The sequence below is a fragment of the Canis lupus genome, chromosome 8 (genome assembly GCF_003254725.2).
Source record: "Canis lupus dingo isolate Sandy chromosome 8, ASM325472v2, whole genome shotgun sequence".
Classification (NCBI taxonomy): Eukaryota; Metazoa; Chordata; class Mammalia; order Carnivora; family Canidae; genus Canis; species Canis lupus.
The window spans coordinates 13434712-13576096 of NC_064250.1; the positions used below are offsets into that span (position 1 = coordinate 13434712).

At 45.2% G+C, this 141385-nt stretch overlaps 4 protein-coding genes, 1 long non-coding RNA gene, 10 other non-coding genes and 1 pseudogene across 16 annotated transcripts in view; 8 read left to right on the plus strand and 8 right to left on the minus strand.

Moving 5' to 3' along the window:
- LOC112657370 (uncharacterized) overlaps positions 1–4814 on the plus strand; it is a 10489-nt gene extending 5675 nt beyond the window's left edge. Inside the window, exons 2-4 of the long non-coding RNA XR_003134967.3 lie at positions 2236–2395; positions 2475–2560; positions 4100–4814. This is a non-coding gene — a long non-coding RNA (uncharacterized LOC112657370). The remainder of the gene's footprint in view (positions 1–2235; positions 2396–2474; positions 2561–4099) is intronic.
- Positions 4815–6766: 1952 nt separating this feature from the next.
- Positions 6767–6930, minus strand: LOC112658210 (U1 spliceosomal RNA). The gene has a single exon (XR_003135601.1). It is a non-coding gene; the product is annotated as a U1 spliceosomal RNA (small nuclear RNA).
- Positions 6931–11951: 5021 nt separating this feature from the next.
- On the plus strand, positions 11952–12115 carry LOC112658177 (U1 spliceosomal RNA). Its single transcript, XR_003135572.1, has one exon. It is a non-coding gene; the product is annotated as a U1 spliceosomal RNA (small nuclear RNA).
- A 2107-nt stretch (positions 12116–14222) lies between these two features.
- Positions 14223–17312, minus strand: LOC112666667 (translation initiation factor IF-2-like). The gene is made up of 3 exons (XM_049113568.1): positions 16884–17312; positions 15940–16823; positions 14223–15289 (listed from the first exon to the last, which is right to left on the minus strand). Exons 1-3 carry the CDS (start codon positions 17310–17312, stop codon positions 15172–15174), a joined length of 1431 nt encoding a protein of 476 aa, XP_048969525.1. The 3' UTR covers positions 14223–15171.
- On the minus strand, positions 16780–16869 carry TRNAY-GUA (transfer RNA tyrosine (anticodon GUA)). Its single transcript is given in 2 exon segments — positions 16780–16815; positions 16833–16869. It is a non-coding gene; the product is annotated as a tRNA-Tyr (tRNA).
- A 3290-nt stretch (positions 17313–20602) lies between the features above and the next one.
- On the plus strand, positions 20603–20766 carry LOC112667733 (U1 spliceosomal RNA). The gene has a single exon (XR_003141401.3). It is a non-coding gene; the product is annotated as a U1 spliceosomal RNA (small nuclear RNA).
- An 11060-nt stretch (positions 20767–31826) lies between these two features.
- Positions 31827–31990, minus strand: LOC112658166 (U1 spliceosomal RNA). Its single transcript, XR_003135564.1, has one exon. It is a non-coding gene; the product is annotated as a U1 spliceosomal RNA (small nuclear RNA).
- A 3688-nt stretch (positions 31991–35678) lies between these two features.
- LOC118355538 (translation initiation factor IF-2-like) lies at positions 35679–39930 on the plus strand. Its single transcript, XM_049113569.1, has 4 exons — positions 35679–36107; positions 36168–37069; positions 37720–37986; positions 38376–39930. Exons 1-3 carry the CDS (start codon positions 35679–35681, stop codon positions 37835–37837), a joined length of 1449 nt encoding a protein of 482 aa, XP_048969526.1. The 3' UTR covers positions 37838–37986; positions 38376–39930.
- On the plus strand, positions 36122–36211 carry TRNAY-GUA (transfer RNA tyrosine (anticodon GUA)). Its single transcript is given in 2 exon segments — positions 36122–36158; positions 36176–36211. It is a non-coding gene; the product is annotated as a tRNA-Tyr (tRNA).
- Positions 39931–40848: 918 nt separating the features above from the next.
- LOC112658213 (U1 spliceosomal RNA) lies at positions 40849–41012 on the minus strand. Its single transcript, XR_003135605.2, has one exon. It is a non-coding gene; the product is annotated as a U1 spliceosomal RNA (small nuclear RNA).
- Positions 41013–44688: 3676 nt separating this feature from the next.
- On the plus strand, positions 44689–49015 carry LOC118355539 (translation initiation factor IF-2-like). The gene is made up of 4 exons (XM_049113570.1): positions 44689–45117; positions 45178–46079; positions 46729–46995; positions 47384–49015. The coding sequence occupies exons 1-3, from the start codon at positions 44689–44691 to the stop codon at positions 46844–46846; spliced, it is 1449 nt and encodes a 482-aa protein (XP_048969527.1). The 3' UTR covers positions 46847–46995; positions 47384–49015.
- Positions 45132–45221, plus strand: TRNAY-GUA (transfer RNA tyrosine (anticodon GUA)). The gene is given in 2 exon segments: positions 45132–45168; positions 45186–45221. It is a non-coding gene; the product is annotated as a tRNA-Tyr (tRNA).
- An 839-nt stretch (positions 49016–49854) lies between the features above and the next one.
- On the minus strand, positions 49855–50018 carry LOC112658144 (U1 spliceosomal RNA). Its single transcript, XR_003135544.1, has one exon. It is a non-coding gene; the product is annotated as a U1 spliceosomal RNA (small nuclear RNA).
- Positions 50019–55026: 5008 nt separating this feature from the next.
- LOC112658133 (U1 spliceosomal RNA) lies at positions 55027–55190 on the plus strand. The gene has a single exon (XR_003135534.1). It is a non-coding gene; the product is annotated as a U1 spliceosomal RNA (small nuclear RNA).
- Positions 55191–57173: 1983 nt separating this feature from the next.
- SNX6 (sorting nexin 6) lies at positions 57174–116407 on the minus strand. Of its 2 annotated transcripts, XM_025442862.3 has the most exons (14): positions 116285–116407; positions 116081–116128; positions 101747–101851; positions 100814–100924; positions 98334–98455; positions 96281–96404; positions 88943–89038; positions 86864–86969; positions 75214–75289; positions 73599–73638; positions 67607–67693; positions 59712–59871; positions 59547–59632; positions 57174–57888 (listed from the first exon to the last, which is right to left on the minus strand). In XM_025442862.3, exons 1-14 carry the CDS (start codon positions 116288–116290, stop codon positions 57835–57837), a joined length of 1221 nt encoding a protein of 406 aa, XP_025298647.1. In that variant the 5' UTR covers positions 116291–116407; the 3' UTR covers positions 57174–57834. The 2 variants fall into 2 exon arrangements, with proteins under 2 accessions (XP_025298647.1, XP_025298648.1); XM_025442863.3 differs by lacking the exon at positions 67607–67693 and having other exon boundaries at positions 116285–116394.
- Positions 116408–125359: 8952 nt separating this feature from the next.
- Positions 125360–126114, minus strand: LOC112657200 (methylsterol monooxygenase 1-like; annotated as a pseudogene).
- Between the last annotated feature and the right edge of the window lie 15271 nt (positions 126115–141385).

The following is a 141385-nucleotide window of genomic DNA, read 5'->3' on the forward strand; positions in this document are numbered from 1 at the left end:
ATTAAAATTAAAAACATCTGTGTGTCACAGTACACTAGGAAGAGAAGTGGAGAGACAACCCGTAGACTGGGAGAAAATATTTACAAGTCATACGAGTCCCTAATAAGCAGCTGAGATCCAGAGAATGTAGAGAACTAGTCTTCTCGATAAAAAGACAAATAGCCCAGTTAACAAATAGGCAAAGGACTTGAATCAACCTCTCTCCAAAGAAAATATACAAATGACTAATGAATACATAAAAAGATGCTTCTTCGTCAGGGAAATGCAAGTCAAAACCACGGCAAGGGTTGCTGGGTCAATGGGTAGAGCATGCGACTCTTGGTCTTGGAATTGTCAGTTCTAGAGATTGCTTAACAAACATAATCTTTAAAAACAAAACCAAACCACAGCAAGATACCACTTCACACCCACTAGGTGGCTTTAATCGAAAAGACAGATAAGGGTTGCCAAGGATGCGGAGAAATTAGAACCCTCATACAGTGTCAGCGGAAATAGAAAATGGGGAGTGCCTGGTTGGCTCAGTGGGTTAAGCGTCTGCCTTAGGCTCAAGGCACATCTCAGGATCCTGGGATCGAGGCCTGTGTTGGGCTCTCTGCTCGGTGGATAGTCTGCTTCTCCCTCTCCCTCTGCCCCCTCCACCCCCGCTCATGCTCACTGGCTCTCTCTCTCCCCGCCCCCCTCAAATGAATAAATAAAATGTTATAAAAAAGCAAGCAAGCAAGCAAGCAAGCAAGTGTGCACCATAAAATGGTACAGCTGCTTTAGAAAACAGTCTGGCAGTTTCTCAAGAGGTTCAACATAGAGTTACCAAATGACCCAGCAATTCCACTGCTAAGTAATGAGATATGAAAGAGAAAGGAAAACATGTTCACACAAAAACTTGCACAAATATTCATAACAGCATTATTCATAATAGGCAAAACTTGGTAACAAACCAAATGTCTATCAACTCATAAGTGGATAAATCAATGTGGTATTTCCATATAATGAAATATTATTTAGCAATAAAAAGGGAGGAAGTACTGGTTCACACAATAACGTGAATGAATTTGAAACTTTATGCTAAGTAAAGAAAGCCAGGCAGACAAGGCCCCATATTATAGGATTCCCCCCCCCTTTTTTTTAATGAAATGTCCACAATAGGCAAATCTAAGAAAGCAGATTAGTGGTTGTGGGGGGCGGTGGGGTGGGGGGGGACGGTGGTATGAGAGGAAAATGAAGAATGACTACTGATGGATTGCTTTCCCTTTGGGTTACAGAATCGTTCTAAAACTGATTGCAGTGTTGGTTGTACAATTCTGCGAGCATACTAAAAACTGTTGAGGGGTGCCTGGGTGGCTCATTCGGTTAAGCGTTTGCCTTGGGCTCGGGTCATGATCCCAGAGACCCGGGATCAAGCCCCACTTGTTGCTCCCTGCTCATAGAGTCTGTTTCTCCTCCCTCTGCGCTCCCGGCCCCACCCGCGCTCATGCGGGATTCTCTTCTGCAAATAAATAAAATGTTTAAATTTCAAAAACAACGTAGACGCCTGGGTGGCTGAGCGGTTAAGCGTCTGCCCTCGGCCCAGGGCGTGATCCTGGAGTCCCGGGATCGAGTCCCGCATCGGGCTCCCCGCATGGAGCCCGCTTGTCCCTCTGCCTGTGTGTCTCTCATGAATAAATAAATAAAATATTTTTAAAAAGATTTTCAGGGATCCCTGGGTGGCGCAGTGGTTTGGCGCCTGCCTTTGGCCCAGGGCGCGATCCTGGAGACCCGGGATCGAATCCCACGTCGGGCTCCCGGTGCATGGAGCCTGCTTCTCCCTCTGCCTGTGTCTCTCTCTCTCTCTCTCTCTCTCTCTCTGACTATCATAAATAAATATATTAAAAAAAAAAGATTTTCAAATTTTATTTATTCATGAGAGACGGGGCTCCACTGGGCACGGGGTCGGGGGGTGGCTGCGGGCAAAGACATAGGCAGAGGGAGAAGCAGGCTCCATGCAGGGAGCCCGATGCGGGACTCGATCCCGGGACCCCAGCATCACCACCTGAGCCTAAGGAAGACGCTCCACCACTGAGCCACCCAGGTGCCTCATAGCTGAATTTCTCTCGGTAAAGCTGTTATAAAAACCATCTAGAAGAGTAACTGGCATGTGTGGTATCCATAGTTGAAGTATTCCCTCTGCTGATGATGGGGTGGCGGGGTAACTATTAGAAACATGCAGCGTGTATTACTGGGAAGCATTCTGTTTTATAGGATCTCCTCTATCGAAGATCCAGGTCACTAGTGGATTATGAAAATGCGAATAAAGCACTGGATAAAGCAAGAGCAAAAAATAAAGATGTCCTGCAGGCTGAAACATCCCAACAGTTATGCTGTCAGAAATTTGAAAAAATATCTGAATCTGCAAAACAAGGTACTGTTAGCTTACCGTTTGATCCTGAAGTATACTTCAAGCTATTCTATAAAATTAATCTCATTTCTTTTGTTCACAGAACTTATAGATTTTAAGACAAGAAGAGTTGCTGCGTTCAGAAAAAACTTAGTGGAACTGGCAGAGTTAGAACTGAAGCATGCAAAGGTTAGTGTCACATTGAAGCTTAATAATTTAAATGACTTCTAATTTAGGAATGAGTCAGTTACAGGGTGCCTGGCCAGCTCATTGGGCTCCTGAGTTGGAGCCCCATCTTGGCGTAAAGGTTACTTTAAGAAGAAAGGAAGAAAGAGAGAGAGAGGAAGGAAGGAAGGAAGGAAGGAAGGAAGGAAGGAAGGAAGGAAGGAAGGAAGTAATTGTGGAATTGATAATAATTCTTTAATGACCTTTTCCTTCTTCCTACAGGCATACACAAAGTATTTCTGAATTAGAATTCATAATAATTGGAATTATACTTTTTGAAGATTATTTTACTACTTCACAATAATTCTGATTTAGAAAATAAACATCCTTCTTCTGGGGTTTTTCTGTAGCGTTTGTTTCCTTCACATCAAGCCCTTTCTTGTAGTTACTATAAAGATACAGCTTCGGGGACACGTGGGTGGTTCAGTTGGGTGAGCGTCCAACTCTTGCTTTGGGGTCAGGTGGTGATCTTGGAGTTGTGGGCTCCAGGCTCAGCATGGAGTCCACTTGAGATCCTTTCTCCCTCTCCTCCTACCGCTCCCACTCGTTCTCTCTCTCTCTCTCTCTCTCTCTCAAATAACCACTTTTTAAAAAAGGATAAAGTTTGGCCCAAACCTTATACTGATTTTAAAACTAGAGAATCTTAGAATTGAGAGGGATGTGGGCGCCGGAGTGGCTCAGTGTTCGAGCGTCTGCCTTTGGCTCAGGTCACGTCATCCCGGGGTCCTTGGATCGAGTCCTCTACCGGGCTCCCCACGGGGAGCCTGCTTCTCCCTCTGCCTGTGTCCCTGCCTCTCTCTGTGTCTCTCGTGAATAAATAAATAAAATTTTTAAAAGAGCCAGAGAGAGAGAGAATTGAGAGGGATTTTACAGAGCACCTAATTCAAACAAGAATATCTACAGTTTCTCCAAACGGTCAGCTCTGCGAGACTCTAGTACCTAGGATGAAACCAGTATCGTGTTTTGATTAGCTAAAAAACTAAATCACTTTTTTTTTTAAAGATTTTATGTATTTATTCATGAGAGACATAGAGAGGCAGAGACATAGGCAGAGGGAGAAGCAGGCTCCTGGTCTGGGACGCTCGCCCAGGACCCCGGGACCACGACCTGAGCCAAAGGCAGGTGCTCAACCACTGTCCACCCAGGGGCCCCAGTCAATAAATCTTAAAAAAAAAAAAAAAAAAAAAGAAAAAAAAGAAAAAGAAAAAGAAAGAAAAAAATGTTCAGTAGTTTAACTTGGACACAAAGAGCACCTCCTCTCTCTCAGTAGATCATGCCAGGTAATCCAAAACAGTCATATTGGTGTACAGGGACATTTACTGAAGCATCTGGTTATGTGGAAAATATTGTACGTGAAACAGGTTAAATAGTTTTAGGTCTTTAAACAGTTAGTTCCGTATAAGAAGCAGTTGTTTTCCAAATCCGGTTATCTTCGTGTAGCGTGCTGTGACTTTTCGGTCCGGTTCTTCTGGGCTTCGTAACTTACTCTCCTTTCCTGTTTAGGGTAACCTACAGTTGCTGCAGAACTGCTTGGCAGTGTTAAATGGAGACACATAAGCCGCACTCCACCTTCGGCTAAAAAGGGCTGCCTTCCTTCAGATTTTATTTTTGTTTTCTGAATGATATTAAAGCATTTACTGCTCACCGGGAAGAAAAGAAACAGCTGACAAAGCGCATCTACTCTCCTTTTTTCTGAGAAACAACGGAGCGGAGCCGTCCGTGGGTTCTGCCGATCTGTGGGGGGACACTGCCCTCCTGTACCCGAATGCTCCCTGGGACAGCCGTGGGTCACCTCGCGCTCCTCCTCTTCCAAAGCCCAAAGTTCAGTCTTTTCCTTAAGTAGCCTCCGTAGCTGTGTTTATTTTATGCGTAGTATTCCTTCTGGCTGCCAGCCGCATTTACGTTTAAGTACTTTCTGAAGTTTAACCCTTTTAAAAATACATTGTTCAAACAAGGTAAAGATCGCCGGCCGTCACCTTCTTCTGAATTTTGTTTTCAAAAGACATTGTGTACCTACCACCGTAGTTCATTCATGTATCCTGGTAAAGCGTCGTAATCAGACTTATTTTTAATTAATGAACATTTCTTAGAAGTTTTGGGACAGACTTTATGTAATCTTTATAAGTATGATTTCTGATGAAAAGCAAATGCATTAGTATGTTTGCCTTAAACTTGTAGACTAAACCAACTATTATCAAATAAAAAGTGATAACAGTGATAGTTTTTTTTAACTCTGTGGTCATTGTATCACTCTAAAATTTGGAGTAGCTATAACCCGTCTACTCCTTTGTTATGCTTTACAGTACAGGTCCTACGTTTTCTTTTTCTTTTTCTTTTTCTTAAAATGGCATATTGAACCAAGTTCACCAGTCCCTCTACAAAAGGATGAGCTGCTTTCCTGTGTGCGCTTTTTTGCATTTCATAGAAGATGGGATTGGGCAGAGGCAGGTTAGAAACAGCCATGTCTAAACTACGGGAGCAGACAAAATAAACGGTCTGTTACGGTTTCCTGGATTCCGTCTCCATCTAGCTCAGCTGAGGAACCATGCGACGTGCCATTGAGCCACTTGATAGTCATACTGGTGTGTAAATCGGTACGTAGAGAGGAAGAGTGCTCTAGGGAACAGCACTTGTCGGTGGGGGAACGGTTGGAATAAAAAGGATACTACTTGTCAGTAATTACGAATATTATTGGCCTTTTGGATGTAAATTAACATCCTGTCATCTCTCCTTTAAAATTAGGTTGTATGGTTTGATTGTTTTTTTCTTTTTCTTTTTAACTGTCTAACTTTTCCTCCAGTTGGAAGCCACAGGTATCGTGGGTGGGTTCCTCGTTTACATTTTCCCAGACCCTGTTTGTAGGTCTTAAGGGTAGTCCCCAGGATTCCAGCCTCGCATGTTCTCTTGCCTCACTGGTGTGCCATTTAATGTTTCTTTCACTGAGGTGGTTCCCTGATGCCGCTTGAGCCTGATTTTTCTGTTGCCTGAGAAATCTCTGTGTTTTGTCCTCCCCCACGTCTCCTTCACTGGTGAAAACATGCCCATGCGATGCTCTCCGGTGGGTGAACATGGGACAGAGCCCCAGCTTCCCGACTCGGGTGCGGCCCTTTCACCGGCGGCCCTTGTGGCCTGAGGCGGGTGGGCTTGACCTGTGTCTGCCTCATTTTCTCTACTACAAAGGACAGACTGACCTACCTCACAGGGGTGTTGTGAGGATGAATAAACATTGGTACAGTGCTTTGGAAATGTGAAGATGCTGTGTAAATGCTAAGAAATAGCAGGTACAGGGCAGAAAGCTACGTACGACGTTCCACGTAGCCCTCAGCTACTCTGTACCAAGGAGGTCTTTTTGGAGGAAACGGGTAGGAGAGTGTTAACATACATCCTTTGGTCCCTGGGTTACATTTTTACCGTGTTTGTTGGGGTGGGTTAGACTGGAAGCAGTACGTACGTATTAGAGCATGGGGCGCGGGGGGGGGGGGGGCTGCTTGATGAATATAAATGAGTTGACCACACTGTCCCAGGGCCTTCTCACAAAACACAAATAAGAACAAAGGTTACTCCCTCAAGGGCCTGCTTTAGGAAAGATTCTACTTGGTACGTCGGGAACGACCGAAGCATTCCATACTTCATTGCTGGTTGCTGATTTCAGAAAACCAAGGTTTCACGGCTCTCGTGCTGTGGCCTTCATTACACGTTTGTTGGCCCCCGTGCCCCTGGGGGACACGAAGGAGAAACAGGAGGATGCGGTGGCCACCCTGCACGGGTGGTACAGAGTTTCCGGCGGGTGACGGCGGACCCTCTGAGAGGAAAAGAGCGACCTAGGCACTGTCCGGGATGGGAACGGTGGGATGGGAAGCAGGGGAATGCGGTTCGCAGGTGAGAGCGGGAAACGAAAAATAAAGAAATTGCGGAGGGGAGGGGGGGAGTTTCGAAGCCCGGCCGAGATGCCGGAACAAACAGGAGACCTCGAGCGTTAAAACGTGGGCAGGAAGAAGCCGGTACCGAGCTCGCGGTTTCCGGCCGGGCGCACGGCTGAAAATCTCGAGTCGAGAACACGGCGCCGCTGCCGGGCTCCAAGTAACAACGCGGAGCGACAGAAAAAGCGAAGCCACAGCAACGAGAGAGCCGCTAATAGCACAACCAAAGCTGCCATTCAAACCCAGATGCCAGGGGAAAGCGCGAACGCAGTCCCCCACTACCACAAATTATGCAGTCGAGTTTCCCACATTTGGGGAAATCGCAGGGGTCAGCACATCCGGAGTGCAATGGATAAGCCTCGCCCTGGGAAAACCACCTTCGTGATCATGGTATCTCCCCTGCCAGGTAAGTATGAGTTGCTCCCCGCCCCGACGCACACACCCTCGCGCTCGCCCCACTCCTTACACACGGTCACTTCACGCCCGCCGCCTCCGCACCACGCCTCCCCGCGCCACCCCCGCGGACACCTGCGTCCACCCCACGCACCGCCTCCGGCGCCTTCGTCTCGCCCCACGCGGGCCCCGCGGGCCCCGGCGCTGCCGGACCAGCGGCCTCTGCGCGCCTGCTCATCTGCATACGCCACGCCCCTGTCCCGCCGTTCTCCGGCTTGTGTTTGGCGCCCTGCAGATAAAACTAGACGACCAGGCGAGATCTGCTCTTTTTCTTTTTTAAGCGAAAATAAGCGTTAGTATATAGTTCCGGTTTTTGATTTTTGATGTTTTGTTTTGTTTTGTTTTATTTTGTTTTGTTTTGTTTTGAAGTAACCTCTACACCCAGTGTGGGGGCTTGAGCTCCGCCTCATAGTCGCCTGCTGTACTCTGGGCCAGCCAGGCTCCCCACACGCTAGGTTGTAGTTTAAGACCAGACTGAGGCGTTAGACACTCTCATTATCTTTTTCTAACCTTTTGCCACTGAGAAAGTCTTTTGGACAGTCATCCCTCCATGGGTGTCTACTTTTTCTTTGGCTGACCTGCGGCTTCCAGCAGGTGAGGGCAGGTTTCCTTGACCTGTACCTTTCTCTGGGGATGACACACTAACTATGTTAGGTAAAAAAAAAAAAAAAAAAAAAAGGTAAACTCGGGATCCCTGGGTGGCTCAGCGGTTTGGCGCCTGCCTTCGGCCCAGGACGTGATCCTGGAGTCCTGGGATCAAATCCCTCATCCGGCTTCCTCCTTCTCCTTCTGCCTGTGTCTCTGCCTCTCATGAATAAATAAATAAAATCTTAAATATATATATGTATATATAAACTCCAAAAACATATATAGTATGCTACCCTTTGTCTAGGAAAAATGTGAAAACAAGAAAAGTATACAGTCTTTCAAAAAGACAATAATAAACCAGAACTGACGACAGTTGGGGCGGGGGAATAGAAAGAGTGATGAGTGATGCTTTACTGAGTGTACCTTCTTTGTAATTCTGATTTTGGGAACTCTATCAATGCTTTACCTGCATTTTTAAATTGCAGGGGGGAAATCCCTAAAATTGCATATAAGCAAGCACGCCTGAAACAAACGGTCTCAGATGAGTAGTATAAACCCCACTGAAATAGGAAAAAAATAAAAAATAACCTAGTGAAATGACTTTTGGACACAGTACACTGACTATAAACATCTCATAAACACCTTGTCCAAAGACAAGAACTGCGGACAAACTCTGAACTGTCCCATAGTAGGTTTGTAGTTCGTAGCTATCTCCGTGGAACAATTCTGTAACAACGTTGCATGTATTGTAGGCTTCAGCTAATGAGTAAATGGAGATCGGGGAGTCAAGGTTCTCACTGCCAGAGAAAACAGATACAAATAGGAGGTGGTGGAAGGCAAGGGGAATCCATGTGTGTAAAACTGAAAGTGGAAATTGACGGTATCGGGATGGGCTCATTACCCTTAATAGAATTAATATAACAGGTACAGATATATATACATACATACATACATATATATGGTGGGTTTTTTTTTTTTTTCTTTTTTACCTCTATCCACCAAAGGGGACTAGAAGGAAAGACAGCATTCAGCTTACCTCCTGCCAGGATCTGGCTTTCTAAATGCCATTCTCCACTAAAAAGAACCAAGCCGGGCAGCCTGGGTGGCTCAGCGGTTTAGCGCCTGCCTTCGGCCCAGGGCGTGAATCTGGAGTCCCGGGATCGAGTCCCACATCGGGCTCCCTGCACGGAGCCTGCTTCTCCCTCTGCCTGGGTCTCTCTCTCTCTCTCTCTCTCTCTCTCTCTGTGTGTGTGTGTCTCAAGAATAAATAAATAAAATCTTAAAAAATAAAAATAAAAAAGTATATAAAAAATTAAAAGAACCAGGCCTCTGGAAAAGTAGATTTTTTTCAGGAGTCAAGAAAGGTACAAAGTGACCCAGGAACATCTCGTGCCAGAAGATAAAGAAATGCTCCAATAATCGTATGGATGTGTCAAAGGACACAGCAGCCACCCTGCACTTGATCTTAGCCAAGAGGCCGAGAAGTGATTCACAGTAGCCACCCTGAACCGACTTTCATAGGCCCAATCTGATAACCTCTGAACATCAAAATAAATTTAAAAACAGTTAGTGGTCACAAACAACTGAATAAAATAACCACCATGAGTTCATATGGATGGTACACAGGGAAGGAGGCAAAGTTCCTCCGTACACTACAAGGCCAACTAATAAATGGAGAATGAATGATGGAATTAGAAGATCAACATTTGTCAATTAGAACGCAAGAGTCCTCAAAGGACGCTGAAACTATTGTGTTAGGGGTGCCTGGGTGGCTTGGTCGGTTTACCGTTCCCACTCTGTTTCGGCTCAGGTCATGATTTCGGGGGTCCTGAGATCAAGCCCCCCGCCCCCACTGGCTCAGGCACTCAGAGGGAAGTTGGCTTGAAGATGCTTTTTCTCTGCCCCTCCCTCCACTTGCTTGGGCCCCCCAAGCAGACTGCCGGAGTGCGGAGTCTGATGCGGGGCCAGATCCTAGGACCGGTGAGATCCTGACCTGAGCTGAAACCAAGAGTCAGACAGACACTTAACCCACGGAGCCACCCAGACGCCCCTAAGTGATCAACGTTAATACCACCGATAATTGAACAAACTCGCTTCCTGGGCCTCCGAAGGTGGTGCCCAGAGGAGCACACCGTATTAATTTGCTAGATCTGCCATCATAAAGTACCACAAAGCGGGTACCTTCAAAGAACACAGTTGTGTTCTCCTACGGTTCTGGAAGCCACGGGTCCAAAAGCAAGGTGCCAGTAGGACCATGCTCTCTGAGTCTTTGAGTAGAGTCTTTCCTTGCTACTTCCTAGCTTCTGGCGCTCACGGCCAATCCTCGGCTTGCAGCCACATCACTACAATCCCTGCTTCTGTCATCACATCGTGTTCCGTTTGCAAGTATCTTTACCTGGCATTTTCCTGTCATAAGGAAAACAGTCACACTGGATTAGGGCCTACTCTAGTGACCTCGCCTTAACCTGATGGTACTTGCAAAGATCCTTTTTCCAAATAAGGTCACGTTCATAGGTACCGGGGCCTTAGGACTTCAACATTTTTGGGGGAAGGACGTGAGCCAACCCATAACAGACACAACATCATTTATGCAGTCTGGGTATCAAAAATACATACCCGGATATACTTACGAGGAAACATAGGACGACTCAAAAATTGAAGGATATTCTACAAAATAACTGGCCTGTAGTCTTCAGAAATGCCTGCAAAATGAAACGTAAAGAATTACCTGGGAGCTATCTCATAGTAAAGTCGGTTAAAGAGACCTGACAACTGGGCTCCCTGCTCAGCAGGGAGTCTACTCCTCCTCCTCCCCCTGCTCCTCCCCCCCCCTGCTTGTGCATGTGGGCTAGATAGCATTTATTTGACAGAGAGAGAGAGGAGAGGGAGGGAGGGAGAAGCAGACTCCCTGCAGAGCAGCGAGCCCTATGTGGGGCTCCATCCTAGGACTCTGGGATCATGACCTGATCCGAATACAAATAAATGTTAAACTGACTGAGCCACCCCTCAAATAAATAAAATCTTGAGAGAGAGAGAGAGAGAGAGAGAGAGAGAGGTGACAACTGAATGCAATGCACGATTTTGAATTTTCCTCTGCTGTAAAGGACATTATTGGGACAATTGATGGAAATGGAATCATGCCTGTAGAGGAATAATATTGTATCAATGTGAATTCCTTCATTTTGAAAATGTTCCCTTTTTTCAACCAAACAGGATGCTATGCTACATTTCCTCGGATCTGTATGCTGCTAGAACCTCAGGGAAGCCTTTGCTGACCGTCTCTTGCCTTGCTCTGCTCCGGAGCAGCAATTATCCAGGGACACAAACAACTCCATCATCTTGCTCATATCGGGAGAGGATATTCATATTTACCTCCACTCGATACCCAGGAAGGATCTTCTTGTATACAAGAGGAAAGGACAAGTGTGGGCAGTGTGAAAGAGGTAACCTCACCCGGCCGGATGGAAGTGGGACATTTCTGTTCATTTGATTTCGGGAGACCATTCAACACTCCTCCCCAGCCCAACACCTACTCTGTGAAGGGACTCCTTGCCCTGCCTGGGGTCCTGTTCAAAGGTTCCTTTGCTTGTTGCAAGATTAGGTCACTACATAATCTGAAAGGTCATAATCAGGGTTAAAAGAAATTTTTTTTTTTTTTAAGATTTTATTTGTTCATTCACGAGAGACGCAGAGGCAGAGGCAGAAGCAGGCTCCCAGGAGGAGTCCGATGCTGGACTAGATTCTGGGACCCCGAGATCACGCCCTGAGCCCAAGGCAGGCGCTAAACTGCTGAGCCAACCGCGCGTCCCGGGTAAACAAAATGTCATGTTAAATTGGTGACAAAACTCTCATCTTGGTATGTAACGTTTAGCCGACTGTCTGTTGCGTATTGCGTGGAATCTTTGCGGAAAGGAAGGCGAGACCGAACCCCGGCCCTGAGCCACCACCACTCCCGCGGGGCTCCAGCGGACCCCGCCTTCTCGGGTCTCCGATCCGGGTGCCGCCTCCCGGCCGCCCGGCCCCCACCCCGGCCCCCACCCCGGCCCCCACCCCGGCCGCCTCCCGTCCAGGCGTCCGCCGCCGCCGCGGCCAAAGACTGGGACGTCCGCCCGGCGTCCCAGAGCCGGGAACCGGACTGGGGGGTGGGGACGTCACGACGGGGGCGTGGCGTACGCAGATGAGCGGGCGCGCAGAGGCCGCTGGTCCGGCAGCGCCGGGGCCCGCGGGGCCCGCGTGGGGCGAGACGAAGGCGCCGGAGGCGGTGCGTGGGGTGAACGCAGGTGTCCGCGGGGGTGGCGCGGGGAGGCGGGGTGCGGAGGCGGCGGGCGTGAAGTGACCGTGTGTAAGGAGTGGGGCGAGCGCGAGGGTGTGTGCGTCGGGGCGGGGAGCAACTCATACTTACCTGGCAGGGGAGATACCATGATCACGAAGGTGGTTTTCCCAGGGCGAGGCTTATCCATTGCACTCCGGATGTGCTGACCCCTGCGATTTCCCCAAATGTGGGAAACTCGACTGCATAATTTGTGGTAGTGGGGGACTGCGTTCGCGCTTTCCCCTGGTGATTCTGGTGGCTAAGATCAGACCTCGTTTCCGGCTGCGTGCGCCTCGGAGGCCTCGTGAGCTATTCTTTGACCTTCTTGTGGTTACGGCTTGGCCTTCGGGGCTTCTCGCGTGTCATCCGTCCCCGTGTCGTCCTTATGACCGCTCACGTCGGTGCTCACTTTCGGTTGTATCTGTATGTGGCGAGGAGTTTCCTTCCTTGGGACGCCTCGGTGCTTGAGCGGTGACCGGCTCTCTCAGCAATAAAGAAATAATATCCTTTAGGAAAAAGAATTCCTTTCTTTCAGGGTTTTCGGTATCTTTGAAAAGACTCACATAACGAGAGGCAAGTCGCTTTCAGCAAATCCCCTGTGGGTTGTTTTTGTTTGCTTTTTAAAGATCTTACTTATTCAAGAAAGACAGAGAGAGGGGCACAGACACAGGCAGAGGGAGAAGCAGGCTCCATGCCGGGAGCCCCACGCGGGACTCGATCTCAGGACTCCAGGATCAAGCCCTGGGCTGAAGGCGGCGGCGCTAAACCGCTGAGCCACCTGGGCTGCCCTGCTCCTGTGTTCTAAACCCAAACCAGGAGAACGCGTTTTCTTTCTTTTTAAGATTTTTATTTATTCTTCAGAGAGAGAGACAGAGACACAGGCAATGGGAGGAGCAGGCGCCATGCAGGGAGCCCGATTTGGGACTCGATCCCGGGACTGGATCCCGGGACTCCAGGATCTCGCCTGGGCCGAAGGCAGGCGCTAAGCCACTGAGCCACCCGAGCTGCCTTTTCTTTTCTCTTTTCTCTTCTTTCTCTTCTCTTCTCTTCTCTTCTCTTCTCTTCTCTTCTCTTCTCTTCTCTTCTCTTCTCTTCTCTTCTCTTTCTTCTCTTTCTTCTTCTTCTTCTTCTTCTTCTTCTTCTTCTTCTTCTTCTTCTTCTTCTTCTTCCTCTTCTTCTTTTCTCCTCCTTCTCCTCCTCCTCCTTCTTTCTTCTTTCTTCTTTTTTTAAGATTTTTATTGAGAACCCCTTTTCAACTCAACACTTCTTCCTGCCCATCTTCTTTCCTGCAGAATTATTATCAAGGCTTTATCAAAACCTTCATTAGTGTGGTCCAGTGACCAGCAGTCTCAGAAGCGTCACCTGCCACCCTGGGGGCATGCTTAAGAATGCAGCATCTTAGGGACTCCTAGCCGGCACACTGGGTTAAGCCTCGGACTCTTGATACCAGCTCAGGTCGTGATCTCAGGGTCTCAGTGGAACCTGCGTAACTTTCTCCCTCTCCCTCACCCTCTGCTGCTCCCCCTGCCCCAAAGGATGCGGCATCTTAGGCTTCACCTTTGCACAACTTACCAAATCATAATCGCCGGTTTAACAAGAGTCCCGGTTGATTCTATACACGTTGACGTGTGAGAAGCAGGGATCTAACACAGTGTATATTTGGGTTTTCTGACTCTACCCACTGGGACCTAACTTCCCTGAGGGCAGGCTTTCTTGCTTATTTTGTTGACTCTTCCGTTCATACTTGGCTGGAATAGCGCATGGCTATGTAATAGGCTTTTAATATACTTCATGAATTCACTTACTGATCTCAGGCTTAAAAAAGTAGATTCCAACCATGTTCCAGATTCTAGCTCTGAGTCCAGGTAAGATTAATAACACTGTATCCTTCCTACAGAGAAATCACAGAGTTGGAAACACTCACTCCTTGGTCATTTTCAACAGTAGTGTCTTTGAAGGTCATTTGCTTGGGCCCCTCCACGAGAGCTGTGAAAAAACAGTCCCTGAGCTCAGGGGGAGCATCCGCTGGTCTACACCATCAGCCCCCAACCTAGTCTCCTTCAGCCCCTTCTCGCTTTGGGAGAGTGGGAGGGATCATCTTACAGACATCAGAAAAAGGTAAGTCAGTGGTGTGCGCCTTAACTGCTCTCACACGCCTGCCTCCTGCTCGTGCATTGCTTCACCCTGGGTCAAGCTGTAGGGGAGCCAGAGCCTTATTTTGATCCTTCCGGGTCTCCAGCAGGCCCTTAGAATTAAATGGACAAAAAACAGAATAACAGGAGGAAAGCACACGGAGTTTTACGTGTACATAGAGGACCACATAGGAAAATGAAGACCCAAAGAGGTGGCTGGGTGGTTCTCCAAGGAGCCCTGGTCCCTTTTGCTTTTTATTTTGTTTGAAGACCAAGATCTGGTGCTTAATGTTCACTGATACTGGTGTGTCATCGCATCGCCAGTTTAACAAGGCTCCGCACCTATGTTATATCCATTGTTATCATTGTCTTATCTTGCCTTGGCCGGTGGGAAGCCTTTCAAGCTGGCTCTCTGGTGTGCTTGACACGCCCACATCAGTCATTGTACATTTCTTTACTTTTTGACACGGCTACACGTTCCGGGCTTGACGAGGCCCATCGAGACCCAGCCGTGGGGGCCCTTCTGGTGGCTTGGCTCCTTTGCCCCTCCTTTGGCCAGCGACCTGGATTCCTTTGACAGAGGTGGCCACCACCTGGAATAGGTCAAGATTCTTTGGATCTCCTGGAGAGGCCCTGGACTCAAAGGAAGAAGAAGAGAACACCAGTGCCCAGATGGGACTCCTTGCCCCGGCTCCATGTGTTTTAACACACGGTTCAGATCCCGTCTAGTGTGTGCCACCCAAGACCACTCACCCACCCTACGCAGGTCCCACAGAGGCGCAGCAGGCCGCATCCGCATAGCCTTCCCTTGACTGAGTGTGTCGCCAGCCCTGCACCCTCAAGGACGGGGCGGGGGAGGGAGTACCTTGGAAGCCCCCCACTGCTCTCCATGACTCCCAGACAGGAAGGATCGGCCATGCTTGGGGCCCACACCTGCACTGGCTGGTCACCAAAGCCCGCTGCCCCCCCCCTCCCCCTACTTCCCCAAAGCACCAAAGCTAGGTCCCCGGGCATTCCACACCTCTGCATCTCATCGGAGATGATGGGGGCGCGCGCCCCATGAAGGTCTTAAGGTTTCCTCTTCGGTCCCTGTCTGCTGGTCTCTGTAGACGGTGACATTAGAGGCTGGGGTCTCTGGGCGACTTCCAAGCCATACCATCTTCCTGAAGGTCACCTGTTGGACTTCCGCGGCAGGGCCTCCTGAACCCGCAGAGGGTCCCCTTCAGTCCTTCTTGGTGAGCAGTGGGACTGGGACTGGGACTGGGTCGGGGAGAGAACCAGGAGGTGCCTTCCGGGAGAGGAAGGCGTGTGGGGAAACGCAGTGTCCCGGCGGAGAGACAGAACCCAAACCAAACAGGAGCCTGTGGGCTCAGAGGCCGGGGATGGCGGCGGCTGGGTCCCCGAGGCCTCAAGAGCCACATTCCCACTGCGGTTCCGGTTCCGCTGCCAGTCCCCCCGGCATGCACTCCAGCTGCACTGGAGCCTCTGGAGTTTCCTTCCCACAGGCAGGAAGAGAACACCCCCCCCACCACCCCCCACCACCCGGCCCCGTCGCGATCTCCCCGGGGCTCTCCGGCTGGGCCTCCGTACCCTCCTCCGCAGGCCTTGTCAGTACAGCCTGAAGGGTCTGGCTCCAGGTCAGCCAGCTGGTCAGGGCCCAGCCGCCGGCGGCCCGTGGAAGGGGGTGAATTTGCGTGCGGGTCCAAGAGGGCAGCCGTCCAGCCCGCACCCACCGCACCCCCACCGCCACCGCCACCCCCACTCTCTGCGCCCTGCCTCCAGCCCTCATTGCCCGACTCCCCGGCTCTCCCTCAGCTCTAAGTCTGCGCTTTGGGGGCCAGTCTCCCCTTCCTTCCCCCCTGCCCCTTTCTGCAGGTGGAGACCCCAGCGGTCGGAGGCCGGAGAGCGGACAAGGTGGAAGTGTTGCGTGTGTCTCACCTCCCCGGGCCACACGCACACGTGCAGCAGGAGAATCGGCGCCCCGGCTGACTGCGGAGGTGCGGGTGTGGCGCGGCGTGCGAGCCGTCCCTGCTCCCTCGGCGGGAACGCTGCCCCCCCGCGGCTGCAGGGACAGGTGCAACGGCACGGGAAGCCTCGAGGGTCCTCCCGTCGACCAGAGACCCGAAGGCGCCTCCGAGGTTCTTGCTCATCACCACGGCCAGGCCCGTGGGGGCCCCCGCGGCATCTCGCTTCGGCCAACGTCCGCCTCGACGCGAGCGCGCGGTGGGCAATGGCTTGGGAACTAGCACCCTGAGGTGTGCTAGTCCCGTCCCACCGAGTAGATCAGGCGGTCTTCTGTCTCCGTAAGTCTGTATCTTTCGGGACCATACGAGGGGCAGGGAAGAGGGAGACAGAGCCTGCAGCAGCTGGGAGGGACGGAAGCAGGGACCGCCCCGCCCCGGGAGGTGGGGCAGGAGACCGAGGCCGAGACCGAGGTGGAGAGGGACAGTTTTCACGAACGCCCAGACGCCGGGCCGCCTCGGGGGCTGGCCGAGGGCACAAGCCCTTCGCCCACTGCTGTCTGTCTGGGGCGGGAAAGGAAAGGAGTGGAAAGGGCGCGGGGACGCGCGTGTAGGTAGGCTGCGGGAGGAAGGCGCAGGCGTGTGCCCCTGGCGACAGCGCACGCGCGGCTGAGTAGGGGGCTGTGCCCTAAAGGTTTCCCCGACTTGGGCCTGGGGGAAGACGGCGACGCCAGGCTGCCAGGGCCGGCGCGGGGCAGAGGCCGGGCGGGCGCTGCGGGGCCGTGGCTTCCCGGAGGGCGCAAAAGCGTCAGGCACCTCCTTCGAGCCGGAATCGAACCAGCGACCTAAGGATGTCCGCGCCTAGCCAGCCTACAGTCCTCCGCTCTACCCGCTGAGCTACCGAAGGGTGCGCGCTCACACGCCTGGGTCGTTAGCGTTTCTCCGGGTGACGGAGGCCACCGCCCTGGCGTGCCGCCGCCCCCGCCCCCGCCTGCCTCGGCGGCGCGGTGGGAACCGCTGCGAAGGGAGCTGCCCCCGCGCCGCCCGCCGCCCGCCGCCCGCCGCGCCGCTTTCCCCGCGGGGCAGCGAGTGCCTGCGCTCGGCAGCTGCCCGGCCGGGGCCGGCCTCCCGGGTCGACGACTGTCCGCGGCCTGGGCTCGGGCTCTCGCCCGCTGCCTCAGTTCCCCACGCGTGCGGTGGGGGAGGGAGGCCCTGACCAGCAGAGGAGGAGAGCCCCCCCCTCCCGGGACCCCGCAAGGCGCGCACCAGGTAGGCGGCTGCGACCGCCTCACTACCTGCTGGGTGTTTAAATGCCTTTGGTTCAAACTGATCCTTAGGCCAGAATGACATTTTCTGGCTATGCCGCCCGCCCTTCAAAGCCAATAGCATCCTTAAAAAAAAAAAAAAAATTACATACTTATCTCCATAGAGACACAGAGAGAGGGGGGCAGAGGCACAAGCAGGCTCCATGCAGGGAGCCCGACGTGGGATTCGATCCACGGTCCCCTGGATCAAGCCCTGGGCTGCAGGCGGCGCCAAACCGCTGCGCCACCGGGGCTGCCCGGCCAATGGCGTCCTTGATTGATTTCTTTACTTTCGCCCCTGCGGCGAGATTTCTTATTTTTATTTTATGTATTTACTATTCCTATTGTTTAAAAAATAATAATGGAGAGTGGGAAGTGGAGGATTCAGATCAAGCCACTCCTCTGCTCAAAACCTATCAGTTGGGATCCCTGGGTGGCGCAGCGGTTTGGCGCCTGCCTTTGGCCCAGGGCCCGATCCTGGAGACCCGGGATCGAATCCCACGTCGGGCTCCCGGTGCATGGAGCCTGCTTCTCTCCCCTCCTGTGTCTCTGCCTCTCTCTCTCTCTCTCTCTCTCTCTGTGACTATCATGAATAAATAAATAAATCTTAAAAAAAAAAGAGTCCCATATTCAGGTGACTGAGCAAGCCAGGCACCCCCATCTAGAGCTTACTTAAACAAAATAGACACAACAAACACATAAACAAACCCTTTTGATTCACTCAGAAATAAAGTCTTAACAATGGCCTGCAAAGAGTGGAGCCGGCGCTTGAGATGCCTGGCGGTCCATTCTGGGGAAAGGCCAGCAGCGCCACGGTCCCCTGCGGGGACCCCTTACACGGGGCTGGACTCCCGAAGGGCACTACCAGAGGTGGAAGTCCAAATCAAGAGTGTCTGCCGGCGGTGCCCAAGGGGATCTCCGCAGCAGCGAGTACCTGCGGTGGATTTCCAGGCCGAACTGAGACGCCAAGAGGTGAGGCGGTTAAAGCAGTATTGGAACATCCAAATAGCTGATTTCCAAGTGGAATGAAAACACTATCCACGAAGGGGCGCCTGAATGGCTCAGTGGGTAAAGCGTCCGACTGGATTTCGGCTCATGTTATGAGCTGAGAGTCAGGAGATCGAGCCCTGTGATGGGCTCTGCGCTGAGCATGGAACTGCTTACGTTTCTCTCTCCTCCCTCTGCCCCTGCCCTTCCCCGTTCTCTTTCTTGCTCACTTGCGCTCTTCTCGTGCGCTCTCTCTCTCTCTCAAAGAAGAAGGAAGGAAGGAAGGAAGGAAGGAAGGAAGGAAGGAAGGAAGGCCATAAGAAAACAGTCTGACGATGATCTACAAGACCCTCATGATCTCACCCCCACCTAGTCCCCTCTCTGACTTAATTTTGTACAATTCTTCAAGGATGCTCTGGACCCGAGGCCTCCTTGCTAGTCACACACACTCCTACCCGGGCCTTTGCTCTAGGCCGTCTCTGCGCTCTGGGTGCTTCTCCCCAGGGAGCCATGACGGACTGCCTCACCCCCTTCAAGCCTTTGCTCATACAGCACCGTCTCACTGTAACCTCTTCTGACCACCCCGCTTTTCCACAGCAACCTGCCCCCCACTCAACTCCTGATGCCCTCTCCCTCCTCAGCGTTGGCTTTTCACAGCTCCTAACCCCTCACAACCCCACTGAATTACCTAGTGTGTCCACTGGCGGTTTTCTCCCGCTCCCCCTGCCCCTTCTGCAAAATATGAGCACCAAGAGGCCCTTCTGGCACCAATTCCCGAAGCGTCTGGCACAGCCTATATACTCACCAAACAGTTGTCAAGTGGACAAACTCTCAGTGTCATCAAAGAGGAGATGAGAATATAAAAGAGGGGGAAAAGAGAGAGAGAGAGAGAGAGAGAGAGAGAGAGAGAGAGAGAATATAAAAGAGGGGGCCGGGGCCAAGAGCCAGGGTTCAGCCAGGGGGAGGTGTGGAGTTATCTTGTTGGATCAGGAAGCAGGATCTCTTAGGTTGAGAACTGCAGAACTCTCTCAGCACAGAACCACCCCTCCAGACCGTGTCCTTCGCTGAGATTTGACCAGACTCCTTGCAGCAGCACAAGGTTCTGTCCCTAAGATGGACCGCCAGCCGGAGAGATTCGTGAAACAGCTGACACGGGCCCCCAACCCCTCTTTCGGAGGGCATCTGAAGGGTGGTGGGGGAAGGACAGGGCCCATCTCCGCGTCCCCGAGGGAGGAGAGCATCCCCACTTCCCTAGCTGCCAGCTCACTAACACGGCTGCCTACCAGCAGTTACACCGACCTCCCCCATCGGGAACTTTTCGCTTCCCCGACTGGCCTGAGCCCCCTTTCCCGCGTTCTTGCTGCCAAACGGCCACATCACCTCTGCACGATTGGGAATGGAGCTCAGCTCTTTGCCCTCCCGTCACTTTCGCTATTGTCTGCTGCGATTATCTTTGACAGGGTCCAAGTCAGAAAGCGCCAGAGGGCACCGGGTGGGGCCGCCCCGAGTGGGTGCTGGGGGGCAGGAGGAGGCCGAAGGGCGCCAGCCCCCGACTGCCCGCTGGGGCTCCCGGGAGACACGCGACCCGCTGCGGTGGAAGGGCACCGTTTAACGCTTGCCTTCCTTTTCTTGCTTGCAAACTTAGCATCGTGGTTTTCCTTCCAGCGTTTACTAGATCAGGCCACTACCGCGCGTCCTGAAGAAGCGCTTTCCCTCAGAGAGACGCCGTCAATGAACATCGCCGGGGATTCTCCTTCGGGCGGCTTAGCACTGCGGGGCAGCCGGCGGAAAGGCCTTTCCTGAGTTTTCGATTGTATTTTCAAATGAGTTTCGAACACGCGAGGACACAAATGGGCTGAAACGTTCTTGGTGCCGAAAGGAAGGCGACACCGAACCCCGGCCCTGAGCCACCACCACTCCCGCGGGGCTCCAGCGGACCCCGCCTTCTCGGGTCTCCGATCCGGGTGCCGCCTCCCGGCCGCCCGGCCCCCACCCCGGCCCCCACCCCGGCCGCCTCCCCTCCAGGCGTCCGCCGCCGCCGCGGCCAAAGACTGGGACGTCCGCCCGGCGTCCCAGAGCCGGGGACCGGACTGGGGGGTGGGGACGTCACGACGGGGGCGTGGCGTACGCAGATGAGCGGGCGCGCAGAGGCCGCTGGTCCGGCAGCGCCGGGGCCCGCGGGGCCCGCGTGGGGCGAGACGAAGGCGCCGGAGGCGGTGCGTGGGGTGGACGCAGGTGTCCGCGGGGGTGGCGCGGGGGGACGGGGTGCGGAGGCGGCGGGCGTGAAGTGACCGTGTGTAAGGAGTGGGGCGAGCGCGAGGGTGTGTGCGTCGGGGCGGGGAGCAACTCATACTTACCTGGCAGGGGAGATACCATGATCACGAAGGTGGTTTTCCCAGGGCGAGGCTTATCCATTGCACTCCGGATGTGCTGACCCCTGCGATTTCCCCAAATGTGGGAAACTCGACTGCATAATTTGTGGTAGTGGGGGACTGCGTTCGCGCTTTCCCCTGGCTTTTCTCGGTAGAAAGAAAGAGATGCTCGGCTCGTTTCGCGCTTTCCATCGCCTGCCCACGGTTCTTTCTCACCGGGCTCTGTTACGTTCTTGTCGTTCAGTAGCCTCAGTCGCGGCAAGGCGTGAGCTTGGTCGCACGACAGCGCTTCCTCTCGCAGTTCTTCCGAGTAGCTAAGTTGAGGACCGTGCTGTGCTGTGCTGTGCTGTGCTGTGCTGTGCTGTGCTGTGCTGTGCTGTGCTGCCAACGTAGGAGTCCTCTGGAGACCTCGGTACGTCGAGCTTGAGGGCTTTTGAGCGAATGCTCGAGAGTTGCGAGAGGTATGCGGGGTGGCCGTCGAAGGCGGGCGCGGGCGGTCACGCCTACTCCAGAGAAGGTAGTTCCTGCGCCGCATCCGACAGCCAAGCCGGCCGGGTAGCGGGTTGCTGGGGAAGAATCGGGAGTCCCTTGGTACGGAGGTCAGTTTGCATTGCACGTGAGTCGCGGGCCTTTCTTTAAAGCGGTGGGAAGAGGGGCCCGGCGCCACACCGGGGGGACATACCCTGGGTTCCGGAATTGCATGCAGAATTAACAAATTTTTCCCAGTGGCTTTAGGAGGACCCGTGGGCCTGAGCCCCTCCACCGGAGGCCGCCGTAGAGTTCATCTCTACCGAGCTTTCCGGGAAGGTCTGGCACTGTCCTTCTCCTCACTCCCAAGTACGTATGTATACGTGTGGATACGTGTGGAGGCCGCGTAGGCCCGTCGCATGGACGGGAGACCGGGCGAGACCAGCCGGCCGTCTCAAAAAGACCTTCCAGGGACGCCCGGGTGGCTCAGCGCTTGAGCGCCTGCCTTCGGCCCAGGGCGCGATCCTGGAGACCGGGGATCGAGTCCCGCATCGGGCCCCCTGCCTGGAGCCTGCTTCGGTCTCCGCCTGTGTGTCTGCCTCTCGGGGTCTCTCCTGAATGAATAGCACAGCGCGTATACTGTGTCTCATGAATAAGTAAATAAAAATCTTTTTAAAAGAATACGTGGGGGATAGATCCCAGGGTACGAATTGCATGCCTCGCCTGTCAAAAAGCCTAAAGTGTATTGTATCATCACGGGTTGTGCTGTAACTTTGCCATTACTATCTTTGCAGCAATTAGTAGTTATATTGACTCAAACCAGTACCGTTGTGAAGGTGAGAGGAAAAACTCACCAATGCGTTTACTTATTCCTAAGGTGTTTATAGTTAACGGGGATTCCTTTCTTTTATTCAAACCCCTCCAATCAAGTCGGTTTACAAAACATTTTTGGATCAAATGTAGGGCTGGAGTATCTCTGATACATACTAGTTTTACTTTAGTATTAAAAAAAAAAAAAAGGTTATCAAGGAAGATGGCCCACATGTAATCTACCAGTAATCACTAATAATTGAAGTGTTGAAGTTAAATCTGACCATACCTATATACTGTGTGGAGGCCGAGAAAATCAAGGCCATTCCACCTCAAGTTTAGCGTTAGCACAAGTACAGCCATCTCAGGCCCCTGTGAATAAGAGCTGAACTCTAGAGGGAAAACCGCAGAACGCCCTTGACCGAGACAGAAAGTCCCATGTTGGAATGAAAACAGAAATTCCTCCAGCCCTTCTGAAAATCCCCTAGACCAGCCCATAAAGACCCAGCTGTAACCCACCTCGGGGTCCGAGTCCCTGCTCCGCTGTGTCGGGCACACTTGGACCCAGGCTCGAGCTTGCTAATAAACCCTCGTGTACTTGCATCGGTGTCGGCTCCTCGGTGGTTTTCTCGGATTCGCAATCTTGGGCACAACAACGGAGAGTGGGGAGTGGGATTAGTTGGAAATCTGTAACTGTAGGGAATCAGTACCTTTTCAGTTGCATTCGGTAGCAATATGTTATTCTAGGGAACTTAGGTGTCAAGTCCTTGTGAAAACCATTGTCCAGTCCTCCTGAAGTCAGTGCTGGCTGTACTTGGAAAAACTTGAATCCAACTGTTGTTTCCTTTACTTTTCTTTCACTTTGACAGCAAATAAGTGACCTCGGTGAACCTTTTCAAAAAGTGTAGCGGCCACTGCCACAGCTTTCGAAGCACTAGCCCAGGAACCAGCGTCCAGAACTGAGAAATAGACTATTACTTTATAGCCGAATTCAATTTTTGAGTTGACTCCACTAGCAGCATCTTTTTATTTATTTATTTGTTATTTTTTAAAAAGATTTTATTTATTCATTCACAAGAGACACACAGAGAGAGGCAGAGACACAGGCAGAGGGAGAAGCAGAGGTTCCCTGCAGGGAACCCGACGCGGGACTCGATCCAGGGACTCCAGGATCACACCCTGGGCCGAGGGCAGGCGCCAAACGGCTGAGCCACCCAGGCGTCCTAGTATCTTTATTTTTAAGACAAAATAAGTGGAAAGGTTTTTCAAATTTTGGAAAAAGTGGAGGGAATGACTATAGCTGATTTCATTCCTTCAAAATATTTTTCTCGGGCAGCCCGGGTGGCTCAGCGGTTTGGCGCCGCCTTCAAGCCCGGGGTGTGATTCTGGAGTCCCGGGATCGAGTCCCACGTCGGGCTCCCTGCATGGAGCCTGCTTCTCTCTCCCTGCCTGTGTCTCTGCCTGACTCTCTCTGTCTCTCTGTGTGTCTCATGAATAAATGAGTAAAAGCTTTAAAAAAAAAATTTTTTTTTTCTCCTAAGGAACCCAACCACAGGATCTTGGGAATTTTCATGCAGTGTTTTCAGTGGTTTTGCCTGTTCTGTAAAACCTGAAGCCTACTGTCTGTCTACAATACCCTAGTAGTCCACCAATTTTTAATTTTTTTATTTTTTTGGTAGCATACCAAACTTTGAGTTTGGTGACTTTGAGACTGTAACTTCGTAACGCTTTGCAGGCCTTAGCTGACATGTCCTAAATGTTATACTTCAGTTTCACAATTATTGCAATGTTGAGGCCCTATGTCCCTTTGAAGCAAGGGATTGTAACAAAGCCCAAATGCCCATTTCACATTGGCTCACCCAGGGATCCCCTAAATAAATAAAATCTTTAAAAAAAGAATGGGCTACTTACAACTAGGCACAGTTACAAAAAAAAAAAAAAAAAAGGAAATCCATACATTGCCAATACCTCCTCACTCTCCCTCTTTATAAACAGCTCCCACCCACTGCCCCCTTGCAGACAGCCTCTCCTCTGCTAACCTGCCGCTGCTCCCTTGTGCTGTATCCCATAAACTTCTGTCTCCTTTGTTCTGTCTCAGGTGGATTCTATCACTGCCTGAGCCACCTGTTTCCACCAAAATGCCGCCCCATATTTGTGGGCCCCCATCGGATCTGGACAGACACCACAAGGGATGCTGTGAGTTATAGGGTGGAGAAATGTAGGAAGTCAGAAACATTGCAGGCGACAGGTCTTTCTCTTCAATAACCTCCCTCTCATTTGGAATGGGTAAGCCTATGAGTATTCAGATGTGTAGACTGAAGAGGGTTCCTTTTACTTGAATAAGTTAATACATTTGTAGAAGTCCTTAGAAGAGCCTCATCCCAAGTGAATGCATTATTGCATGTGTAGGATTAGTATCATTCTAAGAGGAAAGTTAAAAATTATTTGAATAGGGATGTCTGGGTGGCTCAGGGCATGATCCCAGGATCCAGGATCGAGTCCCATATTGGGCTTCTTGCAGGGAGCCTACTTCTCCCTCTACCTATGTCTCTGCCTCTCTCTGTGTATCTCCCATAAATAAATAAATAAAATCTCTTAAAAATTATTTGAATAGACAAAGAAAAATTGAGAACGATGAAAGAGGAACTGTGATGTGAGGATGGCAGTTTCTCTCTCACAAAACCATCTTCCTCTTTTCTCTGTTGCCCCTGCTCCCTCTGGTCCTCCAGCATCCCTTTATCCCTTCCAGCTTCAAATCAACTCCTGGGGAGAGAGAAAAAGATGAAGGCACAACTTCTTTACTGGTATTAAGTCACCTGCTCTGTTTGAGGGCACAGATTCGTGTGCTTCCAGTCCTACCCATGTCATGTCAGTTCAGGTTCCAGCTCCAAGAGATCCTTGCCATACATACCATATAGTTAGGAGTAGAGTTGACTGGAGATGATTAGAGCATAATTGAGACTTGGAAGAAAGACTGTGTCTCCCATGAAGGCCAAAGGATGGAGAATAGCTGTACTTAGAGAAAGGCAAACCAGAAGCTTAGGCTGTAAATTCAATATGGGAAAAGAAACCAACATTCTGTATTTTTCTTTTTCTGATGTGAAGTAAACCAGCCCTTCAAATCCAGATTAAGAGCAAAGCTAGGGATGCATGGGTGGCTCAGCAGTTCAGCATCTGCCTTCGGCCCAGGGTGTGATCCCAGAGTCCTAGAATCAAGTCCCACATCAGGTTCCCTGCACGGAGCCTGCTTCTCCCTCGCCTGTGTTTCTGTCTCTCTCTCCGTGTCTCTCATGAATAAATAAATAGAATCATTAAAAAAAAAAAAAGAGCAAAGCTAAAAACCATTGAGAAACAACTCAGCCTCCACCATCTCATCCTTCACATGCCCTTCTGACCAGCTGTTATCATTCAAAAGCTGCTTTTTCTGTATCCCAGGAAGGCTGCCAAAGTTTACAGTGTGTTTCCACTTAACAGCTCCACTGGTGGGGATGTGCACGGGCTGCTCTCTGTGGAATTCTGCAACCAGAAGACTTGGCTCCTTGGATGGAGCAAGCACACTGGGGACTATGTGACTTACCACACCAAGGAGTATTCATGACCAAGGGAAGCCAACTCTCTGCCACATCCCCTCCCACCCCCCAATGTGGAAGAACTGAGAGCTTTAGAGAACTATCCAGAGGCAAATTGAAGCCTTTACTGCTACAGGTAAGCTAGCAGAAATTACAGTGTTGTGCCACAAGACCTCAAGTTCCATACTAATTTCCGTCAGCAATTTGCTGATTGAAATTTTTCAGAATGGGGCACCCCCGGTGGCTCAGCAGTTTAGCGCTGCCTTGGGCCCAGGGTGTGATCCTGGAGACCTGGGATCGAGTCCCACATCGGGCTCCCTGCATGGAGCCTGCTTCTCCCTCTGCCTGTGTCTGTGCCTCTCTGTGTGTGTGTCTCTCGTGAATGAATAAAAATCTTAAAAAAAAAAATTTCTCAGAATGTACAGGGGCAAGGATCCAGGTGCAAATCAGAAGTGCTATCAATCTAATCACCTTTCTCTCAGCTCTCATACTATCCAAACTCAAGTCAGGGTGGTGGCAGGATGGCAAGGGCACACTGTTGTTCAGATCTCCTCAGCAGCTGTACAGTTTGGGGACAATTTTTTTTTAAAGATTTTATTATTTATTCATGAGAGATACAAATAGAGAGGCAGAGACATAGGCAGAGGGAGAAGCGGGAAGCCTGATGTGGGACTAGATCCTAGGACCCCGAGATCCCAACTTGAGCCTAAGGCAGATGCTCAAACACTGAGCCACTCAGGTGCCCATTTTGGGAACATCTAAAGGAAGAATGAAGGGCAGCCCAGGTGGCTCAGTGGTTTAGCGCCACCTTCAGCCCAGGGCGTGATCCTGGAGACCCAAGATGGAGGCCCACATCCAGCTCCCCGCGTGGAGCCTGCTTCTTCCTCTGCCTCTCTCTCTCTGTGCCTCTCATGAATAAATAAATAAAATCTTAAAAAAAAAAAAATAAAGGAAGAATGAAGGAAGGGCACCTGGTTGGCTCAGTGACTTGATTTCAGCTCAGGTCATGATCTCAGGGTTGTGGGAATTGAGCCCTGTGTCAGGCTCCATGATGAGAATGGAGCCTAGTTAAGATTCTCTCCTTCTCTCTCTGCTCCTCTATCTTTAAAATAAACAAATAAATCTTAAAAAAAAAAATGAAGGAATTTAAAACTGTTGTGGGACGCCTGGGTGGCTCAGCAGTTGAGCATCTGCCTTCAGCTCAGGGCATGATCCTGGGGTCCAGGGATAGAGTCCCACATCAGGCTTCCTGTGGGGAGCCTGCTTTTTCCCCTGCCTATGTCTCTCATGAATAAATAAATAAAATCATTTAAATGAATGAATGAATGAATTTAAAAAACTGCTGTTGTTACCTGCTCAGAAAAATAAGAGATTAATCCCTACTCTGGAAAACCTATGAAGAGAGCAAAAGAAGGAAAAGCTGTATGTATGTTATTAGTGGGACAGGATGGACATAGGAAGAAGGATTGTAGACAGAAACTCCAGAGGGACGCCTGGGTGGCTCAGCGGTTGAGCATCTGCCTTCAGCTCAGGGTGTGATCCCAGACCTGGGATCGAGTCTTGCATCAGGTTCCCTGCATTGAACCTGTTTTTCCCTCTGCCTGTGTCTCTGCCTCTCAGTGTGTGTGTCTCTCATGAATAAAATCTTTTAAAAAAAGAAAAAAAAATAGTAAATGGTTCAAAGTTGACTGAGAAAATCTCTGAGGTAGGAACTGGTTAGCCAACTACATGCACCAAAAACTTTTCTTGGGGGTGCCTGGGTGGCTCAGTCGGTTGAGCCTCGGACTTTTGATTTTGGCTCAGTTCATGATCTCAGAACTGGTAGAATCGAGTCCCAAGACAGGTTCCATGCTGAGCATGGAGCCTGCTGAAGGTACTTTCCCCCTCTCTCTGCTCCCACCAACTTCTTCTCTCTTGCTCTCTACATAAATACATACATACATAAATAAATAAATACATACATACATAAATAAATAAATAAATAAGTAAAAAATAAAAAAAGGAACAACTTTTCCTTGGCCTAATAGAGCCTTACCTTTTCTGCTAGATACTGGTACTGCTTATTCTAGTAGTTTCCTGGAAATGTCTTACTTTCCAGCTGGTGAGAGATCAATATAGGTTGTTGGTTTTTCAGGTCACCTTTCTAGTTGTTCTTTCCTCTGCAGTTCCTATATAGATAGACCTTCTGAGGAACGTGTTTTTACTTTGTTCTGATTCTTCTGTTAACCTGCTGGGGAAGACTTGCTGTGCAAACTAAAGGCTACCATACCCTATATTATAGATGAAATATTTGTGAAGCTCCCTGGAGACAAAAGTCCCTAATTTGCTATGTGCCTTCTGAAAGAAAAGAGGTATGGCAGAGAATGATAATCTCACAGAGCACTGGAAAGGAACTCAGAGTTGAAAGAAATGGTGTACAGAGTTGGGTTTAGGGAATAATGGTACTGATTTAATTAAATATATAGGGATCCCTGGGTGGCGCAGCGGTTTGGCGCCTGCCTTTGGCCCAGGGCACGATACTGGAGACCCGGGATCGAATCCCACGTCGGGCTCCCGGTGCATGGAGCCTGCTTCTCCCTCTGCCTGTGTCTCTGCCTCTCTCTCTCTCACTGTGTGCCTATCGTAAATAAATAAAAAATTAGAAAAAAAAGTGTTTAATTAAAGATATAGACTAAATGAAAATAACTGAAAGGATAAACCAAACTCAGGTGTAAAACAATATCCTTTGTCAAGAACTCAATTAGAAGGGAAAAAAACTGAAAACCAACCAACCAAACAACAACAACAACAACAACAAAAAAAAAAACAGTGATGAAAGAATTAGAAAAACAAGGTATTTTAATAATTTTAAGAGTAGTCTATAAGGAAGTAATTATTGATACAATAGTTGACTAATATGTAGATTTGTATAAGATCTTAGAAAAGTTGGTATCCCTGGGTGGCTCAGTGGTTCAGTGCCTGCCTTCACCCAGGGTGTGATTCTGGAGTCCCCGGAGATTGAGTCTCACATTGGGCTCCCTGCATGGAGCCTGTTTCTCCCTCTGCCTGTGTCTCTCTGCCTCTCTCTATGTCTGTCATGAATAAATAAGTAAAATCTTTAAAGAGAAAAAAAGAAAACTTACTACTCTATTAACATGGACTCCTGTAGTTTCTAACTGCAATTATTTTGACTTTAAGTATCGTCAACTGCAAACCTTATTTCTGTAGTTGATTTATGTTCTGCTTTTTCTTTCCCTCTGGTGGACTAGTCTAAATCATTTTTGCTTTTACTTGTGGAATCCATGGAAAGAATTTCTCAAGGAAATCAGGACTCCAATTTTCTCTAGTCCTTTACAGGAACAGAGAGAATCGTCCCACCAGAGGGATTCATAATTATTCAATATGTAAATAATGTGCTGGTAGCCTCCCAAACTAAAGGCCAATGTGAAATGGGCATTTGGGCTTTGTTACAATCCCTTGCTTCAAAGGGACATAGGGCCTCAACATTGCAATAATTGTGAAACTGAAGTATAACATTTAGGACATGTCAGCTAAGGCCTGCAAAGCGTTACGAAGTTACAGTCTCAAAGTCACCAAACTCAGTTTGGTATGCTACCAAAAAAATAAAAAAATTAAAAATTGGTGGACTACTAGGGTATTGTAGACAGACAGTAGGCTTCAGGTTTTACAGAACAGGCAAAACCACTGAAAACACTGCATGAAAATTCCCAAGATCCTGTGGTTGGGTTCCTTAGGAGAAAAAAAAAAATTTTTTTTTAAAGCTTTTACTCATTTATTCATGAGACACACAGAGAGACAGTGAGAGTCAGGCAGAGACACAGGCAGGGAGGGAGAAGCAGGCTCCATGCAGGGAGCCCGACGTGGGACTCGATCCCGGGACTCCAGAATCACACCCCGGGCTTGAAGGCGGCGCCAAACCGCTGAGCCACCCGGGCTGCCCGAGAAAAATATTTTGAAGGAATGAAATCAGCTATAGTCATTCCCTCCACTTTTTCCAAAATTTGAAAAACCTTTCCACTTATTTTGTCTTAAAAATAAAGATACTAGGACGCCTGGGTGGCTCAGCCGTTTGGCGCCTGCCCTCGGCCCAGGGTGTGATCCTGGAGTCCCTGGATCGAGTCCCGCGTCGGGTTCCCTGCAGGGAACCTCTGCTTCTCCCTCTGCCTGTGTCTCTGCCTCTCTCTGTGTGTCTCTTGTGAATGAATAAATAAAATCTTTTTAAAAAATAACAAATAAATAAATAAAAAGATGCTGCTAGTGGAGTCAACTCAAAAATTGAATTCGGCTATAAAGTAATAGTCTATTTCTCAGTTCTGGACGCCGGTTCCTGGGCTAGTGCTTCGAAAGCTGTGGCGGTGGCCGCTACACTTTTTGAAAAGGTTCACCGAGGTCACTTATTTGCTGTCAAAGTGAAAGAAAAGTAAAGGAAACAACAGTTGGATTCAAGTTTTTCCAAGTACAGCCAGCACTGACTTCAGGAGGACTGGACAATGGTTTTCACAAGGACTTGACACCTAAGTTCCCTAGAATAACATATTGCTACCGAATGCAACTGAAAAGGTACTGATTCCCTACAGTTACAGATTTCCAACTAATCCCACTCCCCACTCTCCGTTGTTGTGCCCAAGATTGCGAATCCGAGAAAACCACCGAGGAGCCGACACCGATGAAAGTACACGAGGGTTTATTAGCAAGCTCGAGCCTGGGTCCAAGTGTGCCCGACACAGCGGAGCAGGGACTCGGACCCCGAGGTGGGTTACAGCTGGGTCTTTATGGGCTGGTCTAGGGGATTTTCAGAAGGGCTGGAGGAATTTCTGTTTTCATTCCAACATGGGACTTTCTGTCTCGGTCAAGGGCGTTCTGCGGTTTTCCCTCTAGAGTTCAGCTCTTATTCACAGGGGCCTGAGATGGCTGTACTTGTGCTAACGCTAAACTTGAGGTGGAATGGCCTTGATTTTCTCGGCCTCCACACAGTATATAGGTATGGTCAGATTTAACTTCAACACTTCAATTATTAGTGATTACTGGTAGATTACATGTGGGCCATCTTCCTTGATAACCTTTTTTTTTTTTTAATACTAAAGTAAAACTAGTATGTATCAGAGATACTCCAGCCCTACATTTGATCCAAAAATGTTTTGTAAACCGACTTGATTGGAGGGGTTTGAATAAAAGAAAGGAATCCCCGTTAACTATAAACACCTTAGGAATAAGTAAACGCATTGGTGAGTTTTTCCTCTCACCTTCACAACGGTACTGGTTTGAGTCAATATAACTACTAATTGCTGCAAAGATAGTAATGGCAAAGTTACAGCACAACCCGTGATGATACAATACACTTTAGGCTTTTTGACAGGCGAGGCATGCAATTCGTACCCTGGGATCTATCCCCCACGTATTCTTTTAAAAAGATTTTTATTTACTTATTCATGAGACACAGTATACGCGCTGTGCTATTCATTCAGGAGAGACCCCGAGAGGCAGACACACAGGCGGAGACCGAAGCAGGCTCCAGGCAGGGGCCAGGATCGCGCCCTGGGCCGAAGGCAGGCGCTCAAGCGCTGAGCCACCCGGGCGTCCCTGGAAGGTCTTTTTGAGACGGCCGGCTGGTCTCGCCCGGTCTCCCGTCCATGCGACGGGCCTACGCGGCCTCCACACGTATCCACACATATATACGTACTTGGGAGTGAGGAGAAGGACAGTGCCAGACCTTCCCGGAAAGCTCGGTAGAGATGAACTCTACGGCGGCCTCCGGTGGAGGGGCTCAGGCCCACGGGTCCTCCTAAAGCCACTGGGAAAAATTTGTTAATTCTGCATGCAATTCCGGAACCCAGGGTATGTCCCCCCGGTGTGGCGCCGGGCCCCTCTTCCCACCGCTTTAAAGAAAGGCCCGCGACTCACGTGCAATGCAAACTGACCTCCGTACCAAGGGACTCCCGATTCTTCCCCAGCAACGCGCTACCCGGCCGGCTTGGCTGTCGGATGCGGCGCAGGAACTACCTTCTCTGGAGTAGGCGTGACCGCCCGCGCCCGCCTTCGACGGCCACCCCGCGTACCTCTCGCAACTCTCGAGCATTCGCTCGAAAGCCCTCAAGCTCGACGTACCGAGGTCTCCAGAGGACTCCTCGTTGGCAGCACAGCACAGCACAGCACAGCACAGCACAGCACAGCCCTCAACTTAGCTACTCGGAAGAACGGCGAGAGGAAGCGCTGCCGTGTGGCCAAGCTCACGCCTTGCCGCGACTGAGGCTACTGAACGACAAAAACGTACAGAGCCCGGTGGGAGAGAACCGTGGGCAGGCGATGGAAAGCGCGAAACGAGCCGAGCATCTCTTTCTTTCTACCGAGAAAAGCCAGGGGAAAGCGCGAACGCAGTCCCCCACTACCACAAATTATGCAGTCGAGTTTCCCACATTTGGGGAAATCGCAGGGGTCAGCACATCCGGAGTGCAATGGATAAGCCTCGCCCTGGGAAAACCACCTTCGTGATCATGGTATCTCCCCTGCCAGGTAAGTATGAGTTGCTCCCCGCCCCGACGCACACACCCTCGCGCTCGCCCCACTCCTTACACACGGTCACTTCACGCCCGCCGCCTCCGCACCCCGTCCCCCCGCGCCACCCCCGCGGACACCTGCGTCCACCCCACGCACCGCCTCCGGCGCCTTCGTCTCGCCCCACGCGGGCCCCGCGGGCCCCGGCGCTGCCGGACCAGCGGCCTCTGCGCGCCCGCTCATCTGCGTACGCCACGCCCCCGTCGTGACGTCCCCACCCCCCAGTCCGGTCCCCGGCTCTGGGACGCCGGGCGGACGTCCCAGTCTTTGGCCGCGGCGGCGGCGGACGCCTGGAGGGGAGGCGGCCGGGGTGGGGGCCGGGGTGGGGGCCGGGGTGGGGGCCGGGCGGCCGGGAGGCGGCACCCGGATCGGAGACCCCAGAAGGCGGGGTCCGCTGGAGCCCCGCGGGAGTGGTGGTGGCTCAGGGCCGGGGTTCGGTCTCGCCTTCCTTTCGGCACCAAGAACGTTTCAGCCCATTTGTGTCCTCGCGTGTTCGAAACTCATTTGCAAATACAATCGAAAACTCAGGAAAGGCCTTTCCGCCGGCTGCCCCGCAGTGCTAAGCCGCCCGAAGGAGAATCCCCGGCGATGTTCATTGACGGCGTCTCTCTGAGGGAAAGCGCTTCTTCAGGACGCGCGGTAGTGGCCTGATCTAGTAAACGCTGGAAGGAAAACCACGATGCTAAGTTTGCAAGCAAGAAAAGGAAGGCAAGCGTTAAACGGTGCCCTTCCACCGCAGCGGGTCGCGTGTCTCCCGGGAGCCCCAGCGGGCAGTCGGGGGCTGGCGCCCTTCGGCCTCCTCCTGCCCCCCAGCACCCACTCGGGGCGGCCCCACCCGGTGCCCTCTGGCGCTTTCTGACTTGGACCCTGTCAAAGATAATCGCAGCAGACAATAGCGAAAGTGACGGGAGGGCAAAGAGCTGAGCTCCATTCCCAATCGTGCAGAGGTGATGTGGCCGTTTGGCAGCAAGAACGCGGGAAAGGGGGCTCAGGCCAGTCGGGGAAGCGAAAAGTTCCCGATGGGGGAGGTCGGTGTAACTGCTGGTAGGCAGCCGTGTTAGTGAGCTGGCAGCTAGGGAAGTGGGGATGCTCTCCTCCCTCGGGGACGCGGAGATGGGCCCTGTCCTTCCCCCACCACCCTTCAGATGCCCTCCGAAAGAGGGGTTGGGGGCCCGTGTCAGCTGTTTCACGAATCTCTCCGGCTGGCGGTCCATCTTAGGGACAGAACCTTGTGCTGCTGCAAGGAGTCTGGTCAAATCTCAGCGAAGGACACGGTCTGGAGGGGTGGTTCTGTGCTGAGAGAGTTCTGCAGTTCTCAACCTAAGAGATCCTGCTTCCTGATCCAACAAGATAACTCCACACCTCCCCCTGGCTGAACCCTGGCTCTTGGCCCCGGCCCCCTCTTTTATATTCTCTCTCTCTCTCTCTCTCTCTCTCTCTTTTCCCCCTCTTTTATATTCTCATCTCCTCTTTGATGACACTGAGAGTTTGTCCACTTGACAACTGTTTGGTGAGTATATAGGCTGTGCCAGACGCTTCGGGAATTGGTGCCAGAAGGGCCTCTTGGTGCTCATATTTTGCAGAAGGGGCAGGGGGAGCGGGAGAAAACCGCCAGTGGACACACTAGGTAATTCAGTGGGGTTGTGAGGGGTTAGGAGCTGTGAAAAGCCAACGCTGAGGAGGGAGAGGGCATCAGGAGTTGAGTGGGGGGCAGGTTGCTGTGGAAAAGCGGGGTGGTCAGAAGAGGTTACAGTGAGACGGTGCTGTATGAGCAAAGGCTTGAAGGGGGTGAGGCAGTCCGTCATGGCTCCCTGGGGAGAAGCACCCAGAGCGCAGAGACGGCCTAGAGCAAAGGCCCGGGTAGGAGTGTGTGTGACTAGCAAGGAGGCCTCGGGTCCAGAGCATCCTTGAAGAATTGTACAAAATTAAGTCAGAGAGGGGACTAGGTGGGGGTGAGATCATGAGGGTCTTGTAGATCATCGTCAGACTGTTTTCTTATGGCCTTCTTTCCTTCCTTCCTTCCTTCCTTCCCTCTTTCCTTCCTTCCTTCCTTCCTTCTTCTTTGAGAGAGAGAGAGAGCGCGCGAGAGAGCGCGAGTGAGCAAGAAAGAGAACGGGGAAGGGCAGGGGCAGAGGGAGGAGAGAGAAACGTAAGCAGTTCCATGCTCAGCGCAGAGCCCATCACAGGGCTCGATCTCCTGACTCTCAGCTCATAACATGAGCCGAAATCCAGTCGGACGCTTTACCCACTGAGCCATTCAGGCGCCCCTTCGTGGATAGTGTTTTCATTCCACTTGGAAATCAGCTATTTGGATGTTCCAATACTGCTTTAACCGCCTCACCTCTTGGCGTCTCAGTTCGGCCTGGAAATCCACCGCAGGTACTCGCTGCTGCGGAGATCCCCTTGGGCACCGCCGGCAGACACTCTTGATTTGGACTTCCACCTCTGGTAGTGCCCTTCGGGAGTCCAGCCCCGTGTAAGGGGTCCCCGCCGGGACCGTGGCGCTGCTGGCCTTTCCCCAGAACGGACCGCCAGGCATCTCAAGCGCCCGCTCCACTCTTTGCAGGCCATTGTTAAGACTTTATTTCTGAGTGAATCAAAAGGGTTTGTTTATGTGTTTGTTGTGTCTATTTTGTTTAAGTAAGCTCTAGATGGGGGTGCCTGGCTTGCTCAGTCACCTGAATATGGGACTCTTTTTTTTTTTAAGATTTATTTATTTATGAGAGTGAGAGAGGCAGAGACACAGGAGTGGGGGAGAAGCAGGCTCCATGCAGGGAACCCAATGTGGGACCCGATCCCGGGACTCCAGGATCGCGCCCTGGGCCAAGGGCAGGCGCCAAACCGCTGAGCCACCCAGGGATCCCCCTGAATATGGGACTCTTGATCTCGGGTGGTGAGTTAGAGCCCCATGTAGGGTGCAGAGACTACTTATAAATAAAAATCACACCAAAAAAGTAAGCTCCACACCCAATAGGCGGAGGAGTGGGGGTGGGGGGCGGGGAGTGGCGATCTCACCGCCCCAAGATCAAGTTACCTGCTCTAGAGACTGATCCAGCCAGGCACCCCTGAACTGATAGGTTTTTTTTTTTTTTCTTTTTAAGATTTTATTTATTTATTCATGATAGTCACAGAGAGAGAGAGAGAGAGAGGCAGAGACACAGGCAGAGGGAGAAGCAGGCTCCATGCACCGGGAGCCCGACGTGGGATTCGATCCCCGGTCTCCAGGATCGCGCCCTGGGCCAAAGGCAGGCGCCAAACCGCTGCGCCACCCAGGGATCCCAACTGATAGGTTTTGAGCAGAGGAGTGGCTTGATCTGAATCCTCCACTTCCCACTCCCCATTATTATTTTTTAAACAATAGGAATAGTAAATACATAAAATAAAAATAAGAAATCTCGCCGCAGGGGCGAAAGTAAAGAAATCAATCAAGGACGCCATTGGCCGGGCAGTCCCGGTGGCGCAGCGGTTTGGCGCCGCCTGCAGCCCAGGGTTTGATCCAGGGGACCGTGGATCGAATCCCACGTCGGGCTCCCTGCATGGAGCCTGCTTGTGCCTCTGCCCCCCTCTCTCTGTGTCTCTATGGAGATAAGTATGTAATTTTTTTTTTTTTTAAGGATGCTATTGGCTTTGAAGGGCGGGCGGCATAGCCAGAAAATGTCATTCTGGCCTAAGGATCAGTTTGAACCAAAGGCATTTAAACACCCAGCAGGTAGTGAGGCGGTCGCAGCCGCCTACCTGGTGCGCGCCTTGCGGGGTCCCGGGAGGGGGGGGCTCTCCTCCTCTGCTGGTCAGGGCCTCCCTCCCCCACCGCACGCGTGGGGAACTGAGGCAGCGGGCGAGAGCCCGAGCCCAGGCCGCGGACAGTCGTCGACCCGGGAGGCCGGCCCCGGCCGGGCAGCTGCCGAGCGCAGGCACTCGCTGCCCCGCGGGGAAAGCGGCGCGGCGGGCGGCGGGCGGCGGGCGGCGCGGGGGCAGCTCCCTTCGCAGCGGTTCCCACCGCGCCGCCGAGGCAGGCGGGGGCGGGGGCGGCGGCACGCCAGGGCGGTGGCCTCCGTCACCCGGAGAAACGCTAACGACCCAGGCGTGTGAGCGCGCACCCTTCGGTAGCTCAGCGGGTAGAGCGGAGGACTGTAGGCTGGCTAGGCGCGGACATCCTTAGGTCGCTGGTTCGATTCCGGCTCGAAGGAGGTGCCTGACGCTTTTGCGCCCTCCGGGAAGCCACGGCCCCGCAGCGCCCGCCCGGCCTCTGCCCCGCGCCGGCCCTGGCAGCCTGGCGTCGCCGTCTTCCCCCAGGCCCAAGTCGGGGAAACCTTTAGGGCACAGCCCCCTACTCAGCCGCGCGTGCGCTGTCGCCAGGGGCACACGCCTGCGCCTTCCTCCCGCAGCCTACCTACACGCGCGTCCCCGCGCCCTTTCCACTCCTTTCCTTTCCCGCCCCAGACAGACAGCAGTGGGCGAAGGGCTTGTGCCCTCGGCCAGCCCCCGAGGCGGCCCGGCGTCTGGGCGTTCGTGAAAACTGTCCCTCTCCACCTCGGTCTCGGCCTCGGTCTCCTGCCCCACCTCCCGGGGCGGGGCGGTCCCTGCTTCCGTCCCTCCCAGCTGCTGCAGGCTCTGTCTCCCTCTTCCCTGCCCCTCGTAAGGTCCCGAAAGATACGGACTTACGGAGACAGAAGACCGCCTGATCTACTCGGTGGGACGGGACTAGCACACCTCAGGGTGCTAGTTCCCAAGCCATTGCCCACCGCGCGCTCGCGTCGAGGCGGACGTTGGCCGAAGCGAGATGCCGCGGGGGCCCCCACGGGCCTGGCCGTGGTGATGAGCAAGAACCTCGGAGGCGCCTTCGGGTCTCTGGTCGACGGGAGGCCCGGCGGTGGCCCGAGGACCCTCGAGGCTTCCCGTGCCGTTGCACCTGTCCCTGCAGCCGCGAGGGGGCAGCGTTCCCGCCGAGGGAGCAGGGACGGCTCGCACGCCGCGCCACACCCGCACCTCCGCAGTCAGCCGGGGCGCCGATTCTCCTGCTGCACGTGTGCGTGTGGCCCGGGGAGGTGAGACACACGCAACACTTCCACCTTGTCCGCTCTCCGGCCTCCGACCGCTGGGGTCTCCACCTGCAGAAAGGGGCAGGGGGGAAGGAAGGGGAGACTGGCCCCCAAAGCGCAGACTTAGAGCTGAGGGAGAGCCGGGGAGTCGGGCAATGAGGGCTGGAGGCAGGGCGCAGAGAGTGGGGGTGGCGGTGGCGGTGGGGGTGCGGTGGGTGCGGGCTGGACGGCTGCCCTCTTGGACCCGCACGCAAATTCACCCCCTTCCACGGGCCGCCGGCGGCTGGGCCCTGACCAGCTGGCTGACCTGGAGCCAGACCCTTCAGGCTGTACTGACAAGGCCTGCGGAGGAGGGTACGGAGGCCCAGCCGGAGAGCCCCGGGGAGATCGCGACGGGGCCAGGTGGTGGGGGGTGGGGGGGGGGGTGTTCTCTTCCTGCCTGTGGGAAGGAAACTCCAGAGGCTCCAGTGCAGCTGGAGTGCATGCCGGGGGGACTGGCAGCGGAACCGGAACCGCAGTGGGACTGTGGCTCTTGAGGCCTCGGGGACCCAGCCGCCGCCATCCCCGGCCTCTGAGCCCACAGGCTCCTGTTTGGTTTGGGTTCTGTCTCTCCGCCGGGACACTGCGTTTCCCCACACGCCTTCCTCTCCCGGAAGGCACCTCCTGGTTCTCTCCCCGACCCAGTCCCAGTCCCAGTCCCACTGCTCACCAAGAAGGACTGAAGGGGACCCTCTGCGGGTTCAGGAGGCCCTGCCGCGGAAGTCCAACAGGTGACCTTCAGGAAGATGGTATGGCTTGGAAGTCGCCCAGAGACCCCAGCCTCTAATGTCACCGTCTACAGAGACCAGCAGACAGGGACCGAAGAGGAAACCTTAAGACCTTCATGGGGCGCGCGCCCCCATCATCTCCGATGAGATGCAGAGGTGTGGAATGCCCGGGGACCTAGCTTTGGTGCTTTGGGGAAGTAGGGGGAGGGGGGGGGGCAGCGGGCTTTGGTGACCAGCCAGTGCAGGTGTGGGCCCCAAGCATGGCCGATCCTTCCTGTCTGGGAGTCATGGAGAGCAGTGGGGGGCTTCCAAGGTACTCCCTCCCCCGCCCCGTCCTTGAGGGTGCAGGGCTGGCGACACACTCAGTCAAGGGAAGGCTATGCGGATGCGGCCTGCTGCGCCTCTGTGGGACCTGCGTAGGGTGGGTGAGTGGTCTTGGGTGGCACACACTAGACGGGATCTGAACCGTGTGTTAAAACACATGGAGCCGGGGCAAGGAGTCCCATCTGGGCACTGGTGTTCTCTTCTTCTTCCTTTGAGTCCAGGGCCTCTCCAGGAGATCCAAAGAATCTTGACCTATTCCAGGTGGTGGCCACCTCTGTCAAAGGAATCCAGGTCGGTGGCCAAAGGAGGGGCAAAGGAGCCAAGCCACCAGAAGGGCCCCCACGGCTGGGTCTCGATGGGCCTCGTCAAGCCCGGAACGTGTAGCCGTGTCAAAAAGTAAAGAAATGTACAATGACTGATGTGGGCGTGTCAAGCACACCAGAGAGCCAGCTTGAAAGGCTTCCCACCGGCCAAGGCAAGATAAGACAATGATAACAATGGATATAACATAGGTGCGGAGCCTTGTTAAACTGGCGATGCGATGACACACCAGTATCAGTGAACATTAAGCACCAGATCTTGGTCTTCAGACAAAATAAAAAGCAAAAGGGACCAGGGCTCCTTGGAGAACCACCCAGCCACCTCTTTGGGTCTTCATTTTCCTATGTGGTCCTCTATGTACACGTAAAACTCCGTGTGCTTTCCTCCTGTTATTCTGTTTTTTGTCCATTTAATTCTAAGGGCCTGCTGGAGACCCGGAAGGATCAAAATAAGGCTCTGGCTCCCCTACAGCTTGACCCAGGGTGAAGCAATGCACGAGCAGGAGGCAGGCGTGTGAGAGCAGTTAAGGCGCACACCCCTGACTTACCTTTTTCTGATGTCTGTAAGATGATCCCTCCCACTCTCCCAAAGCGAGAAGGGGCTGAAGGAGACTAGGTTGGGGGCTGATGGTGTAGACCAGCGGATGCTCCCCCTGAGCTCAGGGACTGTTTTTTCACAGCTCTCGTGGAGGGGCCCAAGCAAATGACCTTCAAAGACACTACTGTTGAAAATGACCAAGGAGTGAGTGTTTCCAACTCTGTGATTTCTCTGTAGGAAGGATACAGTGTTATTAATCTTACCTGGGCTCAGAGCTAGAATCTGGAACATGGTTGGAATCTACTTTTTTAAGCCTGAGATCAGTAAGTGAATTCATGAAGTATATTAAAAGCCTATTACATAGCCATGCGCTATTCCAGCCAAGTATGAATGGAAGAGTCAACAAAATAAGCAAGAAAGCCTGCCCTCAGGGAAGTTAGGTCCCAGTGGGTAGAGTCAGAAAACCCAAATATACACTGTGTTAGATCCCTGCTTCTCACACGTCAACGTGTATAGAATCAACCGGGACTCTTGTTAAACCGGCGATTATGATTTGGTAAGTTGTGCAAAGGTGAAGCCTAAGATGCCGCATCCTTTGGGGCAGGGGGAGCAGCAGAGGGTGAGGGAGAGGGAGAAAGTTACGCAGGTTCCACTGAGACCCTGAGATCACGACCTGAGCTGGTATCAAGAGTCCGAGGCTTAACCCAGTGTGCCGGCTAGGAGTCCCTAAGATGCTGCATTCTTAAGCATGCCCCCAGGGTGGCAGGTGACGCTTCTGAGACTGCTGGTCACTGGACCACACTAATGAAGGTTTTGATAAAGCCTTGATAATAATTCTGCAGGAAAGAAGATGGGCAGGAAGAAGTGTTGAGTTGAAAAGGGGTTCTCAATAAAAATCTTAAAAAAGAAGAAAGAAGAAAGAAGGAGGAGGAGGAGAAGGAGGAGAAAAGAAGAAGAGGAAGAAGAAGAAGAAGAAAAAGAAAAGAGAAGAAAGAAAGAAAGAAAGAAAGAAAGAAAGAAGAGAAGAGAAGAGAAGAGAAGAGAAGAGAAGAGAAGAGAAAAGAGAAAGAAGAGAAAAGAGAAAAGAAAAGGCAGCTCGGGTGGCTCAGTGGCTTAGCGCCTGCCTTCGGCCCAGGCGAGATCCTGGAGTCCCGGGATCGAGTCCCAAATCGGGCTCCCTGCATGGCGCCTGCTCCTCCCATTGCCTGTGTCTCTGTCTGTCTCTCTGAAGAATAAATAAAAATCTTAAAAAGAAAGAAAACGCGTTCTCCTGGTTTGGGTTTAGAACACAGGAGCAGGGCAGCCCAGGTGGCTCAGCGGTTTAGCGCCGCCGCCTTCAGCCCAGGGCTTGATCCTGGAGTCCTGGGATCGAGTCCCGCGTGGGGCTCCCGGCATGGAGCCTGCTTCTCCCTCTGCCTGTGTCTGTGCCCCTCTCTCTTTCTTGAATAAGTAAGATCTTTAAAAAGCAAACAAAAACAACCCACAGAGGATTTGCTGAAAGCGACTTGCCTCTCGTTATGTGAGTCTTTTCAAAGATACCGAAAACCCTGAAAGAAAGGAATTCTTTTTCCTAAAGGATATTATTTCTTTATTGCTGAGAGAGCCGGTCACCGCTCAAGCACCGAGGCGTCCCAAGTAAGGAAACTCCTCGCCACATACAAATACAACCGAAAGTGAGCACCGACGTGAGCGGTCATAAGGACGACACGGGGACGGGTAACACGCGAAAAGCGCCGAAGGCCAAGCCGTAACCACAAGAAGATCAAAGAATAGCTCACGAGGCCTCCGAGGCGCACGCAGCCAGAAACGAGGTCTGATCTTAGCCACCAGAATCACCAGGGGAAAGCGCGAACGCAGTCCCCCACTACCACAAATTATGCAGTCGAGTTTCCCACATTTGGGGAAATCGCAGGGGTCAGCACATCCGGAGTGCAATGGATAAGCCTCGCCCTGGGAAAACCACCTTCGTGATCATGGTATCTCCCCTGCCAGGTAAGTATGAGTTGCTCCCCGCCCCGACGCACACACCCTCGCGCTCGCCCCACTCCTTACACACGGTCACTTCACGCCCGCCGCCTCCGCACCCCGTCCCCCCGCGCCACCCCCGCGGACACCTGCGTCCACCCCACGCACCGCCTCCGGCGCCTTCGTCTCGCCCCACGCGGGCCCCGCGGGCCCCGGCGCTGCCGGACCAGCGGCCTCTGCGCGCCCGCTCATCTGCGTACGCCACGCCCCCGTCGTGACGTCCCCACCCCCCAGTCCGGTCCCCGGCTCTGGGACGCCGGGCGGACGTCCCAGTCTTTGGCCGCGGCGGCGGCGGACGCCTGGAGGGGAGGCGGCCGGGGTGGGGGCCGGGGTGGCGGTCGGGCGGCCGGGAGGCGGCACCCGGATCGGAGACCCCAGAAGGCGGGGTCCGCTGGAGCCCCGCGGGAGTGGTGGTGGCTCAGGGCCGGGGTTCGGTCTCGCCTTCCTTTCGGCACCAAGAACGTTTCAGCCCATTTGTGTCCTCGCGTGTTCGAAACTCATTTGCAAATACAATCGAAAACTCAGGAAAGGCCTTTCCGCCGGCTGCCCCGCAGTGCTAAGCCGCCCGAAGGAGAATCCCCGGCGATGTTCATTGACGGCGTCTCTCTGAGGGAAAGCGCTTCTTCAGGACGCGCGGTAGTGGCCTGATCTAGTAAACGCTGGAAGGAAAACCACGATGCTAAGTTTGCAAGCAAGAAAAGGAAGGCAAGCGTTAAACGGTGCCCTTCCACCGCAGCGGGTCGCGTGTCTCCCGGGAGCCCCAGCGGGCAGTCGGGGGCTGGCGCCCTTCGGCCTCCTCCTGCCCCCCAGCACCCACTCGGGGCGGCCCCACCCGGTGCCCTCTGGCGCTTTCTGACTTGGACCCTGTCAAAGATAATCGCAGCAGACAATAGCGAAAGTGACGGGAGGGCAAAGAGCTGAGCTCCATTCCCAATCGTGCAGAGGTGATGTGGCCGTTTGGCAGCAAGAACGCGGGAAAGGGGGCTCAGGCCAGTCGGGGAAGCGAAAAGTTCCCGATGGGGGAGGTCGGTGTAACTGCTGGTAGGCAGCCGTGTTAGTGAGCTGGCAGCTAGGGAAGTGGGGATGCTCTCCTCCCTCGGGGACGCGGAGATGGGCCCTGTCCTTCCCCCACCACCCTTCAGATGCCCTCCGAAAGAGGGGTTGGGGGCCCGTGTCAGCTGTTTCACGAATCTCTCCGGCTGGCGGTCCATCTTAGGGACAGAACCTTGTGCTGCTGCAAGGAGTCTGGTCAAATCTCAGCGAAGGACACGGTCTGGAGGGGTGGTTCTGTGCTGAGAGAGTTCTGCAGTTCTCAACCTAAGAGATCCTGCTTCCTGATCCAACAAGATAACTCCACACCTCCCCCTGGCTGAACCCTGGCTCTTGGCCCCGGCCCCCTCTTTTATATTCTCTCTCTCTCTCTCTCTCTCTCTCTCTTTTCCCCCTCTTTTATATTCTCATCTCCTCTTTGATGACACTGAGAGTTTGTCCACTTGACAACTGTTTGGTGAGTATATAGGCTGTGCCAGACGCTTCGGGAATTGGTGCCAGAAGGGCCTCTTGGTGCTCATATTTTGCAGAAGGGGCAGGGGGAGCGGGAGAAAACCGCCAGTGGACACACTAGGTAATTCAGTGGGGTTGTGAGGGGTTAGGAGCTGTGAAAAGCCAACGCTGAGGAGGGAGAGGGCATCAGGAGTTGAGTGGGGGGCAGGTTGCTGTGGAAAAGCGGGGTGGTCAGAAGAGGTTACAGTGAGACGGTGCTGTATGAGCAAAGGCTTGAAGGGGGTGAGGCAGTCCGTCATGGCTCCCTGGGGAGAAGCACCCAGAGCGCAGAGACGGCCTAGAGCAAAGGCCCGGGTAGGAGTGTGTGTGACTAGCAAGGAGGCCTCGGGTCCAGAGCATCCTTGAAGAATTGTACAAAATTAAGTCAGAGAGGGGACTAGGTGGGGGTGAGATCATGAGGGTCTTGTAGATCATCGTCAGACTGTTTTCTTATGGCCTTCTTTCCTTCCTTCCTTCCTTCCTTCCCTCTTTCCTTCCTTCCTTCCTTCCTTCTTCTTTGAGAGAGAGAGAGAGCGCGCGAGAGAGCGCGAGTGAGCAAGAAAGAGAACGGGGAAGGGCAGGGGCAGAGGGAGGAGAGAGAAACGTAAGCAGTTCCATGCTCAGCGCAGAGCCCATCACAGGGCTCGATCTCCTGACTCTCAGCTCATAACATGAGCCGAAATCCAGTCGGACGCTTTACCCACTGAGCCATTCAGGCGCCCCTTCGTGGATAGTGTTTTCATTCCACTTGGAAATCAGCTATTTGGATGTTCCAATACTGCTTTAACCGCCTCACCTCTTGGCGTCTCAGTTCGGCCTGGAAATCCACCGCAGGTACTCGCTGCTGCGGAGATCCCCTTGGGCACCGCCGGCAGACACTCTTGATTTGGACTTCCACCTCTGGTAGTGCCCTTCGGGAGTCCAGCCCCGTGTAAGGGGTCCCCGCCGGGACCGTGGCGCTGCTGGCCTTTCCCCAGAACGGACCGCCAGGCATCTCAAGCGCCCGCTCCACTCTTTGCAGGCCATTGTTAAGACTTTATTTCTGAGTGAATCAAAAGGGTTTGTTTATGTGTTTGTTGTGTCTATTTTGTTTAAGTAAGCTCTAGATGGGGGTGCCTGGCTTGCTCAGTCACCTGAATATGGGACTCTTTTTTTTTTTAAGATTTATTTATTTATGAGAGTGAGAGAGGCAGAGACACAGGAGTGGGGGAGAAGCAGGCTCCATGCAGGGAACCCAATGTGGGACCCGATCCCGGGACTCCAGGATCGCGCCCTGGGCCAAGGGCAGGCGCCAAACCGCTGAGCCACCCAGGGATCCCCCTGAATATGGGACTCTTGATCTCGGGTGGTGAGTTAGAGCCCCATGTAGGGTGCAGAGACTACTTATAAATAAAAATCACACCAAAAAAGTAAGCTCCACACCCAATAGGCGGAGGAGTGGGGGTGGGGGGCGGGGAGTGGCGATCTCACCGCCCCAAGATCAAGTTACCTGCTCTAGAGACTGATCCAGCCAGGCACCCCTGAACTGATAGGTTTTTTTTTTTTTCTTTTTAAGATTTTATTTATTTATTCATGATAGTCACAGAGAGAGAGAGAGAGAGAGGCAGAGACACAGGCAGAGGGAGAAGCAGGCTCCATGCACCGGGAGCCCGACGTGGGATTCGATCCCCGGTCTCCAGGATCGCGCCCTGGGCCAAAGGCAGGCGCCAAACCGCTGCGCCACCCAGGGATCCCAACTGATAGGTTTTGAGCAGAGGAGTGGCTTGATCTGAATCCTCCACTTCCCACTCCCCATTATTATTTTTTAAACAATAGGAATAGTAAATACATAAAATAAAAATAAGAAATCTCGCCGCAGGGGCGAAAGTAAAGAAATCAATCAAGGACGCCATTGGCCGGGCAGTCCCGGTGGCGCAGCGGTTTGGCGCCGCCTGCAGCCCAGGGTTTGATCCAGGGGACCGTGGATCGAATCCCACGTCGGGCTCCCTGCATGGAGCCTGCTTGTGCCTCTGCCCCCCTCTCTCTGTGTCTCTATGGAGATAAGTATGTAATTTTTTTTTTTTTTTAAGGATGCTATTGGCTTTGAAGGGCGGGCGGCATAGCCAGAAAATGTCATTCTGGCCTAAGGATCAGTTTGAACCAAAGGCATTTAAACACCCAGCAGGTAGTGAGGCGGTCGCAGCCGCCTACCTGGTGCGCGCCTTGCGGGGTCCCGGGAGGGGGGGGCTCTCCTCCTCTGCTGGTCAGGGCCTCCCTCCCCCACCGCACGCGTGGGGAACTGAGGCAGCGGGCGAGAGCCCGAGCCCAGGCCGCGGACAGTCGTCGACCCGGGAGGCCGGCCCCGGCCGGGCAGCTGCCGAGCGCAGGCACTCGCTGCCCCGCGGGGAAAGCGGCGCGGCGGGCGGCGGGCGGCGGGCGGCGCGGGGGCAGCTCCCTTCGCAGCGGTTCCCACCGCGCCGCCGAGGCAGGCGGGGGCGGGGGCGGCGGCACGCCAGGGCGGTGGCCTCCGTCACCCGGAGAAACGCTAACGACCCAGGCGTGTGAGCGCGCACCCTTCGGTAGCTCAGCGGGTAGAGCGGAGGACTGTAGGCTGGCTAGGCGCGGACATCCTTAGGTCGCTGGTTCGATTCCGGCTCGAAGGAGGTGCCTGACGCTTTTGCGCCCTCCGGGAAGCCACGGCCCCGCAGCGCCCGCCCGGCCTCTGCCCCGCGCCGGCCCTGGCAGCCTGGCGTCGCCGTCTTCCCCCAGGCCCAAGTCGGGGAAACCTTTAGGGCACAGCCCCCTACTCAGCCGCGCGTGCGCTGTCGCCAGGGGCACACGCCTGCGCCTTCCTCCCGCAGCCTACCTACACGCGCGTCCCCGCGCCCTTTCCACTCCTTTCCTTTCCCGCCCCAGACAGACAGCAGTGGGCGAAGGGCTTGTGCCCTCGGCCAGCCCCCGAGGCGGCCCGGCGTCTGGGCGTTCGTGAAAACTGTCCCTCTCCACCTCGGTCTCGGCCTCGGTCTCCTGCCCCACCTCCCGGGGCGGGGCGGTCCCTGCTTCCGTCCCTCCCAGCTGCTGCAGGCTCTGTCTCCCTCTTCCCTGCCCCTCGTAAGGTCCCGAAAGATACGGACTTACGGAGACAGAAGACCGCCTGATCTACTCGGTGGGACGGGACTAGCACACCTCAGGGTGCTAGTTCCCAAGCCATTGCCCACCGCGCGCTCGCGTCGAGGCGGACGTTGGCCGAAGCGAGATGCCGCGGGGGCCCCCACGGGCCTGGCCGTGGTGATGAGCAAGAACCTCGGAGGCGCCTTCGGGTCTCTGGTCGACGGGAGGCCCGGCGGTGGCCCGAGGACCCTCGAGGCTTCCCGTGCCGTTGCACCTGTCCCTGCAGCCGCGAGGGGGCAGCGTTCCCGCCGAGGGAGCAGGGACGGCTCGCACGCCGCGCCACACCCGCACCTCCGCAGTCAGCCGGGGCGCCGATTCTCCTGCTGCACGTGTGCGTGTGGCCCGGGGAGGTGAGACACACGCAACACTTCCACCTTGTCCGCTCTCCGGCCTCCGACCGCTGGGGTCTCCACCTGCAGAAAGGGGCAGGGGGGAAGGAAGGGGAGACTGGCCCCCAAAGCGCAGACTTAGAGCTGAGGGAGAGCCGGGGAGTCGGGCAATGAGGGCTGGAGGCAGGGCGCAGAGAGTGGGGGTGGCGGTGGCGGTGGGGGTGCGGTGGGTGCGGGCTGGACGGCTGCCCTCTTGGACCCGCACGCAAATTCACCCCCTTCCACGGGCCGCCGGCGGCTGGGCCCTGACCAGCTGGCTGACCTGGAGCCAGACCCTTCAGGCTGTACTGACAAGGCCTGCGGAGGAGGGTACGGAGGCCCAGCCGGAGAGCCCCGGGGAGATCGCGACGGGGCCAGGTGGTGGGGGGTGGGGGGGGGGTGTTCTCTTCCTGCCTGTGGGAAGGAAACTCCAGAGGCTCCAGTGCAGCTGGAGTGCATGCCGGGGGGACTGGCAGCGGAACCGGAACCGCAGTGGGACTGTGGCTCTTGAGGCCTCGGGGACCCAGCCGCCGCCATCCCCGGCCTCTGAGCCCACAGGCTCCTGTTTGGTTTGGGTTCTGTCTCTCCGCCGGGACACTGCGTTTCCCCACACGCCTTCCTCTCCCGGAAGGCACCTCCTGGTTCTCTCCCCGACCCAGTCCCAGTCCCAGTCCCACTGCTCACCAAGAAGGACTGAAGGGGACCCTCTGCGGGTTCAGGAGGCCCTGCCGCGGAAGTCCAACAGGTGACCTTCAGGAAGATGGTATGGCTTGGAAGTCGCCCAGAGACCCCAGCCTCTAATGTCACCGTCTACAGAGACCAGCAGACAGGGACCGAAGAGGAAACCTTAAGACCTTCATGGGGCGCGCGCCCCCATCATCTCCGATGAGATGCAGAGGTGTGGAATGCCCGGGGACCTAGCTTTGGTGCTTTGGGGAAGTAGGGGGAGGGGGGGGGCAGCGGGCTTTGGTGACCAGCCAGTGCAGGTGTGGGCCCCAAGCATGGCCGATCCTTCCTGTCTGGGAGTCATGGAGAGCAGTGGGGGGCTTCCAAGGTACTCCCTCCCCCGCCCCGTCCTTGAGGGTGCAGGGCTGGCGACACACTCAGTCAAGGGAAGGCTATGCGGATGCGGCCTGCTGCGCCTCTGTGGGACCTGCGTAGGGTGGGTGAGTGGTCTTGGGTGGCACACACTAGACGGGATCTGAACCGTGTGTTAAAACACATGGAGCCGGGGCAAGGAGTCCCATCTGGGCACTGGTGTTCTCTTCTTCTTCCTTTGAGTCCAGGGCCTCTCCAGGAGATCCAAAGAATCTTGACCTATTCCAGGTGGTGGCCACCTCTGTCAAAGGAATCCAGGTCGGTGGCCAAAGGAGGGGCAAAGGAGCCAAGCCACCAGAAGGGCCCCCACGGCTGGGTCTCGATGGGCCTCGTCAAGCCCGGAACGTGTAGCCGTGTCAAAAAGTAAAGAAATGTACAATGACTGATGTGGGCGTGTCAAGCACACCAGAGAGCCAGCTTGAAAGGCTTCCCACCGGCCAAGGCAAGATAAGACAATGATAACAATGGATATAACATAGGTGCGGAGCCTTGTTAAACTGGCGATGCGATGACACACCAGTATCAGTGAACATTAAGCACCAGATCTTGGTCTTCAGACAAAATAAAAAGCAAAAGGGACCAGGGCTCCTTGGAGAACCACCCAGCCACCTCTTTGGGTCTTCATTTTCCTATGTGGTCCTCTATGTACACGTAAAACTCCGTGTGCTTTCCTCCTGTTATTCTGTTTTTTGTCCATTTAATTCTAAGGGCCTGCTGGAGACCCGGAAGGATCAAAATAAGGCTCTGGCTCCCCTACAGCTTGACCCAGGGTGAAGCAATGCACGAGCAGGAGGCAGGCGTGTGAGAGCAGTTAAGGCGCACACCCCTGACTTACCTTTTTCTGATGTCTGTAAGATGATCCCTCCCACTCTCCCAAAGCGAGAAGGGGCTGAAGGAGACTAGGTTGGGGGCTGATGGTGTAGACCAGCGGATGCTCCCCCTGAGCTCAGGGACTGTTTTTTCACAGCTCTCGTGGAGGGGCCCAAGCAAATGACCTTCAAAGACACTACTGTTGAAAATGACCAAGGAGTGAGTGTTTCCAACTCTGTGATTTCTCTGTAGGAAGGATACAGTGTTATTAATCTTACCTGGGCTCAGAGCTAGAATCTGGAACATGGTTGGAATCTACTTTTTTAAGCCTGAGATCAGTAAGTGAATTCATGAAGTATATTAAAAGCCTATTACATAGCCATGCGCTATTCCAGCCAAGTATGAATGGAAGAGTCAACAAAATAAGCAAGAAAGCCTGCCCTCAGGGAAGTTAGGTCCCAGTGGGTAGAGTCAGAAAACCCAAATATACACTGTGTTAGATCCCTGCTTCTCACACGTCAACGTGTATAGAATCAACCGGGACTCTTGTTAAACCGGCGATTATGATTTGGTAAGTTGTGCAAAGGTGAAGCCTAAGATGCCGCATCCTTTGGGGCAGGGGGAGCAGCAGAGGGTGAGGGAGAGGGAGAAAGTTACGCAGGTTCCACTGAGACCCTGAGATCACGACCTGAGCTGGTATCAAGAGTCCGAGGCTTAACCCAGTGTGCCGGCTAGGAGTCCCTAAGATGCTGCATTCTTAAGCATGCCCCCAGGGTGGCAGGTGACGCTTCTGAGACTGCTGGTCACTGGACCACACTAATGAAGGTTTTGATAAAGCCTTGATAATAATTCTGCAGGAAAGAAGATGGGCAGGAAGAAGTGTTGAGTTGAAAAGGGGTTCTCAATAAAAATCTTAAAAAAAGAAGAAAGAAGAAAGAAGGAGGAGGAGGAGAAGGAGGAGAAAAGAAGAAGAGGAAGAAGAAGAAGAAGAAAAAGAAAAGAGAAGAAAGAAAGAAAAGAAAGAAAGAAAGAAGAGAAGAGAAGAGAAGAGAAGAGAAGAGAAGAGAAGAGAAAAGAGAAAGAAGAGAAAAGAGAAAAGAAAAGGCAGCTCGGGTGGCTCAGTGGCTTAGCGCCTGCCTTCGGCCCAGGCGAGATCCTGGAGTCCCGGGATCGAGTCCCAAATCGGGCTCCCTGCATGGCGCCTGCTCCTCCCATTGCCTGTGTCTCTGTCTGTCTCTCTGAAGAATAAATAAAAATCTTAAAAAGAAAGAAAACGCGTTCTCCTGGTTTGGGTTTAGAACACAGGAGCAGGGCAGCCCAGGTGGCTCAGCGGTTTAGCGCCGCCGCCTTCAGCCCAGGGCTTGATCCTGGAGTCCTGGGATCGAGTCCCGCGTGGGGCTCCCGGCATGGAGCCTGCTTCTCCCTCTGCCTGTGTCTGTGCCCCTCTCTCTTTCTTGAATAAGTAAGATCTTTAAAAAGCAAACAAAAACAACCCACAGAGGATTTGCTGAAAGCGACTTGCCTCTCGTTATGTGAGTCTTTTCAAAGATACCGAAAACCCTGAAAGAAAGGAATTCTTTTTCCTAAAGGATATTATTTCTTTATTGCTGAGAGAGCCGGTCACCGCTCAAGCACCGAGGCGTCCCAAGTAAGGAAACTCCTCGCCACATACAAATACAACCGAAAGTGAGCACCGACGTGAGCGGTCATAAGGACGACACGGGGACGGGTAACACGCGAAAAGCGCCGAAGGCCAAGCCGTAACCACAAGAAGATCAAAGAATAGCTCACGAGGCCTCCGAGGCGCACGCAGCCAGAAACGAGGTCTGATCTTAGCCACCAGAATCACCAGGGGAAAGCGCGAACGCAGTCCCCCACTACCACAAATTATGCAGTCGAGTTTCCCACATTTGGGGAAATCGCAGGGGTCAGCACATCCGGAGTGCAATGGATAAGCCTCGCCCTGGGAAAACCACCTTCGTGATCATGGTATCTCCCCTGCCAGGTAAGTATGAGTTGCTCCCCGCCCCGACGCACACACCCTCGCGCTCGCCCCACTCCTTACACACGGTCACTTCACGCCCGCCGCCTCCGCACCCCGTCCCCCCGCGCCACCCCCGCGGACACCTGCGTCCACCCCACGCACCGCCTCCGGCGCCTTCGTCTCGCCCCACGCGGGCCCCGCGGGCCCCGGCGCTGCCGGACCAGCGGCCTCTGCGCGCCCGCTCATCTGCGTACGCCACGCCCCCGTCGTGACGTCCCCACCCCCCAGTCCGGTCCCCGGCTCTGGGACGCCGGGCGGACGTCCCAGTCTTTGGCCGCGGCGGCGGCGGACGCCTGGAGGGGAGGCGGCCGGGGTGGGGGCCGGGGTGGCGGTCGGGCGGCCGGGAGGCGGCACCCGGATCGGAGACCCCAGAAGGCGGGGTCCGCTGGAGCCCCGCGGGAGTGGTGGTGGCTCAGGGCCGGGGTTCGGTCTCGCCTTCCTTTCCGCAAAGATTCCACGCAATACGCAACAGACAGTCGGCTAAACGTTACATACCAAGATGAGAGTTTTGTCACCAATTTAACATGACATTTTGTTTACCCGGGACGCGCGGTTGGCTCAGCAGTTTAGCGCCTGCCTTGGGCTCAGGGCGTGATCTCGGGGTCCCAGAATCTAGTCCAGCATCGGACTCCTCCTGGGAGCCCGCTTCTGCCTCTGCCTCTGCGTCTCTCGTGAATTAACAAATAAAATCTTAAAAAAAAAAAATTTCTTTTAACCCTGATTATGACCTTTCAGATTATGTAGTGACCTAATCTTGCAACAAGCAAAGGAACCTTTGAACAGGACCCCAGGCAGGGCAAGGAGTCCCTTCACAGAGTAGGTGTTGGGCTGGGGAGGAGTGTTGAATGGTCTCCCGAAATCAAATGAACAGAAATGTCCCACTTCCATCCGGCCGGGTGAGGTTACCTCTTTCACACTGTCCACACTTGTCCTTTCCTCTTGTATACAAGAAGATCCTTCCTGGGTATCGAGTGGAGGTAAATATGAATATCCTCTCCCGATATGAGCAAGATGATGGAGTTGTTTGGGTCCCTGGATAATTGCTGCTCCGGAGCAGAGCAAGGCAAGAGACGGTCAGCAAAGGCTTCCCTGAGGTTCTAGCAGCATACAGATCCGAGGAAATGTAGCATAGCATCCTGTTTGGTTGAAAAAAGGGAACATTTTCAAAATGAAGGAATTCACATTGATACAATATTATTCCTCTACAGGCATGATTCCATTTCCATCAATTGTCCCAATAATGTCCTTTACAGCAGAGGAAAATTCAAAATCGTGCATTGCATTCAGTTGTCACCTCTCTCTCTCTCTCTCTCTCTCTCTCTCTCTCAAGATTTTATTTATTTGAGGGGTGGCTCAGTCAGTTTAACATTTATTTGTATTCGGATCAGGTCATGATCCCAGAGTCCTAGGATGGAGCCCCACATAGGGCTCGCTGCTCTGCAGGGAGTCTGCTTCTCCCTCCCTCCCTCTCCTCTCTCTCTGTCAAATAAATGCTATCTAGCCCACATGCACAAGCGGGGGGGGGGGGGGGGGGGGAGGGGCAGGGGGAGGAGGAGGAGTAGACTCCCTGCTGAGCAGGGAGCCCAGTTGTCAGGTCTCTTTAACCGACTTTACTATGAGATAGCTCCCAGGTAATTCTTTACGTTTCATTTTGCAGGCATTTCTGAAGACTACAGGCCAGTTATTTTGTAGAATATCCTTCAATTTCTGAGTCGTCCTATGTTTCCTCGTAAGTATATCCGGGTATGTATTTTTGATACCCAGACTGCATAAATGATGTTGTGTCTGTTATGGGTTGGCTCACGTCCTTCCCCCAAAAATGTTGAAGTCCTAAGGCCCCGGTACCTATGAACGTGACCTTATTTGGAAAAAGGATCTTTGCAAGTACCATCAGGTTAAGGCGAGGTCACTAGAGTAGGCCCTAATCCAGTGTGACTGTTTTCCTTATGAGAGGAAAATGCCAGGTAAAGATACTTGCAAACGGAACACGATGTGATGACAGAAGCAGGGATTGTAGTGATGTGGCTGCAAGCCGAGGATTGGCCGTGAGCGCCAGAAGCTAGGAAGTAGCAAGGAAAGACTCTACTCAAAGACTCAGAGAGCATGGTCCTACTGGCACCTTGCTTTTGGACCCGTGGCTTCCAGAACCGTAGGAGAACACAACTGTGTTCTTTGAAGCTACCCGCTTTGTGGTACTTTATGATGGCAGATCTAGCAAATTAATACGGTGTGCTCCTCTGGGCACCACCTTCGGAGGCCCAGGAAGCGAGTTTGTTCAATTATCGGTGGTATTAACGTTGATCACTTAGGGGCGTCTGGGTGGCTCCGTGGGTTAAGTGTCTGTCTGACTCTTGGTTTCAGCTCAGGTCAGGATCTCACCGGTCCTAGGATCTGGCCCCGCATCAGACTCCGCACTCCGGCAGTCTGCTTGGGGGGCCCAAGCAAGTGGAGGGAGGGGCAGAGAAAAAGCATCTTCAAGCCAACTTCCCTCTGAGTGCCTGAGCCAGTGGGGGCGGGGGGCTTGATCTCAGGACCCCCGAAATCATGACCTGAGCCGAAACAGAGTGGGAACGGTAAACCGACCAAGCCACCCAGGCACCCCTAACACAATAGTTTCAGCGTCCTTTGAGGACTCTTGCGTTCTAATTGACAAATGTTGATCTTCTAATTCCATCATTCATTCTCCATTTATTAGTTGGCCTTGTAGTGTACGGAGGAACTTTGCCTCCTTCCCTGTGTACCATCCATATGAACTCATGGTGGTTATTTTATTCAGTTGTTTGTGACCACTAACTGTTTTTAAATTTATTTTGATGTTCAGAGGTTATCAGATTGGGCCTATGAAAGTCGGTTCAGGGTGGCTACTGTGAATCACTTCTCGGCCTCTTGGCTAAGATCAAGTGCAGGGTGGCTGCTGTGTCCTTTGACACATCTATACGATTATTGGAGCATTTCTTTATCTTCTGGCACGAGATGTTCCTGGGTCACTTTGTACCTTTCTTGACTCCTGAAAAAAATCTACTTTTCCAGAGGCCTGGTTCTTTTAATTTTTTATATACTTTTTTATTTTTATTTTTTAAGATTTTATTTATTTATTCTTGAGACAGAGAGAGAGAGAGAGAGAGAGAGAGAGAGAGAGACCCAGGCAGAGGGAGAAGCAGGCTCCGTGCAGGGAGCCCGATGCGTGACTCGATGATCCCGGGACTCCAGATTCACGCCCTGGGCCGAAGGCAGGCGCTAAACCGCTGAGCCACCCAGGCTGCCCGGCTTGGTTCTTTTTAGTGGAGAATGGCATTTAGAAAGCCAGATCCTGGCAGGAGGTAAGCTGAATGCTGTCTTTCCTTCTAGTCCCCTTTGGTGGATAGAGGTAAAAAAGAAGAAAAAAAAAACCCACCATATATATGTATGTATGTATGTATATATATCTGTACCTGTTATATTAATTCTATTAAGGGTAATGAGCCCATCCCGATACCGTCAATTTCCACTTTCAGTTTTACACACATGGATTCCCCTTGCCTTCCACCACCTCCTATTTGTATCTGTTTTCTCTGGCAGTGAGAACCTTGACTCCCCGATCTCCATTTACTCATTAGCTGAAGCCTACAATACATGCAACGTTGTTACAGAATTGTTCCACGGAGATAGCTACGAACTACAAACCTACTATGGGACAGTTCAGAGTTTGTCCGCAGTTCTTGTCTTTGGACAAGGTGTTTATGAGATGTTTATAGTCAGTGTACTGTGTCCAAAAGTCATTTCACTAGGTTATTTTTTATTTTTTTCCTATTTCAGTGGGGTTTATACTACTCATCTGAGACCGTTTGTTTCAGGCGTGCTTGCTTATATGCAATTTTAGGGATTTCCCCCCTGCAATTTAAAAATGCAGGTAAAGCATTGATAGAGTTCCCAAAATCAGAATTACAAAGAAGGTACACTCAGTAAAGCATCACTCATCACTCTTTCTATTCCCCCGCCCCAACTGTCGTCAGTTCTGGTTTATTATTGTCTTTTTGAAAGACTGTATACTTTTCTTGTTTTCACATTTTTCCTAGACAAACGGTAGCATACTATATATGTTTTTGGAGTTTATATATACATATATATATTTAAGATTTTATTTATTTATTCATGAGAGGCAGAGACACAGGCAGAAGGAGAAGGAGGAAGCCGGATGAGGGATTTGATCCCAGGACTCCAGGATCACGTCCTGGGCCGAAGGCAGGCGCCAAACCGCTGAGCCACCCAGGGATCCCGAGTTTATCTTTTTTTTTTTTTTTTTACCTAACATAGTTAGTGTGTCATCCCCAGAGAAAGGTACAGGTCAAGGAAACCTGCCCTCACCTGCTGGAAGCCGCAGGTCAGCCAAAGAAAAAGTAGACACCCATGGAGGGATGACTGTCCAAAAGACTTTCTCAGTGGCAAAAGGTTAGAAAAAGATAATGAGAGTGTCTAACGCCTCAGTCTGGTCTTAAACTACAACCTAGCGTGTGGGGAGCCTGGCTGGCCCAGAGTACAGCAGGCGACTATGAGGCGGAGCTCAAGCCCCCACACTGGGTGTAGAGGTTACTTCAAAACAAAACAAAACAAAATAAAACAAAACAAAACAAAACATCAAAAATCAAAAACCGGAACTATATACTAACGCTTATTTTCGCTTAAAAAAGAAAAAGAGCAGATCTCGCCTGGTCGTCTAGTTTTATCTGCAGGGCGCCAAACACAAGCCGGAGAACGGCGGGACAGGGGCGTGGCGTATGCAGATGAGCAGGCGCGCAGAGGCCGCTGGTCCGGCAGCGCCGGGGCCCGCGGGGCCCGCGTGGGGCGAGACGAAGGCGCCGGAGGCGGTGCGTGGGGTGGACGCAGGTGTCCGCGGGGGTGGCGCGGGGAGGCGTGGTGCGGAGGCGGCGGGCGTGAAGTGACCGTGTGTAAGGAGTGGGGCGAGCGCGAGGGTGTGTGCGTCGGGGCGGGGAGCAACTCATACTTACCTGGCAGGGGAGATACCATGATCACGAAGGTGGTTTTCCCAGGGCGAGGCTTATCCATTGCACTCCGGATGTGCTGACCCCTGCGATTTCCCCAAATGTGGGAAACTCGACTGCATAATTTGTGGTAGTGGGGGACTGCGTTCGCGCTTTCCCCTGGCATCTGGGTGTTAAACAGCAGGTTTGGTTGTGCTCTTGGCGGCTTCCCCGTTGCTCTGGCTTCGCTCTTTCTGTCGCTCCGCGTTGTTACCTGGAGCCTGGCAGCGGCGCCGTGTTCTCGACTCGAGAATTTCAGCCGTGCGCCCGGCCGGGAAACTGGGAGCTCGGTATCGGCTTCTTCCTGCCCACGTTTTAACGCTCGAGGTCTCCTGTTTGTTCCGGCATCTCGGCCGGGCTTCGAAACTCCCCCCCTCCCCTCCGCAATTTCTTTATTTTTCGTTTCCCGCTCTCACCTGCGAACCGCATTCCCCTGCTTCCCATCCCACCGTTCCCATCCCGGACAGTGCCTAGGTCGCTCTTTTCCTCTCAGAGGGTCCGCCGTCACCCGCCGGAAACTCTGTACCACCCGTGCAGGGTGGCCACCGCATCCTCCTGTTTCTCCTTCGTGTCCCCCAGGGGGACGGGGGCCAACAAACGTGTAATGAAGGCCACAGCACGAGAGCCGTGAAACCTTGGTTTTCTGAAATCAGCAACCAGCAATGAAGTATGGAATGCTTCGGTCGTTCCCGACGTACCAAGTAGAATCTTTCCTAAAGCAGGCCCTTGAGGGAGTAACCTTTGTTCTTATTTGTGTTTTGTGAGAAGGCCCTGGGACAGTGTGGTCAACTCATTTATATTCATCAAGCAGCCCCCCCCCCCCCCCCCGCGCCCCATGCTCTAATACGTACGTACTGCTTCCAGTCTAACCCACCCCAACAAACACGGTAAAAATGTAACCCAGGGACCAAAGGATGTATGTTAACACTCTCCTACCCGTTTCCTCCAAAAAGACCTCCTTGGTACAGAGTAGCTGAGGGCTACGTGGAACGTCGTACGTAGCTTTCTGCCCTGTACCTGCTATTTCTTAGCATTTACACAGCATCTTCACATTTCCAAAGCACTGTACCAATGTTTATTCATCCTCACAACACCCCTGTGAGGTAGGTCAGTCTGTCCTTTGTAGTAGAGAAAATGAGGCAGACACAGGTCAAGCCCACCCGCCTCAGGCCACAAGGGCCGCCGGTGAAAGGGCCGCACCCGAGTCGGGAAGCTGGGGCTCTGTCCCATGTTCACCCACCGGAGAGCATCGCATGGGCATGTTTTCACCAGTGAAGGAGACGTGGGGGAGGACAAAACACAGAGATTTCTCAGGCAACAGAAAAATCAGGCTCAAGCGGCATCAGGGAACCACCTCAGTGAAAGAAACATTAAATGGCACACCAGTGAGGCAAGAGAACGTGCGAGGCTGGAATCCTGGGGACTACCCTTAAGACCTACAAACAGGGTCTGGGAAAATGTAAACGAGGAACCCACCCACGATACCTGTGGCTTCCAACTGGAGGAAAAGTTAGACAGTTAAAAAGAAAAAGAAAAAAACAATCAAACCATACAACCTAATTTTTTTTTTTTTTCATACAACCTAATTTTAAAGGAGAGATGACAGGATGTTAATTTACATCCAAAAGGCCAATAATATTCGTAATTACTGACAAGTAGTATCCTTTTTATTCCAACCGTTCCCCCACCGAGAAGTGCTGTTCCCTAGAGCACTCTTCCTCTCTACGTACCGATTTACACACCAGTATGACTATCAAGTGGCTCAATGGCACGTCGCATGGTTCCTCAGCTGAGCTAGATGGAGACGGAATCCAGGAAACCGTAACAGACCATTTATTTTGTCTGCTCCCGTAGTTTAGACATGGCTGTTTCTAACCTGCCTCTGCCCAATCCCATCTTCTATGAAATGCAAAAAAGCGCACACAGGAAAGCAGCTCATCCTTTTGTAGAGGGACTGGTGAACTTGGTTCAATATGCCATTTTAAGAAAAAGAAAAAGAAAAAGAAAACGTAGGACCTGTACTGTAAAGCATAACAAAGGAGTAGACGGGTTATAGCTACTCCAAATTTTAGAGTGATACAATGACCACAGAGTTAAAAAAAACTATCACTGTTATCACTTTTTATTTGATAATAGTTGGTTTAGTCTACAAGTTTAAGGCAAACATACTAATGCATTTGCTTTTCATCAGAAATCATACTTATAAAGATTACATAAAGTCTGTCCCAAAACTTCTAAGAAATGTTCATTAATTAAAAATAAGTCTGATTACGATGCTTTACCAGGATACATGAATGAACTAAGGTGGTAGGTACACAATGTCTTTTGAAAACAAAATTCAGAAGAAGGTGACGGCCGGCGATCTTTACCTTGTTTGAACAATGTATTTTTAAAAGGGTTAAACTTCAGAAAGTACTTAAACGTAAATGCGGCTGGCAGCCAGAAGGAATACTACGCATAAAATAAACACAGCTACGGAGGCTACTTAAGGAAAAGACTGAACTTTGGGCTTTGGAAGAGGAGGAGCGCGAGGTGACCCACGGCTGTCCCAGGGAGCATTCGGGTACAGGAGGGCAGTGTCCCCCCACAGATCGGCAGAACCCACGGACGGCTCCGCTCCGTTGTTTCTCAGAAAAAAGGAGAGTAGATGCGCTTTGTCAGCTGTTTCTTTTCTTCCCGGTGAGCAGTAAATGCTTTAATATCATTCAGAAAACAAAAATAAAATCTGAAGGAAGGCAGCCCTTTTTAGCCGAAGGTGGAGTGCGGCTTATGTGTCTCCATTTAACACTGCCAAGCAGTTCTGCAGCAACTGTAGGTTACCCTAAACAGGAAAGGAGAGTAAGTTACGAAGCCCAGAAGAACCGGACCGAAAAGTCACAGCACGCTACACGAAGATAACCGGATTTGGAAAACAACTGCTTCTTATACGGAACTAACTGTTTAAAGACCTAAAACTATTTAACCTGTTTCACGTACAATATTTTCCACATAACCAGCTGCTTCAGTAAATGTCCCTGTACACCAATATGACTGTTTTGGATTACCTGGCATGATCTACTGAGAGAGAGGAGGTGCTCTTTGTGTCCCAGTTAAACTACTGAACATTTTTTTTCTTTTCTTTTCTTTTCTTTTCTTTTCTTTTCTTTTCTTTTCTTTTCTTTTCTTTTCTTTCTTTTCTTTTCTTTTCTCCTTTCTCTTTTCTCTTCTTTTCTTTTTTTTTTTTTAAGATTTATTGACTGGGGCCCCTGGGTGGACAGTGGTTGAGCACCTGCCTTTGGCTCAGGTCGTGGTCCCGGGGTCCTGGGCTAGCGTCCCAGACCAGGAGCCTGCTTCTCCCTCTGCCTATGTCTCTGCCTCTCTATGTCTCTCATGAATAAATACATCAAATCTTTAAAAAAAAAAAGTGATTTAGTTTTTTAGCTAATCAAAACACGATACTGGTTTCCAACCTAGGTACTAGAGTCTCGCAGAGCTGACCGTTTGGAGAAACTGTAGATATTCTTGTTTGAATTAGGTGCTCTGTAAAATCCCTCTCAATTCTCTCTCTCTCTGGCTCTTTTAAAAAATTTATTTATTCACGAGAGACACAGAGAGTAGGCAGGGACACAGGCAGAGGGAGAAGCAGGCTCCCCGTGGGGAGCCCGATAGAGGACTCGATCCAAGGACCCCGGGATGACGTGACCTGAGCCAAAGGCAGACGCTCGACCACTGAGCCCTTCCGGCGCCCACATCCCTCTCAATTCTAAGATTCTCTAGTTTTAAAATCACTATAAGGTTTGGGCCAAACTTTATCCTTTTTTTAAAAAAGTGGTTATTTGAGAGAGAGAGAGAAAGAGAGAGAGAGAGAGAGAAAGAACGAGTGGGAGCGGTAGGAGGAGAGGGAGAAAGGATCTCAAGTGGACTCCATGCTGAGCCTGGAGCCCACAACTCCAAGATCACCACCTGACCCCAAAGCAAGAGTTGGACGCTCACCCAACTGAACCACCCAGGTGTCCCCGAAGCTGTATCTTTATAGTAACTACAAGAAAGGGCTTGATGTGAAGGAAACAAACGCTACAGAAAAACCCCAGAAGAAGGATGTTTATTTTCTAAATCAGAATTATTGTGAAGTAGTAAAATAATCTTCAAAAAGTATAATTCCAATTATTATGAATTCTAATTCAGAAATACTTTGTGTATGCCTGTAGGAAGAAGGAAAAGGTCATTAAAGAATTATTATCAATTCCACAATTCATTCCTTCCTTCCTTCCTTCCTTCCTTCCTTCCTTCCTTCCTTCCTTCCTTCCTTCCTTCCTTCCTTCCTTCCTTCCTTCCTTCCTTCCTCTCTCTCTCTCTCTTTCTTCCTTTCTTCTTAAAGTAACCTTTACGCCAAGATGGGGCTCCAACTCAGGAGCCCAATGAGCTGGCCAGGCACCCTGTAACTGACTCATTCCTAAATTAGAAGTCATTTAAATTATTAAGCTTCAATGTGACACTAACCTTTGCATGCTTCAGTTCTAACTCTGCCAGTTCCACTAAGTTTTTTCTGAACGCAGCAACTCTTCTTGTCTTAAAATCTATAAGTTCTGTGAACAAAAGAAATGAGATTAATTTTATAGAATAGCTTGAAGTATACTTCAGGATCAAACGGTAAGCTAACAGTACCTTGTTTTGCAGATTCAGATATTTTTTCAAATTTCTGACAGCATAACTGTTGGGATGTTTCAGCCTGCAGGACATCTTTATTTTTTGCTCTTGCTTTATCCAGTGCTTTATTCGCATTTTCATAATCCACTAGTGACCTGGATCTTCGATAGAGGAGATCCTATAAAACAGAATGCTTCCCAGTAATACACGCTGCATGTTTCTAATAGTTACCCCGCCACCCCATCAGCAGCAGAGGGAATACTTCAACTATGGATACCACACATGCCAGTTACTCTTCTAGATGGTTTTTATAACAGCTTTACCGAGAGAAATTCAGCTATGAGGCACCTGGGTGGCTCAGTGGTGGAGCGTCTTCCTTAGGCTCAGGTGGTGATGCTGGGGTCCTGGGATTGAGTCCCGCATCGGGCTCCCTGCATGGAGCCTGCTTCTCCCTCTGCCTATGTCTTTGCCCGCAGCCACCCCCCCCACCCCGTGCCCAGTGGAGCCCCGTCTCTCATGAATAAATAAAATTTGAAAATCTTTTTTTTTAAATTTATTTATTTATGATAGTCAGAGAGAGAGAGAGAGAGAGAGGCAGAGACACAGGCAGAGGGAGAAGCAGGCTCCATGCACCGGGAGCCCGACGTGGGATTCGATCCCGGGTCTCCAGGATCGCGCCCTGGGCCAAAGGCAGGCGCCAAACCACTGCGCCACCCAGGGATCCCTGAAAATCTTTTTAAAAATATTTTATTTATTTATTCATGAGAGACACACAGGCAGAGGGACAAGCGGGCTCCATGCGGGGAGCCTGATGCGGGACTCGATCCTGGGACTCCAGGATCACGCCCTGGGCCGAGGGCAGACGCTTAACCGCTCAGCCACCCAGGCGTCTACGTTGTTTTTGAAATTTAAACATTTTATTTATTTGCGGAAGAGAATCCCGCATGAGCGCGGGTGGGGCCGGGAGCGCAGAGGGAGGAGAAAGACTCTATGAGCAGGGAGCAACAAGTGGGGCTTGATCCCGGGTCTCTGGGATCATGACCCGAGCCCAAGGCAAACGCTTAACCGAATGAGCCACCCAGGCACCCCTCAACAGTTTTTAGTATGCTCGCAGAATTGTACAACCAACACTGCAATCAGTTTTAGAACGATTCTGTAACCCAAAGGGAAAGCAATCCATCAGTAGTCATTCTTCATTTTCCTCTCATACCACCGTCCCCCCCCACCCCACCGCCCCCCACAACCACTAATCTGCTTTCTTAGATTTGCCTATTGTGGACATTTCATTAAAAAAAAAGGGGGGGAATCCTATAATATGGGGCCTTGTCTGCCTGGCTTTCTTTACTTAGCATAAAGTTTCAAATTCATTCACGTTATTGTGTGAACCAGTACTTCCTCCCTTTTTATTGCTAAATAATATTTCATTATATGGAAATACCACATTGATTTATCCACTTATGAGTTGATAGACATTTGGTTTGTTACCAAGTTTTGCCTATTATGAATAATGCTGTTATGAATATTTGTGCAAGTTTTTGTGTGAACATGTTTTCCTTTCTCTTTCATATCTCATTACTTAGCAGTGGAATTGCTGGGTCATTTGGTAACTCTATGTTGAACCTCTTGAGAAACTGCCAGACTGTTTTCTAAAGCAGCTGTACCATTTTATGGTGCACACTTGCTTGCTTGCTTGCTTGCTTGCTTTTTTATAACATTTTATTTATTCATTTGAGGGGGGCGGGGAGAGAGAGAGCCAGTGAGCATGAGCGGGGGTGGAGGGGGCAGAGGGAGAGGGAGAAGCAGACTATCCACCGAGCAGAGAGCCCAACACAGGCCTCGATCCCAGGATCCTGAGATGTGCCTTGAGCCTAAGGCAGACGCTTAACCCACTGAGCCAACCAGGCACTCCCCATTTTCTATTTCTGCTGACGCTGTATGAGGGTTCTAATTTCTCCACATCCTTGGCAACCCTTATCTGTCTTTTCGATTAAAGCCACCTAGTGGGTGTGAAGTGGTATCTTGCTGTGGTTTGGTTTTGTTTTTAAAGATTATGTTTGTTAAGCAATCTCTAGAACTGACAATTCCAAGACCAAGAGTCGCATGCTCTACCCATTGACCCAGCAACCCTTGCCGTGGTTTTGACTTGCATTTCCCTGACGAAGAAGCATCTTTTTATGTATTCATTAGTCATTTGTATATTTTCTTTGGAGAGAGGTTGATTCAAGTCCTTTGCCTATTTGTTAACTGGGCTATTTGTCTTTTTATCGAGAAGACTAGTTCTCTACATTCTCTGGATCTCAGCTGCTTATTAGGGACTCGTATGACTTGTAAATATTTTCTCCCAGTCTACGGGTTGTCTTTCCACTTCTCTTCCTAGTGTACTGTGACACACAGATGTTTTTAATTTTAATAAGGTTTGTCCAATTTATTATTTTTTTTCTTTGGTTACTATGTTCCGGGTGTATCTGAGAAACCAACATCTGTTTTTTTTTTTTTTTTAGAAACCGACATCTAATCAAAGGTCACAAAGATTTACATTTATGTTTTCTTCTAAAAATGTTAAAGTTTTAGCCGTTACAGTTAGGTCTTTGATTAATCTTGAGCAAATTTTTATACACAGTATGAGGAAGGGGCCTAACTTTATTTTCATGTGACTATGCAGCTGACACAGTACTACCATTTGTTGAAAAGTCTATGCTTTCCCCACTAAATTGTCTTAGCACTTTTGTTAAGAATCAATTGACTGGGGAGCCTTGGTGGCTCAGTTGGTCTGCCTTCGGCTTAGGTCATGAACCTGGGGTCCTGCGATTAAGCCCCACATGGGGGGGGTGTCCCCTGCTCAGCAGGGGGTCTGCTTTTCCCCCCCTTCCTCTGTTCCTTCCCCAGCTCGAACTCGTGCCTGAGCTCTCTCAAATAAATAAATAAATAAATTTTAAAAATCTTAATAAAAAAAACAATTGACAGCTGTCCTAAAAAAAAAAAAAAGTTTCTGTCCTTTAAAGAAAAGCAACTGTTTCAGCACACTAGGAATATAAAGTGCTTCCTCGACTGGATAAGGAACATCTACCAAAAAAACCCTATAGCTACCATCACACTGAATGGTGAGAAACTGGAGGCTTGCCCACTAATATCAGTAATAATGCATGTTCCCCCTCATCACTCCTTCACAACATCATACTGGAAGCCCTAGCTAATGTGATAAGGAAATAGGAAGTATGTAGATCGGGAAGGAAGAAATAAAACTGTATTTATTCACAGATAACATGACTTGTTTATGTAGAATTTTGTAAGAGGCAACAAAAAACCCTGAACTAAGGAAGGAGTATGATAAGGTTGTAGAATACAACATTAATACACAAAAATCCATGGTTTTCTTATATACCACCAACGAACAAGTGGAATTTGAAATTAAAAACATGTTTACATTAGCACCCCAGAAATGAAACTCCTAGGAATTAATCTAACAAAATAAATAGAAAGTCAACTTGAGGAAAACTACAAAACTCAAGGGTAGGGGCAGGACCCATGGACAGAAGGAGTTGCATCTTCTGCTGCCTGCTGCCAAAACGACAAAACCCTGATAAAAGAAATCAAGGAAGAGCTAATAAGTAAGCAGAGAGCTATTCCATGATCATGAATATGCAGACTCAACACTGTCAACATCAGTTCTTTCCAACTTGATCTATAGGTTTAACTAATCCCAATCAATATCCCAGCAAATTATTTTGAGGATCTTGGCGAACAGATTCTCAAGTGTAGGGGGGCAAAAGGCAAACAATAATCATCAACATATTGAAGGAGAACAACAAAGTCAGAGGACCGACCTATGTACTTGAAGCCTGACTATACAGCTACCGTCTAGGCAGTGTGGGACTGGTGACAGAACAGACACGTAAGTCAACTGACAGGACGGAGAGCCCAGAACCAGATACAGTTACCTATTTATTCTTTGGCAAAGGAACAAGAGCAATACCATGCAGATAATACAGTCTTCAACAAATGGTGCTGGGCAAGCTGGACATCTGCACACGGAGAAATGAATTTACACACAGACCTTACGCCCTTTACAAAATTAACTCAAAACGGATTATAGCTCTAAATGTAAACCTATAAAAACCCTAAAAGGTGACATAGGAGAACATGTTGGGTTTGGTGAAGGCTTTTTAGATATAATACTAAAGGCATGATGTATGAAAGAAATAATTATAAAGTAAGCTTCGTTAAAATAAAAAACGTCTCCTCTACCAAAGACACTATCAAGAGAATGAGAAGACAAGTCACAGACAGACCAAGAGAAAGTATTTACAAGAGATGTATCTGAGAAAGGACCCCTATCCCAAATATAGAAAACAAAAACAAAACAAAACAAAAAAAACCATCTTAAATTCAACAGTAGGAAAACAAACAACCCAATTTAAAAATGGGCCAGGGACACATTATTTTATTTATTTTATTTTATTCTTATTTTTAAAGATTTTACTTATTGACTTGAGAGACAGAGAGCAAGCGACAGAGCATGAGCAGGGGAGAGGGGGAGAGGGAGAGGGACAGGGTGAAGCAGAGTCCTTGCTGAGCAGGGAGCCTGATGTGGGGCTCAATCCCAGGACCCCGGGACCATGACCTGAGCCAAAGGCAGATGCTTAACCAACTAAGCCACCCGGGCACCCCTGAGCCGAGCCATTTTTAATTTCTATTTATTTTTCAAGATTCTCAAACTCTCAACTCTGAGATCAAGAGTTACATGCTCCACTGACTGAACCAGCCAGGTGCCCTTATCTTTCTTTTCCCCACTAAAGACCCTTGTTTGTTTGTTTAAGATTTATTTTTTTGAGAGAAATAAGAGTGCATGAGGGGCGATGGCAGAGGGAGAGGGAGAGAGGATCTCAAGCGGACTCCACGTTGAGCTTGGAGCCCGATGCAGGGCTCGATTTCATTATCCCGAGATCATGACCTAAGCTGCAACCAAGAGTTACATGCTTAACTTACTGCACTACCCAGGCGCCCCTAAAGACCCATTTTTATTTTTATTAGTTTTTAAAGATTTTATTTATTCATTTGACAGAGTGAGAGAAAGCACAAGTGGGAGGGAAGAGCAGGCTCCCCAGTGAGCAGAGAGCCCAATGCAGGGCTCGATCCCAGGACTGCAGCACCACATCCCAAGCCAAAGGCAGACACCCAACCAACCGAGTCACCCAGGTGCCCCTAAAGAGAGGGAGAAGCAGACTCCCCACCGAGCAGGGAGCGCGGCGTGGGGCTTGAACTCATGGACCCTGAGATCAAGAGTTGCATGCTCTATCAACCGTGACCTGAGCTGAAGGCAGACAGTCAGCTGACTGAGCCACGCAGGTGCCCCCCTGAGGTGCCTTTTAAAAATGGGTCTTGGGATCCCTGGGTGGCGCAGCGGTTTAGCGCCTGCCTTTGGCCCAGGGCACGATCCTGGAGACCAGGTATCGAGTCCCACATCGGGCTCCCGGTGCATGGAGCCTGCTTCTCCCTCTGCCTATGTCTCTGCCTCTCTCTCTCTCTCTCTCTCTGTGTGTGTGTGTGTGTGTGTGTGACTATCATAAATTTAAAAAAAAAATGGGTCTTTAGAGTCTGCTCAGCATGGAATATGCTTGAGATTTTATTCACTCACTCATGTTCAAGTAGAGCTGACACACAGTATTACATTAGTTTCAGGTGTGCAACAGTGCTCTGACAACTCTGTATGTTACGCTATGCTCACAAGTACAGCTACCATCTGACACCATACAATGCTATCACACTACCATCGATTCCTATACTCTCTCTGCTGTACGTAGTTTTAATTTTTTTTTAAGATTTTATTTGTTTATTCATGAGACACACAGAGAGGGGCAGAGACATAGACAGGGAGAAGCAGTCTCCTCGCAGCGACCTGATGCGGGACTCGATCCCCCGACCGGGATCACACCCTGAGCTGAAGGCAGATGCTCAACTGGTGAGCCACCTAGGCGACCCTGTAGTTTTAATTATTGCAATTAAATTTCAATTATTTCTTGTGGTCACTAAAAAATTTGGATTTACTTTTATTTTTATTTTTAATGATTTTATTTATTAATTCGTGAGAGAAACCGAGAGAGAGGGAGGCAGATGCTTAACTGCTGAGCCACCCTGGCGTCCCTGCATTTACATCTAGTTAATTAATTAATCTTTATTTAAAAGATTTTATTTATTTATTCATGAGACACACACACACACACACACACAGAGGCAGAGACACAGGCAGAGAGAGAAGTAAGCTCCATGCTGGGACTCGATCCCGGATCTCCGGGATTGTGCCCTGGGCTGAAGGCGCTAAACCGCTGAGCCACCAGGGCTGCCCTGCATTTATTTTTAAAGCCATGTTCTAAAAAGTATGCCTTAGCAACTACGTACTATAATAAAATAATGAATTTAAAGTCCTCAAAGTAAGTAATTCATTTTATCCCTGCCCACCCACGTGAATGGTTTATAATCTGATACGGACAGTATTTTTGCAAGTACCTAAGTCCTCAAAGTTAAAAGAGTTATTCAGGGACACCTGGGTGGCTCAGTGGTTGAGTGTCTGCCTTCAGCTCAGGGCGTGAGCCTCGAGTCCCAGGAACGAGTCTGGGGATCGAGTCTGGCATTGGGCTCCCCACGGGGAGCCTGCTTCTCCCTCTGCCTGTGTGTCTGCCTCTCTCTGTGTTTCTCATGAATAGACACAATCTTAATAAACAAAAGGGTTATTTATACTTTATGGTTATTTAAGTAATCTCTACACTCAACATAGGGATTGAACTCCTGACCCTGAGATCAAGAATCATATGCTCTTCTGACTGAGCCAGCCAGGCACCCCTATAATAATTTTTTTTTTTTTTTTTTTTTTTAATAAGCTCTGTGGAGGCACCTGGTGGCTCACTGGTTTAGCATCTGCCTTTGGCTCAGGGTGTGATCCCGGGGCCCTGGGATGGAATCCTGTAGTAGGCTCCCTGCAGGGAGTCGGCTTCTCCCTCTGCCTGGGTCTCTTTCTCTCATGAATAAATAAATAAATTAAAAAAAAATAAAATAAGCTCTGTGTTCAATGTGGGGCTTGAACTGAGGGATCCTGAGATCTCTCAAGAGTTGCATGCTCTACCAACTAAGCCAGCCAAGTCCCCAAGGGTTATTTATAATTTGATAAGGAATGAAAAACCGGTATAAAGCACCACTGATCACATGGGAATTTTCTGTACAATATATCGATTCATAAATTAACAATGAGTTTAGAATATCTTTTTTTTTCCCCTAAAGATTTTATTTATTTATTTGTGAGAGAGCACAAGCTGGGGGAGAGGCAGAGGGAGAGGGAGAAGCAGGCTTCCCACTGAGCAGGGAGGGAGCCTGACATGCGGTTTGGTCCAAGGACCCTGGGATCATGACCTGAGCCAAAGGCAGACGCTTAATGGACGGAGCCACCCAGGTGCCCTGAACTTAGAATATCTGGGCCACTACATTTTCAGTGCTTTAAAGATGCTTCTGTGTAACATTGTTTTGATTAGTAAGAGTTTTAATCTTGCACACAGACTTCCAAAGGGAAATGTGACTTGCCTTAAAATAAAACATATCCTGGTTTTATAGCTCTCTCACCTTCAATAGAGGACTTTGGAATCCTTCAGCTATATAGACTGTTATATGGGGGTTTACTTTTTGTTTTGTCGGCATTTTAACTGAATGAATAGACCAAGTTAACAAAAAAGAAAAAGTTCTAGATTATAGTATGTGATAAGTTTATAGAGGAGACTCTTAGGTGGGGTTCAGTGACCAACAATTTATAAAAGGAGAACAAAAATTCACACTTGAAAATCAAATTTAAAAGATAATCATTAACAATCTTAAGTCTAACAACCTCTAATGAGATGGATTTTTGTAAAAATAATGAAGAATCAAATTACCTTAGCAGCTTGAGATTCTCTTAAGTAATATTTTAAAAGGTCGGAAAGCTTGAGGTCCTCATCGGCAGACACTCGTGCTTCTATTTTCTGACAAAGGGGGAAAAGTTAGGCATTTAATTAGCACATGTTCTACAGCCAATGTTTTAACTACTATAAAAAATTTAAAGTAATAAATAACCACAGTATCCATTCTTATTCCACCTAAGGTTCCCTGCCTTCCCCTTTCCGCTAGCCTATTCCTTTTCTTTGTGACTCTGACAAAAAATGATCAGAAAAAAGAATGAGATCAGATAAGATGACTGAAATTACGGAAGGACTCTATATTTGACTCAAGTTCTTGGCTATGACTTTTAATATCTTTCGGTATGACTTATATTTCTCTCTTGTTACACCATTTCAATGATGTGGACACATGATTTTAAAGTGATGAAGGCTGGGACGCCTGGGTGGCTCAGTAGGTTAAACGTCCAACTCTTGATTTCAGCTCAGGTCATGATCTCAGGGTTGTGAGATCAAGCCCGAGTTGGGCTCCATGCTGCGTGTGTAGCCCGCCTAAGATTCTCTCTACCCCTCCCTTTACCACTCCCCCTGCCCTAAAAAAAATAAAGTGATAAAGGCTGACAATGGAAGACTAGGTCATTCAAAGCAACCTTCCTACTGAAAACAACCAGAAACATAGTCAAAACATTAACAAAATGTGCCAGAAGCCATCAAGGAGTGATAAAAAAAATGTGGTTAGTTTGAGTCAGACTGAAATGATGAAACTAGTCAATTTAGTGTGGAGAGACAGACCAAAAAAAAAAAAAAAAAAAAAAAAGTACTGTGTCAATCAAATACAATATAGGGACCTTGTTTGAATCCTAACTCAAACGAATTCCACTGTAAAAAGCCATCCTAGGCAACTGGGATCGTCTACATACTGAATATTTGATGATATTAAAGGGAATCATAGATAATCGCATTGAGTATATTAAAATTAATTCTTTTCTTTTTAAAAATTCTTATATTTTTAAAAAGGAGATATGCACAAAGGGCAGAAGAAATGAATATGGGCCTTTTGGGGAAAAGTACTTTTTAAAAGAGATATTTTATTTACTTATTTTAGAGAGAGAGAGCTTGAGCAGGGGGAGAGGCAGAGAGAGAGAAAATCTTAGGCAGACTCCATATTGAGTGCGGCCCCAGACTCGGGCTCCATCTCAGGACCCTGAGATCATGCCCTGAGCTGAAATCGGGAATCAGATGTTAAATGGCTGAGCTACCCAGTTGCCCCTTTGGGAAAAAGGACTTTAAGCAATGTAGAAAATGTTAACATTCAGGAAATCTGGGTGACACAAATACAGGAATTCTTTGTAATTTTTTATTTTAAAGATTTTATTCATTTGTGTGTGTGTGAGAGAGAGAGAGCACTGCGAATACAGGCAGAGGGGAGAAGCAGATTCCCCATGCAGCAGGGAGCCTGACATGGGGCTTGATTCCAGGACCCTGAGATATAATAGGAGCTGAAGGCAGATGCTTTACCACCTGAGCCACCCAGGCTCCCGTCTTTGTACTATTCTTGCAACTTTTCTGTAAGTCTGAAATTACTGTTGCAATAAAGTTATAATTTAAAAACCCTACGCATCCTGCAGAATAACTAAAACAAAAAAGATAGTGCAGCCCAGGTGGCGCAGCGGTTTAGCGCTGCCTGCAGCCCAGGGCGTGATCCTGGAGACCCTGGATCGAGTCCCATGTCAGGCTCTCTGTATGATGCCTGCTTCTCCCACTGCCTGTGTCTCTGCCTCTCTGTCTCTATGAATAAATAAAATCTTAAAAAAACACTTAAAAAAAAAAAACAAAAAAGATAACAAATATTACAAGCCTGTTCAACAACCCAATACTCACATTTCTTCTGGTGGGAATGTAAATTAGTAGAATCACTTTGGGAAACAGGGAAACGGTTTGGCACTATCTATGAAGGCTTTTCACATAGAGACTCTATGGCTCCTAGTTCTCCTCCTGATTATACACACCCAACAGAAATACATATTTATTTTCAGCTGAAGATATGCAAGAACGGTCTTAGAGGTACTATTTTTTTAAAAGATTTATTTAGGGATCCCTGGGTGGTGCAGCGGTTTAGCGCCTGCCTTTGGCCCAGGGCGTGATCCTGGAGACCCGGGATTGAATCCCACATCAGGCTCCCAGTGCATGGAGCCTGCTTCTCCCTCTGCCTGTGTCTCTGCCTCTCTCTCTCTGTGTGACTATCATAAATAAATAAAAATTAAAAAAAAAAAAAGATTTATTTATTTTTCATGAGACACACATACACACACACACACAGAGGCAGAGACACAGGGAGAGGGAGAAGCAGGCTCCCCACGTGGAGCCCGATTGGGAACTTGATCCTAGATCCCAGGGATCACGCCCTGAGCCAAAGGCAGAGGCTCAACTGCTGAGCCACCCAGGCGTCCCAGAAGTACTATTTGTAAACAGCCACAAACTAGAAACTATCCAAAATGCCTACCAACAGTAAAACAGAAGAATAAATTTACATATCTTTTTGCAAAGGAAAGCTACATAGGAAGAATGAAGGAACTATATACACATGCAACAACATTGACGAATCTTTTTTTTTTTTTTTTTTTTTAAAGATTTTATTTATTTATTCATGATAGTCACAGAGAGAGAGAGAGAGAGAGGCAGAGACATAGGCAGAGAGAGAAGCAGGCTCCATGCACCGGGAGCCCGATGTGGGATTCGATCCCGGGTCTCCAGGATCGCGCCCTGGGCCAAAGGCAGGCGCCAAACCGCTGCGCCACCCAGGGATCCCTACATTGACGAATCTTATATAGGTAATGCTGAGTAAATGAAACCAGACATAAAACAATGTATACCAGATAAAATACTTATATAAGATAGTGGTTACCCTTGCAGGAGGTGCTGACTCAGAAAGCAGCTCAAGAGGGGCAAGGCATCTGAGTTGCTGGTAAATATTCTATTTTTTCATCTGAGTATTCATGATATGGGTGTGCTGAATTTGTAAAATTTCACTGAGTTGTGTACTAGTACTACTTTTTTTTTTTTTTTAAGATTTTATTTTTCATGAGAAACACACAGAGAGAGGCAGAGACATAGACAGAGGGAGAAGCAGGCTCCTCACAGGGAGCCCGATGCGGTACTCAATCCCCAAACCTAGGATCACGCCCTGAACCCAAGGCAGATCTCAACTGCTGAGCCACTGAGGCGTCCCGAGTTGTATACTTCTGATGTGTATAACATACTTCAATAAAAAGAAAAAACCTTGAAGCTTAAGTTTAAATTCCTTTATTTTTATTTTTTATGAAACATTCCTTTATAATAGAGAAATAAACTTATTAAACTTCTTAATCTAACAGATAAATGCACAGACACAAAGTATATTCAAAACTGACTTAGGGGATCCCTGGGTGGCGCAGCGGTTTAGTGCCTGCCTTTGGCCCAGGGCGCGATCCTGGAGACCCAGGATCGAATCCCACGTCGGGCTTCCGGTGCATGGAGCCTGCTTCTCCCTCTGCCTATGTCTCTGCCTCTCTCTCTCTCTCTCTCTGTGACTATCATAAATAAAGAAATAAATAAATAAAAATTAAAAAAAAAAACTGACTTAGATAAATCTAGGTAACATGTTAGATGGATGTTGTGTGCTTTAAATATGGTTCCTCTCCTTCCATTAAGATATGGGGTATATCTCCTTGAATCTGGGCCCTAAGATTGACCAATAAAGAAGTGATGCTGTCCCAGTTTCTAGGCCTTAATGAAACTAGCAATTTCTGCTTCCCATCTTTTGGGATGCTTGCTTTTGGAACCTACCCACCATATCGTGGGGAAACCTAAGCAGCAGTGTGGAAAGGCAACATGCAAATGTTATAGCTAAGAGCCCTGGCTGAAGTCTCAGCTGATGGCCAGTATCACCTTCAACATCGGAGTAAAAGAGTCTTCAGAGGATCCCAGGCCCTGGCCTTCATATGTTCCCTGTTGAGGCCCCAAATATCATGCAGCAGAGGCAAGCCATCTTTGTTCTGTCTTTTCTGAATTCTTGACCCAAAGAACTCATTAGCATAATAAAATGTTTTAAGCTACTGATTTTAGGATGGTTTGTTACACAGCAAATAAGACCACCACAAAAACACTAAAAAAGAAATGAAGATTGTGGTGGGTATGGCAATGTGCCACCTAGATATCCTTCAAGAGAAACTGCTTGCTGCAAGGAGCATAGATGGTTCAGAGTCCCAACCGCAATCTCTCTAGATTCAGAACAATATTCATTCCAAGGTTATGATGCATCCTCCCCTACCCACCTCAGCTGCAACCATGACAGAGCACAGGGGCAGTAATGCCAGCCCATTCTTGACTGATGCAGTACTCCTTGTAATGATCAACTCTGGCTGACTTGGACAAAACTTTCTTGGGACTACGCTACAGTTTGAAACTCTTCCTACCCAGTCCCCTCTTCCTCTGCTCTTTCCTTTCACAATATAGACCTGCACTATGGTCTGAAGGCTCTTCCTATCTATCCTGCTCCTTCCTCTTTGTTATTCTCAAGAAGTCTCTTGCACATCTAATTCCATTTGGTATCTGCTTGCACATCTACTGACACACAAAGCTATTTTGTGATAAATCCCTGTTCTTTTGATGTAAACGCATAGAAAAACAACTATATCTTCCCAGAAAATGCTCACTGGTACAAATACCAAAAGCAGAATAATGGACCCCAGTATAACAACATTTATGTATTTAACGACTCTTTCCTTTGTGAGAAAAGATCTTTCCTTTCCTTGTCTTCACCACACATTACTCAACTGACAAAGTCATGCTGAAATCTGATTTATACAATGGACTGGCCACCTCCACCTTAGTTTAGTATGCTTAAACATTTTCATTATTCCATCAACTTTATCAAAAGTGTTTAAATATTACTGTGTCTAAGACTGATCCCTGAAAAAATATGTCAACATTAAATTATTATTACTATGAATTAAACTTTTCTGCAGTTGTGTATTTGTCTTGTATTGGTACAACTCATTCTTATTTCTTAAAAGATTTTATTTAGGGCAGCCCGGGTGGCTCAGTGGTTTAGCGCCACCTTCAGCCCAGGGCGTGATCCTGGAGATCTGGGATCGAGTCCCACGTCAGGCTCCCTGCATGGAGCCTGTTTCTCCCTCTGCCTGTGTCTCTGCCTCCCTCTCTCTCTGTCATGAATAAATAAAATCTTAAAAAAAAAAAAAGATTTTATTTATTTGAGAGAGAGAGCGAGAGCATGAGAGGCAGAAGAGGAAGCAGGCTTCCTGCTGAGTCCAAAGCTACAAGGAGCTGGATCCTGAGACTCTAGGATTGTGACCTGAGTTGAAGGCAGATGCTTAACTGACTGAGCCACCCAGGTGCCCCAATACAACTCAATTTTCAAAAAAGATTTATTTATTTATTTATGAGAGAGAGAGAGAGAGAGAGAGAGAGAGAGAGAATGAGTGGGGTGAGGGGCAGAGGAAGAAGTAGACTCCCACCGAGTAGGGAGCCTGATGCAGAACTTGATACTGGAACTCTGGGATCATGACCTAAGCTGAAGGCAGACACTCAACCGACTGAGCCATCCAGGCATCCAATACAACTCATTTTTAAACCAGTGTCATGGGGAATCAAAAGCAGTATCATCTGGGTAAAATTAAAATGAATCTAAGACTTTCTTCTAGCTTACAAAGCCCCAGGAAAAGATCATTCTTCTTAAAACTAAACACAGTTATAAAATGAACATGTTCTCTGATCCAGGATATGAATTTTTATACAAATACCAAAGGCCATAACAAAAAAAGAAATTTCCTGAAAAAAAAAAAAGTCAAATTTTCAAATCTAAATCTGTCTCTTCATCCTTCTGAGGTATATCGCTCATCTTTCTCAATAAAGTTAAACGCAACCACAACAGGTTACACACATGACTGTATGCAAAGATTTAGACTCTCAAAGGTTAACTGATAGTACTTACTCTTGTTTTATCAAACAGTTCTGAAACTTTGAGAAAAAACCTGGAAGGGAAAAATATTTCATCAGAAGTCACCTTTGAAATGATTTTTCATTTCAAATGTTCAGAGCAATATGCCTCTAAAACCGTATTAATAATGAACTTTCTTATTTCATTATAGTATTATTTGATGATCTTGTTTACTGCAGACTTCATTTTAGTTCACCATCTCTGTACTTCCACCTATGGGAAAATCTTCTCATTTCAGGCAACAGTCTAAACCATTTATTTATTTATTTAATATACATTTTTAAAGTAATCTCTACACCCAGCATGGGGCTCAAACTCACAACCTCGAGATCAAGAGTCACAGGATCCCCGGACTGAGCCAGCCAGGTACCCCTAAGCCATGCATTAAAATTTTAAAAAATGTTTCTTATATTCTTCAGAAGTATGCCACATAATACTAAAGCCTGTATCTTCAAAATTACTACAGAAGTAGAGAACAATCAGATCCAAAGAGGCTGATGTTCACTTTTAACTAAATAGCCTATCTCTCAAAGGCTGACACCAACTAAAAAATGTCCCAATGTAGAACTATTAAGAGGGTATTCTGTAAATTAATACATAATTTACTGGTGACTGGATTAGGGCAAGTACTACTGAAAGTTAAAATACTATTTTATTAACTTTGTTTTACTAAAAAGAACTTGCTCTGACAGGTTTATGTCCAATAACTCATGGCAAGGTTAACTTTTTCCTCTTATCAAAGACTTAAGAACTAACTCTTTGGGAAGGTAGCATGTTAATCAATGTAAGCTACATATAGAATCTTGTTTTGCTGAAAAACTTGGATCTTACATATCTGCTAAGACAGGATATACCAGAAAAAAGTTCAAGGATGTGGTTTAGAAAAAGGCATAAACTATGAGAATAGTTTTGCTACTTAAAATTGAAAAAAAAAAAACGGTTTGGATTATTTTTCAGTGAAGAGTTGGGTTTAAACAATATTATAGGAACTAAAATTAACTGGTTAGATTAATGTGAAAAACTAGTATAAAATAAATAAAGGACAGCTGTGTAAGCAAATATCCAAAGAGTGTTTCTATACTAACATGTGTAATACCTTCCCATCAGGTTACTCTAGGACTGCCCTAAGATTCATTAAACTTATTTATTTATTTTTTCATTAAACTTATAAACTAGAATAACCAGCCTCTTTAAAAAGTATAAACTGACAGCATATTTTACTTTAAAAGTCAATTTGGCCTCCAAAAAAATACATACATATATATCCTGTATATTCCAATTCTAAAACATTTATTTATAATAAACTTCAAAACCTAAGAACATTTTGATATGAATTCTCTTCCTATTCCTTATACACATGTATCAGCAAATTTTCATCAAATAAAACTTTGTAAATGTTAAAATTACATATATTACAGTCAATTTTTACTTTTCAGATTTAAAATAAAAGAAATGGTAGAGAAAAAAAATGACACTGATCCAAGTTTATAAGAAGCTCCTTATTACTGATGTATTTTGAAGAAGATATTCTAAATGCCTCTTGGGTCAAATGTTGTGTGCCCAGGCTGCCAACAAAATTTTTACTTAATTTTTAAATCAAAATCCTTACTTGCATATATCTGTAGAATCCTGAGTTCCTAAAGCATATAATGAAGAACCAATTCTATTGTAATCATCTGCAGCACCTATGGAAAAAAATTTTTAGACTGATTTATTCGATGATTCAAAAATACTTACTGAGCACCTACCTGCCAAAAAATGTGTATGTAGTATGAGATACCTCAAGTCTGGTGAAGGAAATGACAATAGCTATAATAAAATTTGATGAGATTTATTTATTTATTTATTTATTTATTTATTTATTTATTTATGAATGATAGTCACAGAGAGAGAGAGAGAGAGAGAGAGAGAGAGAGAGAGAGGCAGAGACACAGGCAGAGGGAGAAGCAGGCTCCATGCACCAGGAGCCCGATGTGGGACTCGATCCCGGGTCTCCAGGATCGCGCCCTGGGCCAAAGGCAGGCACCAAACCGCTGCGCCACCCAGGGATCCCGAGTATTATTTATTTTTATTAAAGATTTTTATTTATTCATTTGACAGAGAGAGTGAGTACAAGCAAGGGGAGAAGGAGGTAGAGGGAGAGGGAGAAGCAGGTTCCTTACTGAGCAGGGAGCCCGATGTGGTGCTTGATTCCAGGACCCTGGGATCATGACCTGAGCTGAAGGCAGACTAAGCCACCCAGGTGCCCCAGATGAATATTATATTGGAAGTAGGAACAAACTACTTTGGGAGCAGGGGAAACAGATTCCACCTGAGTAAGTTAGGGAAAGATTTATAGACATAATTGAGTGAGTCAGAACTTATAGGAGAAGCAAATCTTTGCAGGCAAAAGGGAGGGGGAGAGCATGGACAAAGGCCAATGAGATATAAAAGAGCACAGTATATTTAGACAGCCTTCTAAGAAGAAGGCACTAGAGGGTACAAAGGGGAAAGGATAGAGTTGAAGATGGAAAAATAGGGATGCCTGGGTGGCTCGGCGGTTGAGCGTCTGCCTTTGGCTCAGGGCATGTTTCTGGGGTCCTGGTATCAAGTCCCACGTCGGGCTCCCTGCATGGAGCCTGCTTCTCCCTGTGCCTGTATCTCTGCCTCTCATGAATGAATAAATAAAATCTTAAAAAAAAAATAAAGAAGATGGAAAAATAAACGAATGGTCTTAGGGGGAGGAAAACGGGTTTTTGTAAGACATGATAAAGTTTGGATTTGATCTTATAGGAATGGGTGTCATTAAACATTTAAAAACGGTAGTGGTAAAATCAACTTGTTAAGGATTTTAGATAAAAAATTCTGCCGTCTGGAATAAAGTCTAGAAATGGAGGGACACAGAAGGCAACTGGGAATGTGTTGTGTCAGACACTGATGGTCAGGATCAAGATAGCAAAAACAGTGACAGCAGAGAGACACAACAAATATAATAGGTAGGATTTACAAACAGGAAACCTGAGGTAGGAAGGAAAATTATGGAGCTTGAAAAGCTAGATGAATGGTGGCAGCACCATTATCCTTGGGTACTAGGAAACAAAGTATTCAACTTCAGCACAATACTTTTCCTAGAGCTCACCCCAGAGGACAACTTGTTGAGAAAACAGCACTCTTTTCAGAAAAAGGATAGGATAGTTCAATGGTTAAGAGCATGGACCTGGAACAAAACTGTTTAGGGTTCAATTCCAATTTACCGCAGTTCAATCCCAATCTACGCAACCTTGAGCTTTTCACTTAACCTGCATATGCCTCACTTTCCTCATCTGGAAATGGGGATAATGGTACCAGGTCCATGTAATTACTTGGACTAAATGAGTTAATAAATGTTACTATATACCTGGCACATAGCAAGTATAGTGTTATACAAATGTTTGCCTTTTTTTTTTTTTAAGATTTTATTCATTTATTTATTCATGAGAGACAGAGAGAGAAAGAGAGGTAGACATAGGCAGAGGAAGAAGCAGGCTCCATGCAGGAAGCCCAATGTGGGACTCGATCCCGGGACTCTGGGATCACGCCCTGATCCAAAGGCAGAAGCTCAACTGCTGAGCCACCCAGGCGTCCCAATGTTTGCTATTATTAATGAAATCTGAGACATGCCTACTTTGTATGGAAATTTCCATTTATGCCAGTAGTATCTATACAGGATTTTAATGTGTTTATTCTCTAACAAAACAGTAATCTTATGCTATACAAAGTTATATTCAACAAATAAAGCTGAAATTTGGTGACTCTATTTACTTTTTTTAATTATTCAAAAACAGATCTATCTTGATATTTTTCAAAGAAAAAAAAATTTAAAGTAGGCGCCATACCCAAAACAGGGCTCAAACTCACAACCCTGAGATCAAGAGTTTCATGCTCTACCCAAGTAAGCCAGCCAGTGCCCCAATAAAGAAACTGAATACAAACTTCAGATCTGATTGGTAAACTGTATATGCAAGACTGTCACTATAATCCTAAAAGTTTAAGTTAAAAAAAAAAACAATACTTAAAAATCTCACAAAGGGTGAAAATTAATAAGACAGTAAACAACAAATGTTGGAGAGGATGTGGAGAAAGGGGAATCTTCTTGCACTGTTGGTGGGAATGTGAACTGGTACAGCCACCCTGGAAAACTGTGTGGAGGTTCCTCAAAGAGTTAAAAATAGAACTGACCTACAACCAGCAATTGCACTGCTGGGGATTTATCCCAAAGATACAGAGGCAGTGAAAGGGCAGGACATCTGCACCCCAATGTTTACAGCAGCAATGTCTACAATAGCCATACTATGGAAGGAGCCTCAGTGTCCATTGAAAGATGAATGGATAAAGAAGATGTGGTGTACGTATACAATGGAATATTACTCAGCCATTAGAAACGACAAATACCCACCATTTGCTTCAATGTGGATGCAACTGGAGGGTATTATGCTGAGTGAAGTAAGTCAATCGGAGGAAGACAAACATTATATGGTCTCATTCATTTGGGGAATATAAAAAATAGTGAAAGGGAATAAAGGGGAAACGAGAGAAAATGAGTGGGAAATATCAGTGAGGGTGAAAGAACATGAGAGACTCCTAACTCTGGGAAAGGAACAAGGGGTGGTGGAAAGGGAGGTGGGCAGAGGGTTGGGTTGACTGGGTGACGGGCACAGGGGGGCACTTGATGGGATGAGCACTGGGTGTTATGCTATATGTTGGCAAATTGAACTCCAATAAAAATTATACAAAAAAAGTATGCTAATAACCAGACTACCTAATAAATAGCCTAACAATATTTGCTAAAAAAAAAAAAAAAAATCTCACAAAGGTTGGTTGAGGCAGCAATCAAAAATGATTTGTGTTTCACATCAAATACATTCATATTTTATACTTAAACTGACCCTGAAATTATTTTTTAAAGCAAGAAATTAAAAAAAAATAATAAAGCAAGAAATTCCTGGATCCTAATGCTATCTGGCTCTGGCCCTAGTACTATATACCCTCTTTAGCTGTTACAGCACGTGATTACAGAAAATAAGCAAACTGCCCTGATTTTATACATCACAGTGATGCTGAAGGCTTAATTTTTCATAGTTCAGATAGCAAGTTCATGCATCATAAAGAAATAAATTACTTTATAACTTTGTAAAATTGTGTGTAATGTACTTGTATGTAGTAATTATAATTTTCTAAATAGGTTCATAATAGTCTTTCTTAAAAGCATTGTTCCATTTGGCCAAATAAATAAAGAAGAATTACTAATATTTTCTTCAGTTTCTTAACAGATGATTCTCCACCTTTACAGTTCTCTATGTTTCCATGACATGAATACACACCTCTATTACAGGACTGATTACTATATACTGTAGTTTTTTGCTTATCATGTTTATTTCACCTGCAAAACTGGTGAGCAGTTAAAAAACTGGTTATTTTTAAGATTTTATTTATTTGAGCGAAAGAGAATGGTGCAGAGGGAGCAGACTCTTCACCAAGCAGGGAGCCTGACACAAGGCTTGATCCCAGGATCCCGGGATTATGACCTGAGCTGAAAGCAGATGCTTAACTGACTGAGCTACCCAGGTGCCCCTTTCACCTGCAAAATTATTATTTAATTCAAATTCAATTACTTAACAAATAGTATATTATTAGTTTCAGAGTAGAGTTCAGTGCTTCATCAGTTTTATTTAATAGCCAGTGCTCATTACATTATATGCCCTCCTTAATGTCCATCACACAATTAACCCCATCCTCCACCCCTCTCCCCTCTAGCAACCCTCAGCTTGTTTCCTATGATTGAAGAGTCTCTTATGGTTTGTCTCCCTCTCTGATTTAGTCTTACTTTTCCCCTTCTCCCCATGATCCTGTTTTCTTTTATTTTTTTTTGTTTTCTTAAATTCCACACGTGAGATCATATAATTGCCTTTCTCTGACTGACTTATTTTGCTTAGAATACGCTCTAGTTATATCCACATCATTGCAAATGGCAAGATTTCATTTTTTGAAGGCTCAGTTCCATTGTATATGTTACCACACTTTTTTTTTTCTTTTTTTAAGATCTTATTTATTCAGAGACACAGAGAGAGAGGCAGAGACACAGGCAGAGGGAGAAGCAGGCTCCCCATGGGGAGCCCGATGTGGGACTCAATCCAGAAACTCCAGGATTACAACCTGAGCTGAAGGCAGAAGCTCAACCGCTGAGCCACCTAGGCACCCAATTACCACACCTTCTTAATCCATTTATCTGTCAATGGACATCTGGGCTCATTCCATAGTTTGGCTATTGTGGGCACTGCTGCTATAAACATTGGGGTGCATGTGCCCCTCCGGATCACTACATTTGTATTCTTTGGGTAAATACTTAGTAGCGCAACTGCTGGGTCATTTGGTACCTCTATTTTCAATTTTTTGAGGACCCTCCACATAGTGTGTTACTGACTGCACCAGTTAGCATTCCCACCAACAGTGTAAGACGGTTCCCCTTTCTCAGCATCCTCACCAACATCTGTTGTTTCCTGTCTTGTTAATTTTAGCCATTCTGACCTCAATGCAAAATTATTAACTCCTTAAGGGCAAAGACTGTATTTTCTTCATCTTGAAATTTGAGATATGCCAAAGTTTATGAGCTAAATAACTTTAAAGAAATTTTAAATAATCAAATCTAAACTTGAGAATATTCCTAATTATTACAACTTACATTGTATATACCATTTCATATTTAGAAAGTTTTTCTTTCTTGAGAGGGTACAGAGGAGGCCTGTGGGCTTGGGCCTGGTCCAGCTGCTACAGTGTGGAGTTCTCCAGGAAGGTAAAGAGGATACAGCTGGAACCCTGCAGGGTACTCAGTGTGACTGGGTGTGTAGGGGAGAAAGTGCAGGTCTTGATGGAGGGACATGGAGATGATGGGCTGGGACAAAGTAGCTCTTAAGAGAGGAGTAAAAGTATGAGATATTTTATCCTTAATGTCATTTTATTTTTTTTATTATTATTTAAATTATTTATTTATTTATTTGAGAAAGAGAGAGAGAGAGAGCGAGAGAGCATGAGTGGGAGGTGGGGTAGAGGGGGAGAGAGAGATGCAGACTCCCCACTGAACAGGGAGTCTGCTATAGGGCTTGATCCCAGGACCCTGGGATCATGACCTGAGCTGAAGGTTTAATGCAGTGAGCCACCCAGGCGCTCCCCCTTAAACAAGGAAACCAACATAAGACCAATTATATGACTTGTCCAAGGCTCTAAGAGCAAATCAGTAATGAATCTAGGAAGGAATTCAAGCTTCCCACACCTTTATAGTTCTTGATAACTGAACATGCAAGTATACATAACTAATTTATTAAAAGAAATCTGCAAAGTGCAAAGATATAAAAAAAACTCTGGGTGGCTCAATTGGTTAAGTGTCTGACTCTTGATTTTGGCTTGCGTCTTGATCCCGGGTTGTGAGATCAAGCCCTGTGACTGGCTCTGCACTGGGCAAGGAACTTGCTTAAGATTCTCTCTTTCCTAGAGATGCCTGGGTGGCTCAGCGGTTGAGCATCTGTCTTTGGCTAGGGGCATGATCTCTGGGTCCCGGGATCAAGTTCCACAATGGGCTCCCAGCATGGAGCCTGCTTCTCCCTGTCTGTGTCTCTGCCTCTCTCTCTGTGTCTTTCACGAATAAATAAATAAAATCCCTAAAAAAAAAAAAAAAAAAAAAAAAAAAAAAAAGACTATCTTTTTCCCTTCCCCTTGCCCCTCCCCTTCTAAGATAGATAAATCTTTAAAATACTAATAAATCTTAATCCTCCCAAAAAATGACACAAGAACAAAAGTTACCAAGCCAGAGGCTTTATTTCCTCTTTTCTGTGATAGCATGTAACAATACTCCAAAATGGAGGTTCTTACTTCTAGGTACCAACTGAATTGTCTCTGCATCAGAGGTTCTGAAACTTATATAGGGACGCCTGGGTGGCTCAGCAGTTGAGCGTCTATCTTCGGCTCAGCGTGTGATCCCGGGATCCAGGATCGAGTCCCACATCGGGCTCCTTGAAGGGAGCCTGCTTCTTCCTCTGCCTATGTTTTTGCCTCTCTCTCTCTCTGTGTCTCTCATGAATAAATAAATAAAATCTCTTAGGGAGAGGGAGAAGCAGGCTCCATGCAAGGGGCCCAATGTGGGACTTGATCCTCAGACTGGGATCATGCCCTGAGCTGAAGGCAGACACTCAACCGCTGAGCCACCCAGGTGTCCCTACGAGTAATAGTTTAATAGTTGCATTGGGTAATCTAAAACCATTATCAATGAACTTTTGAACTCTATTACATTTATTATTTTTATTTATTTTTAATTTTTATTTTTTAAAAGTTTTATTTATTGGAGAAAGTGTGAGAGAGTGCACAAGCAGGGGGAAGGGGCAGGAGAGGGAGAAGCAGGTTCCCTGCTGAGCAGGGAGATTGATGCAGGGCTCTATCCCAGGACACTGGGATCATGACCAGAGCTGACGGCAGATGCTTAAATGACTGAGCCACCCAGGGGTATGTATGTATGTATGTATGTATGTATGTATGTATGTATCTATTTAAAAGATTTTATTCATTTATTCATGAGACACACACATAGAGAGAGAGAGAGAGAGAGACACACACACAGGGACACAGGCAGAGGGAGAAGCAGGCTCCATGCAAGGAGCCTGATGTGGAACTGGATCCCCGGACTCCAGGATCACGCCCTGGGCCAAAGGTAGGCGCCAAACCGCTGAGCCACCCAGGTATCCCCTATCCCTATTTATTTTTTAAAAGATTTCATTTATTTATCTGACAGAGGACATGGCGGGGGGGGGGGGGGTGAGGGCGGAGAGGAGGTCAGAGGGAGAGCCCAATAAGGCTCCATCCCAGGACCCTGAGATTATGACCTGAGCTGAAATCAAGAGTTGGCCACTTAAGCCACCCAGGTGCCCCTGAACTTTACTACATTTAAACTCCTTTGGTATAAGTAATATTTATCCTAAGAACATAAGGTTGGTTTAACATTTGAAAATCAATCAATACAATTAACCATACTGGGGATCCCTGGGTGGCGCAGCGGTTTGGCGCCTGCCTTTGGCCCAGGGAGCGATCCTGGAGACCCGGGATCGAATCCCATATCAGGCTCCCAGTGCATGGAGCCTGCTTCTCCCTCTGCCTGTGTCTCTGCCTCTCTCTCTCTCTCTGTGTGACCATCATAAATAAATAAAAAAATTAAAACAAACAAACAAACAAACAAAAAAACAATTAACCATACTGTAGACTAAAAAGGAAAAATGGTATGATTATCTCAACACTGTAGTTGCAAAAAGAGCGTATGATAAAAATCCAACATTTATTCCTAACTTAAAACAAAACAAAGCAAAACAAAACAAAAACCCTCTCAGAAAACTAGTAATTTCTGGGATCCCTGGGTGGTGCAGCGGTTTAGAGCCTGCCTTTGGCCCAGGGCGCGATCCTGGAGACCCGGGATCGAATCCCACGTCGGGCTCCCGGTGCATGGAGCCTGCTTCTCTCTCTGCCTATGTCTCCGCCTCTCTCTCTCTCTCTCAATGTGTGACTATCATAAATAAATAAAAATTAAAAAAAAAAAAAACTAGTAATTTCTAAGAGAATTTTCTCAATTTGATAAAAAGCATCCAGGAAAAACCTATACCAAACACTGCAATTAATGGTTTAAGAATGAATACCATCCTTATAAGATAAGAAACAAGGCAAAGATGCTTGCTCTTACCACTTCCGTCCACACTGTACTGGAGCTACAGGTACAGCTTTAGTACAATGGGGCAAAGAAAAGAAATAAGTGGAATTTAAATGGGAAAGAAGTATGATTTTTAAAAAAGATTTTATTTATTTATTCATGAGAGACAGAGAGAGAGAGGCAGAGACACAGGCAGAGGGAGAAGCAGGCTCCATGCAGGAAGCCCGATGTGGGACTCAATCCAAAGACCCCAGGATCACGCCCTGAACCAAAGGCAGGCGCTTAACTGCTGAACCAACCAGGAGTCCCTATAATTGTTTTTATTAGCAGATAATCATCTATGCAGAAAATCCTAAGGAATCTACAAAATAGGAATCTACTGGAACCAATTAGTGAGTTAATTTAGTAAGACTGCAAGATTTAAGATCAATATAGAAAATACATTTCATTTCTACATATTAGAAAAGAACAACTGGAAATCGAAATGTAAAAATTATATCATCTACAACAGCATCAAAAAATAACTAGGGCCCAATCTAACTAAAAGTGTATAAGATCTGTACAATGAAAGCTATAAAACATCGCTGAGAGAATTTAAGGAAGACCTAAGTGGAAAAATAAACTATATTAATGTATCAGAAGACTCAATATTGTTAAGATGTCAATCCTCCCCAAATCGAACTACTGATTCTACACAATCCAGATCAAAATCCCAGACACTGGGCACCTGGGTGGCTCAGTGGTTGAACATCTGCCTTTGGCTCAGGTTGTGATCCCAGGGTCCTGGGATCCAGTCACACATTAGCCTCCCTGCAGGAGCCTGCTTCTCCCTCTGCCTATGTCTCTGCCTCTCTCTGTGTCTCATGAATAAATAAATGACATCTTAAAAAAAAAAAATTCCCAGACATCATTTTTGTAGAAAGTGACACGTTGATTCTAAAATTCACATTTTAATGTAAATGTGAAAATGTAAAGAGCCTAGAGAGGCCAAAACAACTTTGCTAAAGAAGAATAAAGCTAGAGGACTTATATAAGAAAAGATGTTCAACATCGATAGTCACTAGGAAAATGCAAATTAAAACCACAATGATACACCATTACTGACCTAGAATGGCTAAAATGAAAAACAGTGAGTATCCTTCCTGGAAGATGTGGAGCAACTGAAACTCTCATGCATGGCTGGTAGGAATATACAATGGTACAATCATTTCATTCTGGGAAAAAAGTTTGGCAATTTTTTCAAAAGTTAATTATACACTTATCACTTGACCCAGCCACTCTACTTTTAGGTATTACCCAAAGAAATGAAAGCACAAGTCCATACAAAGACTTACATATAAACGGTTCATGTCAGCTTTATTTGTAACAGTCTAAAGCTAACAATGATCCAAATGTCCACCAACAGCTGAATGGATAAACAATGTGGTATATCCATACAATAGAATAATACTCAGCAATAAAAATGAATGACCTTTTGATACACACAACATGAATGAATCTCAAAATAACTTTGTTGAATTTTTTTTTTAAAGATTTTATTTATTTGTTTGACAGAGGGAAAGAGAGTGAACGCGCGAGAGCACAAGCAAGGGGAATGGGAGAGGAAGTAGAGTCCCTACTAAGCAGGGAGCCAGATGTTGGGCTTGATCCTAGGACACTGGGATCATGATCTGAGCTGAAGGCAGACATTTAAACCCATGGAGCCACCTAAGCGCTCTAATTTTGTTGAATTTCAAAGCCAAATAATAAAGAGTACGTATAATATGATTCCATTTTTATAAAATTGTAGAAAATGCAAACTAATCTATAGAAATAGAAAGCCCATCAGTGGTTGCCTGGATACAGGCAAAATGGAGGGAATGCAAAGGGATATATGGAAACTTTTGGTGGTGATGGATATGTTCACTACCTTGATCATAGTGATTTTACACATATGCCAAAACTTATCAAATTGTATACTTTGAACACTGCAGCTTACCAATATCAATTTATACCTCAATAAGGCTGCTAAAAAAAACCATTAGTCTATTTTAAACTTTGAATCAATCTTTTACATACATGATTTTGCAAATCTTCCAAATGTTGACACACTTCATTATACATAAATAATATCAAAATACCACATTCATATATTATCATCAATCTCTTCAGACAAGTCTTTAATTGTTGGGAAGCAAGTTCATGAGGATAGATAAAAGTTTTCCAAAATTCTAATTACTGCTGGAAAGCTGGACTTTTCTCATTGCCAACAAATACTGTCAGCTGTTTTCCTTAAAAACTGACAGGTTCACTTCATTTTTAAAGAAAATGTCTACCAAATAGTCAAATCTGAATCATAGTTTGTCAGTTGTTCTCTCAAGTTCTCTCAAAAAAAAAAAAAAAAAAGGGCAGCTAATTCAGCTGCACCTTAATCACTAAAATGCTTTTCTAAAGAGAACAATCATACTTTAGTATGCAAAGTGCTTTTTGTATACCTCCTATTTTATCATTCAGTATACAAAAAAGTGAACTCAAGGGAAGTAATTTATTACAATTAATAATTTTTACTGCTTTATCACTGACATTCTTTTTAATTTTTATTTTATTTTTAAAAAAGATTTATTTATTTATTTATTTATTTATTTATTTATTAGAGAGAGAGAGAGAGAGAAGCAGAGACACAGGAGGAGGGAGAAGCAGGCTCCATGCTGGAGTCTGACGTGGGACTCGATCCCAGGACTCCAGGATCGTGCCCTCGGCCAAAGGCAGGTAGGTGCTAAACCGCTGAGCCACCCAGGGATCCCCATGACATTCTTTTTTTTTTTTTTTAAAGATTTATTTATTTATTTATGAGAGAGAGAGAGAGAGAGAGAGAGAGGCAGAGACACAGGAGGAGGGAGAAGCAGGCTCCATGCCGGGAGCCCAACGCAGGACTCGATCCCAGGACTCCAGGATCGCGCCCCGGGCCAAAGGCAGGCGCTAAACCGCTGAGCCACCCAGGGATCCCCCCCCATGACATTCTTTTTTAAAAATATATTTTATTTATTCATTCAGGAGCGACACACAGAGAGAGGCAGAGACACAGGCAGAGGGAGAAGCAGGCTCCATGCAGGGGGCCCAAAGTGGGGCTTGATCCTAGGACTCCGGGATCATGCCCTGAGCCAAAGGCAGATGCTCAACCACTGAGCCACCCAGGCATCCCTATCAATGATACTCTTAATTGAGCAAATTTTTCCTAACTGCAAACACACTGCGGGAAAGAATACAGTGACTATTAACACAATTTGGTGCCACTGCCCTTGATTTTGTGCTAAGGTACCAGTAATTTTATCCACCATGGCTTCTGCATTATCAGTGTAAATCTCAACATGGTGAAAAATACAAAAAGCATCATGGGTTATTATGAAAATAGTTTTGACCTCTCAGAATTGCTAAAAATAAAAAGAACCTGAGGGTCAAGACTTCACAGACCACAGTTTGAAAACCACTGTTCTACATCAAGATTTTTATAAACTATAACATAATAACTTTATAATTATTCCATTAAAAAAATGTAAGCTTTAACCACAAAGAAAAACCTTACTTTTGTGGGATCTTGTCATCCTATCAGATTTAGCAGATGCATCCTTAACTCGGTTATGATATTCTAAAAGGAATGTTCGTTCATGCTCAAAGAAATCATCTACATCCTATAGGATCAAAAGAAAATATAGTTTTTCACTTATTTGCTTTAGTATAATACATAAATCAATTTACCATTATAATAAAAAATAAAAGATCAGTAAAACAGCATAGCTATCCTCTAATAATCAGATGTTTTAATGATTTTACCAACAAGTTCAGACTTTATACAGACATGCATTCTATTTATCCAGGGAAAATCTGCAATGGTTCTGCAGTTGAAAGCTTAGAGCTCCCCATATAGTTTGTGTTCACATGTTGTAGTAGTCTGAAACGTGTTCTATTTGTGCTCTGTGTCTATAGTCCTGCCTCTTCAACAAATACATTACTGTCAGAGGAGTAATTAATCAATTGCTTTTGAGAAGAAAAAAATTCGATAGACAAGTCCAAATCCATTTCTCTTGGTCTACTGGGTATTCTGTGAGCCATTCCTGAAGGTTGCCAGGCCTTTGTCATTACAGCCCTCTCCGACTGCTTTGGGGAAACATGGCAAAACTAGCTTTCTGGGAGCAATTATTATATTAACCACTGTCTTTAACCTTTTTTGAAACAAAGGTATACATTAAAAATAAAAATTATGAAAAATACTTTCCTCCTCTCTAAAAGGGCAATCATTTTTTGAAAAAGCACCAGCTGAAACAATGTAATTCAAGATCCACATCAACAGAACACAAGAAAGAAAAGTCAGTACTGGCAAAATGTCCTTTAAAATCTTTAATTAATGTATACTTATTTTCTTAACTGTTAAAATGGGGACAAAACTCTCCAATTGGTAGAACTGAAGAGTAAATAAAATGTGGATTAACGAACACATTGTAAATGTTCAAAAATGTTACTACTTTACCAAAATCATAATCCATACAGTAGTTTACAGTTAATGCTAAGAAAAATGTTCAATATTAATGCATAAGAAGCACCAAAACGGAAGTGGAGTCCTTATTAGAAAGTAGCCATGAAAAAAAAAAAAAAAAAGCAAGTAGCCATGGCACATGCATTGTCAACACACCAACTGACCTGTCTCTGAAAAAACAAAGTATAAATCAAATAAATACTACTTCCCACCTAAGTTTTACTGTTGATGTATCTATAGAAACAGGCAATGATGACAAAACAGCATTATTTATCTCTTTCTTAGTATGTTTGATAATGTAATATAAACATTTTTCTCTTTCAATGTAAGAGTCTTCAGATAAATCAGTTCTTGTACCATTTTTTAGAACATCATTAAGAACAACTTAGGTGTTATTTAATTATTTTTTAATTTTAAATATGCCTTTTTATTTATTTGTAAGGTCTATGTCCAATATGGAGCTTGAATTCATGACACTGATATCAAGTCGCATGTTCTACCAACTGAGCCAGCCAGGTGCCCCACAACAAGACTAAAACCTCAAACTAAACCCTTCTAACTCCAGATCTGAAACTAAGTCTGCACCTAACATTTGTAAGGCCAAGGGCAAGTGTACAACTGGAGATAGCCCCTCTTTGTGCTCTATCCTGCAAGCTCTATAAGGAACCCAGAGAAACCTCATGTGTATGTAAACAGATATTCTATCTTGCACACTGATCTTCTCCCCTTTGCCCTCCCTCTCCTTAGCTATCCATGGTCACCCTGACCACCTATGAGTGCACATACTAGAGGATGAACTCAGGGAACAGACCCACAGAAGAGAAAGACTCAGAAGTAGGCTTCAGATTTGGGCAAGAAAATATGGGGTTCCAGATTCCTAAAGCATGTCTAGTTTGGAGGGAAGGGGTATGTGCTTCAGGTGGGCAAATCCCCTTGGACCTACAGACCTCTCACCTCTGGGAGAAGGAGGTTCTCTAAAGAGTGGAATCCAGGGGAGGGGTCCCAGATTCACAAGCCTAACCATTCTACTGTCCAAACTTCTCTTTTACTCTAATAAAGTCATCTGCACATCTGAAATCTCAATCTATCGATTCTCAAACCAATACCTCTGTTAATCAAATAAAATCTTACCTTTACTCCTGAAACAATTACTCCATCTGCTGATTTAACCATGTTCTTAAAGAAATCTTCAAGTTTCTCTTTCTTATTTTTTCCTCTCACACTCAGCTGAAAGAAAGGTAAACTTAAGTTGGCAATTTTTTAAGATTACAAGTTGGGGATCCCTGGGTGGCGCAGCGGTTTAGCGCCTGCCTTTGGCCCAGGGCGCGATCCTGGAGACCCGGGATCGAATCCCACGTCGGGCTCCCTGCATGGGGCCTGCTTCTCTCTCTGCCTGTGTCTCTGCCCCTCTCTCTCTCTCTGTGTGTGTGTGTGACTATCATAAATAAATAAAATTAAAAAAAAAAAAAAAGATTACAAGTTGGAAAGTAATGCCTCTTTTATTCTCTGACATCAAAATGGCAACCTCAAAAGGATCCTGGTTTTTAAACTTTAATAAAGTGGCAATTTCATCATGTATATCAGTGACCTTCAAACTTTAGGGCATTAAAGAAGAGGCTGGCTTCACTCCCAAAGATTCAGATTCAGGTGATCTACAATAATGCCTGGATATCTCAAATTTTATATGTGATAATTCCATTGCAAGCAGCCTTCTCATCATATAACTAGTTTTACATAAAGACAATTAAAATTTTATTATTTATTTTTAAAGATTTTATTTATCTATTTATGAGAGACACAGAGGCAGAGACACAGGCAGAGGGAGAAGCAGGCTCCCTGTGAGGAGCCCAATGCGAGACTTGATCCCAGGACCCCAGATCACGACCTGGGACGAAGGCAGATGCTCAACCACTGAGCCACCCAGGTGCCTCCCGCCAGGAGTTCTTTTAAAGATGTAAAATTTACTGGAGTATAATACACCATCATATGATTCTGTAAAAGCTTTGAAAATAAATTCTGCAAGTTCTTCACTCTGAACTCATCCAAATATCGTGTCTTGTCCTGTTTTGGGGATCAGCAACTTATAGTATAAGAGACACAAAAGATGACTCTAAATGGCATGAATAGTTATCTAAGGCAAAAGTGAGAAGCAGCTAACTCTTGACTTTACCACTTGTTGCATCAGGTTGTTCCCATAAAGGAACATCCCATCTAATTTCCAAATCTACTGCCATGGCTTCAATGCTCACCATTAGGTAAGTGATTCACAAATCATGATCACTGCCCCTAAACCCTTTCCTGAGCCTCAGATCCTATTTCCAATTGCCTATATATTATATCCTTTATATGAAGATTCTACTAAACTCACAACAGACTAAGACAGTATTCATTGTAATCTTTTTTTTTTTTTTAAGATTCTATTTATTTATTCATGAGACAGAGAGAGAGAGAGAGAGAGAGAGGCAGAGAGAGAAGCAGGCTCCATGCAGGGAGCCCAATGTGGGACTCGATCCTGGGTCTCCAGGATCACACCCTGGGCTGAAGGCGACGCTAAACCACTGAGCCACCCGGGCTGCACCTATTCATTATTATCTAATCTACAAATGTTTCCTTTTCTTGGTTCCCTATTCATGATCCCTTCATCTAACCAGTCTCTCAGAGTCCCACATATTCCCTAAAACCCCACACCTCTTATTAAAAATATTGAAATAGGGATCCCTGGGTGGCGCAGCAGTTTTAGCGCCTGCCTTTGGCCCAGGGCGTGATCCTGGAGACCCGGGATCGAATCCCACGTCGGGCTCCTGGTGCATGGAGCCTGCTTCTCCCTCTGCCTATGTCTCTGCCTCTCTCTCTGTGTGACTATCATAAATAAATAAAAATTAAAAAAAAATTAAAAAAAAATATTGAAATACGGGAAATCCCTGGGTGGCTCAGCAGTTTAGCGCCTGCCTTTGGCCCAGGTGTGATCCTGGGGTCTCGGGATCGAGTCCCACATCAGGCTCCCTGCATGGAGCCTGCTTCTCCCTCTGCCTGTGTCTCTGCCTCTCTCTCTCCTCTGTCTTTCATGAATAAATAAATAAAATCTAAATAAATAAACAAACAAATAAATAAATAAATTGAAATAACTTGATAGGATGAGCCCTGGGTGTTATATGTTGGCAAACTGAATTTAAATAAAAAAAATTTTAAAAAAGAAAAGTCTTGAAATAATCTACAACTTCTTTTTGTCACAGCTCAAATTCTACCATCCAATGCCTGAAATCTCTTTCTTTCCCACTGTCCTAGTAAAAAATCTCATTATCTTCTGCCTAATTACTACACTGGACTACTAGTTAACATCTCTCATTTCCTCAATCTAAGCCATTTTGTTGATGATTTCCAAAATCAAATTTTGAGCATCTTCTTTATTCAATAACTTTACAGAGTTTCATAACATTCAGAGATTGAAAGCCTTAGCATGATATTCAAGACTTTCAACAATCTGGTTCAACTTACTTTTCCAACCACCACCCTACCCAACAGAACCTTATATTCCAAATAGTTCTCAAAAGAAGCCCTGAGCTTTTAGGTTCCTCTGTATCTGAAATGGTATCTCTTCTCCCACTAAAAATTCTATTCAAACATCATTAAACATTCAAATTAAAACACATCTCTTCACAAAACCCTTCCAAACTGCTTTATCTTTATGCCCCCCAATACACCTTGGGTGTTTTTTTTAACTGCACGCACACAAACATATATATATATATATATATTTATTCATTCATGAAAGACACACAGAGAGAGAGGCAGAGACACAGGCAGAGGGAGAAGCAGGCTTCACGCAGAGAGCCTGACCTGGGACTCGATCCCGGGACTCTAGGATCATGTCCCGGGCGGAAGGCAGGCGCTAAACCGCTGAGCCACCCAGGGATTCCCTGCACTTTTAATATTAATTAAATAATTAATTCACTCATTAAATGAACAACTGCCGAATGTTTATTACAATCATACACTGTGCTGGGTGTACGGGATATAAAGATGACAATAAGGTGGTCCTTATTGCTTTTTTTTTTTTTTTTTTTAAAGATTGATTTATTTGAGAGAGCAAGCACGAGTCAGGGAAGAGGCAGAAGGAGAGAGAATCCCAAGTAGACTTCCCACTGAGCATGGAGCCCAATGTAGGGTTCAATCTCATGACCCTGAGACCAAGACTCGAGCCAAAGTCAAGATTTGGACACTCAACTGACTGAGCCAGCAGTGCCCGAAGGTGGTCCCTACTCTTAGAATAATTTATCTTTCAGAGGAGAGTATGGAGAAACATATGATTAAACATAGGGTGAGTAGTACAATGTTAGAGGAATCCATAGGGCACGAGGAGAACACCAAGGGAACTCAATACAAACTTAGGAGATGAGAAAGATAAGACTGGAGGTTGAATGAGCAGACAGGGGCTGTTTTCAATAATTCGGGCACCTAGGTGCCTCAGTCAGTTAAGCATCTGACTCTTGATTTTGGCTCAGGTCATGATCTCAGGGTCAGGAAATCAGCCCCATTTTGAGCTCTGCACTGAGTGTGGAAACTGCTTACTTAAGATTCTCTCTCGACTCTTTTAACTATAGGGAATAAACTGAGGGCTGCTGGAGGGGAGGTGGGTGGGAAGATGGGGTAACTGAGTGATGTCCATAAAGGAGGGCACCTGAACTAATAAGCACTGGGTATTGTATGCAACTGATGAATCACTAAATCCTACCTCTGAAACTAATCACAGAATATATGCTAATTAAATTGAATTTAAAATAAAAAAAAAATTTTCTCTCTCCTCCCTCCGCCCCTCTGTGTGCACCTGCCTGTTCTCTCTCAAAACAAAGAATAGAAACCAAAAATACCTTTAAAATAATCCAGTCAATGATAAAAGTCAGAACTAATCTTTAGGTCTGATCATAGAAAGAAGTGGACACATTCCTAATATAGTAAGGGAGTATATCAGACAGGATTTGGAGTTTCCCTATTAGGAATAGGGACCAGGAAGAGCAATCAGTAATTTTTAGGGTTTATTTGTTTTTTTAAAGATTTTATTTATTTGAGAGAGAGAAAGAGTGAACAGGTGGAGGAGCAGCGGGAGAACAACAAGCAGACTTGATGCTGAGCACAGAGCCTGACATGGGGATTCAATCCTACGACCCTGAGGTCACAACCTGAGCTGAAATCAACAAACATTTAGGGATCTCTGGGTGGCTCAGTGGTTTAGCGCCTGCCTTTGGCCCAGGACGCGATCTAGAGTCCTGGGATCGAGTCCCATGTCAGGCTCCTGGCATGGAGCCTGCTTCTCCCTCCTCCTGTGTCTCTACCTTTCTCTCTCTCTGTGTGTCTATCATAAATAAAGAAATAAATCTAAAAAAAAAAAAGGTGGTCAAACATTTCATCGACTGCACCACTCAGGCGCCTCACTATTGGTTAATTGTTATATAATATTTGCAAAACACCTTGTCTTTTTATTTTTTTATTTTATTTTTTTTAATTTTTATTTATTTATGATAGTCACACACAGAGAGAGGCAGAGACATAGGCAGAAGGAGAAGCAGGCTCCATGCAGGCTCCATGCACCAGGAGCCCGATGTGGGACTCGATCCCGGGTCTCCAGGATCGCGCCCTGGGCCAAAGGCAGGCGCTAAACCGCTGCGCCACCCAGGGATCCCAACACCTTGTCTTTTTAGAGTTTCTCCAAAACACCATATACTGATATTAAAAGGGTTTATAATGCACTGCACCATTATCTCTATTAAGCATATATTAGTTTGGGAGGAAGAAAAATAAATCTATGTTGATGGGAGAAAACTTATGAAACCCTAAGATTTCTGAAAGCTCTTTAGATAAAGCTCATCTAAACAATTAAAAATCATTCATTTATCACTTAACAAATACTTATTTGACATCTTAATTGTCAGCCACTATTCTAACATTTTTGGGAGAGGGAGACAAATAAATATGTAAATTTTAAAAATAGAGATATATATGGAGTGCATGGATGGTTCAGTTGGTTTAGTGCCTACCTCTTGATTTTGGCTCAGGTCATGATCTCAGGGTCCTGGGACTGAGCCCTGAGACAAGATCTGCCCTCAGTGGGGAGTCTGGTTGAGGATTCTCTCCTTTTCCTTCTGCCCCTCCCCCCTGCTCACATCCACATCCACTTATGCTCTCTAAAATAAATAAATAAATCTTTAAAAAATATAGATCTAGAATTTCATATAGCACTAAGGGATTTGTCAATGGGATAAAATATGTGGAACATGAAACTCCTCTAGCACATATAGCCTTGAAATGATAATACCATGCCTCCCTGTATACCAACATGGCTCTACCAATTACTATTATTATTTTTAAAGGTTTTATTTATTTATTCATGAGAGACACAGAGAGAGAGGGAGAGACAGAGACACAGGCAGAAGGCGAAGCAGGCTCCATGCAGGGAGCCCGACGTGGGACTCGATCCCGGGTCTCCAGGATCAGGCTCTGGGCTGAAGGTGGCACTAAACCACTGAGCCACCAGGGCTGCCCCAACTGCTGAGCCACCTGGGCTGCCCCTTTACCAATTACTATTACTTTACTTTACTTTACTTTACTTACTTACTTACTTACTTACTTACTTATTTATTTATTATTTATTTATTTATTTATTTATGATAGACAGAGAGAGAGAGAGGCAGAGACACAGGAGGAGGGAGAAGCAGGCTCCACGCCGGGAGCCCGACGTGGGACTCGATCCCGGGACTCCAGGATCGCGCCCTGGGCCAAAGGCAGGCGCCAAACCGCTGAGCCACCCAGGGATCCCCTCTACCAATTATTATTAAGGTCCTGACCAAGACCACAAATAAGGTTGAGCAAAAACAAACACATAAAGGTAAAAAACTGATGAGAGCATTCTGTACCATGTGTTTTTTGGCAACCCTACTCATGATTTTTAGCTTCTTTTTTTTTTTTTTAAGCTTCTTATAATTCATGACATAGCCAGCATTCTTTCTAATCCCTAGTTACAAATGATCATGGGCCAGTATCACATACCACATTTATGCTCGTGAAAGTACCCATGCTTAAGTGCTATGTTTCTGTGATCTTGAGTTACTTCATACCCTTCAAAAAAATATGTTCTACTGCTAGACTTAGGACATTCTATTGTCATTGTCCTGTCTATTAAGACCAAACCAGAAGAGCAAATTTATATATACAAAATTCTTTGATCTTAATGTTGACTTGTAAGCAAACTAGCACTATGACACATCTATTTTTTTGCTCAAATCATGAGTTAATCTTGTCATTCAAATATAAATCCCAAGATCTGTATGACCCACCTTTAAAAAATTTTTTTGCCAGTACTATGAATGAAGAAACCTTAAAAGCTCAATAGCATCAATATTTCTATTTCCACTATAATAAAGTTTTCAGGCAGGGCTGGAAGGGAAATTAGGAGCAATACCACTGAAAGAAGTCAGTTTTATTTTGTTTTGAATAAAGATTGTATTTATTTATTCATGAGAGACACACACAGAGGCAGAGACACAGACAGAGGGAGAAGCAGGCTCCTCACAGGGAGTCCAATGCGGGACTCGATCCCAGGATCAGATCATGCTCTAAGCTAAAGGCAGATGCGCAACCACTGAGCTACTCAGGCGTCAAAGGAGGTCAGTTAAACAGATCAAAAGTCAATGATTAACCCAAAAATAATCCGGAATTTGGGCAGCCCAGGTGGTTCAGTGGTTTAGTGTTGTCTTCAGCCCAGGGTGTGATCCTGGAGACCAGGGATCAAGTCCCATGTCGGGCTCCCTGCATGGAGCTTGCTTCTCCCTCTGCCTGTGTCTCTGCCTCTCTCTCTCTCTGTGTCTCTCATGAATAAATAAATAAATAATCTTAAAAAGAAAAAAAATAAAGGTAATCTGGAATTCTTTAGCTCAAATACCTCCCCCTGGGATTTCCCATAAGGCTTCAGAGGACTTCAAAACTCAAATTTAAGAAAACAATCAAGTTGGGATCCCTGGGTGGCGCAGTGGTTTGGTGCCTGCCTTTGGCCCAGGGCGCGATCCTGGAGCCCCGGGATTGAATCCCACGTCGGGCTCCTGGTGCATGGAGCCTGCTTCTCCCTCTGCCTGTGTCTCTGCCCCTCTCCTCTCTCTGTCTCTCTCTGTGACTATCATAAATAAATAAAAAATTAAAAAAAAAAAAAAAGAAAAGAAAACAATCAAGTTGATAACCCTATTTCTTAAGAAGTTCACAATTCAGCATGAAAACCAATGTCCCATGTAGTGACATGATTTACTCTCATTTCTTCAATGAATTTACTCAAGTTCTAATGAAATACTGTATTACCATTACAAAAGTGTCATTTTAAACTGCCTTGAAAACTAAGAACATTAGAAAAAGGGTCATCTAGCTATTCCCTGCCTTTTCTAGTAACTCTAAAAATAAACCTTGATCACTACTTTAATTAATACTCACATCTTGATTATATTCCAAGAAGACGTGGAAATTTAAATCTTTTCTCAAAATAGGATGTGCTGCCACACGACATAGGAACACTTCATGCATTGCAACAGTCTTCTTGAATATTGCCAAATATTCACTAGAAACAATACACAAAATTACAGGTAAAACACTGCACCAACTAGAAAATCATCTGTAACAATTTTTTTTCAACAGATGCTCTGAATTATTCTAAATGCAAAATTAAAGATACAAAGATATAATCCATGTAAACAAAGATTTTAGTTGAACTGTTAATAAAATATGTAAAACCCAGCTCTGAAAAGGCTTCATGCTAGTTAATAGTATTTATTATACTTAAATGTTAATATTTTTAGGTTTTATGAACCTTTCTTTTTATGCAAGTTGATGTTAAAGGTGACTACAGGGGTGTTTGTTTTCAGCTCCAGAGAAAGTACACTAAAAATTATTTGATACAATCTTTGTAACTCAATTTCTAAATAATAATTACTGCATTTAAACACCTTTATATATAAAAAATTAAAACTCAAACCTCAGTAAACATATTTTCAACATTAATAATTATTTTTATCTAATGACCCCAAACACACAAGAAAAAAGCATACCACAGAGACTAATTTTTGTCATTACATTGAAAAACTGTGTTTAAAATATTTTAATATCAGTGAATCACAGCGATCATATTGTAATACATGTCAGTTTGAAAAAAGAAACACTCAAGGAAAAGGCCCAATATTCTTGCTTCAACTACGTGCAAGGAGGATAAATTTTACATACCAGCAAACCAGCAGGACCAATGTTGGGAGAAGTTTGATCTCTGTGAGGGTAGTCATTCAGTGAAGACAAAAAAGAAGGATGCAGAGGATGGAGGTAGCAGTAGAATAAACCCAAGGTTCTCTGTTATCCAACCCCTAACCAGACCACAAAAGAATCATGATCAGGGCCACTGGAAAACCACAGATTCTTTAATATTAATGTGCTCTGCTAATTTCCAGTTTTCAGTCTTATAACTATAAAAAGTATGTATCTCTACTCTCAGACTACTGCTTGCACCCAGCATGGATAAAAATCTTAAAGTATCTGTCACCTTACACTTTTGACAAAAAAGATCTACTTTGCTAATTTATCTTGTCAAATGAGTTTATTAGCATTCTGAAGAGGAGTCTAGTAGCCGTGTGGATATACGCTTAAAAGCTGAAACTAAGTTGAAGAGGAGAAAAAGAAATGCAAGAAGAGGAGAAATGACCACGGAAAGAATGATGGAGGTGACAATAATGCAAGGGAAGTATTTCCTTGTATAGCTCCCAAAATACAGAAAAACAATATACTGCAATTCTCAAATTACTTCAAATGTCTAATAAAAGGGGGAAGATTTGGTATTTTTAGCAAGTATGCTAAAAATAAAATAGAAATTATCTCAAACTTTTTCAAGGACTTAATACATTTCTAGTATATGTGAAACTAATAATTATTTAATGAAAAACATTTTAAAACTATTTTCGTTACTTTCCTCCTATTCTTTTCCCTTCAGCCAGAAGCCAGAGGCAGAAAAAAAGGGCAAAAACAAACACACATACAAACACACGTATTTAAGGAAAAAAAAAAAGAAAACAATATATGCAGAGTTGCTCAGTGTATATTTCTATGAGAAACAGCAGTTTCAGTAGTATGCACATACCGAAAAAAAGAAAATCAGGCTGGCAGTGACTAAGACCTTGTAAATAAAAAACAAAACAACTTACATTCTGTTTTAAAAAGTCATATTTCCCTTTCTACTATTTGTAAATAAAGTTTTGGATCCTCTGCTTTCAATTTTCAAAGTCCATTTAAAACATTAATTTAAAGAATTTTACAATGCAAACAATTATTCTATAATTTTCCTGTAGGCTCTGATCATGATCATTAAAACTGGTTGTTTGGCTTAAACCTGCATCTTTCAGAAAGGGTCACTGTGGTGAAATGATTAAAAGGATGGGATATCAGAGAGCACAGAAAAAAGGCATTAAAACAAGCACAATTAACAAAAGCAACAACAAAAATCACATACGCTTCCAGTTCCTGTTTCATCTTTGTGAATTCTTCCTTTGTCATGGACCCTTCTCCTTCTCCAAGCTTCTGCAGTTTTTCCCTTGAAGCATCAAAATCAGGTCTTGGTGGTGCTGGTGGGATCTGTGTAAGAGAATCAAGTCACTAATTTTAAAGACTATTTTTTTTTCACAGCAGTTTTACTACTGCCACCATAAAAGATTGTATCTGGGAAAGCTAAGGACATCCTGAATGAGCATGACACCAGGACTATCAGATTAGAGAATCTGATTAGCTCCTTTGCATCAAGAAAGACATAAATACAACAGAGCACCATTTTCTAGTATTAGAACACTAGTTCCCAAACTTTAACCTGCAGATTCGGATGGGACAACTTGAGAGTCCTCAAACGTACATACACATTAAGCTGAGTATACATTAAAAGATGTATACCATTTTTCAGAAGTATGTAAATGGTTTGGTTAAATACAAATACATATCTTTTTAAGGAATTAATAGTAGCTTTATGCTATTCTATCTTTTTAAAATTTACAAATGCCAATAGTATGATCCATCAAGGAAGGTTAAAAAGGGTTCTTGAATCGTATGGGTTTATCAGAAGCATAAAGCACGGACTTAAAACCAGGAGAATAAGACAGGGATTAATCACTAACATCACAGTAGGTAAGTAAACACTTACCTTAAATAAAAATGTAAAATCTAGAAGAGTCATATCATTCAAGGGAAGGATAAAGAAAAAGTTTATCTTAAGGAGGGTCTACAAGTAACAACTGTTAAGGAGAAATGATGGGAAATAAAGAAAGCAAGGAGATGAAAGGAAGAAAAGATAGGAGAAAGTTAATGAATACAAGAAAAGGGTTACGCTTGAGGAAAGCAATAGGAAGGGAGCAGCACGTACAGCTGAGCACACATTCATTGATGCTTGCACACCACATCTACTATGTGCTAGGAATGATGCTGAACAATGCGCATATAAAGATAAGACATGGTCTTGATCTTTGAGGAGTGTTTAGTCTATAAGAGGACATGGTAGTAAGAAAATACCATTAGACAACTTGAAAAAAAAAAAGAAAGAAAAAAAAGAGAAAAAAGAAAAAAGAAGAGAGAGAGAAAAAAAAGACAAGATGAAGAAGAAAAGGTGGAAATAAGATGGGAAGAGAAGGAGCTTCCAGGTTGGTGAACACACTGACATGCTGGGAAGGTAGCAGGTGGTACACCTGGACAGGGCATGAAAGTTCTGCACCAACCCCATCTCCCCCTCTGTACCCTGTCCTATGTACACTTCTTCCTTTTGGCTGTTCCTGAGTTGATCCTTCATATAAACTGGTATTTTTTTTAAAGGAAAAGAAGAAAAGAGAGAAAAAAAAGAATGTACTGCCAGTTGTCCACCAAATTCTGAGTTATACAAAGAAAAAGCAAATGACAGAAGGAGTGGCCACAGGAGGGAGATAGAATCATCAGGATGATTTCAAGGAGATCAAAGGAAACTAAATTTCAGGAATCTGAGTGCAGTCAACAGCTGAGGTGTGACATCTGATGCATACTTGGATAACATCTCTTTTTAAAGATTTTATTTATTTGAGAGAGAGAGAGAAAGAGAGAGCACATGAGCATGCATACAAGCAGGGAGATGGACAGAGGGAGAGATAAGTTGACTCCCCTCTGAGCAGAAAGCCTTACTTGAGGCTGGATCCCAGGACTCTGGGATCATGACCTGAGCCAAAGGCAGACACTTAAGCAGCTGAGCCATCCAAGTGCCCCATATAAGATCATTTTTTTTTTCAAGGTTTTATTTATTTATTCATGATAGATACAGAAAGAGAAGTAGAGACATAGGCAGAAGGAGAAGCAGGCTCCTCGTAAGGAGCCTGATGCAGGACTGGATCCCCAGACCAGGATCACGCCTTGAGCTGAAGGCAGACGCTCAATCGCTGAGCCATCCAGATTAAATAACCTCTTAAGGAACCCTCCAACTCTGAGTATGTCTACCTAAGGGTTCAAAACCAGAATGGTTTATAACATTCCCTTAATTAATCTCTAGTTTGAAAAGCCCATTTCATTTCCAATAAAGACTGAGAATTTAGGTTAATTAATTTATTTATTCATGAGAGACAGAGAGAGAGAGAGAGAGAGGGAGAGAGAGGCAGAGACACAGGCAGAGGGAGAAGCAGGCCCCTTGCAGGGAGTCCAATGTGGGACTCAATCTCGGGACTCCAGCATCCTGCCCTGGGCCAAAGGCAGGCACTAAACCGCTGAGCCACACAGGCATCCCGAGAATTTAAGTTTAAATGAAGGAGCATAATATATCCATATATCTACACTCTCAAACTAGGCAATTCAGGATAAGAAGTGGTAGTCAATTGTGTTTTTCTGACAATTTAAAAAAATCACACCAGCTCACTAAAATACTAAGTAAGATTTAACATAAAGTATCTAAAAAGCTTCTAGAAAATGGGATTAAAATGGAACCCCAACACTTACAATGTAACCTGCGTAGTCTTCATTTTCAACGAAGGAATCATGAAGCCAAATGAATTCCTCATGTTGTCGAACAACAGAAAACTCATTTTGTTTAAAATTTGGCAATGAACTCTGTAAAGACAGAGATACTCTTTAATAAAAATTACACTAAAAGGCCTTTAATAAACATTTTAAATCTTATTTTCTTAAATTAGTCTTACAAGAATGATTATTAGTACTTTTAAACTCTATTATGAAAACTCTGAGACACCTCAACAAAATTATCCTGGGATCTTTAAGAAAGTAAGTTGACAGTCTCTTTTTTTTTTTGACAGTCTCTTATTATATTGTACTGCTACCATTACTTATTAAGTTATCTTATTATTAATATATATTATTTTTCACTTTTTCACTTATTATTAATATATATTAAACTCAAGTACTCAAAGGAAAATAAATCTACGATCTGAAAATATGCCGGAGAAGTGAGATCCAATAAGAAAATAATTTGTAAGACAGTAATTTACTTATTTATTTTTAAAGACATTATTTATTTATTTTGGTGGGGGGAGTGTGGTTGGGGGAAGGGGGCAAGCTGAGATCATGACCTAAGCTGAAATCAAGAGTGGGAGGCTTATCCAACTGAGACACCCAGGTGCCCCATAAGGCAGTAATATAATTAACTGAAAGAACAAAACAAAATTGAAAAGAAAAATAGTGAAAGATGTTACTAAATATCTAGAGAAAATTAAATTTGCATTATATCTAGGTTCTGTGATTAATTCTTAAATGTTAACCTTTTAAAAGTACATTTTTAAAAAACTGTTCAAATATAGTGAAATTATAAACTAAAATACTCTAACTTTGTTCAAAACCAAAGTTCCAGTTAATATATCATATGTAACATTAGCACAATAAATAGCTAAAATAATACAAGTACAAAATCACATTTACCTTTGTGTGAACAGTGAATTTTACTTTATCTCTCTCACTAAGAGCATCAGAAATGTCCACTTGCAGAGCAGCATCACTTTGAAGATCTACATTTATTGCTTTAAGCTAGAAAAAGATAATGAAAATTCTGTGGGCTTATACAGAACTTCATTCTTTTCTCAGATATTAAGACAATGCAAAAACAACAAAATAAAAGAATCTTGAATCTAAAAAAGTACTCAAGTTCATTTAAACCTCATATATTTAGAGAGGCAGGGGCTTTGGGTAGGTTATTAATCAATTTTCATTCTATACCTTCTATACCATTCAACTATGCTTTGTATGAGCCAATGGGGTAACCACGATTCATTATAATTTCACTCAAAAAGTAAACTATTTTTTCTCTCTCCTATTCTCTGTCATCCTGGTGTGTGTGGTTGTCCGATCCTCACCACAAACAGCAGGGAAGCCTGGAAGGCACCCTAACCTAGGGGCTTGGATGACGTTGGTTTGAATCCCATCTCTGCACATTAATATTCTGATTTGGGTCTTCTCACAAAACCTATCAAGTAATTCCTGGCCAAGAAACAAAAGCAGAATCGTTTCATTCGCCAGTGGATTCAGATGAAACTGGTAACACAATCAGGTACAACTTCAAGGGGAGGTATTGGTACTGGAATTGGGAGAACCAAGCTGGTCTACATGAAATAGCACATGAGATGGCACACATATTTATGCTGCATGTAGGTCACATATTCCTATCCTATCACTCCTAACATCACTACTACCTGAGCAATAGACATGTTTTATCAGGGAAATTTTTCTTTTCTGTTACTATGTTTCTGTGGCAGTTGGTTGGTTCAGTAATAAATATGTAAGACCTTTTGTTTGAAAAAACACATGTAATAAATTTCCAAGAAGATGTTCCTTTAAAGTTCAAGTGTTCTAAAATTAAGGGAAGTATTTATCTTTTATTTTTTTTAATTTTTATTTATTTATGATAGTCACAGAGAGAGAGAGAGAGGCAGAGACATAGGCAGAGGGAGAAGCAGGCTCCATGCAACGGGAGCCCGACGTGGGATTCGATCCCAGGTCTGGATCACGCCCTGGGCCAAAGGCAGGCGCTAAACCGCTGCGCCACCCAGCGTTCCCGAGTATTTATCTTTTAGAACAAGAAAAATAATGAAAAGAATACTGGCTAATAGTTTTAACTCTACTGATTATTTTAATAAACAATGAAACTATTAAAATAGTTAAATATATTACATATATGTAAAGTGCTAAGAAAAAAAATATAGTAAATACCCAATAACTATCACCTGTGATATGAATTAAATCTCCCATTTTACTCTCCAAGCTTTAATACATTCAAAGAATTAAATGCATTCTCTATTCAGTGCTTTACTTATCTATGAGAAGATTTCTCTACTTATCCTTATTTATTTTTTTAAAAAATTTATTTATTCAAGAAAGACAGAGAGAGAGAGAGAGAGAGAGAGAGAGAGGCAGAGACACAGGCAGAGGGAGAAGCAGGCTCCATGCAGGGAGCCTGATGTGGGATCTGACCCCGGGACTCCAGGATCATGCCCTGGGCCAAAGGCAGGTGCTAAACCGCTGAGCCACCCAGGGATCCCATAATCCTATTTTTTAAAAAAGTAAACTCTATACTCAGTGTCGGGCTCAAACTCACAATCCCACTCCGAGATCAAGAGTTCCATGTTCCACTGTATGAGCCAGCCAGATGCCCCTCTACTCATAAGGCTTACTATTAATTCTGGGCAGCCCGGTGGCTCAGCGGTTTAGCGTCACCTTCAGCCGAGGGTCTAATCCTAGAGACCTGGGATTGAATCCCACGTTGGGCTCCCTGCATGGAGCCTCTGCCTGTGTGTCTCTGCCTCTCTGTGTCTCTCATAAATAAATAAAATCTTAAAAAAAAAAAGCTTACTATTAATTCTATTTATAATTCTTAAATTTTCTCTATTTTTCTTCCTCGTTAGACAAATACTCTAAAATATGTGACTAATTTGAAGACTTATTAGAAAACCAAAATACACTAAAAAATGAAAATAAAGTCTTAGCCTGCTGCAAAGAAATATTTAGTCTTGTTTATTAACTACCTAGCTTTCTTCAAAAAAATAGATCTTTAAAAAAATAAAAAAAAATATAAAAGGCTTAAAGAAAATACAACAAAGTGTGGATTTTCTTCTTTATATATTCCTTTATTCTCCCAATTGTCCACAAAATGCATACATTACTTTTATAAATGGGGGGGGAGGGAAGCCTTCTTTATACAGAAATCCTGTAATCTATTAAAATATTTTATGAAACTTCATTATATAGAGCTGTTTAACTTTCATTAGTAATGAAAAAAATTAACAGTATTTCACTTTTGCACTACTGGTTCTAAGAAGATATGTTTTTAAAAGATAAAAACCATTACATATATTATTTAGATTCACAGAAAAAAATTAATCACTGTTTAAATTATGTGGTACTTTGATGACCCTTAGTAAAAATTTTATAGGTAACTTAAGTTTACATTAAGTTAAATTTCATCAGTAATCCTATTTTTAAAAGTTTATACTATAAACTTAATAAAACATTTTAAAATGTTAAAATATCTGTTACTGTACTGTTACACATAGCCTACTGTCTGATAAATGAAATTAAAAGTTGCCTTGAATTATGAAGTTTTCTTTTTCATTTTCCAACTATCTCATTGCCTCTGCAATATTGAAAACATTAGTCTTTTGGTTTTCTTCCATTGACTTAGTCTTATCAGGCCTTCATATGGTCTAGCCTACCTCTTCTCCAACCCCTTACCTTAATTCTATTTTAAGAAAGGTTTCCTTTTGGAGCACCCAGGTAGCTCAGTCAGCAAAGTGTCTGACTTCAGGTCATGATCTCAGGGTCCTGGGATCCCAGTCCTGGGGCCCCCTATCTCAGGTTCTGTGCTCAGCAAGGAGTCTTCTTCTCCCTCCCCCACTCCTTAACTCATGCTCTCTCTCAAATAAATAAAATCTTTAAAAAAAAAAAAGCTTTCTTTTTTCCTCTTTACTCACAATCAGGCCACTTTTAAGATGTTTACTGTGGTAGACTGAATAATGGCTCCCCCAAAATATCCACATCCTTGGAATTTGTGGACATTATCCTATATGGGAAAAAAAGGGCTCTGCAGGTGTGATTAGAGATGGGGAAATTATCCTGATTATCTAAATAGGCCTTAAATGCAGCTACATGTATCCTTGTAAGAGGGAAATGCCGGGAGATTAGACAGACAAAAAAGGAGATAACAGGACTATGGATGCAGAGATTAGAGTGACACAGCCACAAACCAAGGACTGCTGGCAGCCACCAGAAGCTAGAGGAGAAATTCTTCCCTAGAATCTCAGGCAGTGTGGTCCTGCTAATACCCTGATTTCAGCTCAAAGATACTGATTTTGGACTTTTGGACTACAGAACTACAAGAGAATAAATTTCTATTGTATTGTCATTAAATTTGTGGTAATTTGTTAGAGCAGCCACAAGAAACAAATAAACTTATCATTATGATTTTGGGAACAATAACCTTGGCTTTTCTCCATTTCCTATGTTTTCATTGCCTACTTAAGCATTTCCCAAATGCAACTGGTAAGAATCAACCTAGGTGCTTGTTAAAAATACAGAACCCCAGTCCCTAACACAGACTTATCAAAACAATCTTCAGAGACTCTTAACTAGAGAAAATAAATGGAGGGTTGCTGGAGGGGAGGTGGTAGGGGGATGGGATAACTGGGTGATGGGCACTAAGGACACCTGATGTAATGAGCACTGGGTGTTATACGCAACTGATGAATAACTGAACTCGACCTCTGAAACTAAACAGTTACTTAATTATTGAATTTAAATAAATTTTTTTTTAATCTTTGGGGAATAAGCTTTAAAAACTGTGTTTGGGAACCCTAGCCTAGATTTTCAGGGTTGTCTTTGCATTTACATTGTCAAAATTTCATCTCAATTGCTAATCTTTTTAATGATTACATAAAACATTGTTGCTGGATTTTTTTTTTAAAGATTTTTATTTATTCATGAAAGACACAGAAAGAGAGAGAGAGAGACAGGTAGAGGGAGAAGCAGACTCCATGCAGGGAGCCCGATGTGGGACTCGATCCCAGGACTCCAGGATCATGCCCTGAGCCGAAGGCAAGGCATGTTAAACCACTGAGCCACCCAGGCATCCCTGTTGCTGGATTTCCTATGTATATATACATTTTCATTTTCAGACTTAATTTTACTTTAGCTGTTGTATTATCAATGTGGTAACATACTTCTCAGGTTTCTACATTTAGTAATTTATCTTCCAATTTAAGATTATTCCAAATTATTCTTTCTTGTATTTCCTTATCCCTATATATCAAACACTCCCCCCTTTTCTGATAGTACAACACCTGGCTTTTTAAAATTGTAACTTTTATTGATAACAAACATTCCTATATTATATATTTACTGCTTTTGTTCTTGGATTTTTTTTTTAGTATACCTTACATACAATGAAATGCAGATTTTAAGTATATAGTTTGAAGAGTTTTGACAAATACACAGGTTACACCCTTGTGATCATGACAATAGTTCCCTCTTTTATTCTCTCATTTCTACTTCTTTACTTTCTAACTCTTCTGTAAATTCTTTTGCATGCATTATTAAAGCTTGTAAGCCATTCATATATTGCCTCAATGGCCATTAATTCAATCATTTGTCTTTTTCATTCTTTTAGTAACTATGTTCTAGAACTGATTTCGGGAAAAGTGCATGAATCATAAATGTGGTCACAGCAAAATGATGGTGGTGAGATTATGACTCTTCTAATTTACATTTCATAGTAAATTCTAAATATCAGCTGAAGTGTTCATTCTGATATTACATCTTTCTACAGTCAGTTCCGGTGTACACTTCATACCTCAATTTTTTTTTTCCATTTCCTGAGCTTACAGAGAAAAGGAGACATAAAGGAATTACTTTGACAAGAAGATGTGCTTCACACACATTACAGTTTTTTTTTTTTTTAAAGTCCTGTTTCTAATAACTAAGATGTGTAATGGAAAAGCTGGTCAATAAAATGAAATCATCCCCCACATAAATACAAAACTTCCACTGAAAGGTAATCTGCTATATTTCATCAATTCTAGATGTGTATTTTGCACATTTTAACATTTGAAATAGGAATGTCTTGCAACTGACCACAAATTACAGTTTAATTGACAGTAGTTTTTCTTTCTTGGTGGCACATAAAAGAAAGTATACCTTCCAATCAATTGTGCCTTAGATTTGATAAGGTATTGTATTGTAAATCTAATGTTACATAAAATGTACACAAGATTTTTCAGATATATTTTCTTCTTTCTTTAAAGATAATGTTAGAATTTTTATTTAGGGAAAGAGTGAAAGCAAACAACTTGTGATTCATCAACATTTAATTAACTGTCTGAAACTAGTAAGGAAATTCTCATTAGATAACATTCACTGGTTTAATCCTTACATGGGCTGATAAACTTTGTGTTTTGTCAGAGACTGACTAGGTTAAACATTTGTGTCAAGGTCAAGAGAAAGATTTGGCAGGGAAGATGGATTAAGTAACACAAATACAGTATTATTAGAAAGATAATTTAGGGGCGCCTGGGTGGCTCAGTTGGTTAAACATCTGACTTCAGCTCATTTCATGATCCCAGGGTCCTGGAATTAAGCATCAGTGGCAGGCTCCGTGTTCAGCAGGGAGTCTGCTTGTCCCTCTGCCACCCCCCTCCTGCTCTCTCTCTCTCAAAAAAATAAGATCTTAAAAAAAAGATAATTTAAAGACACTGCCCTATTGCTGATTTTCCATATATAATTATTTAGTAAAGACATTTGCTACTAGTTTACTATACTGACTCATTTACCATAGAGTATCTATCCTAGAACATTCTTAAAAAACTGGTTGTTCATCTTTTGTCAGAAAAGCAAATGTATAATAGGTAGATGGACAGAGGAAGGAAGAAAAGGAAAATAACTATTGCAATGGCTTCCAAACTGGTGTCTTGCTTCTGCCTTTTACCCTCTTCAATCTTATTTCTTACAGAGCTACCAGAAATCTGATTAAACTAAAAATCATTTCTCTGCTCAAAACCTAAGAGTTCCTACTTGGAGAAAAGCCTTACAGGGGTCTCCCAGGCCCAAAAAAATCTCTGACATCATTTCCCAGGCTAATCTACTATTCCTCTGGTTCACTGTAAACTTGTCATATGGCTTCCTTGTTGTTCTTTAAACACTGGGGCATGCTACCACTTCAGGAGTCTGCACTTACTGTGCCCTCTCCCTGGAATATTCTGCCCCCAGATATCTATCTGCATGACTCACTCTTTCATTTCCTTCAAGTATTTACCAAAACGTCACCTTCTCAGGAAGGTCTTTCCTGGCAACCCTAAGACTACAGCTCAACTCCCCTCCATTCTCAAATAATTCCTATCTCTCCCTCATTTTTTTTCCATATCACTTGTTTACCATCTACTATATCTTATTTTTTAATTAAAAAAATTTTTTTTAAGATTTTGTTCATTATTCATGAGAGACATACAGAGAGAGAGGCAGAGGGAGAAACAGGCTCCATGCAAGGAGCCCGATGCAGGACTTGATCCCTGATCCTGAGATCACGCCCTGAGCTGAAGGCAGACACTCAACTGCTGAGCCACCCAGGGATTCCTATATCTTATTTTTTAATAGTCCTCCCTAACTAGAATGTCAATTTTGTGAGGACATGGATTTTTGTTTTATTCACTGCTATATTCCCAGTGGTGACTTCAATAAACACAGGCTGAGTGCAAAGGAGAGAAGAGTAGAAAGAAAGGTGGTAACCATAACTGGGCTAAGAACTGTAATTATAGTATAGTAAATGGAAAACCCCTAAGACAGACAGAAGTAAATTCCATTAGGCTCACTAATTCAGTCCAAATTTTAAATCTACTGAACTCCTAGCCCAGATATCATTTTGGAAGTCCTATAATATTTCTATTATTATTGTATGTCTTATACTGAGCAGTCAGATTAGTGGTTGATTATATGTGTGTGTGTGCGTGTGTGTGTGTGTGTATGTATATATATACACACACACACACACATACTTTCTGGAAACTGGAATTTGCAATCAGATTTCCTCTCATATACTATACCAGAAACAACAAAACATTACTAGGGTCACATATGTCACTCCAATGCCCTTTTTTTTTTTTTTTTAAGATTTATTTACTTTATATATAGAGAGAGTACATGTGAACGAGCTGTGGATAGGGCAGAGGGAGAGAGAAGGGGAGACAAGTGGACTCCCCACGGAATGCAGAGCCCACCTCGGGGCTGGATCATGACCGGTGCCAAAATCAAGAGTCAGGTGGCTTAACCAATCGACTATGCCATCTAGGAGCCGCTTCCCTAGTACTTTTAACCAAATAATTGATTTTTCATCTTGTTTTAATAAAGTTCAAACAACTGTCCTAGGTGTTGTGGAGCATATAAAGTGAACAAAAAGCCTTGCCTTCAAGAAATATGTAGTGAGGGAGACAATTTTATGTGATAAAACACAAAATTAAATATTTCCCATTCTTTTTCCTCACCAACTGTATTCTGTACAATTTACCCTTATAATACTTCCCCATCTTGTGATCTTTCCACATGTCTGCAGCCTGTTACGCTTTTCTACTTCCCTCCTCTTCCACTCCACTGCGTATGTCATTCCAATACCTTTCTTGCTGGTCTCGTCAACTCTCATTGCTTTTTGCCATACTTGGCTCGCAAATTCCCACTCAGGATCAATTCAACAATCACCTTTGCTTTCTTAGCTGCCTGTGTGGCTAGAGAAAAGTCACAACTGTTTATACTGGTCTACTGCAAATTAATGGTCTTCAAATTGCATTAGGCTCTTAAAACCATTCAACACTCCTGAGTAGATCTGCTCAGCTCCCCTTGATTCCCTTCAGCAACTACTCCAAACTTTTACTACTTCAACTCTCTACATTTCCGCCCCCTCTCTCAACAAGTGACCTTGTTTCCCACATTCTAAAGAAACAAACACTGGCAGCTGTTTTTTCCCCCTCAGATCCATCAATAAAGTCTCCTACAAATAAATCTAGCCTCATCATATTCTCCACTTTTTCATAAGCAGTGTCCTCTGGAGGGATGAACTATCTGTCCACCTGAGCATTTAATTGTGCTGTCTGCTTCACAATCTGCTCATACACTGCTCTTCTAGTCTAGTTAGCCTTGATCTCACAAACCCTTCACACAGAGGATCTAATTTTCAAATCCAGTATTTTTTAGTGTCCTTGACCTCTCTGCAGTATTTTGCCTTGGTGATCATTCTGTCCACTTTCTTTAAACTCTCAACTTATGGGAATTCTCTCATATCCTTCCTACCTCTCAGCCCTGTCAATCGATCCATTTCTTCCCTGTAACACTTAAGGGTTGGTTTCCACAGGTGCTATCTAGCCTAGGCAATCTCAGCCATTCTCGACTATAACTCCTAAATATTTATCATAAACTCAGACCTCTTATTCTAAATCCCCAATTATACTTTCATGTTATCAACTAGACACATCTGCCTGGACGTATTCACTTTAATAAGTACTGAGTGTCTTCAATGTGCAAACCACTGTCCTAGGAGCTAGGGATGGAACAGTGAAAAGACACAAGCCTCACTCTTCCAGATCTTACACTCTAGTTTGGCAGAAAAGGGATTAGATACCATCTAGGCACTTCAAATCCAACACATATGAAATCAAACATACTATCTACCTTCTAGCTCTGTTCTCTCCTTTATTCCTCATTTTCTCCTCCTTCTCTCCCATGTACTTATACAGTCATTTTACCCTGTCAATTCTATCTCCTATACATCTCTTTGCTATGTTCCTTCCTTCATCCTCTCTTCCACTGCCATATACCTTCATCATTTTTTCTTAGGATTTTTAAAAATTTATTCATGAGCAGAGACATAGGCAGAGAGAGGCAGGCTCCCTGCGGGGAGCCCAATGTGGGACTTGATCCCAAGACCCTGGGATCACACCCTGAGTCGAAGGCAGACACTCAAACAATGAGCCACCCAGGTGTCCCACCTTCAGCATTTTTCATCCGTATTGTTAAAGCAGCCTGTCAACTGGTTTCTCTGCCTTCACAGTAAGAATCAAACCACTCTCCACATGAGAGTAACCTAACCTACAATGCTATCTTCATCTACGTATAGGTCTTTCCCAGTTTATGATCCCTGAGGACTTCCCATCGCTTAGAATTGTAATTATTATGCCCTTTATACTTGATCTGTACTATCCATATCTACCCTTGCTTCCTATAAGAACAAGTGCTTCAGGTGGAACCAAATTACCTACCCATGCTATCCACTCTACTGGCAAGCCTTCCTCTTCCCTGAGAGCCTACAAAATTCCTGGTCAATATTTAAGGCTTAGTTCATTTAAGTGATAAATAGCTGTTAAGAGTGCCAGACCTGAAGCTAGACTGTCTGAGTCTGAATCCAGCTCATACTGGCTGTTATAACCTTGGGCAAGTTATTTAATCTCTCTGAACCTCAGTTCTCTTTCCAAAGTAGAATAGTAGCAGTTACTTAACAGGGATTTGAGAATTGAGTTAACACATGCAAAGTACCTGGCCCACAGTAAATGCTACATTGGTATGTAGCTATCATCATGTCTTTACTACTTCCCCTTCTCCCAAAGGCAAACACTCCTTCCTTTGTACTCCCATGGCACTCTATCATAAGACTGTCACTACCCTGTGGTGATCTTAGGGCAGGAACTTTCTTAATTTCCTCTGCCAACATAATCGATGTCATATTTTTATCTAAAATAACATCAATAAATGTGGAATCTGTTCAAGCTACATGCTGTGTAGGTGCAAAAGAAAATGCAAACATCTGGCCAAGACTTCAAAGATAATCAAATTTCAAGTGGACAAAAAAAAGGTGAGAAAAAAAAGCATGCTACAACATTAATAAGCATGCATAAAGCAGACACTAAAGTGCAGAGGTGGCTGGGCAATGACAAGCAGACTAGAATATGTCTAGTGCTAAGGATATACTGAAAAATGAAGCCAGCCTGAAAGTGTCACGAATTGTGTTTAATGCTAGCCTAAGGAGTTTGAACCTTACTGCAAGAACTGGGTCCAAGTAAATACTTTTGACTAGTGTCGTTATATGACTTAGTCATTTTAAGTTAGGTAACTTTAAATAATGTGAAGCCTGGATTGGAAGGTAGACAGACAGGAGACACAGATCAATGACGGGTACTGCTACAATCCATGCAAGTTATCTAAACATTAAGTGGGGCCATACAAACGAAAGATGGGATAAACATTTTTGAGATGAAATTAAATGGCTTCGGGCACCCCCAGGGGCGCAGCGGTTTAGCGCCCGCCTGCAGCCCAGGGCGTGATCCTGCAGACCCGGGATCGAGGGGATCGAGTCCCATGTCGGGCTCCCTGCATGGAGCCTGCTTCTCTCTGCTTGTGTCTCTGCCTCTCTCTCGCTCTGTATCTCTCATAAGTAAATAAAATAAAAATAAAATCTTTTTTTAAAAAAAGAAAGAAATTAAATGGCCTCAGTGACTATTCTAATATGGAGATGAAGGATAGGATTCAGAAGTTTCTTGCCTGCATGACCGGAAAATGGTAACATGACAAAGATAAGGAACAGAGAGAGAGGAGCAAAGCTAGAATCCAGGAGAGGTGTCTTTACTCCACCTGAAGTAATTTTGAAAACAATGAATAATATATTTAGAATTAAAATCAAATGCTAAGAGAATTATTCCATCACACTGGCACCCACTGCTCTTATTTAACAAGCACATCAGAGCAAAATGTGTCCAGTTCAAAGGGCTCATTTGTTTACTAAATAATATGTCACTGTCCTTCATTTTGGGGAAAAAATAGCCTATTATGTAGAGGTATGGCTGAAGAGTGGCCAGTAATTTTCAATACTGTGTATTTCTTAAAGCCTGCTTTTTAAAAAAGTTTTTCACATAACAATATTTTGTTGAGGCTGTAAGATTCTCTTCTCTGCCAAATATCCTGATGAAAATTGAAGGCTGCTTAAGAATGTATTTAAAAATGTTGCCTTTAGTTTTGCTTACTCGCTACTCTGTATGAAATGCTTGCATTATTTTGAATCTGTGATTTATATCAAAATTCTTTGTTTTCTTAAAGATTTTATTTATTTATTCATTCATGAAAGACACACAGAGAGAGGCAGAGACACAGGCAGAGGGAGAAGCAGGCTCCATGCCGGGAGCCTGATATGGGACTGATCTCGATCCCAGGTCTCTAGGATCTTGCCCTGGGCCAAAGGCAGGCACTAAACCGCTGAGCCACCCAGGGATCCCTATATCAAAATTCTTATCAATATATGCACTTCATGCTTTTTCTCTATCAAGACTTTCTCAAAAGGCTGATCAAGATAACCTGAACTTTTAGTACAATGTCTAAAAGTTCTAATTATGGCAGTCTACTTCTATCAGAACAACACAATATAAGGAAACTTAAACAGGCCAGATATTTCTGTATTGCTGTAAGCAAACTTCAGTGCACAACAGAATATTCCTGGTTGTTTGCTGAAAAAGTAGTGTATAGCAATTACACTGGATTTAAAAAAAAAGAAAAAGAAAAAGAAAAAAATATTTTAAAAAGTAAAATGTCCTCTCCCTACTTCAGGAGATTCTGATTTACTATAGCAGGACCCAGAAACTTTTGTTTCGTTATCCAAACACCCCAGGTGATTCTGAAGCAAATGTTTCAAGGCCACTTTGAGAAACACTTGTATTAGCTCTGATATCAGAAACATGGTTTAGTTTCAAGTCTACCTTTCCCACTCATTGGTTGTGTGACCTTACACCGCTTACTTAATTTCTTCAAGGTTCAGATTTCTTATCTGTAAAAGGTGAATACTAAAAGTTTCACAAGGATAATTAGAGGATATAATGAAACAATGCTTATACAGTCCTTAAGACAATGCCCACCTATAATTATTACTATGATTCACCCAGTTCCACAGGACAAAAATAAGGAAGAACTGCACATAAATACATATTCACCATGGCAGTCTAAATGCTTTGTAATTCATGGTAATGTTTTTTCACTTCCTCCTGGTCAGGCATGCTCTTTGTCTCCCTTTCCCTTTAATTTTATAATACATGAAAAAAGTTTTTAGACACATTACATAAGTGCTTCGAGTTTCATAAACAAATTTTACCAAAGGCATAAAGCAATGAACGTGAATGTTAACCAAAAAATATTTTCATATCAGCATAAATACTCCAAAAATTAACACTTCTACTGAATATTATTAGTCAGATTTTACCAGAGAGCAAATCCTGTTTGCTTTTGCTGGTAGACCACAAAATTAGAAACAAAGTTATCCAAAGAAAGAATGCCAACTGCTTTACAATTAGAAAAATCAGTTTAGGGGATCCCTGGGTGGCTCAGCGGTTTAGCGCCCCCTTCCGCCTAGGGCTGATCCTGGAGACCTGGGATCGGGTCCCACGTCGGGCTCCCAGCATGGTGCCTGCTTCTCCCTCTGCCTGTCTGTGCCTCTCTATCTCTGTGTCTCTCATGAATGAATGAATGAATGAATGAATGAATGAATGAATAAATAAAATCTTTAAAAAAAATCAGTTTACTGTACTATAATCAATTCATCTCCTTTCATTAGGAAATGGCAAATCTACTGGCTTCCCTATTTTAAAATCCAAAACGTAATTTTTAAAGTGCCCATCTAACTTTAATGTCTTATCTCAGAAGATGCAGATACACATCTACAGAGTTTTTATATATTTTTTATTTTTATTTTTTAAAGATTTTATTTATTTATTAATGAGAGACAGAGAGGGGGAGAGGGGGGGAGAGAGAGAGAGAGAGAGAGAGAGGCAGAGACACAGGCAGAGGGAGAAGCAGAGGGCTCCATGCAGGGAGCCCGATGTGGGACTCGATCCCGGCTCACTGGACCTAAGGCGGCGCTAAACCGCTGAGCCACCTGGGCTGCCCTCCACAGAGTTTTTAAAAACTTATTAGAGACTAAACTTTTTAGAAATAACCAGAAAACCTATATGATGCTTTCACACTAACTAGAAATTCTAAATGATGCTTTTGTGTAAACTGAGAAATTAAAACATCATTTATAAAAGAATGCAGCCCCCTCCTTATCCTTCTACTTGAAAGATTTATAAAACTCATCAGTTAATGGGGATCCCTGGGTGGCTCAGCGGTTTGGCGTCTGCCTTCCGCCCAGGACATGATCCTGGAGTCCCACGATCGAGTCCCACATCAGGCTTCCTGCATGGAGCCTGCTTCTCCTCTGTGTCTCTGCCTCTCTGTGTATCTCTCCTGAATAAATAAAAATCTTAAAACAAAAACAAAAATCCTCATCAGTTAATACTAAATACTTCATTTTTTATTTAAAAAATATCCTACAAGAATATTTTTACCAGCTGCCAAAAATCGACTGATGTATCTCTCACATTAACTAACATGAATAAGTAAAGGCAAAATGGAAAACTGAAGTGCAGGCTGTTAAATGTGATGGACCCAAGGAACCTTACTGAGCTGCAATCATTTATCAGTATTTTTCAAGTGCTCACTTGTACAAGGCACTATATAGATTACCACCCTTCAGCCAGGGCAAATGAGGGGAGAGAGTGGGAGGGAGGAATCGGAGCCCTGGGGTTCCTTTCTTAAGTAGCATGCAACTGACCTCAAACCACCAAGAGAACTCCGTAAAAGATGTATTTTTTGGACATTAAGAAACGTTAAGGTACCCTAAGCTTCCAGTACTTTGCACAATCTCGTAGGATACTGGAGAAGAGTTAAGGTTCGGCAACTGCAAAATTCCTTGCAAAAGGGTAATTTAGAAAAAGCTTGTACTATATCCGTTTTAGAAGATAAGAGTGGGCGGCACGGGTTCGAGGTCCACAGAGGGAGAAAACTGAGGGTGCCGCCACGAAGGTCTGAAAATGGGTTTTCAGAGCCCCCGAAGTGTCGGGGGGCGGGGGTAAGGCTCCAGCTCCGGCCTCCACTTCTACTTCCCCCCCCTGCGCCCCGAGCCGGCCAGGGGAGGGGGGTCCAACAGAGGGTCGGCGTCGGGGCGGCGGACAAGTAAGCGGCCGTGGGTCTCGGGGAAATCAGAACCGAGCGGCCCCGAGGGAGGAACGGCTGCAAGAGGGCGGGGCGCGGTGCAGCGAGGAAACCGAAAGGACGCCGGGGAGAAGGTGCCGCGCGACCGGGGACCCTGCCCGGTACCACACCCGGGGGCCAAGGCGGGGGGCCGAAGGGTCCCACGAGCGAGAAGGAGGCAGAACTTACTCCGCGGTCCTCCTCCGAGAGGAAGTCGGGGCCGTCGTCCAGGCCTTCCTGCGGGGTCGCCGGGCCCGGCGCACCAAGGAAAAGATGGGAGTTGGGGAGACACAAAGGGAGACATTAGTGCTAGGCCGGCGCGGCCCCCGCGCCCGCCCCGCGCCCGCCGCCCCCACCGCGCGCCCGGGGCTCGGCACCGCTGAGAACACCCACCATCATGGCTGCTCCGAGGCGAGGGCCAGCGCAGGCGCGCACCGCACCGCGGGGCCGGAGGGAGCCGGCTGTAGAGGGAGGGGCGGGGCTGGTGGCGGCAGGAGGGGGCGGGCTCTCGGAGGGCCTGCCCCGCCCCGCCCCGCCCCGCCCCGCCCCGCCCCGCCCCGCCCCGCCCCGCCCCGCCCCGCCCCGCCCTGTGCGGGGGCCCGGGGCCCGCTGGCCGCGGGAAGAAGGAAGGCTGGGCCCTCGGCCCAGGGTTGCGGCGCCGGGTCGGAAAGGGCCCGCAGGCCCAGGCCCACATGGCTGCCGGCAGGTCGCGGCCGGCCGGCTCCGACCCGGAAGGGCCGAGTGCCACCTGGGGAGCCGTCCAGTTTCCTTTCCCTCAGGGCTGCAGCGGAAAAAAAAAAAAAAAAAAAAAAAAAAAAAAACCAAGCAAGCGCGCTCCAGAAGCCACAATAAATCGTCTAGTTTTTGTGTTATGCCACGCGGTAATTAATCACAATTAATATTTTGCCCATAGAAATTGTGGGAACTGAGGGCCTCCGCACAGTCAGCTGTAATCAAGCTTTTACTGTTGGTGAGGTAATAACACCTCAGGGGTTGGGGCACTAATGGTTGTGGACTATAAAGATGAGCTGAGCTGTCCGCGTTACAAGAGTGCGCCTTTCCTTTATGTGAACGAGTGCCTCCAGACCTACTCTAACTGTCCAGGGGGACAGCACCACAGGAGTGGCCACAGGCAATTTAAAAGATGCAACAAAATCATTCCTTAACCTTTGCCCCATGTCACCTGCTATGCACTCACACACGCGCACGCGCATACACCATCCTTGTGCTTTCAGTCACTTAATGGCATCAGCATCTTTACATTTTTCAGGCCAGAAACCTCAAAATCCTATTCAGATCTCTCCTTCCCCTCCATCACTCGTCACACCTTTAGTAACAAATTCTATTTGGTCTTTAATTGATTATCTGTCTTATCTCTTAAATTGGTCCCAGTCCACAACAATGGGTCTCTTCCCTTCCACAGCAATTACCCTCAGTATTTGTATGGACTTTTGCAATACTCTCTTAACTTTCCTTATTTCTATCTCTCTCTCCTCCATTCTATATCCTGCTGCCAGTTTTCCTCCTAAGACACAGATATCCATGATAAGGGTGCTAACTTGTTCAGTAATCTTTATGCATCTTTATCATATGAAGGTCCAACTCTTCCACCTAGCATTTAAGGCCCTCCACACTTGATTCTCTCCCTATTTTGCCAGGCGCTCTGTCCTATCTTGTTGAGTCAAAGCTCTCAAAACAATAATGTTAAACTATTAATATTTTCATGAGAACTTCTTGTAGCTTTCGTTTTGTATGTAAGGAGAACAGAGGTATAGAAAAATTACGTTACTGCCCAAGCAAGGATTACTCTCCAATTTGATGGGGGCGGGGGGTGTCTTTATTTTTTGTCTTTTGTTTCTTGTTTTCCAGTGCATTGTAATAACGACTGAAGTAGTGTTTTTTTCACTGAGAGTCATGAGGCATCATGTGGTGTCAGTGTAGTGTGATGAGGTGTCAGGAGGAATGTTTTGGTAATTTGTTGCTGATGAAAAGTGCTAATATTTCCTAATGATTTGTTTTGGGATTGAAGGTAATGCCTGTAGAACTCTTCTTCCTAGATGGAGAGAGGAGTGGAGCTACAATTAATGGGTAGGCTTTGCATAGAACTAGGAGGAGGGGCAAGTGTCTCCTGCGAACAAAGGTTGAGAAGAGCCACCTAGGACCACCTAAATGTCTCTGATCATTAACCAAGAGTTTCAACACTTAAGCCAAGTCCAGAAACACTCAAATTATCAAATGTCAAAACTTTGAAATCACTAGTTAGGGACACCTGGGTGGCTCAGCAGTTGAACATCTGCTTTTGGCTCAGGGTGTGATCCCGCTCCCGGGTTGAGTCCCACATCAGGCTCCCTTCGAGGGGCCTACTTCTCCCCCTGCCTGTGTCTCTGCCCCTTGCTGTGTGTCCCTCAAGAATAAATAAATAAAATAAAATCTAAAAAAAAAAAAAAAAAAAAAAGAAAAGAAAAGAAAAAAAAAAGAATTCACTACTGAAAAACAAGATTTAAAATATAAGTAGCCAAATAAAATTATCAACAAGGACATTTAGTAATCACTGCAGTGAAAATCAATAGCTGAAAACTCACATGAATAGAGAACCCAACCATGAAACAATAAAGTTATTCATTAATACCTGAGCCTACCTATCCGGGTAAAGGTCTCAAACTATATTTTGTAAATGATAAGAAGGAATTATCAGTAACTGATACTAGCAAGTATCAAAAAAGCAATTACAGAATTTAAGGCATATCAAAGGAAAAGAAAGTAAAAAAAAAAGTATTTTCAAGAAACCTAAAAAACCCACAAAAAACAAAGGAAAAGAAATTAAAATCAGCTCACATAACAGATTTTTCTGCTACTTATAAAATAAATCAAAGTTCGTCTGGGAGGCTCAGCGGTTGGGCGTCTGCCTTCAGCTCAGGGTGTGATCCCGGGTCCCGGGATCAAGTCCTGCATCGGGCTCCCTGTAGGGAGCATACTTCTCTCTCGGCCTATGTCTCTGCCTCTCTCTCTGTGTCTCTCCTGAATAAATAAATAAAATCTTAAAAAATAAAAATAAAGAAGATATTAAAGCTGAACTACTTGTCTAGTACTTTTTATTTTTAAAAGTTTTATTTATTTATTTTAGAGAGAGAGACAGCATGAGTGGGAGGGGCAGAGGGAAAGGGAGAGGAAATCCCAGAAAGGCTCACACCTAGCATAGAGCCTGACATGGGGCTCAATCCCAGGATACTGAGATTATGACTTGAGCTGAAATCAAGAGTCAGATGCTTAACTACCTGTGCCACCCAGGAGCTGCTTCCCTAGTACTTTTAACCAAATGATTTATTTTTCTTCTTGTTTTAATAGATTTTTATGAGATTGCCTACTTCTATATAAATTCCTTTTTTCTTTTTTCTATATAAATTTCATGAGCAAATTATGTTTTTGAGCAAAAATTGCAATCTGATTACTTTATATAGATTTAACTACATGAAAATAAAATATTACAATTGGGATTAGATACCCAATAGTGTGCTTCAAAATCAAATGTATTGGAAGATTTTAGAGAAGAATAAACTTTTAGAGAATAATAAAGTCACTTTTAAATTTTGAAAATCAAAAAATGTATTTGCTTTGAACATTTTTGTCAAACAAAAAAATCAAGTATTAGGGCACCTGGGTGGCTCAGCAGTTTAGTGCCTGCCTTCAGCCCAGGGCGTGTTCCTGGAGTCCTGGGATCGAGTCCCACATAGGGCTCCCTGCATGGAGACTGCTTCTCCCTCTGCCTATGTCTCTGCCTCTCTCTCTCTGTGTCTCTCATGAATAAATAAACAAAATCTTTAAAAACAAATGAAAAAAAAACCCAAGTATTTTTCTAGAAGAAAACATTTTAAAATATGAAATAGTGATTATTTAATTAGATTTAGAAGAAAACTGTTTAATTCCTTTTATCATGTTCTGATCAAAGAAGTTTTCACCAAAATGTATTTTTACCAACTCCTCACTTCTTCAAATTCTAGATCATTTTTTGTTTTGGACAACCATTGTATATGTGCTGCCAAAGCGAGCACATTTGGACAACCTTTGGATCCTAATTCTTGCCTCCTCCCTGGGAGTTATGCTACAACAGAATTAGGAAGATTGCTGAACTCTGTTTTTTCGAATTATATTAATTGGGATGTGTTTACCTGCAAGTAACAGAAAACATCAATTCAAATAAACTGAGCAGTGTAGAAATTTATCTCACAACAAAAAAAAATCAAGAAATAAGGGGTCTCTAGGCATAATATAGATCTTCCTCAATTTATGATGGTGTTACACTCTGATAAACCCATCATAAGTTGAAAATATCATAATTGAGCATATGTTTAATAAACCTAACTTATTCAACATCGTAGCTTAGCCTAGCCCACCTTAAACATGCTCAGAACATTTATATGAGGCTACAGTTGGGCAAAATCATCCAACACAAAGTACAGCAAGTGTAGATTGTCTCATATATTCATTGAATTCTGTACTGAAAGTGAAAGACAGAATGGTTGCATGGGTACAGAATGGTTGTATGGCCTTGTGATTGTATGGCCAACTGGAAGCTCTGGTTCATTGCCAATGTCCAGCAATGATAGCTTTGACAAAACAAGTCACTTATAATCCAGCACTTGGAGATAGTCACTACTTATACTTTGGCAAATAAGCTTTTAAATGTTTTCCCATGCATATGCCTCATCTAATATTTTTATTTTATTTTATTGATTTATTTAGAGCAAGCATGAGAGAGAGATTGTGCATGAGTAGGGGGAGGGGAGCAGAGACAGAGGAGAATCTCAAGCAGACTCCCCGCTGAGCCCTCAGTCCATCTCGGGGCTTGATCTCAAGACCCTAAGATTACAACCCAAGCTGAAACCAAGAGTTGGTCACTGAAGCAACTATGCCACCCAGGTGCTCCCCTCATCTAGTACTTTTTTGACATAATCTTTTTTTTTTTTAATTTTTATTTATTTATGATAGTCACACAGAGAGAGAGAGAGAGAGAGAGAGAGGCAGAGACACAGGCAGAGGGAGAAGCAGGCTCCATGCATCGGGAGCCCGATGTGGGATTCGATCCCGGGTCTCCAGGATCGCGCCCTGGGCCAAAGGCAGGCGCCAAACCGCTGCACCACCCAGGGATCCCTTTTTTGACATAATCAAGATCGTGTTTTATAGTGTTATGTCATATTATTATATATATTTCTATTCTTCAGCTTGAATTTTAATAACTGTATAATACTCTATCAGCTAGATATATCAATGCATTTAACCAAACCCCATTGTTGAAATTGACATTGTTTATATTTTGGTTTGTTACTTGAAAACAAAAAAGCATAAAACACATTCTTTTTTTAAAAAAATTATTTGTTTATATATTTGAGAGAGAGAGTGAAGGAGAGAACATAAGTAGGGGGAGCAGCAGATGCTGAGGAAGAAGCAGGCTCCCCACTGAGAAGGGAGGCAGACTCGGGCTCAATCCCAGAACCCCAGGATCATTACCTGAGCTAAAGGCAAATGCTGAACCAACTGAGCCATCCAGGTACCTGTTTGAAACATATCCTAATAGTTAAATCTTTGGAAATATCCTTGATTATTTTTAAGATGTGTGATTATTATGTCAAAAGTTTTAAATACACATTCCCAAATTATGCTCTAGAAGTGTTGTACTAATTTACACTCCCACCAACATTGTATGAAGTGTTCATTTTCCCTTATACCATTTTCCTACAGGGGTTGTAGTAATACAACATGGTTGTAAATGTATCAGTTGTATCTTGTGCAGTACCTGCCACATAGTAGGCATGAAAGAAAACATTTATTGAATAATTTATTTAACAGGTAAAAATGAAATCTCATTGTTTTAACATGTGTTTCTTGAAAGACCAATGACTTTGAACCTTGTTAATTTGATATTAGTAATTCTTCTTTTGTGAATTTCTGGTCTTAGCCTCTATTTTTTCTATTGCTTTTCAAAGCTATTTATTTATTTAGAGAGGGGCAGAGGCAGAGAATTCTAAGCAGGCTCCACACCTAGTATGGAGTCTGACATGGAGCTCAATCTCATGACCCTGAGATTGTGACCTGATCCAAAATCAAGAGTTGGGCACTGGGTAACTCAGTGGCTGAGTCGGTTGAGTGTCCAACTCTTGATTTTGACTCAGGTCATGATCTAAGGGTTGTGTAATTTAGCCCCACTAAATGCCCAGAGTTGCAGTTGGGCTCTACACTCAGTGGGGAGCCTGCTGCTTCTCTTCCTCTCTCTCCCTGTTCCTTTACCCTTCCCCATCATGCGCTCTCTCTAAAATAAATAAATAAATCTTAAAAAAAAAAAAAGAGTCGGACACTTAACCAACTGAGCCACCCAGAAAACTTGAAAGCTCTTTCTATATTAAGGATAAAAAGCCTTTTTTGGGTATAATAAAGATTCATGTCTTAACTTTGCCTTTTAGTTTTACAGTATGATGTTTTTGACACCTTAAGTTTTAAAATTTATTTATTTTTTATTTTTAAAAAGATTTTATTTATTTATTCATGAGAGACACAGAGAGAGAGAGAGAGGGAGGCAGAGACACAGGCAGAGGGAGAAGCAGGCCCCATGCAGGGAGCCCGACGTGAGACTCGATCCCAGGTCTGGTCTCCAGGACCACACTCTGGGCTGAAGGCGGCGCTAAACCGCTGAGCCACCTGGGCTGCCCAAATTTTTAAATTTAATGTACTTAGATCTATCTCTCTTCTCCTTTAGCCTTCTATTTCAGTGATAATACTAAGAAAGATACTACCTATCCCAAGTACATAACTATCCACAAATATTTTTTTCTAGTAAGTTTTTAGATCGAATGTTACTGACTTAAGTTAATGTACTACATCCGATAAGCAAAAATCACTTTGTCAATCTCATTGCTCCTTGATCCTCCCCCATAACTTAGGGGTTAAAAAAGCAAACCACACCTTATTTAAATAAATCAATAAGCAAGTAAACAACACAGACATCATATATAGAAGATAAAAAAAAAAAGTCATATCTCAGGAGAATGAGGGTGGAAAAGTTAATGTTCCAGAGATGAAAATTACTCTTAGAGGAAAAAATCAACTCCCACTTTTCTGGGATTCGGACCTGGGAATCAGTACCAGTAGTGAATCTGCTGAACTAATCTTGACCATAGTGCCTAAGGGCCAAGAGAAAAAGTGACAAAATCTCTACAGAACCCTGACCCCAGGGCACATGCAGATTTATTGATTAATGTCAGTACCTCTAATTCTATTTGGAAGAATCTCTATTTAGAAGCTGAGATTATTATTTTTTTTTTAATTTTTATTTATTTATGATAGTCACAGAGAGAAAGAGAGAGGCAGAGACACAGACAGAAGGAGAAGCAGGCTCCATGCACCAGGAGCCCGATGTGGGATTCGATCCCGGGTCTCCAGGATTGCGCCCTGGGCCAAAGGCAGGCGCCAAACCGCTGCGCCACCCAGGGATCCCTAGAAGCTGAGATTATTAAACTGAAGTCTAGCACACTTTCTTTTACCTATTTTATTTTATTTTATTATTTTATTTTTTTCATTTTTATTTTATTTATGATAGTCACAGAGAGAGAGAGAGAGGCAGAGACACAGGCAGAGGGAGAAGCAGGCTCCATGCACTGGGAGCCCGATGTGGGATTCGATCTCGGGTCTCCGGGATCGCGCTCTGGGCCAAAGGCAGGCGCTAAACCACTGCGCCACCCAGGGATCCCTGTTAAATAATTTCTAAGTTGTATTTCAATATTGATGATTTGATGACCTCATTCCTCCACCATAGAGCTGCAGTAGAGGCAGAAGATATAAACCTGCAAGAAATATAGGGACATGCCTAACATGTGACACTCATAAGTAGTCAGAAAAATTAAAATAATAATATTCAAATAATTCAAGATTTCCTACCTCCCTAATCCCAGATGTGAAATGCTTTAGGAGAATGGAGTTATGTATACATATATTTTCTTTCTTTTTTTTTCAGACAAAAAAAAATCACATCTATTTCAATAGTTCAAAGTGCAAATATAGCAAGTCAGTTCACAATGTTTCAAGATACAGTTTTAAGTATAATGAAAACTTGATATACAAAAATGAAAGGGTAAATAGAAATAAAGCTCAATTTTTTTTAAAAAATTCAAGTAACCTGAAAACATTTAGACTAAAATATCCCATTTATGACAATTCAGAAACGCCTTAATTTATAGATACCAGTAGCACATTGCCATCCGAAAGGGCTTCTCAAAGAAGGAGAATCACCCCAAACCTGTCAGCTCAGGACCAGAGTGGAAGTTCTTGGGGCAGGCTATTCCAGATTTGGCCGCCTCACTCTCACTGTCGATCCATATGGTTCGACCCATGATACTTGGATGTTTAGGCAAATTCTAGAAAATGTTTTTTTTTTTTTTTTTTTAATTTTTTTTTTTTAAATACCTTCCTGGATTTTTTTTTAAAATGTTTATTTATTTATGATAGTCACAGAGAGAGAGAGAGAGAGAGAGAGAGAGAGAGAGAGAGAGGCAGAGACACAAGCAGAGGGAGAAGCAGGCTCCATGCACCGGGAGCCCGACGTGGGACTCGATCCCGGGTCTCCAGGATCGCGCCCTGGGCCAAAGGCAGGCGCCAAACCGCTGCGCCACCCAGGGATCCCTAGAAAATGTTTAAAGTTCAATATGAGGCCAACACCCTGCTAAGAGATACTGAAATGGCCACTATATATTTACAAGATTTTAAAGACCATCTTAGCTTCAGGCCTCTGGTGTTACAGGGGAAAGACAGACTGATACTTCTTCCATTACTTAGAACCTTTCTGTAAGGTTAGCAACACGGCCTTTACAACCTCCTCACGAAAATCATACTTCGTTATAGATTTACTTATTTCTACACATACAGAACTTTTATGTAAAGTAGAAAAAGTTCCCGCTAGGAAGATAATTAAAGGTTATTAATGTTCTTTGTATCACTTAGCAGCCAAGACACATGTTTATTTCTGCTCCGCAGAAGCAAGGTTAGCTATTCGCTTCAATTCAGGAAGGCGTGTGCTTTCAGGATGGTGGAGATGAGATATTTATTGCATCTTTTTCTCAATCTTCATCTTTTCATTTAGGCAGTGAATTGAGAGTCTGTTCCGAAAATTCTATCCCACCATGTAAATGTGGAAGCATAGTTTCCGATGAAGTTCATGTGGTGGAAATCATGATGCCGAGAACCAGCATAGAAAGGGATCAGATTTAGGGGATCCCTGGGTGGCTCAGCGGTTTAGCGCCTGCCTTTGGCCGCGCCTGCCTTTGGCCCAGGGCGCGATCCTGGAGTCCCGGGATCGAGTCCCACGTCGGGCTCCCAGGATGGAGCCTGCTTCTCCCTCCTCCTGTGTCTCTGCCTCTCTCTCTCTCTCTCTCTCTCTCTGTCTATCATGAATAAATAAATAAATAAATCTTTAAAAAAAAAGAAAGGGATCAGATTTAAAGGGTTCAGGGGACTGTCATAGCCACTATGGACATCAATGGTTTCTATCAAGCAAATGGTCACCCATGCCCAAAGGAGAATGACATGATCACATAAAAGCATGATTCCAATGAAAAATCCAGTTCCAAGAATCAGAGTTTCCAAAGGATGTGCATATTCAGCTTCCATTCCAAATGGAGCCTGAAACTCATGATGAACTTTATGAATATATTTATATATTCTTTTGTGATGCAAGAGCCTCTGCGGAAATAGTGCCAGGTATCCTCAATCACCGCACAGCCAAAGCATCTTGCCAAAAGCATATACCATCTTGGCATTCTTTCCCAATCATAAGGTATATTAAAATACTCTGTAAAATAATAAGTTCCACAGATCAAGGGAAGCTGGATACAAAAGTGATTAAAGAGAAGTACTTTAAAACATTTCCATTGGTTTTCCCATGTTTCTGGTTTATCCTTTTGAATTTTGTACTTTTTCATAAAAGATATAAATTGAAACAAAAATCCAGGTAAACAGAACAAGAAATAAAGAACTTCGTGAACTATCAAGGATCCCCATGTTGCAATCTGGAACTTTGTATAATTGTTCAACATATAGTTCCAAGCATTTTTAAATGGTTCTTGTAGAGGGTTCTCAGGTAAAAGTGAATCTACATACTCCACAGCCAAGGATGCTGAACTGAAAATGCTGATACTTGCCATTTTTCAAATCTCTGCAGAAAGCCTTAGAATTCTGGCCAAGCGGCGGGAACCATATACTTTCTTTCATCTTTTGTTATATTCCATTATTTCACCTGAGGATTCAGACCCTACAAGAAAATCAGAAATAAAGAGTGCAAATCTTTCAAAGAATTTTTGAAATTAAAAAAAGAGTTTTTGAAATAAAATATCTGAAAAAAAAAGAAATAAAATATCTGGTGTAATGACTTTATTTGCATTTTAGGCACAGTGGAGCAGGCTAAGAGCCCTAATGTTTATTACCTGTCAGAAGAATTTTACCCAGACATCATTCTGATATATTTTTAAAAGATTTTATTTATTTATTTGACAGACAGAGAGAGAGAGAGTGAGAGCACAAGCAGAAGGAGTGGCAGAGGGAGATGGAGAAGCAGATTCCCTGCCGAGCAGAGAGCCTGATGTGGGGCTCAGTCCCAGGACCCTGAGATCATGACCTGAGCCTGAAGGCAGATGCTTAATTAACTGAGCCACCCAGGTGCCCCCTGATATTTTTTAAGTCAGAAAACTTCCAAATATCTAAAATATTTAATTTCTAAAAACTACATTTTACTCAGATTTTCAAGAATATACCTATCATGTGACATAAGATAGAGCTGTGTTTTTTTAGACCATAGAAAAAAAGGATTTTAAAAGATTTAACAAAATTGTTGGACTCTGGCAGCCCAGGTGGCTCAGCGGTTTAGCGCCGCCTTCAGCCCAGGGCCTGATTCTGGAGACCTGGATTGAGTTCCACGTTGGGCTCCCTGCATGGAGCCTGCTTCTCCCTCTGCCTGTATCTCTGCCTCTCTCTCCTCTTTGTGTTTTTCATGAATAAATGAATAAAATCTTTTAAAAAAATTGTTGGACTCTATGCCACAAACATTATGTTGTTTCTCTGTTAAGAATTTTTTTTTTCTAGTTAGAATTTCTGCCTTCAGAATAAAAGCCACACTTCTAAGACATTCTACTACTTCTCTAGGGACTTTTCTCCTTTTTTCTTCATGTGCATGCAGCTATGTGTGTGTGAAGCATTTTCACTTCCACTTTTCCCTATATTTTGTAAGCTGGGATATTTTTTTAAAGTCTAATTGTTGCAAAAAATGTTGATGAACCAAGATGTCTCCTGAAAAAATGATTAATCCAAAAAACAAGATTTAGCAATTTCAAATCATTTTTGGATACTCCCTCTACTCACACTGACATCAATACTATATGTTTTCATTTTTTAAAGGTTGAATTCAGGAGCTTAGAAATTCCTTGTCTTCTCTCAGTCATATTACCTTAACTTTAAGAACTGGGTCCTTTCATTCTTCTGGTTGACTAATAGATAATTAACCTTAATGTTGACAATTACATTCACTATGCTGACATAAGTGGCTTCTATAATTTTTGAATACCAGGTGAGGTTTCGTGGATGAAATTTCAATTTGGCAGTTGGATTGAGCACTTTTTATTTTTTTAAAGATTTATCTATTTGAGAGAGAGAGAGAGAGAGAGAGAGAGAGCATGAGTAGGGGAAGGGGCAACAGAAGCTTTCAAAAAAAGTTCCATGGGACTATCAACAGGTTTCTAAAACGTGCTTGATTTCTTCTTAAATTTTTATTTATTTTAAGTAATCTCTATTCCCAATATGGGGCTCAAACTCACAACCCCAAGATCAAGAGTTGCATGCTCTTCCAGCTGAGCCTGCCATGTGCCCCTATAAAGATGCTTTATAAAGCATTTGTTACAAATGTGCTCTTCCGGTTCTTACCTGATGTGCTATTTAAGGAGAAAGGTCAGAATAAATTGAAATTGTTCCTTTACACACATGAAAGTTCCTTTACACACATGAAAGTAAATAGCAATTGCCAGATGCTGGGCAGGGTCAGGGGAGAAATAGAAGGTGACTGTAATGGATATGTGGTTTCTTCTTACAATGATGAAAATGTTCTGGAATTGGGCAGGTATGTGGATTGTATCTCAATTAAAAAAAAAACACGGGGGAGCCTGGGTGACTCAGTTAAACGTCTGCCTTTGGCTCAGGTCAGGATCCAGGGATCCTGGAATCAAGCCCCCTCGGACCCTGCTTCTCCCTCTCTTCCCGGCTAGTGCTCTTTCTCACTCTCTCTGTTGCTATCTCTGACTCTCTCTCTCCTAAATCAATAAATAAAATATTTTAAATAAAAAGAGAATGAAGTGACTTTGGGGAATTTCTTTCTTAAGAGTTTACACACAGTTTTAAAGAAGGTGTTTCAAAATGTCACTGCATTCTTTTTTTATTTATTTATTTATTTATTTATTTATTTATTTATTTTTATGTCACTGCATTCTTTTCTGAAAAGATACCTGCATGTTTGCATAAAGTAGGATGAGTAATGTATACAGATCCTGTGCCTTGTTTGGAAAACCTGCTGTCTCACCCTCTTGCTTTAAAGTTTCTAGGAGTGGTTTATCCCTTTGTTTAGGATCTAAGAGTACTTGGGTAAGAACCATTGTCCAGGAAAGACTAATGGGGTTAAGTCCTGGGAGGCCTGGGCGGGGGCCTCAACCTCTGCCATACGAGTCCCAAGAAAGGAAGTATACAGCGATCAGGGAATAATTCCAGCTCCCAGGGAAAAAGGCCTGGAAATACCCCATGGAGACTCAGCCATAGGCCCTGGGCATGTCTATCCCTTTGGGACTGTTGCTCAGAAATAACTGGGCCCAAGAGTTCAAGAAACATGAAGCTTTCCAAATTAGGAGTGGGTGTGAACAGTGTTTGGTCATTGTGTTCCACAGAGAATAAAATGGTGGGTTCAGGAGGCCTTTTGATTTATGGCATTGAACTTTCCCTCTCAGTATGGTGAAAAGACTCAAAGCTCAGTCTGGTCTAGAAAGAGGAGCTGCCTAGATTTTGGTATGTATAGGTGGTATAAGTTTCTTTTCTGATCTCACTGCCTGAACCAACTTCTCATCTTTGCCTCTCCCAATCCTATTCATCCTTCAAGATTGGTCCAGGAGTTGCCTCCATCACCACTCTCTCTTCACCTGTAATAGGTAAGGACGGATATGGGTTCTGGGGATAGTCTCCAGTGGTCAGATGCTCACGCTGCAACTAGTCACTATGGACGAGCCATCTTCTCTCTCTGCACTACTTTCCTCATATGTAATATGGCAACAATAACATAGTCTCTGAAGTTAGACTTCCTGAGTGTGAATCTAAGCTTTGCATTAACTATTGTGAACCTTGAATATTTTCCTAAATGTTTTTGTTTTTTGGTTTTCCTTAAAAAAAATCATTTATTTATTTGGGAGAGAGAGAACACAGCAGGAGGCTCAGAGAGAGAAAGAGAGAGATAATCTCAAGCAGACTCCCCACTGAGTGCAGACCCTGATGTGGGGCTCAATCTTATGACCATAAGATCATGACCTGACCTGAAACAAGAGTTGGACACTCAACTGACTGAGTGACCCAGGGTCCCCAAGGTTACTCATTCTTTAAAATGGGGATAAGAAGTACCCCTATTTCAAAGGGTTCAATAAGGTTTAAAATAATCCATGTACAGGGGCACCTGGGTGCCTCAGTGGTTGAGTGTCTGCTTTCAGCTCAGGTTGTGATCCCAGGGTTCTGGGATGGAGTCAGCATCAGGCTCGCTGCCTGAAGCCTGCTTCTCTCTCTGCCTATGTCTCTGCCTCTCTCTCTGTGTCTCTCATGAATAAATAAATAAAATACTAAAAAAAATTCCTATACAGCATATAGAAGAAAATCTGAATATGGCAAAAGCTGAGATGTTTGTTATAATGATATTGCTACCATTTTCTTAGAGCTACTTATCCCACTGCAGATAAGTGGGTCTCCCAAAGCTCAGTTTCTATCATGGACAGTAAACCCATCTTACAACTGATTGGGTCAGAGGAAAATATTGGGCAGACTCAAGCTTGCTGGGCCAATCAGATTCCTCTACTTAAGAATTTTAGCAGGGGAGGGGCACCTGGATGGCTCAGTCAGTTAAGTGCAGGGCTCTTTTTTTTTTTTTTTAAGATTTTTATTTATTTATTCACGAGAGACACACACAGAGGGGCAGAGACATAGGCAGAGGGAGAAGCAGGCTCCCTGCAAGGAGCCTGATGCAGGACTCAATCCTGGACCCGGGATCACGGCCTAAGCTGAAAGTAGATGCTTAACTGCTGAGCCACCCAGGCGTCCCTAAGTGCCAGACTCTTGATTTTGGCTCAGGTCATAATCTTAGGGTCCTAGGGTCGAGCCCTGAGTCAGGTTCTGAATTTAGCAGGGAGTCTGCTTGAGTATCCTCTCTCTCTCTCTCTCTCTCCCTTTGCCTGTTCTCCCACTCTCTCTCGCTAAAATAAGGAAATCAATCTTTTTTTTTTTTTTTTTTTAAGAATTTTTAGCAGGGGGCAAAAGAGAATTTTAGAAGACACATGCAGAGATAGACTTGGAAGCTGTGTTATGATAGGCCCATCCCTACTCATCACTATTTAAAAGTTATGATAGGGACACCTGGGTGGCTCAGTGGTTGAGGATCTGCCTTTGGTTCAGGTCGTGATCCCGGGTCCTGGGATCCAGTCCCACATCAGGATTCCTGTGAGGAGCCTGCTTCTCCCTCTGCCTATGTCTTTGCCTCTCTTTCTGTATCTCTTATGAATAAATAAATAAAATCTTTAAAAATAAGTTATGGCAGTTACTAGACTTTTACCACTAGATCTAATTATTTAATGTGTTAATAAAAATCCCATATATTATTGTATCACAATTTCTAAAAATTCCAATACCTATATTTCAATATGTTTTGTTTTCTTTATGATCCTATTTTATGCATTTAAAACATTATTCTGGAATTCTACAAAATACGTGACTGATACACCTCAAAAGTACCTGTTAAAGGTCATGAAAAAAAGGGAATGCCCTGGGTGCCTAGGTTGGCTTAGTCAGAAGAGCATGTGACTCTCGACACTCAGGGTTGTGGGTTTGAGCCCCACATTGGGTGTAGAGATTACTAAATAATAATAATAATAATAATAATAATAATAATAAACTAAAAAAAAAAGGAAAATATAGACACTGTTATAGACCAAAGGACACTGAGAAGATTTAACAGCTAAGTACAGTATGATACCTTGGATTAGATCCTGGAACAGAAAAAGGACATTAATGGAAAAAGGAGCTCAATCTGAATAAAGTCTGGAGTTTAGTTAATGATATATACTAATATTGGTTTCTCGGTTTTGGCAAATGTACCTCAGTAATGTAAGATGATCAGATCAGAGGAAACTGAAGCTCAGTGAGGAGTATAAGGAAATTCTCTCTACTATTGCAGTAGACTGAATGTTTATGTCTCCCTCCTGCCCCAATCCATATGTTGAAATCTTAATGCCCCATGTGGTGGTATAGGAGGTCAGTTCTTTAAGAGGTGATTTGCGCCTCCCATGAATGGGATAAGTGCTCCTATAGAAAGGGCCCCAGAGAATACTCTCACCTCTTCTGCCACGTGAAGTTACAGTAAGAAGACAGCTGTCTATAAGGACAGATTCACTGGATACTGAATCTGCCAAAAGATACTTTGTCTTGGACTTCTCTCAGCCTCCAGAATTGTGAAACAAATTTCTGTTGTCTATAAGCCATCTAATTTATGATATCTTGTTATAGTGGCCCAAATGGACTAAGATCCTATCTTTGCAAATGCTCTGTAAATCTAAAATTATTCCAAAATACAAAGTTTATTAAAAATGGGGGATATGTGCCTGGGTGGTTCCATCAGTTAAGCATCCGACTCTTGATTTCAGCTTAGGTGATGATCTCCGGGTTGCGAGATTGAGCCCTGAGTTGGACTCCGCATCTTTAAAAAGGGGGCATGATTCTGAAAAGGGATTCAGGTATCCATGGCACAAAAAGATTAATGCCTGCCCTAGAGCCTCAGATGCTATTGAACAAGGGTAGGAAGAACCCCAGGATCAAGAGAGAAGCTTCTGTGGGCCAGGCCTGGTGGTACATTCAGTCACATGGTACGTCCTGATAAATAAAGGTCTGGGAAGTGACAGTAACTCCAGGAATGGGCAGCATCTCTGTAGCGTGGGAGGGCACACAACCCAGCTAGCCATCTCCCATGTGAGTTCTGGCAGTGGAGTTATGGGCTTCCTGTCTATCAGGCAGGATTCTAATAGGAAACAGATGTCACACTCAAATTAAGAGATTCAAGGAGGGTTCACTTACAGAGGGAAAAAGTTCAAATGTGGTGGCAATGATGCAGGACCAAGGCAAGCAGAACCCAGGCCAGTAGAAGCCCCAAAGAATTGAAATCTTGAGGGCAGGAAGTCCACCATTATAGTAGCATAGGAAGGAGTCCTTAATGGATCCTTAACAAATAGTTTTTTTTTTTCTCAACAAATAGTTTAAATTAAATTGCAGTAAAATGGAATGAAAAACCTGGGAAATATATTATAAAGCAAGGCTGACCTTGAGCAGAAAAGTTAAAGAATAAATTCTTTGAGTGCCAAGACTTGAATTAGACAGAACTCATTTGAGTTCTAGCTTCTCCACTTCTTGATAAAATAGGACTTGCTACTATAAATATTAAAATATTGACTATACATACATTCCTCAAGTTTATTCCCTGCTTTTCCCTCTCTGGCCTGAGCCTTAAAGCTTTCTGCCTCAGAGCAAGAAAGAGCAGTTACTTGCCCTTCGTTGCAAGATACTTGGCTGTTGGAGTAGTTAGAACACAGAGCTCCCCTGACAGTGTAAACAAGAGATTCCTGCCTGCTCCTAAGTCCTTGCTGGGAGACTGGACTGGAGAGGGAGACAGTAGTAGCTCCAGCCCACATCAGCCCTGCTTGGGGGGAAGACAAAGCGAGAGAAGAGGAGGGCATAGACGCAAAGGTCTTGATTTCCTCTCTTCAGACTTTAGGTCTGGAGGGAAGAGGGGCATCAGACACATGATGGACATGCTGGTAATAGGGAAACACTCTTGTTCTCTTCTTTCTTTCTTTCTTTCTTTCTTTCTTTCTTTCTTTCTTTCTTTCTTTCTTTCTTTCTTTCTTTCTTTCCTTCTTCTTTCTTTCTTTCTTCTTTCCTTTTTTTCTTTCTTTCTTTCAAGTAGACTGGGTGTGGGGCCTGAGCCCAATGCAGAGCTTGAAGTCATAACTCCAAGATCAAGATTTGATCAAGAGTCAGACACTTGGGGCACCTGGGTGGCTCAGTGGTTGAACGTCTGGCTTTGGCTCAGGTTGTGATCCTGGGGTCCTCTGATCGAGTCCTGTATCAGGCTCCCCATGGGGATCTTGTTTCTCCTTCTGCCTGTGTCTCTGCCTCTCTTTCTGTATCTTCATGAATAAGTAAATCTTTAAAAAAAATAAAAGAGTCGGACACTTAACCACATGAGTCACCCAGGTGCTCCAAGCCACTCTTGTTATTGATCACTTTTAGGACTCTGAGCTGAGCTGTCTGGAGGGCTGCCCCAGTGCTAACCTGGCAGTTCAGTCTTACTAGGCAGAGGGAAGTCTTGAGATTTAGCTTTCCTTGCGATAGGGTTGAGGCCCAGAAGTCTCCCCAATCCTCAGCCCTCTCTCAAAGTCAGAAGCAGCTAAGTTGGGTGCCAGTAGGTCTTCCATGTCTAAGGCACCTAGCAGATACTGAGTATGTTAGCTGCTGTAGAGATGTTCTGAGGACTCAGACGAAACTTTGAAATGGTCTATACAATGCCTTCTCCATGCCTAGAAATCGTAGAACAGAACAGAACCTACCCCTGGTCCCCTTTCTATCTCCATCCTTCCCCAGCCACCCAACCCCACCCCACCCCATCCCACCCTTGCCCCAGCTTGGATGATTTTGCTCTGAGCCTTCCCAGAAGCAGAGAGTTGGGCCAAACGACTTCTTGAGTTTTTTTTTTTTTTCTGCTTTTTGACTCAGCAATGTATTGAATTATTCACTCTTTTATATCCTACAACCACATTTTTTAGTCACTCCTCTGACCTTGCTATTTACACAATTTCCTTCGCCTTGCAGTTTCTAAAAAGGAAAGTCAGAACATGTCCATCCTCATTTTAAAGGCATATCGGCAGCATACCTTAAATTCTAACTTATCACATGCAGAAGAATGAAACTAGACCACTCTCTTTCACCATACACAAAGATAAACTCAAAATGGATGAAAGATCTAAATGTGAGACAAGATTCCATCAAAATCCTAGAGAAGAACACAGGCAACACCCTTTTTGAACTCGGCCATAGTAACTTCTTGCAAGATACATCCACGAAGGCAAAAGAAACAAAAGCAAAAATGAACTATTGGGACTTCATCAAGATAAGAAGCTTTTTCACAGCAAAAGATACAGTCAACAAAACTCAAAGACAACCTACAGAATGGGAGAAGATATTTGCAAATGACATATCAGATAAAGGGCTAGTTTCCAAGATCTATAAAGAACTTATTAAACTCAACACCAAAGAAACAAACAATCCAATCATGAAATGGGCAAAAGACATGAACAGAAATCTCACAGAGGAAGACATAGACATGGCCAACATGCATATGAGAAAATGCTCTGCATCACTGGCCATCAGGGAAATACAAATCAAAACTACAATGAGATACCACCTCACACCAGTGAGAATGGGGAAAATTAACAAGGCAGGAAACAACAAATGTTGGAGAGGATGCGGAGAAAAGGGAACCCTCTTACACTGTTGGTGGGAATGTGAACTGGTGCAGCCACTCTGGAAAACTGTGTGGAGGTTCCTCAAACAGTTAAAAATATACCTGCCCTACGACCCAGCAATTGCACTGTTGGGGATTTACCCCAAAGATACAAATGCAATGAAACGCCGGGACACCTGCACCCCGATGTTTCTAGCAGCAATGGCCACGATAGCCAAACTGTGGAAGGAGCCTCGGTGTCCAACGAAAGATGAATGGATAAAGAAGATGTGGTTTATGTATACAATGGAATATTCCTCAGCCATTAGAAATGACAAATACCCACCATTTGCTTCAACGTGGATGGAACTGGAGGGTATTATGCTGAGTGAAGTAAGTCAGTCGGAGAAGGACAAACATTATATGTTCTCATTCATTTGGGGAATATAAATAATAGTGAAAGGGAAAATAAGGGAAGGGAGAAGAAATGTGTGGGAAATATCAGAAAGGGAGACAGAACGTAAAGACTGCTAACTCTGGGAAACGAACTAGGGGTGGTAGAAGGGGAGGAGGGCGGGGGGTGGGAGTGAATGGGTGATGGGCACTGGGTGTTATTCTGTATGTTAGTAAATTGAACACCAATAAAAAAAAATATATTAAAAAAAAATTCTAACTTATCAAAGATAATTCTCTCTTGCATTTAACTGAACCTGTACCTTATATAAACTTGCTATGGGAAGGTCTCAGAAATTTAGGGGAAAACCACCATTATCTGCCACAGGATTCACCACAAGATGGAGATTGCAGTAGTTGTAAAGGTCTGGTCTGGGGCAGGAGGGTGGTGGCCTCTAGGAGGTGAAAGATGTTCAGTCTGGCTGGTGGATCCATGAGGGTCTGTGGAGAAGATAGTCATCAAATCCTCTTCTTTTTTTTGCCCCTGGCCACTCAAAGACACTACATTACCCAGATCCCATAGAAATAGGAGCAGCTGTGTGATTAAGTCAAATAGGATGCTAGTGAAAAAGACGTGCACAGGGCTGCCTTGAAAAACCTCTTTTATGATCATATTAGTTTTCCTCCTGCTTCTGTGACAGATTACCACAAATTTAGTTACTTAAAACAACGCAGTTTTATTCTCTTAGTTCCAGTGGTCATGAATCTGAAATCAGTTCCACTGAGCTTAAAAGTCAGGGTGTTAGTGGAGCTGGTTCCTCCTGGAGGATCTAGTGGGGAATCCATTTCCTCGCCTTCTTTTTTTTTTTTTTTTTCAGCTTCCGGAGGTTGCCTGCTTGCCCTGGCTCACGGCCCCTTCCTGACTCCAACATTTCTAATCTTCACATCTCCTCTTTCCTCCTTCCTCCTTCGGCCTTCTTGACTCCCTCTTATAAGGACTTTAGTGATTACATTTAGGGGCCACCCAAATAACCCAGGATAATCTCCCCATCTTAAGATACTTAATTTAATCACAACCATAAATTCCCTTTTGCAATATAAGATAACAGTCACAGAATCTAGAGATTAGGATGTGGACATCCTTGGGGACTCATATTCAGCCTACTGTGCTGATCCTGTACACTTTGTCTTTCCATACCTGCAGAGAACAATGAAGCCAAAAGAGATGGGAAAGTTCCCCATATCAGAAGGCCGGGTGGCTGATTGGGTGGAACACAGTTCCCTTGCTGACTACACTGGACTGTGAAAGAAAAATCTTTTGTTGTGGTTAGCCACTGTGGTTGACTGAATTATTGGCCCAATGCTTTAACTCACCTCCCGTGGCCTTTCCAAAGAGAGTAGACTGTACTTCCTAGCCCTTTGACTTTGAGCTTGACAGTATGGCTTGCTTCGGCCAATAGCATGTGAGTGGAGGTAGCTAATGGCATGCTCGGGCCTTAAAGATCACTCATGCATCCACTTGCAATGGTTGTTGTTTTACACCAACACATTAGGATGGCTTGCTAGATAGCAAAGGTTAACTAATATAACTACTGAGATTTTAATTTGTTTGTTTCAGGCAGTTAGACTAAAGCAGGAGCTGGAAAACTAACTGAGTGAGAGAGATGGAAGAATAGAATGCTGTGGCCAGGGTGTGGGGAGTTGGAATCTATTATTCCAGCCGGGTAGCAGTTCCCAGTGACAGCAAGATCCAGGTATAACCATGAAGGGAGTGGACTAAAACTAAATGGAGCCATTGTCACTGCCGATGAGCAGATCAAAGATAATTACAGAACTTGAGTTGGAATGGAAGACTGACATGAGCCAAGGGCGTGAGCCGCCACTGAATCAAGGAGGACTGGTCTTGAGACTGGGAAGCTAAACATCAGGTAACTCTGGAAAGAAGAAAATTCAGAAATTGCTAGAATGACCCTATGAAGAGTACTAGGAGTGGGAGACCGCCTCCAAACCTTGGTTATATGGAACCAGGGAAAGGTGAAGCAATTGGGAGGTGACATCTTACTTGGAAAGATAAACTGTGCTTGATCTCAGTTGTCTGTTTAGTCCCGCAGAAGAAGAAAGGCAATGGGGATGGGAAGGCTTCATTAAACCACAAATGTTATGAGATTATACTGAAGCTTCTGCTGAGTGAACCAAAGAACAATGGCACTGGCTGAGTACCTCAACAAGGCCTGAATTAAGTGCAAATGCAAAAGTATCTCGCACTGGCACTTGATAACTGCTTTTGTATCAATTGGCTCATTATTTCACAAAATTTAGGATAAGACATAATGTATGTCAACTATAATTCAATAATAAATATTAAAAAATAAAAAGGGCAAGTGGGGCACCTTGCTAGCTCAGTTGATAGAGCATGTGACTCCTGATCTTAGGGTCCTGAGTTCAAGCCCCACACTGGGTGTGGAGCCTACTCAAAAAATTAAAAAAAAAAAAAAAGTTTTTTCAGGGCACCTGGCTGGCTCAGTTGGTAGAGCATACAATTCTTGATCTTAGGGTTATGAGTATGAGCTCCATGTTGGGTGTAGAAATTATTTAAAAATAAAATCTTTAAACATAAATAATAATAATAATAATAATAAGGCAAGGAATGAGAGTATTTTGGATGTCCTTCATAGAAATTAAGTGCACTAATAATACAATAATAAGCGGGCTTACTATTTGAGTGATCCTAAAAAGGATCTGGAAGTGCTCAAAAACTTCCTCCTGCAGCTCTAAAGACAGCCTGATGATATGAAGTTCATTTTCCAGTGAAGTTGCAAAAGCTACCCTCTGAAACAGCCTACAGCTTCCTGTCCTTCTCACAGATGGCACTATGGTGGTACAATTGGTACAATTCTAATTCCAAGTAGTGCACATGGTGTGGTAGGCGGAGTGATGGCCTCTGAAGAGATCTGTGTCCTAACCGCTAGACCCTGGGAATGTGTTACCTTACAAGGCAAAGACGAATTAAATTTGCAGATGGAATTAAGTTTGTTAAGCAGCTGGCCCTGAGAGGTGGAGATTACCCTGGATGATATTAGGTGAGCCCGGTATAATCACAAGTGTTCTTGTAAGTGAAAGACTGAAGCAGAAGAGGAGACCCAGGGGTGTCAGCATGAGAAAAATCTGGCCCAATGTTGCTGGAAGGGGGCCACGAGCCAAGGAATGCAGCCTTGGCCAGGGAAAAGGCAAGGAAACAGATTGTCCCCTGGAGCCACCAGAAGGAATACGGCTCTGCTGACACCTTGATTTCAGTTCCATGAGACTCTTTTCACTTCTGAGCTCCCCAACTGTAAGACAGTACAGCACCTTATATGTACTTATCATTACTCAGCTGAAGACTTGATGGGAACCCTCTTCAGATCTTTGGAACTCTCTCTTTCTGTGCAGCCATTCTCTGTGGGGCTCTGCCCTGCAAATTCTAGCCACCCGAGTCTTCTCAAATTCTTCACCCTGTCTCCTTCACTTGGGGAGACTGCAGGGCTCTACCTAGTTTCCCCCTCCCTGTGCCACTGCCTGGAAACTTCCCAAAGGCAGTAAGCTGGAGCGATCATGGACTTCAGCTTTTTATTTCCTTTCAGAGATCACTGTTCTCTGCTGCCTATTGTCCAATGTCTGAAACTGCTGTTTCAAACATTTGGCCCAGTTAAAAAAAAATGTCTAAGGCAGGCAGCAAATTTGGTTCCTCTTACCTCTTCATGGCAGAAAGCAGAAGTCCCGGGAGCCATATTTCAATCACAGATGGGCTCTTTTATCCTGAACAAGTTTGTTAATCTCTCAGACCTCGCTTCTTCAAGTGATTTTTGAAAAATTTTTTGAAAAAAAATCAAGTGATTAAGAAAAAATGTAGACTACTTTTAAGCAGTTTTAGGTTTATAACAAAGTTGAGTGGAAGTTACAGAGATTCCCCATATACTCCCTGCTCCTATACATGCACAGCCTCCCGGATTATCAACATCCCCCACCAGAGAGGTACATTTGGTACAACTGGTGAACCTGCATGGACGCATCATTACCACATGGGTTCCACAGTGTACAGTAGGGTTCACTTTTTGTGTTGAATATGCTATGGTTTGGACAAATATATAATGACAAGTACCCACTATTTATGGTATGCCACAGAGTAGTCTCACTGCCCTAAAAATCCTCTGTGCTCCCCCTAGTCATCTTTCTCTACCTTCCCCCACTCCCAACCCCTGGCAACCACTGATCTTTTTACTGCCTCCATAGTTTTGCCTTTTTCGGACTATCATATAGATCAAATCATACAGTATGTCCCTTTTCAGATTGGTTTCTTTCATTTAGTAATACACACTTAAGGTTCCTCCATGTCTTTTCATGGCTTAATACTCCATTGTCTAAATGTCTCACGATTTATCCATTCACCCACTGCAGAATGTCTAGGTTCCTTCCAGGTTTGGGAAAGTATGAATAAGCTACTATAAATATTTGTGTGTAGGTTTCTGTGTGTGCATAGCTTTCATGTCCTTCGGGTAAATACCAAGGAGCATGGCTGCTGAATCATAAGGCAAGGGTATGTTTAGTTTTGTGAGAAACTGCCAAATGTCTTCTAAAGTGGCATTCCCATTTCCACCAGCAATGAATGGGAGTTCTTTTTGCTCCATATCCTCACCACTACTTGGTGTGGTAAATGTTCTGGATTTTGGCCATTCTAGTAAGTCTGTAGTGATATCTCATTGTTGTTTTTAATTTGCACTTCCCTGATGACATATGATGTGGAGCATACAGATTATATGCCCTTTGTATATTTTCTTTGGTGAGGTATCTGTTAAGGGCTTTGGCTCATTTTCTGACCAGGTTGTCTGTTTTCTTATTGTTGAGTTTTAAATGTTCTTTGTGTATTTTGGATAACAGTTTTTTTATTTTTTAAGAGAAATATCTTTTGCAAATAGTTTTTCTTAGTCTGGTGCTTGTCTTTTCATTTTCTTGATAGTATTTTTCACACAGCAGAAAATTTTAACTTTAATGAAGTCCAGCTTATCCATTTTTTCTTTCATGGATTGTGCCTTTGGTATTGTATCTAAAAAGTCATCAGCAAATTCAAGGGCATTTGGGTTTTCTCCTATATTATCCTGTAGGAGTTTTATAGTTTTGTATATTACATGTAGGTCTATGATCATTTTGAGTTATTTTTTTGTGAAGAGTGTAAGGTCTGTGTCTAGATTGATTTTTTTTTTTTGCATGAGGATGTCTAGCTGTCCCAGTACCATTTGTTGAAAACTCAAATGATCTTAAATGATATTTAGCATGAAGCTTTCCAAATTAGGAGTGGGTGCGAACAGTGTTTGGTCATTGTGTTCCACAGAGAATAAAATGGTGGGTCCAGGAGGCCCTTTGATTTGTGGCATTGAACTTTCCCTCTCAGTATGGTGAAAAGACTCAAAGCTCAGTCTGGTCTAGAAAGAGGAGCTGCCTAGATTTTGGTATGTATAGGTGGTATAAGTTTCTTTTCTGATCTCACTGCCTGAACCAACTTCTCATCTTTGCCTCTCCCAATCCTATTCATCCTTCAAGATTGGTCCAGGAGTTGCCTCCATCACCACTCTCTCTTCACCTGTAATAGGTAAGGACGGATATGGGTTCTGGGGATAGTCTCCAGTGGTCAGATGCTCACGCTGCAACTAGTCACTATGGACGAGCCATCTTCTCTCTCTGCACTACTTTCCTCATATGTAATATGGCAACAATAACATAGTCTCTGAAGTTAGACTTCCTGAGTGTGAATCTAAGCTTTGCATTAACTATTGTGAACCTTGAATATTTTCCTAAATGTTTTTGTTTTTTTGGTTTTCCTTAAAAAATTATTTATTTATTTGGGAGAGAGAGAACACAAGCAGGAGGCTCAGAGAGAGAAAGAGAGAGATAATCTCAAGCAGACTTCCCACTGAGTGCAGACCCTGACATGGGGCTCAATCTTATGACCATAAGATCATGACCTGAACTGAAACAAGAGTTGGACACTCAACTGACTGAGTGACCCAGGGTCCCCAAGGTTTCTTATATGGGGGAGTGTATTAAGTGTTCACACCAACAATAACCCTCATCCTGATTTCAAAACTTAATTGTTTTTAGCTTTTATTTATTTATTTTAACATACTACAATTATTTGCTTTGATGGTTTGGCTTTAATTTGAAAATTTTTTAGGGACACTTGTGTGACTCAGCGGTTGAGCGTTTGCCTTTCGCTTTCAGCTGCATGGATGTCCTCAAGCTCTTTGAAATTCAAATGG

Bases quoted from the DNA above. Each gene is read 5' to 3' on its own strand.
- SNX6 (XM_025442862.3), bottom strand. The intron at 96,405-98,333 runs GTATGTGATTTT...TATTGTTTCTAG, and splicing joins ATGAAACAGGAACTGGAAGC to TGAATATTTGGCAATATTCA. The intron at 67,694-73,598 runs GTAAGTACTATC...CCCCTTTGTCAG, and splicing joins AACTGTTTGATAAAACAAGA to AAAATAGAAGCACGAGTGTC.
- LOC112666667 (XM_049113568.1), bottom strand. From the start codon at position 17,312: ATGTCATTCTGGCCTAAGGATCAGTTTGAACCAAAGGCATTTAAACAC. The intron at 16,824-16,883 runs GTGTGAGCGCGC...TAGGCTGGCTAG, and splicing joins GAAACGCTAACGACCCAGGC to GCGCGGACATCCTTAGGTCG. The intron at 15,290-15,939 runs GTGAGACACACG...CTCTCCCGGAAG, and splicing joins TGTGCGTGTGGCCCGGGGAG to GCACCTCCTGGTTCTCTCCC.
- LOC118355539 (XM_049113570.1), top strand. From the start codon at position 44,689: ATGTCATTCTGGCCTAAGGATCAGTTTGAACCAAAGGCATTTAAACAC. The intron at 45,118-45,177 runs GTGTGAGCGCGC...TAGGCTGGCTAG, and splicing joins GAAACGCTAACGACCCAGGC to GCGCGGACATCCTTAGGTCG. The intron at 46,080-46,728 runs GTGAGACACACG...CTCTCCCGGAAG, and splicing joins TGTGCGTGTGGCCCGGGGAG to GCACCTCCTGGTTCTCTCCC.
- LOC118355538 (XM_049113569.1), top strand. From the start codon at position 35,679: ATGTCATTCTGGCCTAAGGATCAGTTTGAACCAAAGGCATTTAAACAC. The intron at 36,108-36,167 runs GTGTGAGCGCGC...TAGGCTGGCTAG, and splicing joins GAAACGCTAACGACCCAGGC to GCGCGGACATCCTTAGGTCG. The intron at 37,070-37,719 runs GTGAGACACACG...CTCTCCCGGAAG, and splicing joins TGTGCGTGTGGCCCGGGGAG to GCACCTCCTGGTTCTCTCCC.